The sequence below is a fragment of the Eretmochelys imbricata genome, chromosome 10 (assembly GCF_965152235.1).
Source record: "Eretmochelys imbricata isolate rEreImb1 chromosome 10, rEreImb1.hap1, whole genome shotgun sequence".
Lineage (NCBI taxonomy): Eukaryota > Metazoa > Chordata > Testudines > Cheloniidae > Eretmochelys > Eretmochelys imbricata.
In genome coordinates this window covers 7,106,137-7,230,402 of record NC_135581.1, presented here as the reverse complement: position 1 = coordinate 7,230,402, position 124,266 = coordinate 7,106,137, and the positions used below count along the sequence as shown (strand labels likewise).

Sequence of the window (124,266 nt, the reverse complement as noted above, 5' to 3'; positions counted from 1 at the left end):
ATATACACAGAGAATATGAAACAATACCTCCTCCCACCCCACTGTCCTGCTGGTAATAGCTTATCTAAAGTAATCATCAGGTTAGGCCATTTCCAGCACAAATCCAGGTTTTCTCACCCTTCACCCCCCCACACAAATTCACTCTCCTGCTGGTGATAGCCCATCCAAAGTGACAACTCTTTACACAATGTGCATGATAATCAAGTTAGGCCATTTCCTGCACAAATCCAGGTACACGACATGCTAATTGCCTGTCTGCTCCTGTGTGTGGCCACTAGCTGCAGCCACAAGAGGGCAGTGTGCTCACCACCCCCTGTCCTGTTAGCACTGGTACTCGCCCACCCAGTGAAGGCTAATCGACAAGGGGCAGGGACTTCCTCCACATTCACAGGGCCAGATCGGGATGTGGATGGGTGTTTGGCACTGGCTGCCTGCAGATTTGGAGCCAGCACTGCCGCCGGTCCTGCTGGCTGGGTGGGCTTTGCAGCCAGAATGGCTCAAAGACTTTTTTTTTGTTTTTTTCCAATGAAAGCTCCATGCCAGATGACTTGGTGAATTTCTTGAAGTCCCAGCTCCTGAACTCTGGTGAGTATGAAAGAATGTCAGCTTGCACTGGGGGGAAAAAACCCACAAAGCTTCCAGCCTTCTGGGGGTAGAGACCGCTTGAGAAGGGGACCCCGAAAGACTCAGGCACCAGAAGGCAAAGACAATGACCCCCCAATTATTATTATTTTTTTTAATCTTCTCCTTCTGAAGCCAATCTCATTTGTGGGGCGGGGGCTGGCTAGGGATTTGGAATGCGCAGGGTTGGCGATTCTGTGGGCCGGCAGCAGGGCTCTGAAAGCAGGTTATTACAGCCGTCGGGTGTGAGCAACTGAGTGGGGCTGGGGACTCTTCAGGATGGGGAGGGAAAGGGATTCATAGCAGGGAAGCTGGACCCAAACTGTGCCTTTGTAACATGCTGAAATTTTCCTTCCTGGGATAGTTTCAAAGACCGGGGCGGGGGGATTCTTTTTTTCTCCTTTAAATGGAACAGGTTTTTGGTAACCACCCGGGCCTGATTCCTCCAGTTGCACCCAGGATCCAGCTGGCCTTGTGAGGAGATGTCAGCGTCTGAGGAAGAGGCACAGACATGTTCAACCAGTTGCCCCATAAACCTGTCTGGTGAATCATCCACTTCCGGTGCAATCACCTACGCTCTCGTTCCTATCGGATTATTCTCTTTGTGAACAGCCAGCAGCTCTGCCAGCCTGGTACCCTGATTCATGGCACTTCTCGGCGCAGCCCGGCCTTGGGAATGCAGAGAGGTTTGCACTTAGCACCCAGGGATGGAAACAGGCCGGGCCATGCTCTCTGGTGATCCCTGCAGCCCATTAGCAGGTGGTCCATGCAGATCCCAGGTGGAATTCTGTCTAGTCCTCCTTGGTCAGGAGGAGGGTGAAGCTGGATGGGGGGTGGGGGTAGTCAGGACTCTGGCAAAGATGGCGGCAAAGACTCATTACTATCCCATAGCATTATTAGTTCGATAACGCCACTGCTGTGCATGGGGCTGCACAGCCGGGGACTCAGAAGGGCTTCTGCCCTGAGGTGCTTACAGGTAAATACACTGGGCAGCCCAGCACACAAAGGCCCCATTAGGCGGCAGGGAGGGGAGGGACATACACGACTCAGCATCTTCTGTCTCTGTGTTGGTTGTTTTGCATCTGGCACTTCAGGCTGCAGTCACCTGAGCCATCCTGATCGGTTCCCTTCTTGTGCGTGGTGGTCTGCCCTGGCCCGGTGTGGGAGCAGCAGTCAGGACGAATGGCCTCGGTTCCCAGCAACACAAGCACATGGGCCAGAATTTGTCCCCTGCCAGCACTCTGTGCCCCATGGGGAGACCTTGCCACATGCCCTTCCTGGGGTTTTTTTGGCCAGAGGAAGGCATCTAGTGAGAGCCAGGCCTGCTAAGGAGCCCTGCCAGCAGAGGCTGTCCGTGGGGTATCCTGATACAATGCATCTCCCAGCTAGCCTACACAGGCTCCCGCCCCATCCAGTGCCGTCCACTTTGAGGGCTGTGCTGGCAAGCTGGGTGTTCCCCGGTGGAGGGCAGGTGGCAGCCCCTCTGCCCCTATGCGGACTCTCTTCTCCCTTGTGTGGTGCTTTACCTCTGTGCACCATGGGGCCGTCAGTTTGAGGAACTGGCTGTATCTCAAATCAGAAAAGCGGGTTCCCGGCAGGCTCAGCAGCGTGATTGGCGAGGGTGAGCGAGCGTGTTTCTAGGACTGGGAGCCAGCTCCCGCTATGGGTACCGTCTCTCTCGGGGCAGGGAGGGTCTGCAGAATGTGCTATGGTTTGCAAAGATCAAGCCACGGAGGAGCAGCTTCACCAGGGATCTGCAGCCAGAGGATTCAAATCCCTGACGGAGGCATCTGAAGATGAGACCTTGTTAGGGGAACAAATTGTGCTCAGGGCTGAAGGGACAGGGTGGCAAGAATAAAAAATCTTCCTTTCTCAGCCACAAAGCATTTCATTCTATCATGCCTTCAATTATGGGTGCGATATCGGGAGTTGGGTGGTCATGGTCCTCTTTCAAGCTGTCGAGTGTGACAGCTGCCTTCCAGGCAGGCTCAGTGATGGAACAATTAAATGCCCTTTCATTTAGTGATAGCTGAAACAATGGAAAATCACCGCCCAAGGACTAGACCATGTGGGGCAGTGGCTGGGCCATGTGGTCGAAGGGATTTCCTGGGGGTCTGATGACACATGCAGGGACAGAGGATTGATTGGATTTCAGCTCTGTGCATGTGCATGACTGAATGAAAGTGGGAGAGAGATAGAAGCAGCGCAAATGCCACGGAGGCACACAGAGAAGGCAGCAAGGAAGCCCCATGACAGCCCCATAAGCATTTGTAGCATGACCCTGAGAAAAAGCTTAAAGAAAGAGCTTGTGGGTAGAGTGCTGGCTGGGAAGAGGCTTGCAGCTGTGAGTAAATAATTGCCTCCTGCTCTTTGATTCCCACTGGGTTCAGGGAAACAGGGCTTTATGTACATTCTTTGTAAATTAACAGGGTTGCAGTAGCGAAATACCCGACTCCATAGCTATTCTCTCCTCCGAATGGCAACAACGTGCGAGATCCCGAATTCTGGCTCTCGTAAAAAGGGCTAACACTGGACGTAAGTCCCAGACTGAGATTTGGACACCCAGTTTTGGTTAGTTTGAATGGGAATTGGACAGCCAACTGCCCAAAGAAACTGTGAAAATCTACTCTCAGATCTTTCCTTCAAGCCATCCCTGACCTTCCTGGTATCTGTTTTCTAGCTGGAACGAAACCCAACCCCAAGGTCTGAATAACTGCAGAACTTTGAGGAGGTTGGGATCTGAAGCAAAATCTGAATCCAGATTTTTCAGCTAGCTCCCGTCATCTCTACAATGGAATTAATCAAAACCCTGGAGCCGAACTCCTGGGATGTTTGAATTTGTGGCTGATGTGAATTAGAAGAGTATGGCGAGCTGGCCTCTAGCCAGAGTAGAGTGAGGAGCAATCATGAGGCAATAGACCGTCTTGTCCTTCTGGTCTATGTGCTTGTGATACGTTGTTTCATATCTCCGGCATCCTCATGTGAACAATAATCACTAATTAGGTGGTGAGGTCACGTGGGTAGGGCCCTGAGTTGAGAATCAGGAGAGCTGGATTCTATTCCTGGCCCTGCCACTGGCCTGCTGGATGACGTTGGGTGAATCACTTTGACTCTCTGTGCTTCAGTTCCCCTCCCAACCTTTGTTTGTCTTGTCAATTAGCCTGCAGGCACTTCGGGTTTCTCACTTTGGGGCTGTAAACTTCCCAGCACAGTAGGAGCCTGAGCTGGGTTTGAAGGCTACTGTGATACAAATCATAATCTTTTAAATGACTTTTGGTGGCACCTCCTCCAAGTGAAACTCACGAGAGATCATAAAGAAAGCAAAGATCAATGAGTGTACCAGAGGGGGATGCTCCTACCCACACCCAGCAAATCACCCCCAAACTATGCAGTACAATCCTGCATCCTGCTCTAACACCTCCCCAAACCAGAGTCAGTCATAACCCCATAGCCCTCTGCGGGGGAGCTACAGGTGCTCAGCACCTCTGAATGTTTGGCTGTTGGGGTCTGGCTGTGTTCCCCCAAAACTGAGGGACCTAAAACCACTAGCCACATTGGAAAATGCTGCCTTTATTCTCACCTTACAATTTCCCTTTCTTCCTAGCATTCAGCTGACTCTCTCTTCCTCACCTACTGTGGGCCACAATCATTTCTGGGCTAACTCAAACCACTGCTTTTACCCCAGGGGTGAATGTGACTCACTTATGATCATATTTAGCAGCTATAGGGGAGTTTATGTTTCAAAGTGCTGTGCAGTCATTTGCTAATTAAAGTTAATGATCCACGTTGTGACACTGGCCCTAATGGAACGACCCCAGGGACGGGAATTGGAATTGTGTAGTGCTCCGGATGCCTGAGACAGCTCCACATGCAAATGTTTCTTTTTATCCCTTTCATAAGAAAGGCCCTACTAGGACAGACCAACAATCCATCTAGCCCACTGTCCTGTCTCTGACATAGGCTAGTACCACAGCTTCAGGAGGAGTGTATAAAACAGGGTACTTTGGGGAGATCTACCCTGTCTTCCCCTCCTGGCTTCTGGTAGTCAGACATTTAGGGTCACCCTGAGCATGGGGTTATATCCCTGACCATCTCTTGGCTAATAGCCATTGATGGATCTATCCTCCATGAATTTATCAAGTTCTTTTTTGGAAACCAGTTATACTATTGTTCATCACAACATCCCATAGCAATGAGTTCTGCGGGTTAACTGTGTTTTGTGTGATGAAATACTTCTTCTTGTTTGTAATAAACCTGCTGCCTATTAATGTAACCAGGTGACCCCTGGTTTTTGTAGTGTGGGAAAGGGTAAATAACACCTCTCTGTTCACTTTGTCCATAGCACACATGATTTTAGAGACTGCAATCAGAACCCCCCCCTTATTTCCAGTTCAAAATAACCCAGTTCCCTAAACATGGGGCGCAATCTTGCAAAGTGTTAACACCCCCAGCCCCCACTTTGGCCTGTGAAAGCAGGCAGCATCTTGCAGGACCCATCCAGAAGCCTGCAGTTTGACACATTTAGGGTCTGATCCAAAGGGTCAATGAGTTAGTTTCAAAGGGCTTTGGATCAGGGCTTTATTCCGTGCTTTCCCCCTCAGCTTCCCACACACTTCCTGGAGAAATAGGTCTGTCAAGCTGTGCCAATTTCAGAGAGGTTTGGAACATCAAATCAAAGCAAACCCACACGAGTGAGCTTCCGCATCTCCCTTTACAACAACCAGAGCAAAACCCTGTGCGGCACGAGGCGGGTGTTGTACAAGCTGCCTTGGAATGAACCCGGAACACCGTACCAGGCTCTACCCACACTGTGTCAGCCAGCACTGGTGCAATAGCCCCAAAGGTGCAAGCAACACCACCCACCCGCTTGCTTCAGCGTGCCTTCGGGTGTATGACCTGTACTCTGCGGGCCGGTACAAATAGCACGGCGCTTCTTTGGCTCAGCTCTGCACTGGTTTGCCAGCAGCGGTTTGCCAGCAGCGGTTTGCCAACCCCAAATGGTCAACAATTGTGAGTCAGGCGCACCCAAAATCCTGAGATTGGCTTTGAAGTCATGAGATTATGCAGAAGTACTAGATTTGCTGTTCTTTTTATTTGCCTGCTGCTTTTTGAGCCTGCAGGGTGCCCTGGGGGTCACATTCTGATGCTTTCTCCACAGCCGGGAGGGCGAGAAACTTTCTTTTTCTTTCAGAATGAAGGCTGAAGTCACCACATTTCCACTTGCGTCCAGGAGCTGGGGCTTTAGGGAAGACAATAATTACCACGAGACTCGTGACAAAAGCCTGAGAGTTGGCAGCACGGCTTCTGCAGCATCAGAATGCCCTGCGAGGGGCTTCTTTATCAGCATGTCTCTGATGAAGGCTTCCAGCGTGCATGAGATACTTTAAAAGCTGCCACCATGGCCCCCATTTCTAATCTGGACAGGGAGACGCCTAGAGAGGTTGGGAAAACCCAAAGGTGGTTTCGGAGCACTGTTCATGTGCTTGAAACACAGAAAGAAACTCCAGAAGTCCGGTGCTCTGTGCATTGGTCTGTACGTACGCACCGGAACCCTGTGGCCTTGAGTCAGCAAACACTTGCTTAAGGAGCAGAGGTTTAAGCATGGGCTTAAAATGCTTTGCCGAGCTTGAGCCTTTATGAAGATTAAGCTACAATCCTTCCTTTGCGCTCCCTTCTTCTGCAGCGTTTACAAGCTCAGTCAAAGCCCTGCCACCACCCATGACACAAAACCCACAAACTGCTCCGGGATAGAACCAGTGTTGGCATCTCCTGTGAGACTCAGTATAGCTGGGGTTTTGCTTAAAGCCCCTGTTCCTGGACGTGACTGCACGAGAAGCTCAGGTTTCTAGCCCTCGGGTAAGGTCACCAACAGTCCCTTATTACAAGGCACGCCCCTTATTTTTGCAGCTCTGTACAAGATTGGGAGTTGCAAAAAGCAGCAAGAAATACCCTGCCGAATATAGGCAAGGGCTGCTTAGTATAATAATACTGCTTATGGTGATAACTTAGCCACCGTACGAGTGCAACCCTGGCGTTTCAGAGCATAGACCAGAGGTTCTCAACAGGGGGTGGGGGGGCCGAGAGCAGGTTTCAGGGGGTCCTCCAAAATAAACCAGAAAGCAAGGCCGGCTTTCGACTCACTGGGGTCCAGGGCAGAAAGCCGAAGCCCAAGACCCGCCGTGCGGGGCTGAAGCTGAAGCCCAAGCAACTTAGCTTCGTGGGGCCCCCTGTGGCTGCAAGGCTTGCAACCCCCTAACGCCGGCTCTGGCTTTTAATCTCCTGGGTAGGCAGAAAACCAGGTGTTGGGGCACAGGTGGGCCAGGGAGGTTTTATAGCATGGGGGGGAGAGGGGGCTAAGAAAGAAAAATGTTGAGAAAACCGGGCACAGACTGTCGCAGTCTTCTGCTTAGCATGCTCAGTGTAAGTGACAGAAGAGGGAGCCCTGTGTGCAGGAGCTAGGGAGGGGCTGAGGACAAGAGGCCTGAGCCTGATGGGGTTGGGGGGCTGGAGGGGCTGATGTGTTCAAGGCAAGGCCTGTTTCTGCCACGTGCCAACAGTCCAGCATGTGAGTCGCTACACTGAGCTCAGTGAGATAAGGAAAGCTACATGAGCGGGATTAGGCCAGAGTAAGAGCAGCCCGACTGGGTCAGACCAAAGGTCCATCTAGCCCAGTGTCCTGTCTTCCGACAGTGGCCAGCCAGTGCCAGATGCTTCAGAGGGAAGGACCAGAACTGGGCAAATTATCAAATGATCCATCCCCTGTCACAGTGGGCCAGTCCCAGCTTTTGGCAATCAGAGATTTAGGAGTAATCAGCGCATGGGTCCCTGACCATCTTGGCTAATAGCCACTGATGGACCGATCTTCCATGAACGCATCTAATTCTTTTCTGAACCCAGTTACACTTTTGGCCTTCACAACATCCCCCGGCAACGAGTTCCACAGGTTGACAGTGCGTTGCGGGAAGAAGGGCTTCCTTACGTTTGTTTTAAACCTGCTGCCTATTCATTTCATTGGGAGACCCCTGCTGGTCGTGTTATGTGAAGGGGTAAATACCACTTCCTGGCTCCTTTTCTCCACCCCCGAAGTGCTTTTATTTTCCCCGCACTCTTTGGGCCATCAGAGGTTTAGGAGCAATGAGCGCATGGGTCCCTGAACATCTTGGTCATCAGCGGTAGCTCACAAAAGCTTCTGCTCAAACAAATTGGTTAGTCTCTAAGGTGCCACAAGTCCTCCTTTCCTTTGGGCAGCGTGTGTGTGCGTGGCGGGGATCAGAATCCACCTTCTTTACTGTCCGGCTGCCAAACCTCTTCTCTGGGCACTGGCTAAGACAGGGCTGAGAACTCACTGAGGACTCACAGGGCAGGAGTGCCCAGCCGCCCCCCTCAGGATCGGGCCCCGCCCCGGCTGGGACTCCAAAGACTTGGCAGAGCTGGGGCGCTTGCGGGAGAGAAAACTACATCTCCCAGGCACCCCCGCGCCCCGGCGCATGCTCCCAGCAGAGGCCGGACTTCGCGAGCCGCTGGCCTTCGCCTCTCCCCCATTGTCTGGTTCGCTTCCCCCCGGGGTCGCTGATTGGCTCGGCCGGGCGTCGCTCACCCCCCCCCCCCCGCCTCCTCCCGAACGGCCCCTTCCCCGCAGCCCCGCCGCGTCCAGGCTGCGGGCTGGCGGCGCGGGGCCGGCCGGGTGCATGGGGCAGGCGAGCCCGCTGCCTGGCTGGCGTTGCGGGGAGCCCGGCGGCGAGCGCCCAGCCCGGCACCATGATGAAGTTTCGGTTCCGGAGGCAGGGGCACGACCCCCAGCGGGAGAAGCTCAAGCTGGATCTCTTCGCCTTCAACAAGGTGGGCGGGGGGGCGGCGTGGGGCAGGACCCCCCCCTCCCCACCGCCCAGCCCTTCCTGGGGTGCCCTGAGCCGCCGTGCGGGGCCTCAGCCAGCAGCCCCCGCGCCTCCATCCTCGCCTTGTTGGGGGGCGCTCGGGGTGTGTGTGTGTGTGTGTGGGGGGGGCGCTGAGCCGTGGCTCGGGGGCTGCCGGGGGGTCGGGCTGGCTGGGAGCCCAGCGCATGCCGGGGCCGGGGGCTGCTTGCCCTGCGCTCCCGCGCCCTCTCCCCGGGCTGAGCCGGGCTCCGCTGGGGGGCTGTGTTTGCTCCCCCCCCCCTCGGGGCGTCTGTCATCGCTTCTCTCCCCCTCCCCTTTGCCTGCGGGCCCCGGGGTGGGGGGGCTGGAGTTGGTTGCAAGAGTGTTTTTCTCGCAGCGCTGCGGGGCTGAGCTCGGCTGCTTGAGGCTGGCCCGGGGGCGCAACTTGCCCCCGTTTGCCTGTGTGCACCGTTGAATTTCGGGTGCAGGGCGGTACCGCGTTGGTGACAAAAGCTGAGGCCCCCCCCACACTTGTCCACCTCTTCCGCGGGCCACCCGCGCCCCCCTTGCAGGCGTCAGTCTCTGCATGTGTCCTGCACGCTGGCGCGGAACAATAGGGGGGTGCGGGGCGCCCGAGGCGCGCTCGGCCTCCAGCAGATTTACAGGGCGAGTTTTGCCAGCAAAACAGGCCAGCCTGGGGCGGGGAGGGCTCGGGCTTGGAACAGTTAGTTTTCAGTTACTCCTGCCCTCGGACGTGGTCTGGAAACCGGCTCAGGGGCTTTTTGCAGGGGAGGAGATGGAGCTGAAATGGAAATCAGCCCCTGAATTTCACTCTGGGGCAGAGGCTGCTAAGTGGCAGGGCTTTGGGCGGCGAAGCTCTGTGGCGAGTTCTCATTGCATCTCGGCAAAGGGGGCTTTAAAAATGCCGAATTCCCTCTGAGCTGTGTGCTCGCTTCCCCTTTGAAGGGGGAGAGCTGTGTCCCTTTGATTTATAGCCCGTTTCATCCTGGACTTTTGTCTCTTTATTGTGCAGGCTTAATAAGCCCGCTGGGATCTTTAAATTAACCTGGTAAGTGACCAGGGGGGAGTGATACAGAAGAAGACCAGGGATCCCAGGAGCAGGCGGTGCTCTGTGTACTCTCCCTGAAAATTACTGACATTTTGTTCCTTCCTTTACGGCCAAACAGGACTCCACGGTCCTTGGTCTCCTGGCCACAAACACATTTTATGAGGCAGGCAGAAGCCGCCTCTGTAGAAATGCTGTAAATGTGGCTGAACTTCCGCTTTTGCATCTCTCACTGGGTCGCTTTAGGGGCTCCTCAAGCTCCCCGATCTGGGAAGTGGAGTGTGATCCCTGCCATGGTGCTGCACACACCTGCACTTCCGATCGGCACCGCCGCGGCACAGCTGCGTGTTCTGGGGTTTTTTTAATGGAGATAAATAAAATCTCCCCGCTCGCTTGGGAGTCCATCCCGAACAAGAGCATCAAAGGTTGATGCTTTTTCCGTCCTGTCACTTGCACACTAAAGGAAGGGAGGTCAGTTACACTTTCTCACTTGTTTAGCTTGGAAGCGAACGCGGCATGATCCTGCCGAAGGAGCCCTACTTGCTTTGTGCAAACATCCGTGCTCGTGGCTTGACAGGCTGTGGGATAGTTGAAGGAAGAATAGGAGGACTTGTGGCCCCTTAGAGACTAACACATTTATTTGAGCATAAGCTTTTGTGAGCTACAGCTCACTTCATAGGATGCATTCAGTGGAAAGAAGGAAGAATGCCTGCTGCTAGGCTGCCCTGGAGTTGTAGGTCACACCTGGCAGCTCTGACCCGATGACTTTGCCTGGCCTTCTCTTCCCAGCCTTGCTCTGTTCCCTAGTGCTTGTCTTTCGGTGTCTCGTGGATTGCAGTAATACTGAAGTAGAGAGCGGGCCCCAGTGTGCAATCCCGGCCCCAGAGAGCTTGCAGGGCGAGTGGAAAGGGGAAGCCAGCGGAAAGGGGATGACTTGCCCACTGGCACACAGCAGGTCAGTGGCTGAGTTGGGGAATAGAACCCAGGACCCGAATCCCGGTCTGGAGCTCTGTCCACCTCCCATGGACCTCAGAGCTCTTGCATGTTGTCTGTATATTTCACAGGACTCTCAGTTGCCCCATAATGGAAGTAGATCTGGACCTTAGTGGTGACGATTTTTCCTTGAAAAGCTCATAGTGGGGCTGAAATGGGGATAAAACACCGCTGTCTTGGGGCTCGTCCTGTAGGGTTGTGGGGGTTTTGACCACCTTCTCTTGTGGTGTGTTAATCTGTTCCCAAAGTGAAGCCATAACTTGCCTAATGAAATAGGGGATGTGAGAAAGCAAGCTCTGGGGACCCACAGACCATGAGGCTTGGCTGCCTAAATGGCCAGGCCACCCGCTCTGTGCTTGGTGGTCCCACACTTCCCATGTCAGGCTGTGGGGTTGTACTACTGGCTTAGCACACTAGTGCTCTATGTGAATTTAGGCGGCTTTGGAGAGGTGGCTCAAGAACAGCCATAGGTCTAACTGGAGACCGGGATTCAAAGGGGTGTAGTGATGCAGATGTCTCCCAAACCAGCTAGCTGTGTGTTTTGGGCTTGGGAATGTTACTAGCACTTGAGTCCTGTGGCCAATTTGCTGGCTGTTCCGCTGTTTGCTAAAGCTCCCTCCTTAATATGTGGGTCTCCCCAGTGGGGCTGGGGACAAAGCCCTGAAAGATTCAGGTCTGCCCCCAGAGGAGCAAAATACTGGACGCCCATTGACTTGCCAGTGGGTTTCCACCTGCCTTGAATGAAGGATCTGGAGGGAGTTGCAGTAAACAGCAGCTCAGGAAAGAGGGGAAGCTCCACTCTGCGTGATGCTCTGGAATGTGGGGATGTCTCTAAATGGCCAGGAGCGTGGCCAGCTTGGTTGATCTGGGGAGGGCGTGGCCAGCATGATAACTGGCAGGCGTTCAGCACAGGGAGCGCGAGTATGAAGCTGAGCGTGGTCTGAACTGATAGGGACTCCTCTTGTGGTGCTGCATGCTGACAGCTGTAAGCAGATATTGGTTTTATCCGTTCCTGTTAGTATAGGAAGGCTTAATGGGCTGCTTGCCCGGAGCTAGCTATAGAATTCCAATGCCAGCAGGCGGCTCATGGAGATGGTATAGATTCACATTTCGTAAACAGATGCACAATGGCCATCTCTCGTGCACTGGTTATGCTAGCTCTTGTATTTGCAAGGGATTGGATTAGATCTGCCAGGGTCTCTGCCAGATCACCGTGGTCAGGGATGGAATACTAACCAGTTGCTTTAGACGCTGCACTGTCCATGGTCAGAAATGGGTCAGCCCAGCCTCTCTGTCTCTGCAGACCTGGGGACAGTTCTGGCTGCTGCTGTAAACCAGTCTGGCCTGGATACCTGTCCCCGGCACACAGCGACCTCCCTAAAGGGTAGCTTCTGCTACAGAAGCCAGGAAATGCTGTAGGTCAGGGGCAGAGCTGTGGGTCAAATGCAGGGCAGAGCAGTGCACAAGAAGCCATGTGGCCAGTGCAGTTGGGCTCTTGGTATGCTAACTCCTTCACGTCCAGAGCCTGATCCCGTGGGCTGGGATGGTCTCTCCATCCCCACTGAAGAGCAGGCAAGGGCTCTGTACCTTGCAGGATTGGGATCTGAATTACTCACCCGACGGTCTGTGATGTCCTGAACTTTGACCAGTCCTTGAGGATACAGATGTCTGCATTGCCTGTACATGGAGCCCCATTAGTCCCCTCCCCAAGCAGGTTAAGCTACAAACCCTAGGAGGTCACTTCATGGTTAGGGTTTTGAACTGGATGTCACTGGATTAAGGGCTGCAAAATCCTGGCTGAGAGTTACAACCTCCAGATCTGTCCCTCACTGAGGCTGTCTCCTTCCTGAGGCTCCTTGCAAGTGCTGGGCTTAAAAAGGGAAGAAGGGCTGTCAGCGGTGGCAAGTTTCTCTCGGGGCTGGGCCCAGAGCATTAGAGAGAGAGGCCTGGACTCATCAATGCTTGCAGACATCTGTAAAGGAATCCAGATGGCTCTGAGGCCGAGCTCGGGCACCCATCCTAAACCGCTTGGACAATCAGTGAGTTTATATCATCCCCTCCTACAGCCCTGACATCAGTTTGTGTTTACAGAACCTTTGTATTCATGGTAAGGCTGCAGATGGGAATAATTCCAACTTTGCCCATGGAACAGCTGCACCAGTGCTGACCCCGAAGTGCAGGCAAGGACGTGAACGGGGCTGCGCTGGAAGAGCTACGTGAGGGTTACTCTCACTTGTAATTGAGGCAAATGCCAATTGCTCAGTTGGAGCAAACCCAGGCGCTGTGCTTCGGAGCCGCATTGGTGTTGCTGACCTCGGGTGCCTGGATTAGGATTATTGCTAAATGCAAACTAGGCATGGGCACTCTTGCTCTTCTTGTTCTTCTTGCAGCTTTAAAGGGTTGGAAATAGTCGGGTGAAACTTTTCAGTCAAATAGCTTATTTGCCCCCAAACGCTCCAGGCAACTGAAACTATTTGTGAATTTGAATAGTTTTGGCTGAATTAAAAAAAAGAAAATCACAACAGTTCATTTTGATACTTTGCCAGCCAAACGTTTAACTTTTCACTCTGAAACACTGGTATGTAGAAATGGAAGTAGATTGGTTTAATTTTTTTTAAGGGTAGACGTGGTGGCTTTTTTGGGTCAAACAAAACATTTCGCTCAACCCAAACAATGTTTGGTTTGCTGAAAAATCCAAACGTTCCAGGCTGGGTTTGACCCAAAGGAAAACTTTGTTCGATTCTGCCACCCGACTGAAAAATCAACTTGCTCATGTCTAGTTGGGAGGCCCAATGCGGCTTTCTCTGTGGAAACCGCAGGGCACGGAGACCTTTGTTCCGTTTGAATAAGGGCTACAAAGATACAGTGGTGTAGGTGCGCTGCTGTGAGGATGCTCTAAGCCAGTGGTCCTCAAAGTTTTGTACTGGTGACCCCTTTCACACAGCAAGCCTCTGACTGCAACCCCCCGCCCCCGTATAAATTAAAAACACTTGTTTATATATTTAACACCATTATCAATACTGGAGGCAAAGCGGGGTTTGGGGTGGAGGCTGACTGCTCGCGATCCCGCCATGAAATAACCTCGCGATCCCCTGAGGGGTCCCGACCCCCAGTTTGAGAACCCCTTCTCTAAGCCCACAGGAGAAAGCTCTCCCATCGGCTTAATGCCACCTCTGCAGGAGGCCGAACGCAGCCTGCTCTGCGAAACTACAGGGCAAAGAGACGTTCCTTCACTTTTGAGTAACTTGTCTCTCTCTATCAAGTAAGAGACGAGTACAAATGGATAGTCTGGTTGGGAGCACGTGTGGCTAATAACATGTTATGGCCCCGTCACACGTTGGACGCCAGCCGGCCCTGTCCACGGTGGACAGAATACCACCTAGCTATGACATAACGCTGATCAGTAGATCTCGAGGTGCTTGACGAAGGAAGGTAAGTCTCCTCCCCTTTTCCAGGGGCCTGCCCGCCTTCTGGGATGGCTGGTGGAAGCAGATGGCTAAATATTTCCCAACCCTGGCTGAGGGGGGGCCACTGATGTGGTCCCGTTCCACATGCACGCTGAAGTGCTGACTCAACCCATGCTGTGTACAGACAGCTGTAGCGCGGCTGGCCCTGTGTCGTGTGGCCATTTGCCTCGCCCGTGGTATAGGCAGGCCTCTGTAATCGGTGACACGGGACCTGATCCTGCGGACGATTCTGGTCATAGCGCTTACTGCCTGGCTCGTCTCAGGAGGAGCGTTTGCAGGATTGGGGGTGTGATTTTTACCTTGGTATTCAACCAGAGACGTTCAAGGCTGTTGCAAGCTGCAGGGGTGGGGGAGCATGGTGCCGTTCTTGAGTCCCTGGGCGGTTACTCTGTGCTTGGGCAGTGGTTTTGTCCTGTGCTGGGGAGGCATGACGAGAGCAAGGTTGCTCTGCGGGGCTTGCTGTGGGTGCAGGACTTGTACGTGGCCGGGGTCTCTGTGCTGCAGCAGGAACTTGCTGAGGAGCAGCTCTGAGCTGCGTTCTGATCGCTGAGCGCTTCGGGATCGGATCGTCCACCTGACTTCTATTAAGACGTTCTCTCCCCCCCCCCCCCACCTTCTCAGCTTGCTTGAAATCTGACTTGTATCTGCTGTAACTAGGCCCAGAGCTTGCGTGCCAGATACAGCTCCTGGGGACGTCGTCTGGCGTGGCCGGGAGGGAGGGGATGTGCTGTAATATGGGCTTGGGTCATAGAGAATAGCTCATTAAGCTGTCGCTCCGACGAGGAGTTTGAAAGCTCTCTGTGGATTTAGTGGCAGAAGGAAGATGTTGGGGAGGGGGTGTGTTAATAGTGGAGGCTTGTAGCAGGATTAATTCACTAACCTTTCACCCTGGAGACCTGTCAGTTAACAAGTAAAATGCGCTGCCTCTGAATCTGATCCCTCGAGGTCACCGACTCTCGCGCTCGCTGCATAACTCAGGCAGCCCGTGCACGAGACCGGGCACTGGAGTGGCAGGTACCTCTGACAGCCGTTCCGCTGGCACCCACGGCTCCTTGCTGGCACTCGCATGCACCATGCCTACAGCTCTCCTCTTCCTCTCGCTGTCTCCGAGAAGTGCAGAGTTGTCTGACTGCAGACCTACCCTTCCAATACCAGTTGGGGGGTGGGCCCCTGATCCGTGGGGAGAAGAGCATCTCACGGGCAGTGACAGATCCTGGTTCCAGCTGTAGGACCAGTGATCTTCCCAAAGAAGCTGTGTTTCTGCACGGCCCAGTGGCTCAACTCTTTTAGCCTCGTCAAAACACAAGACCAGCTCAGTCCCCTCGGGGTGCTTGACAGCTCCCGGAAATCTGTAACTCACCAGAGCTTGGGCTCAGTAAAACTAGAGATGCCAACACCTGGGGAGGGAGTTGGTGGCACTGGGTGTCTCAGTGTGTGTGGTATCGGGGGCGGGGGGGGTTGTAGATCCTCTAGCTTGTCATTGATGAGACGGGAGCTCACCTCCCTCCCATCGGACCTATTGATCTGCTTTGGTCCTTCTTGTTGCCCTAGGTCATACTCATGGCCGTGCTCCCACAAAGTCATGAGTGATGTAATCTGACTCCCCAGTGTCGTTCCATCACACCGGGGTGAGGAGCAAGTGACTTGAGCCCTATAGCTATTTTCTGCTATATTTTTGAACCTATATTCCAGATGGCTTAATCAGCAATGGTGCTCCTCTAAAGGAGGGCTGACTATGGGGAACTAGCTCTTTATCCTGTTAAATGGCAACAGAATGAAAAGGGTCGGCATGACTCTGAGGTGGCCGCTCATCCTGGTGCACTCGCTAGTCTAGAGAATGGTGCGTGGGTCATGGAAGAAGGAATGTCTTGAGGATGGAGTGATGGCCACTTGTAAGCAGGTACTTTAAAGGGATCTGTTGTCAGAACTTATTGTCTCTTCCTCTCCGTTCTGGTTCTGAAAAATTGTTAAAAAAACCCATAAGAATGGCCCTACTGGGTCAGAGCAAGGGTCCATCTAGTCCAGTATCCTGTCTTCTGACAGTGACCAATGCCAGGTGCCCCGGGGGAGTGAACAGAACAGGTAGTCATCAAGTGATCCATCCCCTGTCACCCATTCCCAGCTTCTGGCAAACAGAGGCTAGGGACACCATTCCTGCCCATCCTGGCTAATAGCCATTGATGGACTCTCTCCTCCATGATTTTATCTAGTTCTTTTTTGAACCCTATTATGGTCTTGGCCTTCACAACATCCTCTGGTAAGGAGTTCCACAGCTTGACTGTGCATTGTGTGAAGAAATACTTCCTTTTGTTTGTTTTAAACCTGCTGCCTATTAATTTCATTCGGTGACCCCCTAGTTCTTGTGTTATGAGAAGTAGTTACAGTATCTACTTTCTCTACACCAGTCATGATTTTATAGACCTCAATCATATCTCCCCTTAGCTGTCTCTTTTCCAAGGGGAGATATGATTGTTCTGGCCAGTTATGAATTTCTGAAGATCCTCTTTCAAAGTAACCCAGCTCCAAAGCAGCTAGAAATGCAATGCCTCGTTTTCAAGCAGATGGGTAACTCCTGACCAGAAGAATGCACTGCATCTTGTCCAAGTGGGGCCTGGTGATGGCAGCAGCCCTGTGCCAAGACTCTAGTTTGTCAGTTGTTGGCTGTAAAAGCGACCACAAAGAATGGTTCGAGAACAGAACTAGGCAGAGGAACACAAACTGTGGAATGCAACCAGACAAGAGGAAATAGCTCTTTCCCTGAAAGGCTTTGTATGAAACCAGACAAGGGGAATGGGGGAGGCCATGCTAATTACAGGCGTGAGGGCCCCCCTCCTTCGACTCCTGCTGTAATATTTGGAGTAGTTATAATCGGACTCTCCTTGGGTGTCGTGGTGACAAGTACAGTGAGAACTGGATCTGCTTGAGCAGGATGGGCCTGTGAGCTTTGGTAAGCTCTCTCCAGACTTGTCATGGATTGTCCTGGTGCTGCGGTATTCTCCAGATGTGTAAAGTGCTCGAATATTTAGCCCTCCTGATGGTTCTTCCTAAGCTCCCTAGAAAGATGCACAAAGTATTGTACCCTTGGTTCAGTGTTGCGTCCCCTTAGTGGCTCAATGACCAACTAGAGCAGTGTTTCTCAATGACCAGGCTGTGGACCGGCGCTGCTTCCTGAGATCTCCCTGACACCGTTTAGGAAGGCAGCAAACAGGTCCCAGGTATCAAAAAGATTGAGAAAAATGGAACGAGAGGACTGTTTGCAAGCTGGCTGACAGCACAGAAAATCTGACCCGCTGGCCCTCTGACAATGACGAATCCCTGGCCAGATGGGAATGGCCAGCCGGGTGGGGACAATCCCAACTGCGTGCTTGGCCTCGACAAGTTCTTTATTAATTGGAATGTTCATAGTTCCTCCTGGTTGGAGGGCTTCAAAGCACTCTAGCTTCCTCCAGCTGAGGAAACACCATCGCCACTCAGAGGGCCAAACAGGTCCACGCACCCTCCTCAGGTCATGTACAGATCTGTGACAGGGCCAGGAATTTAATGTAGCAGCCCTGTCTCCTGCCTTGATGTCTGAGTTCAGTACCAGATGCAGCTGATGTTCCCTCCCTATCATTATTGTTCCTCTGGCTGGAGGGGGGAATAGCCATCTGAGTGGCTGCCATGAACTCATCTTCCAAACAGGGTGGGCTGGGAATCTGGTGTCTGTAGGAAAATGGGGAAGAGCTAATTAATTAGCTTCTGTAAGGAATTCTGTAGCTGGAAATGAGGCAGCAGACCCCACCCATTGGCTGCTTCCTGAGTTCCTAGTTATCCCAGGACAGTGATCTGAGATTTGAGTAATTAAACCAGGGTGAGACATGCAGATGTCTGTTAAACAGCCGTGCACCTGCCATACCTAGCTCACTTAATTGGTCTGTGGAAACCCATCCAAAAAGAGCACACCCGTGCAAGGGAAGAGCTCGGAGCAGCTGGAGCATGAGATAAAAATAAAGTGTGTTTGCTGCTGATGGCTCGTAATAAACCAAATCTTCAGCTCCCAGTGGGAGGCGGTTTGAGAGGTGGGAGCATTGGATTTTGGGAGCTGGGGGAAACATAAAATGAGAGATGGCTAACATCAATGTGTGTGTGGTAGGGGGCAAGATACTAATCTGCCGCTCGTTGTAGCTCAGAGAAACGTAAGGAAGTACTATATGCATCTGCAGTATGTCCTGCTTTAGGTTGAAAGGGAAAGGTTGTCTCCTGGCCCGGCAGGTTGATTGTCTGGGAATACTCTATGGCAGAGATGGGCAAACTACGGCCAGTGGGCTGGATCCGGCCCTCCAGCTGTTTTAATCTGGCCTTTAAGTTCCTGCTGGGGAGCAGGGTCTGGGGCTGCTCCGCACGGCTTCTGGAAGCAGTGGCATGGCCCCACTCCGGCTCCTACGCGTAGGAGCTACCCCTGCAGGTCCCATTGGCCAGGAGCTGCAGGGGCGGTGCCTGCGGATGGGGCAGTGCACGGAGCCGCCTGGCTACACCTCCGCTTAGGAGCCGGAGAGGGGACGTGCCGCTACTTCTGGGAGCCGCTTGAGGTAAGCGCTGCCTGAAGTCTGCACCCCTGACCCATTCCAGTGCCGCAACCCCCTGCCCCAGCCCTGATTCCCTTCCCACCCTCCAAACCCCTCAATCCCAGCCTGGAGCACCCTCCTGCATCCCAGCCCTACCCCAGAGCCTGCACCCCAACTGGAGTCCTAACTCCCCCTGTTCCCCATGCCCCAGCCCTGAGCCCCCTCCTGCCCTCTGAACCCCTCGATCCCAGCATGGAGCACCCTCCTGCACCCCAAACCCCTCATCCCCATCCCAGAGCCTGCACTCCCAGGTGGAGCCCTCACTCCCCTTGCACCCCAACCCCAATTTTGTGAGCATTCATGGCCAGGCATACAATTTCTATACCCAGATGTGGCCATCAGGCCAAAAAGTTTGCCCACCCCTGCTCTATGGAGTGATGTGTCTTAGGGGCTTATATGATCCCCATTCCCATAATATATGAGCACCTTGCAGTCTTCTGTGCATCTGTCCTTGCACGTAGGGAAATATTAATGACCATTTTATAAGTAAAAAGAAAAGGACTTGTGGCACCTTAGAGACTAACAAATTTATTTGAGCATAAGCTTTGTTTGTTAGTCTCTAAGGTGCCACAAGTCCTCCTTTTCTTTTTGTGGATACAGACTAACACGGCTGCTCCTCTGAAACCTGTTCAGTACTAGTGGAAGTCATTTTATAGGTGGTGCACAGGCTAAGTGACTTGCCCAAGGTTGTACAGGAAGTCTGTAGCAGAGCAAGGAATTGAACCTGGGTCTTCTGGGGCCTAACCACTGTGCGCCATTCCCCTCCAAGGGAGTTGGAGGTGAAGCCTCTGGTTACAGAGGGAACTGCATACCCATTTTATTTCAGTGGTGATACCAAATCCTTTCTGTCCTGTGTGGGCTCAGGGGATCCCATAGCCCTTGATGTAGGAGAATTGTGAATGTTTCCCTTCCATTCACCCCTTGTGACTGTGCCATGTCTTGTTGGGAACAATGAATTATTTCCTTGTGCAAGGGACTTGGGAGAGCTGGGTTGAATTCCTTGCACTCATGCTGACCTATGACCTTGGGCACGTCGCTGTTCCCGACCTAGATGGTGGGTGACGCTTCCCCTGTGAGAAAGGGTGTTGAGGGCTGTAAATGTCACTCGCTACTTATGAGTAGCTCGTTGGTGTCCTACACTGGCTACCTCCAGCCCATGTGTTTGAGCTCCTCTTCTGGCAAAACAGTTGAGTAGTTAAAGCAAAGACTGTCCTGGCTCAGCCACTTACTCGCTTTGAGACCTTTGGCAAGTCACTTAGCCCATCTTTGGTGTATCCTCATTTACAGAATGGAGACCCACATCCCAGAGGGGCTGGGGGCGAACTGATAGCTGCAAAGCACTAGAGACCCTTGGATGGAAGGTGCAGAGGGAGTGTGGTTTGTACAGTGCCCTGGGGCTGAATGGCGGGTCTGCTGGCTCTAGTCTAGCTCCAAGGAGCCTGCATTCCAAACCCTTGCTTCATACTCTGTGACTCCTCTGGCTTGCAGAGGATACAACTCCTGTCCCCTTCTTCCTCCCATGGACTGTGTCTTCAGCGTAGGCCAGCACTAGGGACAGTGGGTGCAGTACTGACTCTGAGCACTAGCAGCAGAAACCATGTTAATAGCCGATGCTGCAGAATCTGTTTTCCTTGGTGTCATCCAAGCAGTCACCAGGCCCTGCCCTACTTAGCTTAAGAAATCTGGGTGGCTTGACAGCAGGGAGCCTAGAGCTGTCTGGCTTGGTGATGACAGGCTAGCTGTACACGTGTCCCACAGGAGGAGTAACATTGGCACCCAAGTCTTTCGAAGCTATCTGATTGCTATCTTTTAGGGTGGGAGAGAGGGCACATGTGTCCTACTCCCTGGATCGCCTTTGCCTGACTGCTGTTCACTGGAACTCTCCACTTGAGAACGTGGCAAACTTTAGCGCTGGCCCCAGCCCTGTTCCCAGGAGAATTTTGGCGATATCACGTCCAGTGCATCCTCAAGAGCAAGGTGACAAGGTATCCCTTTGTCCAGGGTGTGAAGCCCCTGCTGGCATACAGACCCAGTCCCCAAACCTGGCCTTCATCGGGCTAGAGCATTAAGTTGTTCCCATGGCATTTCAGTCTTTCCACTAACCTTGTGTGTGGTGCTGTTTCAGAATATCCTGCACGTAAGGAGATCTGTGGGTCTCTAAATACCAGAATAGGCCCAGCAGCCACTAGCAAATCAGCGGTTTTACGATTCGTTCTTACCATGACGAGATCCCGAGTCTGTTCTGTGTTGCTACTTTGCAGAGTAACCATGTGGGGCTGAGATTTCAGGGAACCTAGTTGCTTGTGCTGCAGCTGGTGTCTGTGCAGTGCATGGTCTTCATAACAAGTGGTGTGTTTAAGATGGGGCGGATCACTGATTTCTCAAGGGTTTTTGCCAAGCCATCCTCTGACAGGTTTCTGGTAAACTTCTCCCACTACCTCTCAAGCTGCCTTGTTATAATCTGATCGTGTATTTAAAAATTTAGTTGTCTTTGGACTGTAAGTTTACCAAAAAAAACGTTTCTGGCCTTTCTTTTGTACAAGAGCATCCTCTAGTCTGGTCCTCATCTAACTCCCCGCTACGTACTGTTGGAGAAAATACTTTTGCTTTAAAAGGGGCACTTGGCTGCTGTGGGTGACAGATGTTCCACGAGGAAGCAGGCGGTTAAGATCTGCTAAGTGGACGCAAGAGTTGAGTCTGTGTGTGGAAGGTGCAGTTGGGAAGATCCTACAGGCCATATGGTGGTGATATGGCTATGTCTACGCTACAAACTATGTCAGCAAAACGTATGTCACTCAGGGGTGTGACTATGCCACCACCCCCGAGCGATGTAAGTTCCACCGACATAAGCGTTCGTGTGCATGGCACCATGTCGGTGGGACAGCGTCTGCCACTTGCGAAGGTGGGTTTTTTATGCCCACAGGAGAGCTCTCTCCCATCGGCATAGAGCGTCTTCACCAGACGCACCGCAGTGGCATAGCTGGCTGCAGTGTCACTGTACGTATAGGCATGGCCTTAGTCCTAGAGACAGTTGCGAAGCACTGGGGAGAGCCTTCTGTGTGAGGTGCCTTGGAAATGCCAAGTATTAAATGCCCCTGCTTGGTGAGATGGGTCCTGCCCGTGAGCATTAGGGAAAGGGGTGCTGGAGGCAGAATGAGCTTCCTTCACTTGGGGTAGGAGGAAGTAACCGGTCTGTATGCTGCGCCTGTAATAGGGTCTCTTGCTGACATCGCTTCCTGGATAACTTGTCCGTTATGAACACTTTTGATGCAAAAACATCCTCTGTTTCTCTGAGTTGGCAGGTGACTGAAGTTCATCCAATAATCTAGATCCAGTTGCTAAGAGGAGTCCTCCCTTTAGCCAGCCCTTATGCTGGGCTGTCCCCTAGCTCTGGTTGCGGGTACCTAGTAGAAGGCCCATATCCCACTGCCCACCTCTGCTTGGCTGCAGGGGACTTCATTCTGTGGGTAAGGATTATATTCCCTGGGTGGTCGCGTTCAGAGCTGCACACAGATTGCCAAGCGGCTGTGAGGGGAAGCGGGGAGTGTTTGCTGAGTGAGATCTAAGATTCATTCTCTTCCTGTACTGTGCTCAGATTGACCCTGACACTTGAGAGATATAGCTGGAATTCGGATGCTTGCATGTTGGTCCTGAAAAAAACAAAAACCCAGTCCTTGGATGGAGCGCTGCTGGGACTGCTCAGGGGAGGTGGGAGGAAGCGGTTGCTCCAGGCGGCTCTTCCAGCCAAGCCTGATTAGTCTTTTCTCTTCTTCCTCCCTTCCACTTCTCCTAAAACCATGGCCTTCCAGGAGGCCGCTGGGGTGGGAGCGACGCGAAGGGAGGCTGCACCTGCACTGTGTGGGCTGCGTTGACTCCTATTAACCTTCCTGAAAGGAAGCTGTGGCCAGCAATAGAAGACTGCCAGCTGTCTAAGGAGTGGTGCTGTCTATCCAGTGCTGGGAATCCCCGCTGCAAAGATCAGGCTGGGGCCGGAGCCGCGGCGAATCCGGCGCTGCCTCCCGGTTACGGCGCATGCAGGCCGTTCAAAAGGCTTCGATGAAGTCAGTGGGACGCACAGTGATTAGCACCCCCCCCTCCCCACCAGGGACGTCCCGGGACTCGGTAGCTGCAAGGAGTCTTGAGCCGTGGCTCTTAAATTTGGCTGCAGGTTACAAGCTGTGGGGAGATTGGACCTACTGTCTCCCTGTCATGGTCCTGCCAGTCCGTGTCTGGGGCAAGGCCTGCTTCCCACGTTCTGGACCCTGTCAAGCCCAGTGGGCCCTGATCCTTGGCTGAGCCCTGTAGGGGTCGTCACAGCACAGGTCCCTCTCTGAGGAGTGGGGAAGGCGACATCTGGCCGTTTTCAGACAATGCCACGGCTCAGGCTTGGCCAAGGGCTCGGAATGTTAGGTGAGGCTGTAGCCCATGTGGCCCTTGCCCAGCCCACCGGGGCAATGGGGCAACAGAACTGCCTGGCGCCGCTGCCATACCCTAGTAAAAAGACTTTCAGGCAGGTGCTCAAGGGGGAGTCGGTCTCCGAGCAGCAAGTGAGCATGAGGCCCTCCCCCTTCTCCCCAGCATTGCAGGGAAGGGTGGCACGTAAATTGCGAGATCCTCGTGGGCCCCGTAAATAGGGATGCCACGGAATGTCTTTTGTGCGCGCGCTGTCCAAGCCCGTGGAGGCAGCTCCGGGCGAAGGCTTTGGGATGGGCCCTGAGCTGCCACCGTCTCCACGGGCTCATAGCGAGTCAGTCTCGCACCGCTGAACTCCGTGGCGTGTGACGCTGTCCCGTTTCTTCGTCTTCCTCCTAGACTGTGGAACATGGGTTCCCCAACCAGCCGAGCTCTCTGGCCTACGACCCCAAGCTGCGAATTATGGCCGTTGGCACCAAATCGGGAGCTGTGAAAATGTATCCTTTCTGGGCCTCTCTCTCGTGGGACTCTCTGGAGAAGGGCAGAAGGTAAGGTCGCCTCCTGCCAGCTGGGGGGCAAACTTGCTGTAGCTCGTGGGCCACCGTCCAGCTACACACGGGCCTGATATGGCTGCTGCACATGGCTCCGGGGTTGTGTTGGTCTCATTCAAACTCTTTGGCTAATTGTGGACGCTGGCTTGGTCTGCTCTGTTCCCCTTGGTAGGTGCTAACTAAGCATTTCATATGGTGTCTCAAAATACCTTGCCGGCCAAGCAGCTGGGACCTGGGGGGCGGTGATCCAGCCTTGGCGCAGATAGAAGCATTCCTTACGGGCTTGGGAAGGTGTTGGGACCATTCTACGCTTGGGCTGTATTTCAGCCCAGCCCACTGCGGTTCCAGGATCAGTATGGCAGCTGATCTCGACACAGTAGCTCATCTGCAGCTTTGAAAACTGGAATCTCTGGCTGAAAGCCTGTTGTGTTGGTTGGGACAGCGTGGTTTCTTGTCCCATGAAATAGCTTCGAGTAGCGTGAGCTTCCCAGCGGATGTCCTGGGGCTCGGCCCCTGGCTGACTGCATTGTCCAGAGGAGAGTGAAAAGTCAGGCTTATGGCACAGAACTTTCAGTTACTTTTCTTGTCTCTGCAAAATCTCGCAGCCATGATTGCAACCAAGCTTAAGGCCTGGATTAACTGCTTTCCTTCTGTGCCCGCCCAGGGCCGAAGGCTGCAGAGCATGTAGCTCTGAAGGACTCTGCATAGCCCTCCTGGAAGCATGGCTAGGCTGTGTCTTGAGCATTGTAACCCACTGCGAATGGGTGTGTTCTTGCTGTACATGTGAGTTTGCTACTACCTGGCTTCTTGTGGGTGTGGGTTGTTTATACATATCTAAAACTTGGAAAACATGTGTGCTGTTCTGTTCCCATCTTTTTTGGCAGGTGAGCGTGGAGGGGATGGGGATGGAGCAGAGTGGCTCGAGGTGGGTGGGAGGACAGCCAGTATCTGGGTAAGGCGTATGTGTGGAGAGGGTGTAGATCTTAACCTACTACCTCTCCAGCTGTCTACATTGGAGGTAGTGGTTGGAGCACAGAACTGGAGCCCGGGACCTCCTAACTCTGACAGATCCCTTCATTCATGGGTCCTCGCTTGTGCCTCTAGTTTCCCCATCTGTTAAACAGGGATGATGGTGTTTACCTCCTTCCCAGGGGTGTTGTTCCATAAGGGTTAGTCACCACACCTTGGGGATGGGAAGTGAAGTCATGGCTGCATGGGCCAAGTTTGAGGTTGGGGTGGGGAAGGCTGCTTGTGCTCCAGAGAGGGTGCGCGGGTGGGAGCGCCCGCCCTCTCCCTGCATGGGTGTTGCTGAAAATAGGTCTTGCCAAGATTCCAGCCTCTGCAATCAGCTGCCTGTGCGGAGCAGTGACTCAGAGTTGATCCTCCGGCTCTCAGCAGGAGCATAGCTTTTTCCTCATCTAGCAGGGCGGGTGATGTTTCCGACTCAGTGCATCGCAACCGGCCCTCTGATAAATAGCCCAGTGGCCGCATATGGGCCTTGGCTTGGCAAAGTGGTTCTAGAAACGAGTTTGTGGGTAGGGGCAGATGTGGAGGCAGTGACCAAAAGGCAGCCTCGCATCTGATACCAGTGAGCCTTGCCTCGCCTCGCCCGAGCTGTGCCATGCTGTCCACTCCTCCTGCTAGGCTAGCGCATCTGCCTACAAATGTGGTGGAAGTGGCTTTCCCACCATGCTGCTACTTTCTGCCTTTAATGGACGGGGTAAAACAGTGTCCCTGTGAGCCAAAGAGGCAGCTTCGCTAAAGCTCTTGGATCTCCTTCAAGCGTGGCAAACCAAACGCCTCTCTGCGGCCCCTCACTTCAAGCACAAGCCTGCTCCATTAGCATGACCTGGTTATAGCTTGTCCTGGGCATCAGGGATCTCTTCATGGAGAGCCAAATCCAGTGCCGAAATGGATCTCTGCAGCAGCTGGGCTGTCTGACTCTGTGTGAGTGTGTGTTGGACGGCCGAGTAGAGGATAAATCCAACTCCTCGTTCCCAAAGGGTGGGGAAGGAAACAGCTGAACTTGCTCAATCTTCAAAAAATACGGAATGTGAGTTATGAAGGGAGTCCTCCTCCGCTCCTAGTAGACATGGTGTCATAGCTCACCATGGAGCGGTGCCCCGGGGAAACTGACATTCCCGGATCCTGCTGGTGGCTTGCAATAGGGAGAGCGTTCATGCTTGTGCTCCTCCTCTGCTGGAGGCTTCCTCGCCGCTTGCCTCCAGCTCTCTTCGCGCTGCCGTGATACCATTCATTTCCTCTTGCCAATGGCAAGTCGGGATTGAGCAGTGATGCAGGCTGGGGAGAAGGAGCAGATGTGTGTGTTTCTTCCTCCTCCTCCTCCTCCTCCAACAAACCTTCAGCCTAGGGGTTTATTTAAGGAACACAAACTGCAGGTTGAGGATGGCAAATTGCAGAGGTGGCTGGGGAGAGCAGGGCTGGTGGACACACACTGGGCCGGCTGGTGGACACACACTGGGCCAGCTGCTGTCTGGGGTGCCAGGTGTTTGGTGTTTAAAGCTCCTTGACTGGTGTTTGCCTTTTTTGTTCTTCCACCTCTGCAAACAATCAGTGAGGAATGTAAGCCTTGAATGGGGACCCTAGCCCGCCAAGTGGGCCTACTAGAAGCTGTAGGGGTCCCTCCCCCCTGATCAAATAGGGCAGAGTTATTAGACAGCAAGATCTGGTGGATAAGGTACTGAACTGGAGCTCTGGGTTCTACATAGATTGGCAGGACTTTGGGGCAGGAACTGTGGGGGTTTTTTTGTTCTGTTTGTACAGGGCCTAGGACAGTGGGGTGCTGACCCATGGCGGTCTCATAAATGCTACACTGATACAAATAATAAATGTGTCCATGCATGGAACGTACGAGTATATGTCCAATTAGGAGCTGGATTTCTCTCTGAAAAAATACATGTACGTCCAGCTTAAACTGCAATCAGTTAAATGCTGAGGCCCGCTCGGGCTCGGACAACACTTCTTAGCAAATAAGCTGTTTTGGTTTGTTTTTTTTCTCCAGTGCAGAGAAAAGACTCCTCTCTAGAGGCAAGACATGGGCCCAAACCCCAGGCTTAGAAATGGGGTGTCTGCATGCGGTCTACCAGCGCATCTCGGCGAGATGCCGCTCTGCGTTTGTTTTTATTACTGTTGTCTGGGAGCCCCAGTAATGGACCAGTATGCCCTGGACAGCAGCCTAGTGACTTGGGCTGGCGTTTTCAGGGAATCAGGACGCAGCCTTATAGGGAACCCTTTGGGAAAGGAGCCTCGGAGCTGGGAAAGGCCAACTGGCTGCCCCTGAATCGAGCGTCTGTCTTGTGCCGTGGTGGGCGGGAGGAGCTGCCCCATTGTATCCAGGGCATCCTTAACCAATCTGCTCCACGTAGCCAAAGGCACTCGGAGGAGAGGGGAGCTGGCAAGTTCTGCGAGGCCTGGCAGAGAGCGTCCTTTGTTGCTAGCTGTGTGGGGAGACTTCAGAGGGCTCGCTGGCTGCAGGCCAGGAATCAATTTGTCCCAGGGGTTTTGAGGCCCTGTTCTCCGGGCTCCGCTCCGCAGGAATGCGAGGGGGCGTTTGTCGGAAATCGGTCGGACGTGCCGGACAGGGCGAGGTGCAGAGCTGGCCCTGTCCTGGCTGTAGAATCTCCTCCCGGCGTCGCTGCTGGTGGCTGTGTCCATGTGGCCGCTCTGCACCGGGTGGGGGGGAGGAAATCGAAGAGCCAGGTGCTGTGTGCGCACCCGGGAGGGGCTCCCTTTATTCAGCGTCCTAGCACAAAGCTGGCATTTTTTTCCATTGTTCACCAGGTCTGAATGCCGGCCCAGCTGCGATGTCACTGGCCACGCAGCCCAGAAGATGGCTCTGTTTGTCCCCGCAGCGGAGAGCTTAGTTGACAGGCACAACAGACTCTGTGTGTGTGTGTGTGTGTGTGTTGGCACCAATCTGCTGCCCTGGCATCTCCCTCCCCCATCCCATGCCCCAGTTGTACAAAACTGACCTAGGAGCACAGATGCTTGTACAGGTAGAGTTTAGCTCTGTAGAAACTCCTCTGGCCTGGCCTGAGTTGTTCCTTACTTGATGGGGGAATAAAACGTTCCCTTCCTCAGGAGTTGTACTTGGGCTGGTCCACGTTAACCATACGTGTACTGGTGGCAGTTGCCCGACTGGCATGCAAATAGCCATCGGGATGGTAGGCGCCTTGGGGCAGGGACCGTCTCTGTTCTGTGCCGTGCACCCCTGTGGGGTGATGCACAGTAACCGTGCCTTTTCCTCTCGCTCCATCCTGGTTATGATAGCAGCGTAGAAGTGCCTCTCTTCACTGCCTGAGGAAAGCCAGCGTTGCCAGGTCATGTAGCCTGTATCTGAAGCTATTGCTTCTGACGGGGCTGGCTAGAGCCGCTTTAGCATCGGCTGGGTGGATTGTACCCAGCAAGGAATAGCCTCAGTTGGGTAAGACTGAACCAGTGGCAGTGGATAACTTAGACAAAGTGAGTGGCTTCCCGTTCCCCTTTCTCCCGATCTCCAAGCCCACTTCTCCACGGGAGCAAGAGCTCGGTCCGGGAGGGTCAGCACCTGCTAGCTCAGAGCCACTGGCGGAAGCAGGATCCTAACTAACAGGCTGCACTGTCTGTTTCCTTCCCTTTTGTTTTAAACCTGCTGCTTATCAATTGAATCGGGACCCTTGCTTCCCGTGTTATGTGAAGGGGAAGATAATGCTTCCCTGTTTGCTTTCTCCACCCCAGTCATGATTTTATAGACCTCTATCTCAGCCCCTTCCCCGCTCCTCCCCACAGTTGTGTCTGTTCCAAGCTGAATGGTCCCAGGCTCTTCAGTCTCTCCTCCTATGGAAGCTGTTCCATCCCCCTGATCGTTTTTGTTGCCCTTCTCTGTACCTTTTCCAGTTGTGAGGGGGCGACCAGGCCTGCCTGCAGTATTCAAAGCATCAGTGTCCCGTGGATTTATACAGTGGCATTTTATGTACTAGTTTGTCTGTCCCTTTCTTAATGGTTCCGAACATCCCGTTCCCTTTTTTGACTGCCGCTGCATACTGAGCAGACGTTTTCAGAGAACTCTCCACCATGACTCAAAGATCTTTCTTGTGTGGTAACAGCTGACTTGGACCCCATCATTTTGTATGTATAGTTTTGGAAAAAAATAATCCCATGTGTATTACTTTGCAATTAGCAACAGTCAATTTCGTCTGCCATTTTGTTGCCCAGTTTTGAGAGAGCCCTTTCGTAACTCCTAGCAGTCAGCTTTGGACTTACAAAATTACTCAAGATAGTTATCATCTGCAAATGTTACCACCTCACTGTCTACGCCTCTTTCCAGATCATTTATGAATTTGTTGACCACCACTGGTCCCAGTTCAGTTCCTTGGGGGATGCAGCTATTTACCTCTCTCCACTGTGAAAACTGACCATTTATTCCAACCCTTTTTTCCTATCTTTTAACCAGTTACTGATCCATAAGGGGGCCTTCACTCATATCCCATGACTGCTTACTTTTTGTTTAAGAGCCTTTGGTGGAGGACCTTGTCAAAGGCTTTCTGAAAGTCCAAGTACATCATATCCACTGGATCACCCTTGTCCACATGTTTGACCCCATCAAAGAATTCTAATAGATTGGTGAGGCATGATTTCCCTTTACAAAAACTCTTGACTCTTGTCCAACAAATTGTGGTTATCTTACGTCTGATAATTCTGTCCTTTATTATAGTTTCAGTCAATTTCTTAGTACCAATAGGTTTACTGGCTTGTAATTGCCTTTTTTTTTTCTTTTCTTAAATCTGCATTACGTTTGCTGTCCTGCAGTTATCTGGTACAGAGGCCGATTTAAGCAATAGGTTACATACCACAGTTCTTCAATTTCATATTTGAGTGCCTTCAGAACTGTCGGGTGAATCCCATCTGGTCCTGGTGACTTGTTGCTGTTTAATTGGCCGATTTGGTTCCAAAACCATCTGTTCCTCCTGGGTCTGCGAAAGCAACGAGCTGCGTATGCTGAAATGCAGGGGCCTGGTTTTCACTTGGACTGGCTCCCTAGGAGACCTGGGTTCCGGATTCCCCTCCTCCCACAGCAACTCCGCTGTAGAAAGCGGCAGCCGCCCCGCCACAGACTCCTCCAAGGGCTTGTTCTACATCAGGGGTTGGCAACCTTCGGCCCGCCAGGGTAATCCGCTGGCGGGCCACAGGACATTTTGTTTACGTTGGACAGTCCGCAGGCGCAGCTCCCAGTGGCCGGGAATGGCGAACTGCGGCCACTGGGAGCTTCGGGGGGCTGTGCCTGCCGACGGTCCAACGTAAACAAAATGTCTCGCGGCCCGCCAGCGGATTACCCTGACGGGCCACGTGCCGAAGGTTGCCAGCCCCTGTTCTACATCTTCCAGCAGGGTTCCAGTGAAGGGTTGGAACTGGGCAAGCTAATTGCATCCCAGTGCTTGTTGGAGAGGCCATAGATTGTCTAGCTCCTTAATTTGCCTGCTGAATAAACTCTGGTGGCTGTTGCATGTGAAAGGAGCAAACTGTAGTTGGGGTGTGCTGCCTCGGCCATGTGACTTTAATTCTCTAGCACACTGACTTTCAGCCTGTGGTCTGTGGATCCCTGGGAGGTCTGCAGACTGCCTAAGGTTTCCAAAGGGGTCCATGCCTCCATTTGAAAATTTTTAGGGGTTCACAAATGAAAAGATTGAAAACCACTGATTTAGCAAAATCTTGTGCAGCTGAAGCCCTGCACGCTGCTGTGAAAATTTACACCTTCGTGGCCAGACAACTTTGCCTCAAAATAGGCTGTGATCTGTAGGATTCTCTGTAGACAAGTTCAGATCAACAGTGTGGGGATATCTACTGACAACAGACAATGGTACAGTATGGCTTCTGTCAGTTACTAAACACACAGTCCTTTCCCTGGATGACTGTTAAGCTCTTTCTGCAGAGAGGGGCAACGAAGTCTCCCTCGGTCGCGGTTGGGGAATGGGTGTCTGGATCAACGCTTCATCGCTGGCATCCAAGGATTGAAGGCACTAGGGCTAAGTGTTCTGCCCAAGGCTGTGCAGCAGTGACTTCAGCACTCGGAGAGAAAGCCCTCTATGGGGGTCCTATGGATGACTCTCCAACCGTACGTGGAGACAGAGATAGGTTAAATCAGCCTCTTCCTATTGGGGCCTGGGCAAGGCTGGTTTCTACCCCCAGTGGCTTGAGGTGTTGTCAGGAGGCTGCTAAATTCCAGTGAATCTGGATATCCATCTGAACCTTGTATAGAGCTGCCGTGGGCAATTAAGGAAGCCTGTCGTTCCAGTGCACAAGGGCATTTCCCTTCTCCAGGGGCGGTTTACAGAGGACGGCTCTCCTTCTGGGACTGCAGTGGTGTAGATAGAGGTTCTGGAGGACTTCTTAGCCTTGTGAAGCCAAGTGAACAATGCAGCTGTGTCCATCGGCACAGGGAGGTTAGACTTCAGTTGCCTCAGTCAGCGGTACCTGTTAGTGACCTGTCCAAGCCTGCTTGTGAGGACAGAAGCAGACCTTTGATGGATGCCCTCATGTCTGGCTGCCTCCTGATCTGTTGACACACCACGGCTGTCCTGTAGCTGAGGGCTAAACCTACGTCAGGTGCTCCAAATGGCTCACTAGCAGTAACTAGTGGAATGGCAAACACTGGCCCTTGTCACAGGTCTGGTGTTAACCCCTCATAACCCTGACTGGTGGGGGAGGGAGGAGGAATGACATCTTTTTTCCCAGCTCTTCTGGGTATCGTATGCCTATTGTACCCTGTTACTGGAGATCACACCTGGGCTTGTCTGGGAAGCTCAGCTCACTGGCTGGCATCTTACTGCTAATTCAGCTTCAGTGGATAAATATTATTGTTGAAAGCAGGTGTCGCTGGCTTGGTCCAGCAAGAATACTTGGCACTTGCTGAATAGTCCTGATCTGAGGTGGTCCCTAGGCATCCTGGTTATCTGTCAGAACCCCCTATATTTGAGTGCAGGTTTTCTCTACGGTAGCATGTAACTTAACTTCTCCGCTGTCCGTGCCAGTGTAGAAAGGGCGCTGGTGGTCGTACCCACTATGGCTCAACTTACCCAGGGTATAGGGAGGCTCGCTCTTGAGCTGCTGCCACTGAAGCTGCCCGAGGAAAAATGAAATGGTGGGTGAATGCAGGGGGGGGGAAGCTAGTGCAAACCCTCGCAGTAAAAAAAAGGGCCGCTCTGGGGGTGTGGTTTCAGCACTTCACACAGCTCTGGAGAATTAGCAGCAGCGTGGCAGGCGGCTCTCACACTGTTTTGAGCTTGTCTTTAAACTCCTACAACTGGCTCCAGGGTTGCTGTGAAATGTAGAACAGTAGCTGCGCAAACCACAGCGTGATGCAAATGAGCACTGCTGTGGGTAATGTTGACCCTGGGGGGAAGGGAGGAGAGCTAATAGCTCACCTCTTCGTGTACACGGATCTGTGGGGCACTTGTGCATGGTGAATTCAAAGGATCTACCCCAGGAATGTTAAAAGCTTTAAATTCCCTGTATTACTGCTTAGCTATAGTACTGAGTGGGTCTTTTTTTAGGCATTGCTGTTGTTAACTCTTCACTCTCCCCCCAGACATTACAGTACTGGCAGGATGCGTGTGTGCCTGCCCTTGACAAAAGAGAATACTGAACACGGAAACTTTCCCCAGACACAATTACCATGAAAAGTGTTTTGTGTTTCTGTATGCCCTGGCCCTGGGCTTTCAGATGAGCCGCTGGAACTGCATATAGCAGTAAAAGTGAAACCGACCCGTCTGTTTTACCTACTTAAGCTGGGTGACGTGCAAAAGTAAATGAGACTCTCAATGTGTTTTGGTTTTAAGGTGTGAAAAGCGTGGTGTGTGTGTGTGTTGTTGTGCGGCAGTAGCCTATGGAAAGCTTTCGTTATGCAACGGTCTTCTCTCTGATGTGCTCGGCCTGGCTTTGGAGGGAGTCCGCAACCCTCCTGCTCCAGCACAATTGTTGCCAGCGTCCATGGTCCGGTGGAATAGAGCTGTGCAGATGGTCAAGTGACAGCTGACTGTTGGCTCACTGCTCTCTAGATGTGTGCAGAAAGAAACTGCAGTCTCCTGTGGAGAAGCTATTATATACCAGATTTGCTCTTAACTGGCCTCGAATAGCTCTTGCTCATTGTAGTCCCCACTCCATTCTCCTGTGTATCTGAGGGACCTTGATTTTGACCAAACTTTACAAAAGAAACCTAAGACTTAAAACGCTGGAACGACGGAGCCAAAGTTCTAAACAAAGCAGGGGATGCGCACGAGAATCTGGAAGCAACATTCAACCAAACTGGGGGAAGTGCAACTAGTAGCCAGCATGGCGGCTGAAAAGCAAAGCAATCCACCTCGTTTATAATGAGAGCATAAGGCAATCTCCCTGATTGTGTCACTTTTAACGAGCGCTTCGCTTGCGCCCCGGCACAAGTATGTATCTCTTGCCATTGGGGTTCCTGGTGTGGTGTTATGCCAGTACGCTCCTGTGGGAAGCCTGCACTGATTCTGTACCAGCTCTGTGGATGGAGGGCACTGCTCGAGGGCACTGCTGAGCGAAATCCTTGTGGCCCTAGTTACTGTCCCTGGCTGCATTGGAAAGTAGGTGCCAAAGGTTCTCTAACGTTCATCCTAGTGGCTGGACAGAATGCTGTCGAGTTCAGACCGCAAATGCTCCTTTAGGTGCTGCTATGGGATTGCTGCCTTTTGAGGATCAAATTACTTCAGGATTTTTATTCCTGTCACATGGCTTCAATTCTGGTCCTGGAACCCTAGCAGCCTTTTCCCTGTAATGTCACCTTCCCAACTAGGGCATTAGTAGTTTCCTGTCTGTGCAGGGAGCTCACCAGTTCCTGCTACAGAAGGCTCTTCGGTGATCCTGAGTGCAGATAGGCTAACTGCCAGCGTGGGACTCATTAAACTCCTCCCATCGGCAACCTCTAATAGCTGTTGTGGCGTCTATAGGACTTCCAGCTGTGGTAGTCTGGAAGCATCCACTCCAAGCATCCCCTTACTGTAAGGCCGCCTTTGTGGAGCGAGCAGTCTCCCTTGAAGAGATCATGTCTCCTGCTAACGTGCAGGGTCTTTATTGGGGGGGAATTTTTTGTAAGCTTCCAACTGAAACGTAGCTTTTGGTTAACGCTGGTGCACTGCTCGCAGCTCCAGCCAAGATTCATGTAGGAGTCAGCAGGATCTTAACGAGCGCATAGGCAGATTTTTATAATGAGGCTTACGATAACGAGTTTGAGCAGAGGGGCAGTCACCTTGCATCTGGTGCTGTCCTGTTAGAGAGACTGAAAGTGAGATGGTGTATATCGAATTAGCACATAACACAAGTACATTGCCTAAGCCTTTATAAATTACTAGCTTTACAGGCTTCTCTCTGTAAAAGATACAGATGATGTCAAATGCATAATACTTAAGCGTTTGACACACTTGCAGTATAGCAAATTCTCCATTCACTGACTCCCTGAGTTTATCACAGCAGAGGATTTCTTGATAAGTGATAAAATGCCAGATAGTAGATTATGCAAACTGTTGGGCATAAAAAAAAAAAAAAAATCCACTGCTTGCATTAGCTTCTCTGTAAATTGTTTTCTGCCAATTGTATTTTCCTGTGTGGTTAGGCATTTGGATGCTGTGAATTGAGCCCCGGAAATGAGGTCAGATAAACAAGTGAGGAAATGCCTTTAGAGAAGGAACACTATCAAACTGCTCAAATAAATTGGTTAGTCTCTAAGGTGCCACAAGTACTCCTGTTCTTTTTGTGAATACAGACTAACATGGCTGCTACTCTGAAACCTGTCAAACTGAGCTAGTCTTTCCTATGCTGCCTTATCTGTTACTAAAGCACCTTTTAAAACGGCACTGAAAGAGATTGACTTAAGCAGAATGTCTTTTGACATCTTGTTTGGCTGGTATACTGACAATAGACTGGTGGGTTTCACTTTCGAGTTTTCTTGCACTCGCTTCGTGCAGTAGTAGGGTGGATGGAGGGGGGAATACTTGTGTCCAGAACTCTCATTGGAATTTAAATAGAAACGGTCCAGGACTTTATTTATTTTGCAGCTCCCTCTGACAAGCCTACACTTGAGCTGCAAAATCCCTAATGAAGCCTGCGTGTTTTGGCTTTTATCTTCGGATTTCTGCACCAGTTGGTTAAAACCTCTCCATACTCCCCATCCTGGAGAGCATGTGCCCGTGTGGCAAATCCAGTTGCCAGGTAGCCTTGCATTTAAAATGTTCCTCCAAGAACAAGACTTTTAAAGCCATGGCAGGTCTGTTGTGAATTTGCCTTGCTCAGACACTGTAAAATGAACAACATAAGCCTTTTCCTAACAGCTTCTTCCCCTAGCTGAGCAACTCCTCAAACACCCTTCTGCTTGGGGCCTCTGGCAACTGCATCCCGTCCAGAAACCCATCCAGCGGGGCTAAGTCTGGCCCTGTGTTGTGGCACCAGTGGGTGACTGCTGGTGATTTATGTAGATGGCATTGCAGGGGTTGCACTAATTTATTGCTGCCTTCCTGATGGAGGGGAGAGACTGAGAGGAGGAAAGAGAAGTTTAATTATGGTGCCTGCTGTTCTTGGAGCCCACAGCCTGGCTTTTCATGGGGCCTGGTCTCTTCCGCGTTGCAGAGATGCTTGCAAAATGCTGCAGAGAGCTGCATCTATTCAGGCTAGTGGCTGGCTGGTTCCCTTTGAGAAGGGCTGTTTCTGTTTAAAACTTTGCAGCCTGCTTTTCAGGTCTGGCTTTTCCACACCTTCCTGACCATAAAGCTTAGTGTGAAGGTGTGGGTTACTTAATATTTCCAAATATTAGAGATGACAATTTCCTAAATTACAATATTGCATCCAACATAGGGAAGTTGTATATTAAACCCTGTCTTGATAGATAAGAGGAACTGATCACGGATCATAGAAGAAAGGGGAAGCTGATAGTAACAAATAGAAATCAGAAGCTAGAAATTGCTTTCCTTATGAATTTTCTACAAAGCGACACGAGAAGAAATCTATGGCCAGCAGAGATAAGGATGGTAAAGAGGAGTTGTTAAAGTATGCTAGCAACAAAAAGAATCCTAACAAAGGTATTGGTCAATTACTAGATGGAAATGGTAGAATCAGCAATAGTGCAGAAAAGGCAGAAGTGTTCAATAAATATTTCTGTTCTGTACTAGGGCGGGGTTGGGGGACAAATGTGGTTGTACCATATAACACTTTCCTTTTGGTGCTGTTAGTACCTCTGGAGGATGTTAAACAGCAGCTACTAAAGTTAGACATATTTAAATCACCAGGTCCAGATACCTTTCATCCAAGAGTTTTAAAAGAACTGGCTGAGGAGCTCATTGGACTGTTAATTTTGGGTTTTGTTTTTAATAAGTTTTTGGAAAACGGGAAGTTCCAGGAGAATGGAAGAAAGATAATTTTGTGCCAATATTTAAAAAGGGTAAACAGGATGATCTGGATAATTCTAGGCTTGGCAGTTTGACATGGATCCTGGGCAAGATAAAGGAGTGGTTGATATGGGTCTCTGATTGGAATTAGTTACCCGCCTTTTATTAATAATGTGGATTGATAGGAAATGGCTCCTGTCAACCAAACTTGTAAAAAAGGAATCACGTTTGGTTGATAAAGGCAATAATGTTGCTGTAATATACTTAGAGTTCTGTAAGGCATTTGACTTGGTATCACATGACATTTTGATTAAAGAATGATATAAAATTAACATGGCACATGTTAAGTGGATTTAAAAACTAGATAACTGGTAGGTGTCAATGTAACTGTAAATGGGGAGTGATCAAGTGGTTGTGTTTCTAGTCGGGTCCTGCAGGCATTGGGGCTTGCTTGGTCCTACTGTGTTTAACACCTTTATCAATGACCTGGAAGAAAACAACATAAAATCATCACTCAAGTTCCCAAATCACCCAAAAATTGGGGGAGTGGTAAACGAAGAGGACAAGAAACTGAAACAGAGCAATCTGGATCGTTTGGTAAGCTGAGTGCAAGCAAATAATATGCATTTTAATATGGCCAAAGTTATACATCAAAGAATGCAGGCCATGCTTACAGGATGGTGGGGGAATCTCTCCTGGGAAGCAGGTTTCAGAGTGGTAGCCGTGTTAATTTGTATCAGCAAAAACAACGAGGAGTCCTTGTGGCACCATAGAGACTAACAAATTTATTTGGGCATAAGCTTTCATGGGCTAGAACCCGCTTCATCAGATGCATGGAGTGAAAAATTCCATGCATCTGATTAAGTGGGTTCTAGCCCATGAAAGCTTCTGCCCAAATAAATTTGTTAGTCTCTAAGGTGTTACAAGGACTCCTCATTGTTTTTTCTGGGAAGCAGTGACTCTGCAAAAGACTTGGGGGTCTTGGTGGATAATCAAATGAACACAGACTCTATGTGACACTGGTGAAAAGGGCTAATGCAATCCTTGGATCCATAAACTGAGGAATTGCGAGTAGGGTAGAACGGTTATTTTATCTCTATTTGGCACGGGTGCGACCACTGTTGGAATACCGTGTCCAGATCTGGTGTCAACAATTAATGAAGGATGTTGATAAATTGGAGAGGGTTCAGAAAAGAGCCATGAAAAATGATGCAAGGACTAGAAAAGCATGCCTTATAGTGACAGACTCAAGGAGCTCAATCTATTTAGTTTAACAAAGAGAAGGTTTAAAGGGTGATTTGATTTGTCTATAAGTATCTACATGGGGAACAAATATTTAATAATGGGCTCTTCCATCTAGCAGAGAAAAGTCTAACCTGCTCCAATAGCTGGAAGTTGAAGCTAGACACGTTCAAACTAGAAAGAAGATGTAAAATTTTAACAGTGAGTAATTCATTCTTCGGAGCAACTCAGCAAGGGTCGTGGTGGATTCTCCATCACTGACCATTTTTAGAATCAAGATAGGATGTCTTTTCTCAGATCTGCTCTAGGAATTATTTTGGGGAAGTTCTGTGGCTTGCGTTATACCGGAGGTGAGCCGAGATGACCATGCTGGTCCTTTCTGGCATTACAATCTGTGAATCTGACGCTACGTGCAACCTCCTGAATTGTACCAAGCTGCTGACCGAGCTCGCAGCTGTTCTAGGAACCTGCCTGTGTTTCCCAGTCTGCCATGTGGGGCACCCACTCATGCATGACTGACTCCTGGGAGTGATGGCTGGTGCGGGTTAGAGCCTGGCTGTCAGGTAGGCATTATACGCTTTGCTTAACTCTGGCTCTTCCAGTGCAAGGTGACCCTGGCCTCCCCCGTGGGCAGAAGGTGTGACTGAGGCAGTGCTGAGATGTTGCTGCATCCCTGCTCCTGACCAGCGTTATGCCCTCTCGGGACCAGCAGCCTGCCAGTCTGACGCGTCTCTGTCAGCGGAGTGGACTCGTTCCAATTCCTGTGCAATGCTGTGGTCCCCCAGCCTGGCTGGAACGAGCGTGGGATCTTGCTACGCCGTTCTGGGTATTTACGGTAACGAAATGGCTGTACCAGTCACTGTTCCCAAAACACACATGCCTACAGCTGTGCTACACGTGCTTCTATTGCGTCACCAGCCAACGCACCTTGTATCAAACTCCCAGGGAGGCAGGAGGTGAAACCTACCAGACTTGCTTGATCTTGCTTGAGAGCAGGACGCTGCGACAAAGGGCCAGGGCGGTGACCCACCCCCCCCAAGAATGGAATGCTTTACCATACTTCGGCTGTACTAGCTTGGCTGTGCACTTTGGGGTTCCCGTCTGGCTCTGGCCGCTTGCCGCTAGAAGCTGGGAGCTTTGCAGAGGTGATCCCAGATGGAGCATATTTATCCCATTGCAAGTCAGCCCAAGCCTGCAGCGCTTGGACTAGCTCCTTGTGCAGGACTCTCCTGTGGGTAGGAGGCAGAGATCCTTGTTGGGGGACCAGGCACTTGCTTAGCGTTCTGGGGTCCCTTGCAGCGCGTACCCAGGGGTGACTGGCTCTCCAGCAGTTCATGAGCGAGAAGAGGGTGGCAGGGAGGAGGAATCTGGGCTCAGCCCACTAATTTACCTGGAGCACTTTGCCTTGCAGCAGGCTTAAGCATCCAGCCAGGGAACTTCCTGACTCCAGGCGTCTGTATTCCATCCACGACAGCTGCTTGGATGAGTCGGAAGGGCTTGGTGTGACAGGTTAAGGGAATTGGGAAGTGCTTGAGCTCTGGGCCACTAAACATTTACTGGCCCAACCCTCTTTCAAAAATCAAAGCTGCTCCTCCTTGCTCTCTGGCTGCTAATCAGCTTTGAAACCCATGCACAAAACTGCATTGAGTGGGGGAATCTGAATGCCCCCCTTTTCCTCTATTCCAGGTCTTGGGACTACTTTCCTTCCCCTCACCCTTCAGTGAAGCAGTGGGAGTTGCAGGGCTGTTTCCTCTCACTGAGTGGTTAATTACTAGGTATAGGCAGCTTATTGAAAACCAGTCACCCTGGCTTTCCAGCTGCGGCCAGGCTCATTAAAGCCGCTGTCGTCTTCGGCATGGGGAGGTGGGGTTACTACAGCAAAGGGGCCAGCCCCTGCCCTCGCCCTTGTGTGTGTCTGCACTACGGCATTGCAGCCACCTAGCTAGTGCACAGTAGCCATGCTGCTGTTGCAGTTGTAGTGTAGACGTGGCTGGAGTCTCTTGATCCTCGGGACTCGACAGGTTGCTATCACAGTGACCCGGGGTTCTGCCTACAAGAACCTAACCAGTGCATACTGCTCAGCCAAGGGCATGCGTTCCTGCCATTCTGTAGTGTCTGTTTTTGAGCCTTGTGGGGATCCCGCCTCTCTCCGCAGGAAGCACTTCGGAGGTGCTAAAACCTGAGCTCAGCAGTCTCCAGCCTGCCACGGGAGGGGTGGGGTGGGAATAGGCAGCTGAATTAACACTAAATAGTAGGTGAATCCAGTCTCTTCTCTCCTCTGTCCCGCCCCGTCGATTAAACCTTCAAGTCACGGGCAGCGTATCGAAATCCCGAGGCTTAGGGAGAAGGTCTCTAGGAACACTCCTGACAGCAGCTGATTCCACAGGGTCCACCTGCGATGGTGAAAGAAGCCCTTGCTGAGAGCTTCATGCATGGGAAGGCTATCCTGTGCAATCACGGAGAAGGGAAAGGAGTCACTAACCTTCCTCTGATTGACCCTAGGCTGTGATGACGCTTCCAGGCCTCTGGGAACTCCCCAGGCCAGCTGAAAAGGTGCCCCGATGCGCTGTTGGACGTCTCTCTTGCCCCACCGCCTTAGAGTCTTGCTAGCCTCTAAGCTCGGTGATTGGATGCAGGAAACCAAATTCCGAGGGTCAAGCACTCCGTAACTCTGACAGGTTTGTCAGTATTTTCTTTGCAGAACCAGTTGGCCTTGGGCACGGGAGGAGTGGAGGATGCACTTACAGTGAGAGGCTGGGGCTGCTTTGCTTGCAAAGTAAAACAAGGCTGATCAAAACTGAGCTAAAAGAGGGGGCGAGTTGGGGCGGTGGGGGAGGCGGCTGCTTTCGGGACCCATTAGTGATTGTACCTCTGTTAGGCCAGTTGTTAGCCATGTGGGACACTGAGATGTGGCCCCTTTCCCCCCTCTAACTTGAAATAATTCACCTCCTGCAGCAGCATCTAAGGTAGTGGCATACTCTTCGGCATCTTGATTCCAGCTCCCACTGTCCTCTCTCCAAAGTCGCTGCGTTGAGCATAGGACCCTCGTGCACCCATCTCGGGGCACCGCTGATAACTGCCCCATCCATGCAAGCCGGGTCTCCATGCAGCGTTGTAGACCATTAGGGGCATATGAAGCAGCCTGTACCTCACTGCAGCCACCTCAGCCCTGGGCAGCAGAGATGGTCTGAACTCCTGGGGTTGCACGGCAGGGCATTCTCAGATGAGGGACCGCTCCCATCAGAGCCAGAGCCCGAATTCAACTGTCCTTGAGATGCACCGCTGAAGCCTCAGTGACCTCATTGGGTGGGGTACGGTGCTGAGCTGTCCAGTGCTCCTGGCTATAGCCATAGTGCTGAGCCTGGCTCTGTGCGGCCCCTGTCTGGGATAGCCATCTTTAGAGTTGCTCTGAAAGGAAGAGCTAGAGGGAATTGCTTAAGGCAATGAGATTTCCCTCCTCCCATCTGCTCCTCACTGTCTGAGCAGTGTCTGACACTTGTTGGCAAAAGCAGCTTCCTTCCCTTGCGTGGGAGCTAGGAGCCCAGGGCTGCTGGAGATGGACTAGTGTAGAACTGGCCAGAAGCAGCCGCTTGTCATTGGAAATGGTCAGTAGAGAGACCTAGTGAATTTGTCCTGGGGATCTGTCCCAGGTCAGTGACAGCCTCCTCTCTAGTGCACTGAATCAAGTCTTCATTCCTCTTGTTTACAAAGGGGCATCTGATTCCAAGCAGAACTGATCAGCTGGGCCCCTGTTGCTGTCAGAAGAGCTGATGGCTTTGTGTGACGTGTGGAACACAAGGCGCTGTGTGGGGCTGGTGGCTGTGGGGGAAGGGGATGCGTTGTGGGCCTGCTGCATGCTGACCGTCAACGAGCACATCTTCCCCATGATGGGTGCCAGGCTGCCCATGCCTTGCAGCAGTGCCAGTGGGCGGAGTGTCTGTGTCCCCAGGGTGACAAGATGCTTCTCTGCCAGAGGCAGCATGTCGGCCCCAGTTTAGAACGAAGGAGGAGCTTAGAACGAAGCTCCTCGCCCCCCTGGGAGCTTGCTAGGCGAAGCCGGTTCTCTGCTGAAGGCAAAGTGCAGCTTCCCTAAAGCAGGACAAACTCTGCAGCATTGACCTTGACTTTGGCCCCTGCTTTCAAGTCCCATCCGCAGGGCCCCGGCCCTGCCCCTGGCCGGGAATGACCCCTGTTCAGTGATACACGGGAGTTTCTCTAACTCTGCACGGGCCAGTCTCTTAATTTCCACTGACTCTCCCAGCCATCTGAGCCTTCAGCCTCGAGTCCCTTTTGCCAGCCCACGGTTGTGCTGCTGGTTTGCGCCATCCTCCATTCTGCCCACTGGCAGATGGAGTGCCCGGCGGGTGGGGTGTGTTCCTGGAAATAGTCCAGTGTCAGGGAATGGGAATCCAGTGCTGATTAGAGGTGCAGAACTGGGAGGGCTGGAGATGGCATGTGCCAGGGAGGCAGCCAAGCTCTTGTCTTCCTGGGAGCTGGGGGAGTCGCGTTGGCAAGTTTGGTGGGAATCTCTCACTTTCCCTCTGCTTCCATGCCCAGTCTGTGCCATGGGGGGTCCGTGACTCAGTCAGGCTAAGTGTACAGTGGCTCATTGGCTGTCCCAGTGCAGGACAGGCTTCCCCTTCCTCACACGTAGCTTCAACATGTCCCAGCTCTGACCTGAAGGACCTGCCTGTAGGGTGAAGGATGGTGTTCTTGTCAATGTTGACCTTCACCCTCTCCAGGTTTGTGAAGGTACCAGCACTTGGTCACTGAGAAATGGAGTGATGCATGCTCGCTCTCATCCTTCCTATCGGGCTGATGTCGGGAGGGGCCGGTGGGTTTCCTGTTCAGTCTTGTAGCAGTCTTGAACGCTTGCAGCAGTCCTGGCGGCTCTGAGAAGCAATCTCCGTTACTAGGCCTGCATGAGCTGGCAGGCTTGGCCTCTAGGCTGCCCCAGCAATCTGCCTGGAGCCGTCTAGGGCTTCATAACCAACACAAACCCGAGTTCAGTCAATTTAGGGAGTCCCTTGTCCCCAAACATTCTGGCTGGCAGGGTAGAGCCCAGACTTCAAGGCTAATAAGCCTAGCAGCACCACAAGCTCGGAGCGTGGTACAATGGGCTTTTCAGCTGAGCTCGGCCCTGAGTGGCCGTGATCAGGAACGGAGCAAAACCTAAACTGTTTGTCAGATTCCTGAGCAGGGCGCTGGCGTCTCTGGTTGGCTAAACTCGTGTGTGGAACTGGCTGGGACCATAGTGTGTGGCTGTGACCTGGGAAGTAATCTGTTCTGCACTGGGGCTCGGAGCCTCTGCTGGCGGTGACTGGTCCAGGGTTAGTGCTGTGTTGCTCCCATCTACCCAAGGAGGGATGTGAATTCAGTGCACATGAGAATAAGGATCTAAGGCAGGGCTGGGCAAACTTTTTGGCGTGAAGGCCACATCTGTGTATGGAAATTGTATGGCGGGCCATGAATGCTCATGAAGTTGGGGTGCGGCAGGGGGGTGACCGGCTGGGGATGCAGGCTCTGGGGTGGGGCCAGAAATGAGTTCAGGGTGCAGGAGGGGGCTCTGGGCTGGGGCAGAAGGTGGGGGTGGGGATGAGGGCTCCGGTTGGGGGTGAGGGCCCTGGGGTTTGGCTAGGGATGAGGGGCTTGGGTTGTAGGAGGGTGCTCTGGGCTGGGATCGAGGGCTTCAGAGGGCAGGAGGGGGATCAGGACAGAGGGTTGGGGCCTGGGAGGAGGTCAGGGGTGCAGGCTCTGGGTGGTGCTTACCTCCAGCAGCTCCTGGAAGCAGCGGTATGTCCCCACTCCGGCTTCTATGTGGAGGTGCGGCCAGGCGACTCTGTGCGTGGCGCTGATCCCGTAGCTCCCATTGGCCGTGGTTCCCGGCCAATGGGAGCTGCAGGGACAGCACTTAGGGCAGGGGCAGCGTGCGGACCCCCTGGCTGCTCCTACGCGTAGGAGCCGGAGCGGGAACATACTGCCGCTTCCGGGAGCCAGGCAAGCCCCAGACTCCACTCCCCAACAGGAGCTTGAGGGACGGATTAAAATGTCTGATGGGCCGGATGCGGCCCGGGGCTGTAGTTTGCCCACCCCTGATCTCAGGTGTCTTGCTGTAGCCTGGCCTTGTAGGAGGCAGGGCTGTGTCAGTGTATTTCAGCCCTGTCCTGCAATGGGCTGAGGTAGCACTGATGGGGCTGAGTTGTGGGGTCCTGCTATCACGTGGGCTAATGTCTCCCAGGACCATAGCTGATCCTATCACCCTAGTGGTAGGATTTGAACCCAGACCTGCCAGCCCAGGCTGGTCCTGTGCCACTAATCCCTCTTAATCTGCCTTCCTGCGACTGCAGTAGCATGGCTCCGGCAGCTGACTGCGCAGGTAGACTGCAGCTTGGCCTCTGCAGCAGGAGAGCTGGAAGAATGAACCCATGGGAAAGTTCAGGGTCCTAGAGAGCATGAGCGCTAATGCCATTATCTGTGCCCAAAGGAGCAAAGCTAATTGCAGACATACCCAGCCTATCGGATTGCCCATCTCGGGAGCGCCAGCGGTTTGGGATTTTAATTGGGCAATGAAACGAGTTTATGAAAGTGAGTTAAATTCATCATGTCACCCTCTTTCCTCCCCATGCTCCTGCTGCATTGCGGACACGGCAGCTGCTGCTTTACAGAATCAGGACTATCGCATGACAGTGCAGATGGTCCGAGGAACGAATCCAAACACGGCCTGTAACTCCAGCCTGTCCCTTCCCTTTGGTCAACTTCAAAGGGGGAGGCTCAAGTCCCCTCCATCCCTGTATAAACCCACATCAGACTCACTGAGTCGACCTAGTTCAAATCTTGTCTGGGGAAAGTGTCTCTGGTGAAGATCTGTCCGAATCTTCCTCCAAGCACTGGGGATACTTACACTTGAAATTCTGTGTTGTACTAAGCCTCTGCAATACCATGATCCTCTTCAAGGGGTGTGGCTTTCCCATATCAGCTGTACCCCAGGTTCTATGGCCCTGAGTTGATCTGTACCCACGCCCAAACTTCTAGAGGGGGACCCTCATAGCAAAGAAGGCACTCCTGGCCCTTGAGCGAGGAAGGAGCCCAGATCCTCCAGCTGCTGCATCCCCATCTCGGATGCGCTGGTTTTTTCTGCTCACGTTCCCTTTCCTTGTGTTTTCAGAAGTTCTTTTTGTTTTTCTGGGACAGGAAACGAGCGCTGGAGAGTTGCTGAATAAGCATAGCGTGGAGTCTGGAGTTAGAAGAGGTGGTTGCTCTGAGCAACGGGCAAGCAGGCAGTTGGTTGCTTGGTGACCCTCTAGTGAGGGATTCCAGAGAATACAGCTCTGGGAGGCCACGGTAAACCAAAAAGAAAAGAAGGGAGGCATCAGGAGAAGTAGGGGACTCCTTACAGGGTGCTTTGCTCCTACGGAGAGAGGAGAATTGCAAGGGAGAGACATTGAAGCTGCTCTCCGCTAAAGCCTGCAAGAAATGTCCCTGGAAACAAGTGACAGACCGTCATGGGATCTCTTAATTCAGATTGGAAGGGCAGCAAATTTTCTGGGATTAAACTTTAAGCCTCTGCTGGCAACAGAAGGCAGTTTGGTTACTCAATAGTTCTCTCCCAGGACAGAGCGATTGCTTATGTCTTGGTGATCCTCTGGGAGCCATGTGGGCTACTGTTCCCCTTAGCCCTTTAGAGAGACTGCAACGTTTGATGATAATCCTGGAGTGTCCCTGCTGCAAACTGTAGGTTCGCTCTGTTAGCACAGCACCCCTTATAATGGCTTCTGTAGGTACTGGTCTGTTTGTATCTCTGGCCCAACTGAAAATGGGACCTCATTGTGCTGGGCACTGCACATACATAGTGAGTGCCTGTCCCAAAGAGCTCGCAGTCTAAATACCCAAAACAGACTTCTATAGGCTCATTGCAGTGAATGGAATAGCAGTCTGTCTTCTGGCTACTTAGTCAACAGCTTCCTTAATCTCACAATTGAGGAAGAAGGCTGTACCGGTTTAAAAAAACGACACCACCACCTGACCTGGTTTAAAGGGAAAGAAAGGGAAAGTTGATAGAAATGAATATAAATCGGAAGCAGGGAATTGTAGAAAATTGATAAGGGAGGCAAAAGGACACGAGTAGAACTCTATGGCCAGCAGCGATAAGGACAATAAGGAGGAGTTTTTAAAATATATTGGGAACAAAAAAGAATCCTAACCATTGTCAATTGTTAGATGAAAATGGTAGAATTGGCAATTATATAGAAAACGCAGATGTTTAATATTTCTGTTCTGTTTTTCCCCAAATACAGATGATGTAGTCATATCATATAACTCTTTCCTTTCCACTAGATCTCTTGAGGATGTTAAACAGTAACTATGAAAATTAGACATTTTTAAATCACCAGGTCCAGATAACTTGCATCCATGAGTTTTAAAAGAGCTGGCTGAGGAGCTTGCAGGACCATTAATGATGAGTTTCAGTAAGTGCTGGAACACGGGTAAGACTGAAAGAAAGCTAAAGTTGTGTCACTATTTAAAAAGGGTAAATGGTATGATCCAGCTAATTATGGTGTCAGTCTGACATCAAACCTGGGCAAGATAATGGAGTGGCTGATATGGAATTTAATAAATAATTTAAAGGAGGATAATATAACTAATTCCAATTAACTTGAGTTTATGGAAAATAAATTGTTACATTAGCTTGATAAATAGATATATATCTTTTTTAGATTACAAGTTTGGTTGATAAAGGTTGATAAAGGTAATGATTTAATCCACTTCTGTAAGGCATTTGACTTGGTACTGCATGACCTTTTGATTAAAAACTAAAATGATGTAAAATTAACGTGGCACATTTTAAATGGGTTAAAAGCTGGCTGATAAGTCTCAAAAATCTAACTCTAAATGGGGAATCAGCATTGAGAGGTTGTGTTTCTAGTGGGGTCCCGCGGGCATTGGTGCTTGACCCCCTGCTATTTAACATTTATCTGTGATCTGGAAGAAGACATAAAATCATCACTGATAAAGTTTGTAGATGACCCCAGAATTGGTGGAATGGTAAATAAGGAAGAGTACAGATGACTGATACAGAGTCCTCTGGATTGCTTGTTAAGATGGGCACAAACAATGTGGCTGAATGTGTACATCTAGGAACAAAGAATGTAGGTCGTGCTTACAGAATGGGGAGGCGGGCTCTGTTCCCGGAAGCGGAGACTGAAAGATTTGGGGGTTGTGATGGATAATGAGCTGAACATGAGCTCCCAGTGCGACGCTGTGGCAAAAAGGGGCTAATGCAATCCTTGGATGTGTAAACGGGAATCTTGAGGAGGAGAAGGTTATTTTACCTCTGTATTTGGCACTGGCTCGACTGCGGCTGGAATCTTATGTCCAGTTCTGGTGACTGCAATTCAAGAATGATGTTGATAAATTGTTCAGAGATGAGTTGTGGGCATAATGAAGGGGTTAGAAAGCATGTCTTACAGTGTGACATAAGGAGTTCAATCTGGTTAGCTTAACAAAGAGAAGGTTAAGGGGTGACTTGATGGGGGAAATACTTGACGGTGGGCTTCTCAGTCTATCAGAGAAAGGTATAACATGCTCCAGTGGCTGGAAGTTGAAGCTAGACAAATTCAGCTTGGAAATAAGATGTAAATTTTTAACTACGGGTAATTAACCATTAGAATGAATTTGCCAGCAGTCAGGATGGATTCTCCATCAGAGGCCACTTTTAAACCAAGAGAGGATATCTTTCTGGGATCTAGGAATTATTTACTTTAAAAACAGCGGCTCAGTGCGACATCTACCCGCTAGGAAGAGCAGCAGTAATGGGGGGAGCAGGGTTTATAAGTCAGGCATCTCAGTCACATGGATCTCCAGGCTTGCTTGTCTGTACTGTCCACCCACCATGCTGGCTCATCTGTGCTGCCCTCACGCTGCTATTTCCTCCTGCCAATCCCTGATGGCCCAGGAGAGGACTAAGTGGAAGGTGCGCCCTGGCAAAGCAGTCTCCCCGAAGGACTGACTGGACCGCCCGGGAGGTGCTTTTACATGAACTATCCGTCCAGGAAAACAGCCTGGAGGCCACTGCCTCCTGCAGCGGTTCAACAGGGCCCCAGCTTAACTATGAAATAACCCTGCCAGTAGCCCCCAGGTGATGAGGCTGAAAGCCGATTTTTTGCAGACGAGGAGGAAGGTTTGGCTGTGTGGGGCTGGGCCTTCCGTCCTGCCCCAGGCTGCAGTGCAGAATTTTTGCTAACCTCTACGCTCCACCCTGCCTGCCAGGAGGGTGGACGTTTGTCCCTGCAGCCTGGAATCTCGTCATGAATACAAAGGCCGGCGATGGCTCCCAGTCCCGCTTCTTGCTGCGTAGCGAGGGGGCAGCCTGTTCCTTTCCAGGAGCTGAGGTACTATGGGATTGTGGCACATGGCCAGCTGTGACCGGGGGCTCCAGAAGAATGTGATGAAGACCAGTAGAACCCAGGTGTCCTGGGGCTCTCTCAGTGCACTGAGCCTTCATTAGAAGTGGGGGGAGGGAGGGGGCAGAACAGTCTCAATGCAACTTTCTCTATACCTAAGCCACCTGCAGTGCTCCCGGGAGATCCATTGTGAGCAATGGGACAGCCTCCCTGAGAGGCTCAGTCTTAGCCGACCTGAGGCAGGGGTCGACTTATCCAAACTCACCGCAGAGCATGGGCAGGTCTGTGACGGTCTGGCAGCTGACACTTCCTTGGCAGCGCAGGTAAGGACTGAATGGGTCTAAAGGCTGAAATACTCACTCGTCCAGAGAGCTGGCCTCGCTAGAGGCATACCAGGGCAGCATGGCCTATCTGGCATTGCTTCCAGGTCCTGGCACCTGCTCTAGGGCTAGCCGACTCTGGTCTCCCGAGTTGCCAGCTGGGTGGATTTTACTAGCAAGTTGGATGCTGCGAGGATGGAGAATGCAGCGCTGTGGGCCCATGAGCTGATCTCCTCCACCCTATTAACCTCTTGCAAGGTGCAGAAACCGAGCTGGGCAGGGCTTTCTAGGCAGACTGATGACAAACCTGGGTCTGCAGAGGCAGCTGCCCCAGCCCCTCCCCACCTGGATAGGTACAGTTCCCCAGCACGCTGGCTTTTGAGCTAGTGAGCCCCCTAAGAAGTGCTCGTTGGGTTCCAGCTGCCTGTCGTCCCCAAGGATGTTAAAAGGAGCTTCCTCCCCTTGGCTGCAGTGAGACAAATTGAGCTACCGTTCTAGCAGATGCAAATCCCGGAGGAGAAAGGTAGAGTGCTTACACTGGCTGCTGTGAAGCAGTGGGGCTGAGGGTGAAGGATGCAAACAGTCATGCACCTTTACAGTCAGACTCATGTGTGAACTCCAACCTCTGCAGATGGCTGTCCATGGAAGGCTGAGCTCTCCAGTGCAGACCCTGGAGGTCCCCCCGCTATGGAGGGGGGATCCTGGGAAGGCTGCAGGCCTTGACATGAGCAGCCTCTCTAAAGATCAGGACTGTGGAAACCGGCTCTGCCTTATGGAAATGAAGAACAGCCCTGGGATACCTGGCAAGCTGCCAGAACAGCTGCTGGCTGTGCCAGAGTGTGGGGTGTCTGGGCTATGACAGTGCTGTCTAGACTCACCCTGCCCAGACCAGCGCGGAGCATGAACCCTGTCCTTGGGCAGCCCTATTCTGCCTGTCTGCAATAGGTAAACATGCTGCCTAATGGGGTGGGGGTGGGCAGCCCCTGCCCCGCCTAGCCACGACCAGGACAGTGGGGTGGAACTGCCACCTTGCTGGACTGCATCGGCTGTTGTCTGCGGACCTTGATCTGTGGTTGCCCCAAGAACCCCTCCTGCCAGCCTGACTCCTTGCAGAAGACTGGGCCTGCTGTGTGCCCACAGAGCCAATATGGACGCCACAGGCTGTCAGCTGCAGTGTGGGACTTTGTTTGAGCCGGTCTTACCAGGGGGCTTTGTGTGAGGGGATCAGGAATTCCTGCACTCTAATCCTGCTGACAGAATTAGTACCTTTTTGGCTTCATTGGTGCGGGGGGCTTCACATCCCACCTACATGCTCTAACTGCAGCCACTCTGTGGCCCTCCACCCCCAGATATGTAGTTAGACACCTGCAGCTGACCCATGCCAGCCAAATCGGGCGGAGGGGCTGTTTAACAGCTGTGTAGATGTTTGGGCTTCGGCTGCAGTCTGAGCTCTGGGACCCTCCCATCTTGTGGGCGTCCCAGAGCCTGGGCTCCAGCCTGACCCCAAACGTCACACCACAGTTAAACAGCCCCTGAGCCCTGCGAGCCTGAGTCAGCCGGCATGGGCCAGCTGTGGGTGTCTAACTGCAGTGTAGACAGACCCTAAAGTTCTTTCTGAGCATCCTGGACGGAGGTGCTGGAGTGGAGCAGCTGTGGGAGCTGATGTGTTGCTTTCACAAGTCTAACCCTGTTCTGTATTGCCCTACCCAACCCAGGCGTGGAAAGCGCAGTTAGTTCCTAGCCTCCCCTCCCAGTACATCCACTACTGGGTATAACCAGTCCCTCTCCTGTTGCCCATTGAGCTCCCCAAAAAGGGTTGCTGGGACCCATCTTCTGGTGGGCACCACCCCTTGTGTGTGTCGTGCAGTCCAGCTGCACTGGGCTGGGGCAGGAGTAGGTGTGCCTAGACCGGGCAGGCAGACGATGGTGTGAAACTCTCTGGAGGTGTCTGAGGACCTCGTAAACCTTGATGCCTCATTCAAGTGCTTTGGGGGAGGTTGACCAATCCGGCGGAATGCCTACCCACAGAATGGCAGTGCCAGGCTTTTAAAATCTCCTGGCCAGCTACCAGCGTAGGTGCATGGATACCTGGGTGGCAAGCAAGATGCCACCAAAATGGACATAGCTGGGTCTTAAGTGTTTAGTCCCCAGTTTTTAACCTTGGTCTTACTTGCTGGTGCGCTAAAAGGCAGAGTTACCCGGGTGCTGGCAGAGTCAGTTTTGGGGTGGAGGGCAGGGGGGTCAGTACAGGGTTGTCTCTGTCCCCTCGTTGCCTCCTTGACTCTCAGCCCGTGCCAGATATGGCGCTCCAGGAGTGGAGTTCACTGGCTTGCACAAGGAGACTGCTGCCGTCACGCAGATACACTTTTTGCCTGGACAGGTACGTTGCTGCTTTTGGTTCTCGTCACCTCGCGTCTCCCTTCAGTCAGGTGCAGTTGCCTCTGGAGGAGAGTAACCCATGTCCTGCTGTCACCAGGGTGCAGCAGCCCATCCTCTGAACTAGCCAGACTCCTGGTCATTCTCTGGCAAGGAAGGCGGCAGGCCAACGTCTCTAACTCCCAAGGACTCCTCCTGACCCGCTGATCCCCCTATTGAGACCTCCTGCCCCTTTCCAATAGCTCTGCTGGGCAGGGCCTTGGAAGACTTTTTAGCAACTGCTTTGGGGTGGGTGGGTCTGGCCAACGAGCCAGTAAGTGGATGCAAGGCTGTGTCATTGGGATGGTTATAAAGGTACCTGCACCCCAATGTCCTAGTCCAGATGCATGGGCTGGTGTGGCCAAGTCCAGCGTGCTCGCTGCCGGAGCAGGGGCCTTGCTGTGGGGGTGGGGGGAAGGCTTAACTCGTAATCCCGTGACATCCTTTGTTTCCTTGTGTGTTGGTGTCTCTCCCAGGGTCGGCTGCTGTCCTTGCTGGATGACAACACCCTGCACCTGTGGGAGATTGACCAGAAGGATGGCTATTCGCACTTGGAGGAGACCCGCAGCTTCATCCTCCCGGGCCGACCAGGGTTCGACAGCACTAAGTACTCACTGCCTCTTTCACGCTGATCTGGGGAGTTGGGGCTTCACTGTAGCAGGGGCTGGTCCTGGGCTCTGCTGGGTACTGAGTGCTCCTAGGTTTGAATTGTGCATTCCCCTGATTCGCTGACCCGGCAATCCATCTGGGCCCTGCCATGGCTCAGGTAGTGCCGGTCCGTAGGTGGGGCCCGCGCTGCTTTGTGCAGCTTCTCCCCCAGCATTGCCAGTGTCCTGTTGGCTCCATGACCATGACCGCCCCTTGCTGCTGGCAGTGCTGCGGTCGGCTCAGTTCTGAGGGAGCTGGGTTCTGTTCTGCTTTGTACATCATCCAACCCCCCCCCCCCCCCCCGCGAAAAAAAAAAACAAAAAAACCCACCAAAAAACAAAACCCTCCGAGGAAGTTCCGGCACCAGTTTGAAGCTCGCATGCACTGGGGAAACCACGGGCCGGATTTGACCTGCCAGAGTCTTGCTGGTGGTGATGGGCGAACAAGACAGAGCTCGGCATGGGCCTCTCAGATCCCAGGTTGCGTTTGCAGCGCCAGTAACTCGCCAGCTGCAGTGCAAACGGAGCCACCTTACCCAGGAGTAGCTTGAGGCAGAAACCACTGACTGTGTGCCTTGCTCCTTTTGGGACAGGTGGGAGAGCCGCGGAGCGCTGCTTTAAAGCACTCCTTACGGGCTTGGAACGCCAGCTGTGAAATCTTTAATCGCTCTGCCTTGTGAGGCTGTCCAGACAGCCCGGATTTCAGCGTAAAAAGTCTTGGGCTATTTGAACTGAATCGAAATTCCAGTCCGTGCCCTGTTCGTGCCACTCGGTGGAAACAGCCAAAGGGTATTGAAAAGGCTGCACCCCCCCCACCCCAGTTTAATTTTATCCATCTGGTTCAATCACTTTGCCCAAGATGCAGTTTCATTCCTTCTCCCCTCTGGGAATCTCTATCCTGGCTCTGTGGCTTGCAAAGCTTTCCCTTTTGTACACAGCGGTATAGTTTGACTATCAATCGGTTGCCATGGGAATGGTTGCAATGGTGGAGAAAATAGACAGAGCCTGTTAGCTGAGATTAGGGTTGGCTCTGCAGACACTGCTGCTTATAAATGGGGAAAGGAAGTATGGATGAGTAACTGACAGGGCAATGCATTGATGTCTGAGTTCAGCTCTTGCTGGACTCTGCAAGTTCTTGTCTTTAAATTTAAACAAAAACCCTCCCGAGCAAGCAGCCAGGATAGCAGTGCAGCTCTCGCGAAAGGTCTGCCAGAGTTTATTCTCAAATCTCTGTGCTGGGGTGAAATTTGGCTCCAGCGTTGCCAGATGCAAAAGTTTATTCTTTATAAAAATCATTTAAATCTGCTTGGCCCCTTTTTACTTACAAGGGTGGGGAATGACCAAACAAGCCTAATTCTCATGGGATGGGATGGATCTTTTTGGCCAATCATCAGTATAAACCAAACATGGTTTGAGTTCATTTTAAGGACTCTTCCAACTGCAGATCTTGCTCTTCAGTTCTGAATGTAGCCCAAATAAACTCTGCTAAAGTTGATAATAACTCTTCTAGGTAGGTTTCAGAGTAGCAGCCGTGTTAGTCTGTATTCGCAAAAAGAAAAGGAGGGCTTGTGGCACATTAGAGACTAACCAATTTATTTGAGCATAAGCTTTCGTGAGCTACAGCTCACTTCATCGGATGCATTCAGTGATTCAGATGCATCCAATGTTCAAATAAATTTGTTAGCCTCTAAAGGTGTCACAAGTCCTCCTTTTCTTTCTTCTAGGTAGGTAGCACTCGTTCCTTTTTTTAAATGGACGCTGTCGGGAGTTAAATTTTGCAGTGCCTGCTGTTGGTGGATATGCTTCTGCAATCTTTTGGAAAGATAATGGAAGACATTTTCCCAAACTTCAGCAAGCCTCAAACTGCTGCACAGCCTGCGATAACCAGAGCAGAATTCATTAGATCCTTTGTTTCTGGGCACTAAATGAAGAAGAGCAAAAATTGAAGGGTAAAATTTTCAAAAAAGTTGATTTTTTTTTTTTTTTTGAATTCTAAAATTAAATGCCAGCAAGGAAGGGTGTTTTCTTAAAAACACCTGGTGCCAGGTCTCCCGACGCCCTTCTGTCCAATTTTCAGAATTGGTGGATGCTCAGCATCTCTGAAAGTAATCCCTTTGTGTGGAACTTGTGCAGATGCTCAGGGCAAAGAGTTACTCATTCGAGCATTCGGTTTCAACAATTGCATGCTCAAATGATGCATTTTGCACCTACAGCTACTCATCTGAGAGGATCACAGTATTAAAAGTCAAGGGGTAAATTTTGTGTCCCTTTAATGCTGGCTAGCTCTGGAAGATGCAAGATCCTGTTCCTGTGTAACTGTCTCCTTAAATGAAGGCTTTGTTCTTGTGCCGGTTTGCACCATGGAGTGCAGGCCGTGGCATTATTCATTATCTGGGTGGAAAGCCCAGTGAAGAGGGGTGTGGAAACTTGCAGCACACAAAAAGCATGGGAGAGTCGCTTTACAATTGTGGTTCTTCCAGGATTCTAGTGTAGGTACAAATACCTGCTTGTTCCTATTTACCTCTCAGTACTGTAATTCCATAACCTGCCAGTGCAGCATCTGGGTTTACAGAGACTGCCTGGATCATTGCCTGGGGCCAGCTTTATTTAGATCTCAGATTTTCAAGAACAATACAAACTAGGAGCAAAGGTTAACTGATCACTTACCTGGACAAGGAGATCTCCTAAGGAGAGCGGTACAAGTGACCCCACGTACTTAGAAGCAGGGTATAGAAACTGGCCCAGCTATTGATAATGCTTATATAATGGGCAACTTGGAATGACTGATCTTGGCAGTAGGCCTGTCTCATTCCGGTTTCCAGTGAGCTGAGCAGGCTCCATGGAGACAGCTTAATTCCTGGTTCCAAATCCCATGAGGAAAGGCTGTTTGGGGGTGAGGTGGGGGTGAAGCGTTGCAGTCAGAGAACCAGCTGCTGCAGCAGTGCCCGGTTGAAGAGGACTAATGAGGTGGGATGTGTAGGGTTACAAATTCCAGGTCAGAGATGCTGCTCGCCCGCTATGGAAGATGACTGTAAAAGGCAACGTCTGAGACTGAACGGCCTGGAAAGGTTAAGGAAGTCTCTTGAGCTCTAGGCCATGCGTAGGGTACATCCCTGAGTGCCATTTGCTGCTGTGGAGGCTCACTCCCTGAGCTGGTGCCTCCGAGGGAGGCGGGGACTCCACGCCCCGTGGCATGCCAAATCTCCAATAAACACTGTGTCAGCCCAGATACTGATGGGGCTTGGCTAGAATGGCCTATTGGCTTCCTTCCATGCTAGCCAATGCTGCCCCCTGCTGCCCCTGCGTTGGCACTGCATCCAGCAGCCCTCGTTCCCGAGGTCCCAGCGCGATCCTGCTGATGGCAGAGGAGGGGTCTTCAGGACTAATTGACATGCAGATCCACACCCTCCGTTGGAGCGTGTCATTTTATTGCTGGAGTCTCTCTCTGCATGCCACTGCTGCAGCTGCTGTACACTGAATTCCCCTCTTAAAATCAGGCCCAGTGCTAGAAGCCGAAGACCAGCGCCCCTTTTAAAATACCCTCATGCCCATGCAGGATTTGTGTTAATAGAGAGCAAGAGGCTGCTTGGCTAGATAGGCTCAGCTTCTGTGATGGAGGGTGGGCTGGGGAGAACCGCACCAGCTAACTTACTCCAGAGGCTGCTGGGGGCCGGGCACAGCAGGCACCCGGCGAGAATTGCCCCAATGCTGAGATTCTGTTAGACCCTCAAATGGCTACTTCTACTGGGTTCCATGACTCCTTCCTCGCCTCGTTGCCTCTGCTGGCTTGACGGCCAGGCGGTCCCCAGCCTGGCACAGCAGGGAGCTTTGTCTGATTCTCCTTTCATAATGCGCGGGAGCTTAAAGAGCACACAAGCTAGAATCTAAGTGACCAGGCGATTGCTGTCCAGGGCTGTAGCGATCCTCTCCCAGGTGTCTGCGGTGACTTACCTGTCCTAAACCGCTTATTAATCGGGTATAGACAGAACTGCTTGCTTCTCTTTGGCCTACAATAGCCCACGTTGGGTCGAAAACCAGTTATAAACCCCCAGGTATGAGGTCTCCCTGGCTTCGTTTCCCCAGACTCCCGAGCGCCACGGTCCATCTCCACTGCGGTAGAATGTCTGTGCACAGTCTAGGGTCTGTTACCTTCTTGCTGGGCCCCAGTAGCTGGGGCAGGGCTGGGTCATCGGAGGATGTGCTGATGGCAGGAGCTGAAGCCAAAGTCACAGGCATTGAGGGAGCTCTGCATCTCTCAGCTTGGGTCCAAACGGAGTGGCTCTGCTTGTGGCCAAGCTTCTCCTCCGAACGAGTCTGCTCCTCATTCGGGACCCTCTGGCATCTCGTGCCCTGGGGGGTCCATAAAAGGGAGTGACGTAAGCCCACGCAATATTGGCTGTAGGAAAACAACCCACGCTCCTCTTTGACCCATGGTGCAGCCCGTGCGTCTCCGGGAGGGAATGGGAAGTCCTCTCAAAATGAGCCATTGCAACTTTGCATGTAAATGTCTAGCCTGTAAACCGGCGCAGCTCTCATTGTCTGAATCTTGTCTTCCTGGTAGCTCTCCTCCCAGCATTACCCGGGTGACGGTGATCCTGCTGAAATCTGCCTGTGATGTGGCCTGCCTGGGCACGGAAGGGGGTGGCGTGTACTTCCTGGAGCTCTCTGGCTTAACGCTGCTGGAGGATAAAACCCTGTATCAAGAGGAGATCATGCAGAGGTGAGCTGGCCTGGAGAACTGGTGCCAGTGGAGATCAGCTCATGGCTGTGGGCACCAAGAGACACGGCAGATGGGGCGGGTTGCTGGCTGGGGGCAGTGGAAAGAGGCATCCAACCCAGGGTTGCATTGGCTGCGGTTGTACCTGTTAAATGTTAACTGTAAAGCTGGGACGTTGCCTGGCAAGTGTAGAGAGTCTGAAGCTCTTCAGAGGGCTGTGCCGAGCAGCTTCTTAAGGTGGATCTGAGATGCCTGGAGGCTGCTCCCTCGGAGATGTTTCTGGAGATGCCGCAGCCCCATGACCGATGGGTAGCAGCTATGTAGGTCACTGCCCATAGCGGTGATCTAGTACCTCTCCACCTTTACAATACCCTATCCTCTCCCAGATTCCCGAGCAGGACTTGCGAAAGACCAACGCGGAGAATCCATCCCAGGTCTTACATGGAGCCTAGTGTCCCCTGGGGCAGGACTCTGGGGACTGGCTGTGCTAGGTGTATCCTTGTGCAGCACAGATGATCAGTGAAGTTCAAGTTCAGTTTCAAGCCTGTCCCTTGATTTAAGGGGCTCCCTAACATGCTTTTCTCTGCTTGCATTCCTCCTGGCCCATTGGAGGGATGAGCTACTGATTCTGTGCCCTGTGTTAAGAGGCTGGTCGGTCTCTGTCCCCACTGGCTGTCAGAGATGTTAATATCCTGATCCAGGGCTGAGAGAGGACCATCTTCTTCCTCCCCATTACAGAACAGCTGAACTGCACGGTCTCTCCCGCATCGCTGGGGAGGGATTAGAGAGGAGAAAACAAGGTACTTGGCTGCATGGCTGTTAACCAGCCTGGTGTTCCCCCACCCCTTTGCTTCCATGCTAGCGTGCCAGACGACTACCGCTGCGGGAAGGCTCTTGGCCCAGTGGAGTCTCTGCAGGAACACCCTCAAGACTCCTCCAAGATCCTGATTGGCTATAGCAGGGGGCTGATGATCATTTGGGACCAGAGCACCAGAAATGTCCACCACCTCTTCCTGGGCAATCAGGTACCTTGAATGGGGTTTCATGGAGAGCCGAGAACACCGTGTGCTGTCCCGTGAGCGTCCCGCTTATGCACGAACACGGGAGCTTTGGCCAAGCCATCTGCGCTTGATGAGTTTCTGTGGCTTCCCTCTAAGCCATCTTCCCGCGCTCTGCCATACCTGGTGACTCACCTGCTGGAAGCTGGTGGCCCGGAGTTGGAAGAAGGCTGCTGGCCTCTTCAATGAGGCTACGCTTGCAGAGTCCATCACACTTGCAACCAGGCTCCCTCCTCAGGGAGACAGGAGGACTCGCAGGCATCAACCTGTGGCCAAACTGAACTCAATGCGTTTGACTTAACTCTTCTAACTTACAGCTGGAATATTGCAGTGGTCCCCAAACCTCCATTACTGACCTGATCTTCCATCTCCGTTCTGAAGTGTTGTGCCTTGCTCCCCATGTCCCTTTGGCAAAACCAGATTCTGCCCAGGCTGCGTATGCATAGAGGGGATGAGATGGCACAGCTGCCTCCTGTAGCCCCGTGTCTCTCTCCACCTTGGGTTTATTGGCCACATCTGTTCCTTGCAGCAGCTGGAGAGCCTTGGCTGGGAGCGGGGCGGCAGGACGGTGGTGAGTTCGCACAGTGATGGAGGCTACATGGTGTGGTCCATCAACAGTAGTTGCCATAAGACTCTGCAGCCACTCATGTCAACTATCCCCTACGGTGAGTTTGCTTTGCCTCGGGACCCACCCGCCTTGTTCCTTTGCCTTCTTGCAGTGGGCCCAAGGGCAGTTTTACCTTCTAATAGAGTTTGTCATTTCACCACTTCTGACTTCACGCTTGCTCCTGATACCTTGTTGGAGGGGAGGTAGATATGGTGCCACAAGGAGCCTCTTGACTGAGCTGTTAACTCACGTGGTCAGTCGTGCTGTTCTCGACAGGATGCTCTGTGAAACTGACCACTGATGGCCTAGGGCTTGGGAGAGGGTTACTGCAAGTGTCGTACAACTGCCTGCAGACCTGGCTTGCCAGCAAATGTCTGAGTTGCTAGGGCTCCCTGCTTTAACTTGGGCTCTGACGTGTCCGTGGATCTTATAGCTACATCTTGAGGATCCCAGCAGCGTTGAGTTCCCCAAAACAGCCCCCCTACAGAGGGCAATGGAGGCTCCCCTCTGGGCCCTTGGAGATGGGAACATGAAGCAGTAGGTTTAGCCTCCTACGTGGTGCGAGATGGAGTCGCATACTGTGGCCGGATAGTGATCCCTCTAACTTAGGATGACTTGGCTCTCCAGCTTCCTTCGGGAGGTGGCCACTGTCCTGTTACCTGGATGGATGGAGCAAGCCTGCATCACCAACCCCGGGGCGTTTCCCCAGAAGCTCCTTCTGTGGGCAGAACCCTACCCCATCTGCGTGGCATGCAGGTGGGGAGGGAGGCCTGAGTTTGTATCCCCTGCGGACTCTAGCAGGCTAGGGAAGGGTTACGTAGAGGCTGCTGAAAGTGCTGCTCAGTAATCTCTGGTAACTTTCGATTGAAAGCTACGTTAAAGACGAGCCCAGAGCGGCTCATGACGGTTGTGTCCTTTGCCCAAGTCGGGCTGTGAAGGCTGCTCTAATGGAGGGGAAACCAGATGCTGTGTATGTCAGCACAGAGTGCTGCGCTGAGCATCTATCCTGATACTGAAAGGAATATCTGGGAGCTTCAACCAGGCTCCAGCTGAGGTGGACAGGAGAGAAAATGTACTCAAGCCTGCTGGGGGAGCTGCTGGGATATAAATGGGAGTGGGTTGATTTACAGGGGCTAAGACAGCGACCCCTCCTAGGAGCTGGTGTTGAGCAGGGAGGATGGCTTTAATGTGGTGACTCCTCCTTCATTCCAGGTCCGTTTCCCTGTAAAGCCATCAACAAAATCCTGTGGAGGACCTGTGAATCTGGGTATGTCCCCTGCCGGCGCCGGCGAATGTTTGCCACCTCCCCAGAGGTCTGACCTTGGTTCTGAGCTGGGTGCTTATCTCTGCCACAGCCCCTGTGGCAAAGGGCTGTGTCCGCGGGGGACTGTCCCACCAGGCTGCGGTGGAGTGCTCGAATTAATGAGGGGTATGGGGGGCGGACTAACTAGAGGGCCCCTTAATAGAAGCCGGAGACTTTATTTTCAGGACAGGCACCCAAGTTCCTGTTTTAAACATTCTTAAATACAACTGACACTACCTGGCAAATCACATTTTCAGTGCTGACAAGTAAACTTGTGGACTAGCTAAACGGTAGCCCCCGGTGCCCTTGAATAAGACAGAAGTGGGGTAGCCCCTAAAAGTAGGAAGGGGGGCTCGGTCCACCTACTTGCTGCTCAGGAGCTGAAGTTAGTGGCCAGTTTGTAGAGCACATGGCCCTGGGGAAGCTACTGGAGTCGTTCACCTGCAGTCAGGTGATATGCTGGGCAGGGGACATGCTGCTTGGCTGTGATGAGAGTTAGGACCCAAGTAGGGGGAAGGTTGGAAAGGTGGAGCTAGGGGGGCCCTAAACCAAAGCCCGGATCCAAGCAAGCTGGAGCTCCGGGATCCAAATCTGGGTCTGAAGTTTTGTAGAGGGGTTGAATCGAAAACCCTGGACTCCAACGCAGGGAAGTCTGGCTCCTGACCTGTCTTGACCCCAAATCCATGTAAGCCGTACATCCAGCCCAAGGAGCCATGGCATGTACAATGCCAGCGTCTCAGCCTTCTGAGTCGGCGGGGGAGGGCCTGCAGACCCAGAGTGAGCGTCGTTGCTCCGTTCGTCACGTCTCCGTTAATCCAGGCGTTCCCTTGCTCTGGAGAAACGTCCATTCGACCAGCCTTGCTGTGATCTGCTTCTTCCTCGGGGCAGGCTGGGCTCCACTGGGCAGCACTGCCCGTGTCCTGCATCTGCTGTGTTCATCTAGCTCCCCCCCAGCCTGTGTGGGGTGGTGGGGGGCATGTAGGACATCTCAGCAGAACTGGCCAAGCTGCTCTGCAGAGCGGGGACGGGGGAATAGCATGAATGGTCCCTTCCCCGGCAGGAAGCTCGTGTGAGGAATGGCTCTGGGCTCGGGGTAACTGGCTTCATTCTTGGGGCGTGGGGGCATGTTAGCTTTATGCAACCACTCTGCTCGTGGCCGCATTGCTATAATGTCTGAGGGCCTCACGCTCTTTTTCATGTGGGCTCCTCCTCGCTCCTGGGAGGTAGGGCTGATGTCCCCATTCTACAGCTAGGCAACCGAGTCCCAGAGACCAAGTGACTTGCCCAAGATGACACAGGAAGCCTGGGGTAGAGCAGGGGTCAAACCCGGCTCTCCCCGTGCCTAGGTTAGTGCCCCAACCTGGCGTGCTCTCCTTCCTCTGAATGGAACAGAGCGTGCCTGACCCAGGCCCTCCCGGGCGCAGCTCCGCATTCAAAATGCCATCCACAAGCACCTTCGAGCAGAACTCTCCCTGGAGGTGACGCCCTTTGCACCGTGCAGGCAGCTAATGTTCGGGCATCACACGCCCCGTCGGGAGAACGGAGTGTGTTGGTGTCCTGGGGCTGGCCAAAGTGCCCTGCTACCTGGTGTCCTACCAGGCCCATAGAGCCTTGGCTTATTGCCCTCAGAGGTGGGTCTGGCTGGGGATTTCCTGAAGGGATTGGGCACCCCACTCCCATTGCGTTTCTGTGGGGCACCGAATTCCCGTAGGGGCCGGTGAGGTCTCCAGCCCCAGCCCGTGGGGTGGGGTGGGGGGAAATCCTAGCAGCAAACATGCCAATAGCCAGCTACTTCTCCCCTGCCTGCAGAAATCACTTCACCATCTTCAGCGGAGGCATGCCCCGGGCCAGCTACGGGGACCGGCACTGCGTCAGCATCCTGCAGGGCCAGAGCCTGGTCACCCTGGACTTCACTTCGCGCGTGATCGACTTCTTCACCGTGCACCACACGGAGCCAGAGGAGGGTAGGCGGCCCGCTCTTCGGAACCGAGCGCGTCTCGGTCTCCTTCCCCAGCCTGATATCTCGCTGCTCTGCCTTCTAGAGTTCGATAACCCGAGTGCCCTGGTGGTCCTGGTGGAGGAGGAGCTGGTGGTCCTCGACCTGCAGACGCCCGGCTGGCCTACGGTTCCTGCCCCCTACCTGGCGCCCCTCCATTCCTCCGCCATCACCTGTGCCTATCACATCTCCAACGTCCCCCTGAAGCTGTGGGAGCGAATCATCGGCGCTGGAGAGCAGCAGGGCCCCCGGCATTCTTCTGGGGTAGGGGAACGCCCCCTGCTGGAGAAAAGCCACTGAGCTGTAACTGGGTCTTGCCAGAAGGTGGGTGGGGTCCTTACAGCGACTGGCGCAATGAGCCTGACTTGGCTGAGGACACTGGGAGCCTCTGTGGGGAGCTGTCACGCGGATCTCCTGGCTCCTCGAGCAGCGTCCCGTTGGGCTGTGCAAACCCACCTCGATTTGGCTTGGATGCCAGCAGCAGGGCGGGAGGGGTGCGCGTGGGTGAGAGCCCCAGTGGGCCTGTGGAACGGGCTGTTGCTTAACGTCCCCCGCCCTGCGTGGGTGGGATCTGTCTTCTAGAACTGGCCGATCAGCGGAGGGAAAAATTTAGCCCAAGAACCCACTCAGAGGGGCCTTCTTCTCACGGGGTAAGTACCGCTCGGCCACCAGCCGTTTGAATGGCTAATCTTTCCCAGAGAGCTGGCCAGTGCTGGGGTTTTCACTGGGTCTTGGTCCCTGGCAGGTGTCCCAGGGAGCAGCGTGTGGGGGTATCGAAGGGTACGTCTCCACTGGGATTAAAAACCCATGGCTGGCCCATGCCACCTGGTTCGGGCCAAGGGGCAGTTTAACAACACCCGCCCCCCCCCCCCCACCCAGCAGGGTCCTAAAGCCTGGGCTCCAGCCCTAGCCCGAACGTCTACATGGCAATGAAACCGCCCCTTAGCCCAAGTCAGCTGGCACGGGCCAGCGGGGGAGTTTTAATTGCAGTGTGGATGTTCGTGAAGACGGGCGTGAGGTATAAATACACTGGCACAAAGCAGGGAAACCCAGAACTACCCAACCTGAATCCAGCTGTCTGGCAGGTGCTGGCCCCATGGCTGTCTAGCAGCCACCCCTCCCACAGACTGCCCAGTAGGGGCAGCAAAGGGACTGGGGCAGGGCCTTCAAATGGCTGGGGCTTGCGTTGTGCCCTAGAGGCAGCCAGCGAGGGATTCTGCCAGCCCTCCTCCAGCGTAGAGAGCCACATCTCAGGGGTGGTGGGTTGGGCCTCTTCCGGGCTCAGGTCTGGCTGAACAGAGACCCCAAGAGCAGACCTCTCCCTGGCTGACTGAAAGTCATGGCCAAAGTCGGTCCTGAAGGACGTTCTCTGCCGCTGCAGAAGGGTAGCACTGTGTAGTGGCTAGAGCAGGGGGCTGGGAGACCTAGGTTCGATGCTGCTGAATTGCAGAGTGGGGTATGTAAGCCAGGAGGCCGGGCGAGAGGTGTGAGTGTGGACGGATGCCAGGGGAGAGGTGGGGGAAACCCCTCCTCAGTTGTTGGGTGGCCTAGCTAACAGTCCTCCCTGTTGAGCCTGGCAAGGATGCGTCACTCTGTTTATTTTTCCTTCTCCTCACTCTTGGTGTTGGTTTTATCCTGGCTCCAAGTTGGCGACGTGTTGCCAAATGCATCGTTGGCTGAGCGCTGCACCGGCTCCTCCGAACATGCAGCCAGGGCTTGTTAGCGGCTGCAGATGTTGAGGCTGGAGCAGGGGAGGTGGGGGCGAAGGAAAATTTGAGACTAACGTGGTCATCCTGGGCATGGAGCCTGCTGTCCCTCTGAGACGCACGCCCACCTCGGGACTCCTGGGTGGCTCGCTGGCCTGCTGACCGGGAGCCCGGCCTGGAGCGGAGTTGGCAAGGGCAGATTTGGCCGTATCTGCTCTTGCCCTCTCAGCTCCGCCCGCTGCTAGATGGGGCAGGCTGGGGATGGGGCGTCGGAGGGGCTGATACGTTACAGATGAGCCACGTCTGGGTAGTGGTGGCTGATGTGCTCCCGGCCTGCCTCGGGAGCTGGCTCCCATCGCTGTGCTGGGCCGTTGCACAGAACGCCTGGACGGGGAGCCGGAAGCAGCCGGAAGCTGTGCTCTGGACAGCCGACCGCAGAACACCCCTTGCTGTTCCGAGGGCTTAGCGGCCTGTGGTTATGGCTTGTCAGTTGCCCACCTCGAGCCGCCGCGAAGCCACGGAGTGATTGTTGGGTGGCTTCTAGCCCTGACGTCGGCAGGGAAATGTCAGCTTGGCTAGTTGTTGCTGAGGAACTGCTTCCCTTAACAATCGTGGGAAGGTCTAGCGCTACTGAGGTGCGGCTGGCTTAAGCCAAGCTGAGTGTGGGGCCGGCTGTGCAGCCACGTCCCTCCCTCCTGACCCCGGCCTGCCGGAGCCATCCAGCTCTGCGACGGCTCCGTCCTGAGGGCATTGCCGCAGTGGCAGATCGCCTGGTCTGTGGCCCAAGGACCGAGTCCAGAATCCAGATGTGCTGTGGACCAAGGAGATCTTTGCCTCACTTCGCCACCCTCCTGAGCCAGCTGGGCGTGAATGCTGGTCTCCTGAGCTCGTTCCCGCCTGCTCCCTAAGCTTCTGGGCTGGGGTAGGGAGGAGGGACTGAAATCGGAGCAGGCGGAGATCAGCCCTGATGCCTGTGGGGAGCAGGAGAGCCACTGGGCGGGAGTCAAAACTAGTTCCGTGCTAACAGATGCGATGGAGAGTCTGTTCCTCTCTTACACCTCTCCCTTGCAGAAGTGGGCAGGCCAGGGCATTGTGGCAGCCTGTAAGGCTAGGGGCTGGCCTGGATGGAGCAGCTTAGCTGGTCGTATGTGGGGAGTCAGGACCCCGGGCAAGGGACAGACAGCTCTCCCAGCTTCTCTGCACTGAGCGGCACGTCTCCCCCTCCCCCCTCCCCAGGCACGAGGACGGCACGGTCCGCTTCTGGGACGCCTCGGGAGTGTCCCTCCGGCCGCTGTACAAACTGGGCACGGCCAACATCTTCCAGACCGACTGTGAGCACAACGACAGCCTCAACCAGGCCAGCGAGGAGGAGTGGCCTCCCTTCCGCAAGGTACCACCCTTGGTCCCTGCCCATCCCCGGGGCAGTCCTGGCAACTCCGTGTGGGGCCCCTTCACAGGAGCCATTGGGCCTCTCCAGGAGTGTCCCTGTTCTGCCATGTCACAGCCCGGGCCCAGCTGGCTGAGGATTCCCGGGAGGGAGGCCCGTGGATTGGAGAATCTCCCCCATGCCAGGGTGGCTCGATGCAGCCCAGGGCCATAGTGGGTGACAAGATGCTGCCATCTGATGGGGAGCCCAGAGAGCCAGACTCGCTCTGCACATCTGCCATCGCAGACCACCTCCCACCCCAGGGGACCCTTCTGCTGCCTCTGGAGAGAGGCCAGGCCATGGGCCATAAACTGCTCTCGCCTTCTGAGCAGGGCGGAACAGGCTGTGTGGGGAGCATGCCCTGCTGCTGTCCGGGCGGGACCTGCTCTGTGCCTTCAATTGCCAGGGCTCCTCTTGCCAGCTGTGGAAATGCCACGAGTGTGGGCAGGGTCAGGCTGGCTCAGACGGACTCTCCCCACGTGGGCCAGGCCAGTGCTGCTGCCAAGTGCCGCCTCCTACTTCCAGCCCCGTGGGCACAGGCAGGAATGAGGATGCCTCTGGGATTTGGGGCAGATGCTCTTCTGCAAACCCCTTTGGTCCCAGAGGTACGAATGGCAGCCCAGAGTCTGCATGGCAAGAGCCCCTGGCCTTGAAAATTTCCTGGGGAGGACCAGGGAAGCAGCTGAGGATGGCGTTGATTGGCCAACTCGGTGCCCCACGGTTGGCCGACTCAGTGCCCCACGGTTGGCCAGCTGGGCTCTAAAGGGGCACTCTCCGTCATAACCATTCCCCTGCTCAAAGGCAGGTGCATGCCCTGGTATAAGGCCCAGTCTCCTCGTGCCCCGGCCCCTGAGCCCAGCCATGCTGCCCGCTGTGCTTTTACACTGGTGTAAATCTGGAGTGACGCTGATTCACGGGAGTCCCTCTGCAGTTCAGTGAGTGCAGCCTGGCCCCCTGATCCCCGAAGGAATGAGATTCGAGCCCTGTCCCTGCAGGAGATCTGTGCTGGTCATGCTCCAAGCCCCGTGGGAATGGGTGGCTGTGAGCTCCTCCCAGCCGTTTGTCGAGTGACGGTCCTGCGGATGTCCAGGGAAGGTTAAGTTCTCTAGACCTACAGCAGTGGCAGCGTTGTCCTGTTGCTTGATCATCGCCAGGTGTTTATGGGCATTAGACAAACAGGATGTATCTTTGCTGCTGGCTAGAAACCCTGGCATCCAAGGATCTCCTCCGCCTGGTGATCCCTATTCTATGTTCCTTCCCTGCTCCTCTGCTGGGAGCCCTTGCTGGGGTAGAGACCGTTCTGGCTGGAGCTGCACTTGGCCGCATTGGTACCAGGCTCGCTCTCTGGGTACGAGGGACCAGAATAGAGAGATGTTTCCAAGGGGAATTCCCGGGGGAATCTCCAACCACTGCAGCTCTGCTGTCTGCATCTGACTCAGCATCTGTGCGCTACGGCAGGACCGCACCGCCTGGGGTCCCCTCAATACCCCTGTGTGTGTGCTGATTCTGGGGGAGGGGGCCAGAGTAGTCTGAGGGCAGCCCCTGCTGTCAGCATCCTGGAGAAGAGCACGCACAAGTCACATAGGCATGGATCCCCCAGGCCCCGTAGGCAGGGCTGGAAAGGGGTCATCTGGTACCAGCTAGTAACGAACCTCCCATTGTCCCGTAATGCAGTTGCAGCATGGCCTGACACTGGCCATGTCTCCAGTGTGGTCAGGAGGCAAGGCTGATGGTGAAAGCTGGGCTTGCCTGCTCCCCACACCCCCTCACCCCAGCGTGAAGGTGCTTATGATAAAGGTGTGAAGGAATCAGTCTTTCCCATCCCACCTCTGATATGGTGCACGCAGCTTCTTGCCTGTGTCTGGGGCAGCGCTGGGCATCTCACTAGTTCTTGGGCACCCTTGGCTGGGTTGCTGGGGCAGGGCTCTCATGCGAGTGCGGTGGGTTTAAGTTTAGTTGCTGGAGGAACCCTGCTGGCTCTTGGCCATCTCGTGAAGGACTAGAATCGCTGGCCTGTCAGCCGTGTCTGTATCAGATCTGCTCCTGTCGACGAGAGCATCAGTCCTGGGGTGTCTGTCCAGGCCCGTCTCTAATGCAAATAGAAGGGAGCTGTCTAATAATCCAGCCCAGTGTCACAGATCGGGGCCCCTGGTGAGGGCCGGTCCTGGCAGGGGGTTAAGATAGGATCTGAGACCATTGAAGGGAGGGGGTTGAGGGGGGGTGCCTGCACTGGGAGGAGTCGGTGTGTGCAATGGCTTGCCGGAGCCCTGGATGAAAGCGGTGTCCTGCCCTCTCGCGCCCCTGACCCCCTCTTCCCATCGTCCAGGTTGGCTGCTTTGATCCGTACAGCGACGACCCGCGGCTGGGCATCCAGAAGATTGCACTGTGTAAATACACGGCCCGGATGGTGGTGGCTGGGACTGCGGGGCAGGTAGGGCGGCTGTGCGGGGCGACGCTCTGGGGGAACAGCCAGTCAGCCCTGTACTGTTGCTGGGCTTTGCTTAGGGGCAAAGTTTGGGGAGGGGGAAGGGAGTGCGGGGGCCAGGGGCAGAGCCCAAGTATTTGGTGGGGAGGGTGGGATTCTCAGGCCATGCTCTTGCTTGGCTGTAGGTGCTCTGCCTCTTAAAAGCGGTTCTCCCAGGACTAGAGAGCCGATGCCAGGGCATGTGTCTCAGCTGTCCCAGTGACCTGGCCTGTAGGGTGAAGGGCAGCACCCCCTGGCTGGTGGCATCTCCCCAGGGCTTGGCAGACTTGCTGGGGGTGGGTTTGACTTGGCAGGGGAAGCTTCGTACGTTTCCTATCAGCTGTGGAGTGTCTGCTCTGTCTCCTGCTTCTGGGGAGCCATCCAGCTGCAGGGGTCCATCTGAGCAGGGATAAACTCCTTTGTTAGGGACCAGCTGTCGTGCTGTGCCCCACTGGCCAGCCAGCCCCGCTGGCAGGAATGTACCAGTCGCTTCCTAGAGGAGAGGTTTCCCTGGCCTAGCTGCCACTTAAGACTCCATTGCTTGATCCTCTACCCCTAGCTCGCTTTGGCAGGACGGGGTAGGGAGGGCAGGGGCACTGAGCATTGGCGCCGGGGCGGGCGTTGGCTTTGGGATAAGGGCGGGTGCTGCAGTTGAGGGGTGCTTCGGAAGAGCCTCGGGCCTGCCCTTGTCTACCAGACCCGGGGCTGCTGGTGCCTTGCTGTCACGGGCACCAGGCTCCCAGCTGGAGGCCAGGAGCTCTCCCCTGAGAGAGAGATGCCGGTAGCGGGGAGATGCCTTGGTGGAACTGGCCCTCAGTGCCACGTCTGCCTCTTGCCAGGTGCTCGTCATGGAGCTGAGCGACGAGAAGTCGAATCACATGATCAACGTGGCCACGGTGGACCTGCTGCAGGACCGGGAGGGCTTCACCTGGAAGGGGCATGACCGACTCACCCCCAAGAACGGCTCCCTGACCTTCAGCCCAGGCTTCCAGCCCAGCATGCTGGTGCAGTGCATGCCGCCGGCTGCCGTCACCGCCGTGACCCTGCATGCCGAGTGGAACCTGGTGGCCTTTGGCACCAGCCACGGCTTCGGGCTCTTCGACTATTACCGACGCAACCCGGTGCTGGCCAGGTAGGGGGACCCTCCCCGGGGGACCCTCCCCAGGGGACGGGCTCCAGCCATGGAGCACGTCACGTCCAGCTCGGTCCTGGCACTGGGATACCGAGCTGCGTGGCGAACAAACACGACAAACCCTGTTGCTCCTTCCCATGGCAGACGGGCAGGGCCGGGCTCGAGGGAGATTCGGCTCCTTTCTCCCCTGTGCTCAGGGAGGGGCACCGTCCTGTCCTACAGCAGCCCTCTACTCCCCGCTGCAAGGAACAGGGCCAAGGATTCTCCCTGGGAACCTTTTAGCCTTTGACTGGGGGTAGTGGCCACAGCCCGTTGCTGTACTGGGAGAAGCTGAGATACGAGCTGGCGGGGGGCATGTTGACCCGTGAGTGGGGCGGAGGGAGGTTTAAACCTTGTGAGGCTGGTCCCTTTCCCATGCACATCTAAGTCCTAGGGGACTCGGCTCAGCGAAGCGGGTGCTGCAGCTTGCCAGCGGACGGTCCCGTGCAATGCTGCAGCCTCCGGCTGGCTTGTCCACGTGCCGCCGGTGGTCCCCAGCAGTCGTCCAGTGCTCAGCTCGTACTGATCTCCTGCCGTCGGAGCTATTCTGGGCTCCTTACCGCTGCAGTGGAACGAAGGGGGGTTGGGTAGGCCAGCAGTGTCCCTGCTTGCCAGTGGGGGAGCCCAGGTATCCTGACTCTAGGCCGAGCAGAGGCTGTGGCTGAGGGATCTCCCGACCCCGTTACTGTGCTGACCAGGCTTGGAACAGACCAGCAGGTGCCCTGGGGGTTTCACCCCCCTCTGCTGCCGCTCTCCTGCCTCCCGCAGAGCGGGTGTGGCTGTCTGGGCTTGCTTGGGGGGGAGGGGTGACTCTGCGGCAGGGCCCACGCCCCCCGTTGTCACTCCCCAGGGCAGAGCTGTCCATCTCCCCCCCGCCCGGCGGCCTCTGCTCCGTCCTTGTGTCGGGAACCTCTCCAGATGGCACTGGGAGGGCTGTTCCTTCTCCTGCTGCAGCCGGGGGGCAGTGCCCCGTTGTGGGAGCGTGGCCAGGAAGAGGGTCCCTCGATGGAGCAGTTCCTTGACAGGGGGGCAGGAGGTGCTGACCAGGGAGCGCCTGGGGGTCCTGACTGGCTCGAACGCTTGTGGAGCGTGTTCTAGACACGGGGTCCCAGCCGGACCCAGGGTGCATCCGCTTGCCAGGCTGCTCGGGGCTGAGCCCCCTACAGCCACGTCACTGAGTGCTCTGGGATGAAAGGGGCTAGCCTGGGGACGCCCGATCCTACTGTTGTGGGGTGGCTGAGAGGTGCCCTCGGGTGGGCACAGCCCACAGAGGGGCCTTACTGAGGAGGCCTCGGAGAAGCTGAGGCGGGAGGGTTCTAGTCCCAGTTCCCCATGTTTGTGGGTTACCTGATAACTGCCCGTTCCAAGTGACATTCGCGGGGGGTCTACATGGCAGGCCCTGCCGAGCCGCCAGGGCAGAGCTAGGCATTGGCACGGTTGGGGAGAAGGCCGGGAACAAGTCTCCCCTCTGTGAACATGGCCAGTCCTCGGGGCTCCCCACTCCTGCACCCCAGACCGCGGCGAGGCCCTGGCTGGCGCTGAGCAGCTGTCGGTGCCCCCGCAGGTGCACGCTCCACCCCAACGACTCCCTGGCCATGGAGGGGCCCCTCTCCCGAGTGAAGTCTCTGAAGAAGTCCCTGCGCCAGTCCTTCCGCAGGATCCGCAAAAGCAGAGTCTCCGGCAAGAAGAGAGTCGTTGCCAACAGCTCCTCCAGCAAGGTAACCGCAGGGCGGGGCACGGTGGGGGACTGTCCCATCCTGCGCCTGCCCCCTGGGGTGGGGGCGTCCCCGGGAAGGGGGCGGTGACCTCTCGTACCTGAACTGCCGGGGCGGCGGGTTGGCTCTTTGACACAGACGTCCTTTGCCCCGAGTGCATTCGAAGAAGCACTGGGGTGAGATGTGAACGGAGCAGGGTGTTCGTCAGACCGTTTAAAAATAAAACTGCCCCTTCCCTGTCCCTGGCAGCTGCTTCCTTGCCGCCTCCACTCAGTAGCGTCCCCCAGGGCTGGTGGGGCCTGAGTTTCTAATGTATAAACCAAGCAGAGTCCCTGCTCATGCTTTTCTTTGACGCACGTCTTCTGGGCAAAGGGAAACTGAGACCCGGAGCGGCTAAGTGACCTGCCCGAGTTTCCACAGGAAGTCTGTGGCAGAGGAGAGAATTGAACCTTCCACGTCTCTGACTAGTGCCCTGACTATCCTGCCCTGCCTCATAGCTTAGCACTAATTCCCAGAACCCGGAGGGTCCCCTGCTCTCCCTCAGGGACCCCAGGAGGGGCTGTCCTGCGGGGCTGCTCCCTAGCTGACGGAGGGAGGAAGTTGACTTCTGGAATCCAGGCTGTTCACAGAACTGGTGTCTCCTCCCCCAGGTGCAGGAAGCCAATGCCCAGCTGGCCGAGCAGGCCGGCCCCACCGACGTGGAGATGACCCCCGTGCAGAGGCGGATCGAGCCCCGGTCGGCCGACGACTCGCTCTCGGGGGTGGTACGCTGCTTGTACTTCGCTGATACCTTCCTCCGAGACGGTAAGGCCTGGCCGCAGCTCTGAGTGGGAATACAACCGGGCAGCCAGGAAGGGAGTCCTGTGAGGCCTGTTGGCACAAGCCCTGCCATGCTGAGCTAGACCTACAGCTCCTCTGGCTGGACCCCCCTGTCTCCACCAGCCCTGAATACAAGATGCCCAAGAAGCAGGCGTTCAACACCCCTGATCCCCAGCTGGTGCAGCACTGTACTGAGAAGCAGGGGTAGTTTCTTCCTAACCTTGTCTGGTTCTCACCTTACACCCTGAGACATGAGGATTAATATCGTTTCTAGCTATGCTGTCTAGTAGCATTGCAGAGAGAGAGTTCCTACTCCATAGAAAGGTCTAATCTTTAAACCCTGCTTACTTCAGTAAAACCATGTGGCAGAGAGTTCCCCAGGTAGCACTGCCTTGTGCAGTTCTTCCTTTGGTTGGTAGACTGGCCAGGGCTAAAGACCCTGAGCTCAGAAAGCACGGCTTGATCCGGGTTGCTTCTGGGGCTCTGGTGTGGGTTGATGATGTGCTAATACTCAGGGCTGCCTGGGGGGAGGCAGTTTGCTCCGGAGTCCCCCATTTGCGAGGGCCCCCAAACAGAACGGCCCGGTACAAAGCTGAGTGGCACTGTGGCCCCGTGTGCCCGGTTGCAATGTCCGGAATGGGGAGCCAGGCCCAGCCTCGTGGGATAGAAAACACTGCTGTGGGGTGAGGTGTCTCCAATACTTCCTTGCCCTGGGGCCACCCCTCAGTGGTCTGGCTTTTGGGGGGGCCCAGGCCCCCCAGCACCTCTGCGCAGCCCTGCTAATGCTGCTGCTTTCCCCCTGCTCCTCAGCCGCACACCACGGGCCCACCATGTGGGCTGGGACCAACTCTGGCTCCGTGTTCGCTTACGCCCTGGAGGTCCCGTCCCAGGAGAAGTTCTCGGAGCGCTCGGTGGAAGCGGTGCTGGGCAAGGAGATCCAGCTGATGCACAGGGCGCCAGTGGTGTCGATCGCAGTCCTGGACGGGCGGGGGAACCCTCTCCCGGAGCCCTACGAGGTGTCCCGGGACCTGGCCAAAGCCCCTGACATGCAGGGCAGCCATTCTGTGCTCATCGCCTCGGAGGAGCAGTTCAAGGTAAGAGAGGGGAGGGGCTGAGGGCTGCGTCCCGCGCTGTCTGCCGTGGGAACCCTGCCGAGCTGCGGCCTTTTGCCGCCGTTACTCTGACCCGGGTGGCGTCGGTAGCGGGAGACGCTGCCTCCTGCTGGCTTCTTCCGCGGGGACATTCCCATTCCCGAGGGAAAGGGGTGTCTGGCAGGGGGGAGGGCGGACATTGCAAACCCTGGCTTGGGTGGAACCACGTTGTGGCAGGAGCCAAGGGCTCAGCTGTGACTTTTTCAGAAATGAAATGCCCTGGCTTTGGTGCAGGGCATTTCAGCTCTAAAAGAAGTGGGTGTCCAGGGCCCGGGCCTTTCCACAGACCACACCTCCCTTGGAGCTGGGCCTGGCTCTCGGGAACACACTTCCTAACCCAGCAGGGCAGCGGCCTCCCCCTTGGGAGAATGATCCCTTTAAGCCAGCCATGGGCTCTCTAGGCTTCTAGGCTGGTGGCTGTGGGCTAGTGAAGGGCGTGGACATGGCATACTCACACAGCCATTGCCGCTGCTGATGGCTAGCGCCCTGGTCCACCTGACCGGCCTTGATCCTTGCCGGTAAGACTCAGCCGGCCTGTGGTTAGGGCCCCTATGAAGCTTGTGGCCACACACAACATGGGTCCCTTGCCCCGTAGCAGTGGGGTGGGGAGGCAGGACCGGGTCTCCGCTCTCGAGCCGGCTTGCTCTCCGCCTTGACCCAGGTGTTCACGCTGCCAAAAGTCAGCGCCAAGACCAAGTTCAAGCTGACGGCCCACGAGGGCTGCCGGGTGCGGAAGGTGGCGCTGGTGAGCTTCACCAGCCTGGCGTGCGAGGACTACACGGAGAACGGCTTGGCGTGCCTCACCAACCTGGGGGACATCCACATCTTCACGGTGCCCGGCCTGCGGCCGCAGGTCCACTACGACTGCATCCGCAAGGAGGACATCAGCGGCATCGCCTCCTGTGTCTTCACCAAGCACGGGCAAGGTGAGCGCGCCGCGCTGGTGGGACTGGCGGTGGCCGGGACATGGATTCCTGGCTTGGGCTCCTTCGGCTCCATTCGCTTGGCTCCAGGCTACCCTGGTGTGGGAGACGGTGCTGCGCAGTGGGTAGAGCGCTGGGCTGGGACCTGGGAGCTGCCCTCTCATCTCTTGGCTGGCAGGGACTCTCCGTCTGTGCAGTGGGGCCCTGATCTCCTCCCTGCTGAGCCGGGGCAGCTTTGGGGAGCAGTTCTTGGGGGAGCTGGTGCACTGAGATCCTGCTGGTACATCGAGACGCCAGGAGAGCGTAAGCCGCCCTGGTTAATCTGTCCCAGTGGGCAGTGGACCCGCTGTTGAGTCTCTCTGGGCTCCCTCTCCCCAGGCTTCTACCTGATCTCGCCTTCCGAGTTTGAGCGATTCTCCCTGAGCGCCCGGAACATCACAGAGCCGCTCTGCTCGCTGGAGCTCGTCCGGCGCCACGGCACCACCTGTCTCAGGTAGGCCAGCCGGCCGCCCGGGCTGCAGGAACTGCAAGCTGCTGCTGCCTTAAGCAGGGTGTCGCTGGTGGGGAATGCTGGGCGTGAGCAGGCTCCCAGCACCGCTGATCCGAAGCAAACTGGCTGCTGCCGGTGTCATGGCCCCTCTGAGTCTCTGAGCAGCTGGCCGGTCTGGCTAACTGCCCCTAGATCCCAAAGGCCCTGCCCTCTGTCGAGCTGGGGTTGACTGTGGGCCCGTCTGCAGTTCGGTCCCCTGCAGCAAAGTGCCCCCTCTCCCCGCTTCGCTGCCCTCCCCCCAGCAGGCTGGGAACTGGCGGTGACAGAAATAACGCTCTCTTCTTGCTCGTCAGCCCCAGTTTCACCGGGACACCGAAACTGACGCAGGCCAACGGGACTCCCGTGCTGCAGGGCTCTGAGGCGAACGGCTCCCCCGGCGACGGCACCCGTAAGGAAACGGCTCTGACTCTCTGAACCGCTCTGGCCTTCCGCCGAGGGGCTTGGTGTACTGCTGGCGGAGCTGGCCTTCCCAGCCGGCCAGGCCTCTGCTGCCCGGTGATACAGATGGGGAAACCGAGGCATGGGGGGGTTGGGACTCGGCTAAGATCTGTGGGGATCATGGCAGAGGAGGGTCCTTGTGCTTTTTGCTGCAAGGCTGCTCTTCTCCTTCCTAAAGCCCCTGGGAAGACAGTGGACTCTAGCTGCCTAAGGGGACGGGGTCTCTCCCTGGCCTGTGGTGGGATGAAGTGTTGCTGGGTGGTGGATATCTTCCCCTCTCCAGTGCATGCAGCATCTCCAGCCCAAAGACCCTCTGCCAAAGTGGACCCCTCCTACAGGCTGGCAACTGGGTGCCCTGCTGATAGCCAGGAGGCCGGAGTGCAGCCTGGCAGAGTGAGCCGTCCCACTTGGCCCAAAGCACACCCCGTCTTGTGGACCGGGGACCTCCCTGCCCCGGGTCTGAACAGCTGCTGGGACAGTTTGGGTCCCGCAGGAAGGCTCGTCCCATGGGTGCTGGCAGTCGGGACGCTCCTGGCAAAGGAAGAGGCACGGGCATCATTGGCACGGCTCCAGATGTGCTGTCTCTGAGGGCAGGGGGTGTTGTCCAGGGGAGCCGTCAGCTCCTTGCTCTGCTGGCCTGGGGTGCAGATGCCCGGCCTGCCCTCTAGCTGGGCTGGCACCATGAGGTGTGTCCTGGAACCAACCCCAGTGCTGCGTGTGTTCTCCTCCAGGGACGCCTGAGGAACCCCAGGCTGCCTTCTCCCTGGCGCCCACCGACTCGCCAAACAGCCCAGAGAGCCCCCTGGACACCACCGGGGACATCACTGTGGAGGAAGTGAAAGATTTCCTGGCGTAAGTTTGGGCTCTGGGAAGTCACTGGTGCCACGAGCCTGAGTGTTCTCGGCTGGAGGGCTCCGCTCTGGGGCCTGGCAGCATCAGCTGTGCCGTTGTTGCTCCTTGGGCATAGTCACCATCTAGGCTGGGGGATGTTTACGAGATAGAGGAGTTCCCCGTCTGCCAGGCTCCAGTGGCTTTGTTCACCTTCCCCGCACGCAGCCCCGCCCGGCCGTGCCGAGGGATCGAAGCGCGCACTTGATTATCGCAAGCTGCTTGACTGGAATCCGGTGAGATGACGCCTGCGCTCCTCCGGGGGGCGCTGTGCATGCACAGAGCTGCCCACCCTGAGGCCAGAGCTCTCTGCAGTGTTGGATGGGAGAGGTGGTGAAACCACTAGCCATGCTGCGCCTTGAGGGTGGCAGAGGTTTTTCACCCTGGTCTCTTCCCCAGGGCCCACCTCCCCGGTCCCTAGCTATAAGGGTCCTGCACCCTGGTCAAACCCGGGCTGTACGGACAATGCAGCCTCTCTGCTGGGAGCCCCTTGGCCAGGCGCATGGAGAGCCTGTGAGATAAGGCCGGTCGAGGGGGTCCCAGCGCACGTGTGCACATCTCCCTCCCTCTCCCCATGGGGCTGGGCTTGTGCAATGCTGGACGGCCTCCTGCCCCAGCCAGGGTCGCTCTGTGCGTACCACAGCCTGGAATCAGCCCTGGCCAACAACACGGCTGGCCTTGGACCTGCTCGTGAGCTAGTTCGCTGTCTGCACGCAGTGCTGCGGGAGCCTCGCTCCTTAAGATGAGAGGCTTCAGTGCGCAGCCAGGACCCGGAGAGCTCATCTCTGCGGGCAGCTCAGCGATCCTGCCCAGTCGGCCTCTCCAGCGGGCGTCCACGGGAGCGACTGGGGGCGGGGACCTTCCCAAGCAGCTGGACTCCGTCCCCAGACCCAGCTGTCTCCGTTCGCGGGGAAGCCGCTTGGTGCGTCCCACGTTTGGCCTCGGATGCGGGCCTGCGTTGTCCTACTCTGGTGGGGCACATGCAGATGGGTGATTCGACCAGCATCCCCTGCCAAGCGGGAGCAATGGATCGTCTTGGCTTGCCCTTAACGTCCGGGAGGCTGGGGGGTGTCCGGAGCCCAGGAGCTCTTCGCTCGGCCATGCTGGCCCAGCGGCTGGGGGGCATCTCTGGGCCAGCTCCTGACCGTGCTTGGGACCGGAACGGTCTGTGTCAGCGAGTCTGTCTTCCAGCTCCTCGGAGGAAGCGGAGAGGAACCTGAGGAACGTGAGTGAGGAGGAGGCCCACTCTCCGGGGATCCTGATTAAATGAGGTGTGCGGGGAGGCAGGGGGTTCTTGCTCTGCGAGCGTGGCAGGGCTTGGTGCAGTGGAACCTGGTGCCGCGCTCTCCCGCGCCCTGAATCCCTAGGCCCTGGTGAGAGCTCGCTCAGGGAGCCTCTGCTGGTGGTGCCTGTTCCATCGGGCCGCTGGAGCCCCGCGCCTGGCTTGTTCTGCTCGCTGTGGAGCCTGGCTGTCTGTCCCCCTCCAGCACCCGTGGCCGGGGAACCTGGGCCGGGCTCTGCTGGGCTTCGGGTGAGGCTGTGCGGTTGCCCCTGGGAGGCAGCTATACTGGATCTCCTTGGGGTGCGGGCCCGGTTAGCTGGGCACATGGCGCTGCCCAGCGCTGGAACCCCCTGTAGGAAGCAGGGCCCCAGCGTCTGCATTCAGCTAGGGAGGCTCCTACCCAGACGATGGACATGGGAGCGGAGTCGGTGTCCCCAGCCTGGTGCCCCCGTGAGCGTGGTGAATGGCTCCATTGTGTGCCCGGCCTGGCCTGCCCTGCCGGGCAACTGCCTGCCAACCTGCGCCAGGCGCTGGCAGCTGGGAGACTCCTCCCCCGCCCCCATGCAGAGCGAGGCTGCGCCAGACCCCAGTGGCTGACCAGCAGAGCCGGGCTGTGCTGGGCTCTGGATGGGCTGGGGGCTGCCCTTAAAACCCCCAGGCCCCAAACTGCTTGAGGGAGCAGCAAGGCAGTGGCAAGGCTAGAACTTTGAGGCTCCAGCCACCTCTTCTAAGGGAGAATCTGTCAGTATAGGGACTATGACCATGAGTTGAGCGCTCCTGATTCCATCCAGCAGAGGGCCTCATGCACACCGCAATACTTAGAGGTGTGGCCTGAGCACAGGGCTGGGCTGCAACTCCTGCTTCCCAGTCCATGCTCAGATTCCTTCTGTATCCTGGAGCCAGTTGTTAAACTGCCCTGCCTCAGTTTCCCCCCTCTAAAATGGGGGTCATGCTTACTGCCCTCAGTGTGGTAGAGGTGAGGGGTCGGCTAATGTCCGTGTAAAGGCCATGGATTTGTTCCCCCCCACAATTGTTAGCCGGGTAAGGGGTGACTTCTGGTGCAGCCTGTGGGAAGCGATAGCCTCCCCTACTCTACTGAGGGTTGGGGGCAGGTTACCCCTCGTCTGCCTGATGCTGTCAGACAGGGCGCTGGGCCAGATGGCCGGCGGCTCTGCTCCAGTCTGGGGAGGCCTGTGCTCCAGATCACCCAGTCGCCCCTCCAAGCTGAAATCCTGCTCTGTTCCCATGCGCTGATGCAGGGGTGCTTGCCATGAGGCAGGGGCCCCCCAGCCTTCCCCAACCCCCTACCACGTATCCGGGCTGCAGCATGGGATCTGTAGGGTCCCAGGTCAGCAGGACTGGCCTGGATAAATGACTGCAGTGACAGAGTGGGTCGAGAGGCAGAATTCCCGTCCCTTGGGGATCGCTGGCGTTCAGCGTTTCCGTTAGGAAACGCCTGATCTGCTCTGTGCACCCGTGAGTCAACCCCTCCCCCCATACTTGCTCACTGGCCCCCTCGGGGCTGCTGCAGGCTAGTGGATTGAGCATGGGGCTTGGAATCAGGATTCCTGGGTCCTGTTCCTGGCCAGACTTCGGTCCCGTTTCCCCAGCTGTGAAATGGGAGCAATGCAGGTCCCCAAGTGTGCTGAGATGTTGCACCCAGTTCCAGGTATCCCTACTCCCAAGGGGCCTCTGCTGCCCCCATGGGGCAGTTTGCAGTGCTCCATTTAGGGCCTTAATGTAGTTTAGGGAGCTGCTGCAATTGTGTCTTGCATCATTTCCTCGTTTAATAAAGGCAGCTGGGCAGTGCGTTGTTAAAGGCAGTGTGTTAATTTAATGGCTGGCCCCCAGGGGATCTTCTAGGTTTAATAACGGGCAGCACGTGCTCCTGCAGGGAGGGGGATGGTGCGCTCTGGGGCAGCCTCCGGCCTGGTTCTGTGGAGCCCTGCAAGGCAGGGCTCAGCTGGAGAGCCTTGTACTGCACTCGTGCAGGCCTGGGGACAGCACGGTCCTTTGTTCTGTTCCTGGGAGAACTTTAAAGCTATGCCCATGGGTGGGTCGTCGGCAGTGGGGATTGAACCTTGAATCTTAAAGCTGGAGTTTAAAAACAACCCAGCTCCGTCAGCCATTCCTGGAGGAGGCTCCTCGCCTCCATGGCCCAGCCACTACTAGAGGGGGGCAAAGTGCTAGGCTGGGTGGGTTACTCAACACTCTGCTGCTTGCTACCTAACCGAACCGAGAGCAGAGATGCTGCCATGGGGCGAAAGAATCTCCATTAGCGACCAGCAGTAAAGGGCTTATGACCCAGTTCTGATTGGATCCAGCAGAGGGCAGCGTCCTGCCTTAGCCACTTCATGAGTTAAGCTGGTGAAACTTTTTGGTTTGGTGTTTTTTTTGTTTGTTTGGTTTTTTTTAGCCACCTTTCCCTTCTCAAGGTTCGAAGTGGCCCTCTTTTGAGAACTTCCCCTACTTTTTGCCAGTTAAAAAAACCCAACAAAAACCCTTTTCCCCCCTTCCCCTTCTCAAGGAAGAACAAAGACCAAGAGCTGGCAGACCACAGCTAACCAAAAACCCTTGAGGGGAGACTGAGTTTCATGCAATTGTTTCGCTGTTTGAAAAGCCTCTTGATGCTGCCCGATTTTAAACTTGGCTCGAGACTAGGTGGTCCAGCGGTGCTCTACCTTTCCATGCCGCCACCCCATAGTACAGCAAACTCTCAGACCCCCCCGCCCCCAATCCTAAACGGAGGGTGGGTGAGACTGCTTGAAAGCTGCCTAAACCCGGGGGAGGGGGCGGGGGGCATCTCCTGTCGCCTGCTCACTCCCCCCCCCCCACACACACAACTGCACCCGGGCTAGTAGTGTAATGGACAGGAGTGCCCTGGAGTATCACGCCTGGGGTGCTGTACTGATTTGCACGTGCTCTCTGCAGGGACCGTGCCGGCTCGTCTCCCGCGCCTGGATTCCACGGACACAAGACTTGACTGAGCCAAGCTGTCGGCTCCACTTCTCCCCAGAGACCCTCCGCGTAACTTAGACTCGCCTCCTCTCTAACATCCGGCCGGGAAGCTGGAGCCCGACGCCACCCCCCACCGCTCCGCCCCGCTTCGAAGGTTCTCTCTCCGCCGAGCCGAGCCGCCTTCCGCCAGCGGGCCCAGCGCACTGCAACACTACAGCTCTTGCCCCCCACCCCCCCAAAGCAAAAACCGGACCTGGGGCTGCGGGGTGAGATCACTGCTTCCGCCTGGCCTAGACCAGGAGGGAATGCATCCATCTCCAGGGACCCCATTGCTGGAGCGCGGCCTCACACCGACGCCTGGGGGGAGAGTTGGACACGGTCTGGGTTGGGGTTGTTTTTTCCCCTTCTCCTCTGCTGAGCTCCCAGAAGGACTCTGGTCTGGGGTGGGGGGCGGGGGGATAGGGACACTGCTTGGCCTGGGGGAGCAGCTTTTTCAATACTTCGACTTTCCTCGGAACCGGCTGGCCTGCCGCAGGCGGTAAGTCTGTGAGCGCTGGCTGGACTCGCCTTAACACCCGTCTGCCACTAGGGGGCCCTCTTGCTCAATACCGGATTGATATCGATTCCTCAGTGGTGTTGACGGCATTTCTCCCCCCGCCCCCCCCCAAATAAACTCCAGAGCGTCTCACTGGCACTGGAGGTGAATCAGCCATGCTAGGGTCCAGCTCCCTTCCTAGCACCTTTCCCTCCTCCTGGGGGGCAGGAGAGCCAAGTTCCTGCTCTGGGTTAGCAGCCTTTATTTTAGGGGCCTGGTTGCCTCTAGGGGCCTTCATCTTCCATCTTCACAGCTGGCTCCAGCTGGGTTCCCCGTCCCCCCCCCTCGTCCCCCTTGGAACACCTTTAAATGAAGGAGACCGGGGCAGTGTCAGTCAGCACCAGGCACGGCTCGCCCAAGATGGAACCCTGCCATGCTGATCCAGGTGTGGGTGACCCAAGGCCAGTGCCTTCAAGCAGGCGTGCCTAAGGGGCAGATGCCAAAACAAGGGGCTGTAGACTCTTCCCACCCCTTCATTGCGGTGCTGAGCAGCTGTCTCTTGAGCTCACCGGTGGCTGCAAGTGCCCGGCACCTCTGGAAACCGGTCCCAGCGATTACGCACTTTGGTTTCCGACGCCTCTGGATGAAAACGGCCTGAGACGTTTGCCGGCCTGCGCTAAGGCCATTTCCGTGCAGTTGTGAATTTACGGGCTGCTCACCGCCTCAGCCCGGTGTGAGACGGGGCCTGAGTTCTGCTGGAAGAGGGGTGCCTTCCTCTGGTTTCAACCAGGCTTTGCAATAAGGCAGGGGTCCAGCCAACTCCTGCCGCTTCGGGGCAAAGCCTCCTCTGAAGTGGCTTCCCACGCAGCCTGCTTTTAACAGGGGCCACCCGACAGCCCCTGGCCCAAGTTACGCTTTTAACCCCATGTGGCGTTTGAAACTTCCCTGTCCACTGGGCTGAAAGGTGGCTGCCGGTCAGGGACGTTCATTCCCAGGCAGCGGAAGTACAGGTGCCTGTCGATCAAAAGGCTTGTTCCTGGCAGACCGGCCCGTTTCAGCGGGGCTATTTTAATCCATTTCCTTAGGATCCTGTTTTCCCTTCAGCGCCGCTGCACGGGTGGGACGAGGCTTTTGGATGGGGCGGGGGGCGGCTCGGTGAATGTTGAAGATGGTTTGTTTTGACTTGGTCAAACCTAAAATTGAGGGACGGGGGGAGGCCCAGAGACAGCTCTGAAGAGCTCACCCTGAGCAGCTGTTGAGGGGTCGGTCTCGTTTCCAGTAGTATTAGTTTCCTTAGTTGCTCTGAGCAGGGGTGTAGAGCAAAGCACGGTGGCCGCTGGGGATTCCTGTCTCTAAACTGGATTGGAAGGTGACTTCTGGCTCCGAAGGGGCCAGCTGGCTTGGGCTCTCCTGGGCCTGAACGCTCCAGCCTTCGGAGCGTTATGGCAAAGCCTCTCCCCGCGGGGCTGGGAAGGAGGAAGCGGAACTGAACAAGCCAGGCCCAGGGCTAAAATCTGGGTTGGCTGCCATCTCTCTGCTTTGAGCTCTCCATTCGTGGCTAGGGAATATCCCCTGCTGTGCTCTGTTCCTCCCACTGGGAGGGGGGAATCTCGCAGCCAGGTCAGCTGTTGGTGGAACCAAGCTTTAGCCGCCGAGCTCTCTCTTGTGTCTAGGGTGCGCGCTTGTTCCACCCCCCCCCTTGCAAGGGCTGGAGGCCTGGAGCTGGAGACCAAGGCAGGCCCGGGATAGAGCAAATGCCGTACCCCGTCAGTGCCTGATCCAGGTTGCTTGCCAAAGTGCCAAAGGGCCTGTTGGGCCCTGACTCCCGGAGGCCTGAAAGCCCTGGTACCTGAGCTGTTGTAGGAGTTACAAGGGCTGGGATGGGGACATCCCCCTGCAGCCCCCTCACCATGCCTTTATGGGTCATCAGCCCCACCTCTTACCAGTGCGAGCAAATGCCCATCTCCCCTCGGCCGGCCTGGGAATGGCACCTGGCTGCCTTGTCACATGGCCCCTGGTGCCAAACCAGCTCTGGGCCTACCCCGGTTCTCTCTGCGGCTCTTTGGGAGGTGCATGTCCCTGAATCTGAGCCTGGTACCAAGAGAGCGAACACTGTTACTCGGCAGCGTGTCGGGGGTGGGATGGGGGCTCGGTTGGCCAGCGGCTGATACTTTGAGTCTTTGAAGGAACTGGCTGGGCTGGGGGCAGAGGAAGAATCTGAACGGCACAAACTCTCTGGACCCCACCCGGCTCTGTGTGCGAATAGTATTTTTCTACACTCGACCTTTGCTGCTGGAACTGATACTTTGTACAGCTGTTTTGGTACTAGATCTGGGGAGGGGGTTGGGGGCAGGAGGGGGGGAGAAATGTAGTCGCCATGTGCCATGGGGTCCCCTGCAGTCTCACCCAGCCCTGTGGGGTTCTAGTGGCCCCAGTAGAACGCCCCCCCCTGTGTCTTTTTGGTAAGATGAATTTAGCATTGTCTAGTTACGAAATACTGGTTTTTAATATTGAAAATAAAGCATTTAATATCTCTTAGCTTTGGCTGTGCCTGTCCCTTTTCCCGCCCTCTACAAGCGGGATCTGGGGGTGGGGGTGGGGTGGGGGGGGGCGGGCGGCAGAAGCCCTGTGCTCCAGGGTCGCTGCACTCCAGCCAGGAGGCTGGGATCTGCCCAGGGAGCAGCCGAGCCTGGGCCGGAGCCTGGCAGCACAAGGTACCTGGTGCTAGGAGAGGAGAAGGTTAAACTTTGCCTGTTCTCCAGGCAAAATTCACTCCCGGAGGAGGCAGCTGGCCCCCCTCCCCCCAGAGCACAGCCCGGGACATGCAGTGCCTCCTACTGGGGCAGGAAGCTGCCTCCTCCCCTTCCCCTCTGTACCTACAAGCCCTAGGACCTGGGTGTTGGTCCCTGCCCCCACCAGGCTGGTCCTGGCTGTTCACCACCTGGCTCCTCTTTCCCTTGTGCTTCATCTTCCTGCTCTGAACAGATGGTCCATCGCTAACCTGGGCGCCAAAGGCCGGGTGTTGGGATGGCCATTGGGGCAGCCCTGGGGTGAGGTTAACGCACAGCCCCTTCTATGCTGGGCGGGGTGGGGGCGAGTAGGGAAACCAACTGCTTTCAAAGGGGAGTGGGGAGGGGTTTGTCTGGCTTGGCTAAAGCCATAGCAGCTGGGGAGATGCAGGGCATAGGGCTAGGGTGGCTCCCAGCCAGAGCCTGCATGCATGGTCCTTTCCACTGCCCAGCGTGGGGCTGAGCATGTGCCCTGCACACACGAGGCTGCTGTTTGCACTCAGAGGAAGAAGAGGCAGGGCCCTGTGCAGCCCCCAATGCTGCACACCCCCCAGGTTAAAACGGAAAACCACATGCCCAGGTAAGCAGCAGCCTTGGATTGTGGCCAAACCTTCTAGTAGCCCTGTGCCGTGGAGAAAGGGAAGCGGTCGAAAGGCAAGCCATCCCCACCCCCTGTTCAGCTCCTCGCTGGTTAGGAAGCCCAGCTGGGCATGGCTAAAGCCAGCCTTCACCAACTCACAGCAGCTGAGGTCAGAAGGGACCATCTAGTACAGGGGTGGGCAAACTTTTTGGCCTGAGGGCCCCATCTGGTTATAGAAATTGTACAGTGGGCCATGACTGCTCATGAAGTTGGGGTTGGGGTGCGGGCTCTGGCTGGGGGTGCAGGAGGTGCTCTGGGCTGGGACCAAGTGGTGCAGAGGACAATCACAGCTGCAGGTGCTGCTTATGCCAAGTGGCTCCCAGAAGCAGCAGCATGTTCCCCCCTCCGACTCCTTTGTGGAGGCGCAGTCAGGCGCCTCTGTGTGCTGTCCTGTCCGCAGGCATCACCCCTGCAGCTCCCATTGGTTCTTGGCCCGTGGAGGTGGTGCTTGGGGTGGGGGCAATGTGCAGAGCGGAGCCCTCTGGCTGCCCCTGTGCATAGGAGATGGAGGTGGGACATGCCACTGCTTCTAGGAGCCACACAGAGTGGCTCACCGGCTGGAGCGGGGCAAGCCGCAGCCCCTACTCCCCACCCTTGATCTGGTGTAACCTGTTGCACCGTGCAGGCCCCAGAGCCCTGATCCCACTCCTGTAACAGTCCCCTGACCTCTGGCTGAGTTACTGACGGCCTCAGCACATGGTGGATTCTCTGTAACTTGAAGTCTTTAAACCATTTCCACAAGTTAAACTGGAGTGCGTGGCCAGGCTTGGTGAAGTGCAATCTTTATTGATATGATACAGAACGCAGCATCCTGGCACAGAGCCGGCGCTTACAGTCACTGTGAGGGGGGGGCTTTGAGTGCAAAATGTGCTTCTCGACCTTGAGTGCAAAGAGGTGGTGGTGGGGGGGGGGGATGGCATTTAAACCCTCTCCTACGGCTCTGCAAGTGCCACTGTCCTAGCGCAGGGGATCCAGCCAGCTGGTTCCAGCAGCTGCAGCAGGTAGGGACTGCTGGGAAAGGTCTGTGCTAAAACCCAGGTGTCCTCAGTAGTATGACAGTGCCCCCTAGTGGCCTGCACTGGCCACCCCAAGAGCAGGCTTCAAGGCTCAGCACGGGGCAGGAGACAGGTGGTGGGAAGCTGCACTGCTGACTAGGCCAGCAGGTGCTGGGGACACTCATGGGTGCCAGCTGGTGCTTGCCTGGATGGATCCTGTTTGCACATCCCTGCTAGAGCCACTGCCAAGTCTGGCTGCCTGACTCCAGGCTCCATGACAGCAGCAAAGCCCCCGCCTGCCTCTTTGCGGCCCTCAGAGCCCCAGGCTGGCTCCTGCTCTCAGGAAGAATGAGCAGTAGCAGCCAGCACTGGGGTTCTTTAAGGCTTGGGCTGGGGGGGGCTGCAACACTCCTCTCCCCCCTCAGCAATCTCAGCGGCCAGGCTCAGCGGCATGGCCATGGGCACGTAGGCCCTAGAGCACAACCGGTGAGTGAAGGGAGGTGAACGGCACCTCCTGCCCACTGAAAATCAATAGGCAGTTGGTACCAAACTATGGTTTGTGCCTTTGGCAGGCTGAGCACACAGCCTTGGTTGCATGAAGGTAAAGAGCCAGGCTGCTGCAGGCAGCATACGCCAGGCAGGGGACTTACAAAGTGTGAAGTACAGGCTAGCCCCAGGCCACTGCTCTCCTAGGGGCCAGCTAGGGGCTGGGATTTTAAACACAGCTGCAGCCTCCCGTTGGAGAGCTAGGGCTTTCCTGATGCTTGTGTACCCTTGGGGATGATAAACTTTGCACCCACTGCTCCCGCTGCCTGGGTCAGGGTTCCCCTCCATGCTCTCTGAGCTGGCTCTAGGCCCCAGGTTGACCTGCATTCCCTCCGCAGGAAGGTCCAGCCACTTCTCCAGAGCCCCTGGGTCAGCTAAGAGCACCCAGCCTCTGCTGCATCAAGCTGAGTTCCCCCCTTGGCCCCGGCTTGGCTCCTTTCCCTGGAGGCACTGTGCCCCAAATTCTGCCCCTGCCTTCTGGCCGAAAGCACCCAAAGCCCCTCACGCATTGGCAGGGGAAGAAATAACCTTATCAGCCCCCTACAGCTGTAGCGCCTGGTCTGTTACACCGTGCGACAGGCTGATCCTGCCCTGAGCCCCTCTTCGGCCCCAGAAGCTGGTACCAGAGCAGAGTGGGGCTGGGCCTTGCCTCTTCAGGGGCAGGTGAGGTGCAAAGTTTGCAGCCCTCTCCAGCCGCACAGGCCAGGCAGCTTTAGTCATGGAGCTTCAGCAACGCGGGGCGTCTCTCCGGGAGACGGGCAGCTCCAGGACGGGCTGGGGCCGACCCCACGGCTAGGAACCAGCCCCAGAGCGAGAGGCAGCAGCAAAGCAGCGGGGAGGAGGGGTGGGGCAGACCGCCATCGAGGGCAGAGGCAGTTTCTGTTCCTCCCCTGGGGGAGCCAGTGCTCTCCATGGCCCGGTGGCCCTCGCAGGGCAGGTGCTCCCCCGCGGCTCCTTAGGCGGGCGGCTTGCGGAAGACGCCCCAGGCGTGGAAGCAGCGGGTGAAGGGATGGGGCTCGTTGCCTTTCCGCACCAGGCGCAGCTTCCGGGGGTGCTCGGCTGCCTTCGAGCGCATGTGCTGGATGTACACCTGAAAGGGGGGGGAGGGTGGCCTCAGGCACTGGCCCCCCAAGGCCAGCCCCTGCTCCGTTCCTATTGCAGGAACTGGGAGGAGGCCCCGGGGAGCTAGGGCTGCTGGGTTCGCAGCCGGGGACTTCAGCCTCTCAACCACCAAGCCTTCCGCTGCGCCAGCAGGGGCCAAACTCCATCCCCAGGGGCGGATGGGGGCACAGCCCCGTGCCCCAACGGGGGTCAGGGCAAGGGGCAGATGCTGCAGCATTTCAAGGGGAAGGGGCCAAGCTGCTGGAGCCACCCCCCAGGAACCATGTGCAGGACAGTAGAATCCCCCAACCCATTAGGGGGCTCTCAGAGCCTGTCTCCCCTCACCCCTCCTTGCACCGCGGCTTTCATTCAGAGCCAGGGAAGCTCTCAGAGACGCTCCGGGGCAATCCCCGGCCCTGGGCCCGGCCCTTACCTGGCAAGCTTTCAAGCTCAGCTTGATTTCCACCTGGCTCGTCTGGGTTCCCACCCACATGTAAACCTGCAGGGAACAGCAGAGACAGCAGGGTTAGGGCTGCACTGGTCAGAGAACGGGACGGGACGAGCAGATACGCTGCAGAACACCCAGGCCTGGCTCATTCCCCGCAGCACATGGGCAGGGCCTCACGCGGCATCTAACACCTCCTGGAAGTGGGAGGATCTGGGCCAGGGAGCCCAGCTGGAAGGGTCTGGGGGAGAGACCGGATTCTCCGGGGTTCCAGCGAGAGGTTCCCTACCAGGGAGCCTCGGCCCAGCTGCCGGATGCAGAAGAGTTACAGAGGACGATCACGTGACTACAGCCCCCTCCCCACTCCGCACCGGGGGGGGCGCCAGGCCCCGGAAACTCACCTCCCGGCCGTTGTCCAGCAGCATGATGTCGTCATCCGCCAGGTCATCCTGGCAGAAATCGGAGCACTTCTCCGACACGGCGAAATAGCCCTTCTCGTTGGAGCACCTGCAGTGGAGAGCCAAGCCGCTGTTAGCGAGGGGGCGTGCCCTGCCCCGGGCCGGCCTGGCTGTCCAAGGCAAATCCTGGGCGCCAGACTGCGGACAGGCCCCCAGTGGCCATGAGTTTGTCAGGTCTCAGCCAAGCCCTGGGGAACGTTTTCCCAAGCTCTACCGGTCCAGTGGGCAGCATGTCACAGTGCCTAGGGTTTCCTCCCCACTTGGCCAGCCCAAATTGGTAAGACACAACCCTGGTGGCTTAAGGAGCAGGCTGAGCAGGAGACGTGCGAGCCCGAGTTTGGAACAGGCACCAGCGAACATATGCCAGCCGGGGACCTGTCTAGCCAATGGAGGCTCTGCCCGTGGTGACAGCTCCCTCCCTGCAGGGCCCCGGGGACAGCAGCTGCCGGCACGCACCTGAACAGCCGTGAGTACTTCATGTAGTCGGCATCTTCGTCGTAGGCCTTCTGGCCCCCGATGCCAACCCAGAAGAAGTTCTCCGGCTCCTCCCCTTCATTTATCACCTGGCACACAGAGCGGAGGGGTCAGGGTGCACTCGCGCGGGGGCTGGAGGGTTTCAGTCGGATCCCGAGTCGTCTCCTCCCCTTGGGCTCTGGGATCAGAGGCAGGGAGAGGACCGAGCTCTCCCTGGCTGCACCCCAGGGCAGGGGCTGGCTGGCGCTGGCTAGACCAGCCTTGCCCATCTGGCATGGAGCGCCACTGAGAACTGGCCACGCTCACAGGGGCTCCGCCCTGCCTCACCTGCTTGCTGTACGAGTCGTCAAACATGTGATTCATGATGTCCTCGGCCAGCTTGGCCTCCTCAGGGTCGGCGGCCCGGCCCACCCAGGTATAGACGATGCCTTGGTTGTCGGTGCTCTCGAACGGCACCTAGGGGAGGGGAGCGTGGGTCAGGGTGGCAGAAGCAGAGTCCTGGGGCTGGGTGGGAAGCCCGGGCATAAGGAGAGGAGACGTGGGAGCAGATGGAGTCTGCTTTGGCTTAAACCAGGCGTTTAGAGCAGCTTGATGCTCCCAAGGTCACCCCCAATGTGGCTTCATGCATCCGGACCAGGTTCTTCTGCCAGCCAGTCTATGCAGGGTCCTGATCCTGCCCCACTCCCTCCGCCCCCAAGCTCTAGGCTTCCATTCCTCTTCCCCCTTAGATGCTCCTTGCCCATGATCTGTGGGGAGGACATGTCAGGCAACCAGCACCTTCAAGGGCAGCCATGGATGCATGGCACCTCCTCGGACCAGCCACGAGAAGGATGCCCATGAGCGGCATGTGCTGGAGCAAGGTCAAGACAAGAGAGGTGGCAGCAGGGAGCTTCCAAGGACTCCACCTCGTCAGCCTTGCTCACGGGTGCCGGAACTGGGGGGGGTGGGGGCATGCCCCCCCTTTTAAAACAAAAAAAACTCACAATTCATGTCCCCCGCAGAACAATCCACTCTGCTGGGGAGGCGCTGCAATTACACCTTTTGCCCACTAGGGGCTGCTGTGGTGCCAGAAGAGAGGGCAGCGGGCTCCCCACCGGTGCAGCCAGCTGCAGAGAGGGGGTGTGGGGTACTTTTGGCCTTAGCCACCCCACTTCTTGGCGCCTTGTCCTCGCTCAGTGTGGACCCTGGGCTGTGGCATGAGCCGCCGCTGCAGCGGGCCCAGCTGGAGACTGTGCTAGCCCTGGGAGCCCACAGCGGAGCACTGGGGGTCAGCACACTAGCCCCAGGGATGCTCACCTTCAGGATGAAGCAGAACTCGGAGTTCAGCAGGCAGGAGTCGGTGTTGATCTGGATGCACCTGCGAGGGACGAGAGGAGGAGGAGTTCTCACCCCAGCCTGGATCCCCCCCGAACCCCAGCACGGCCGGCCCATTCCACCCCTCCGAGGGTGCGGCTCTGCTTAGCAGAGCAGCTCCTCCGGCTCTCACCGGGTGCAGAGGGCACTCCCGTTGGTGCGGACGTGGTACAGGCTGGGCTGCAGGTTGTTGTCCTTGGACTTCCTCTTGCCCTTGTGGATGATGAACTTCCTCTTGAAGTGAGACAGGAACTTGGGATTCTCCTGCTGCTGGGTCATGCGCACGACCTGGGTGCAAGGGGATGGCGTTAGAGGCGGCCAGGGAGTTTGCTCATGCTCGGCAGAGGGGACCCCGGGACATGTGCAGACCCATCGGCTAGCAAAGCATCCTGGGTACCTATGGGCAAAGGGGACCCTGCCTTCAGGCTGCCCCCTGCAGGTGAGTGCAGGAGCACACCTGACCCCATGAAGGCTCAGCTGTATGCTCCAGCCACTTGCCTGGACCCCCAGCTGGACGGGGCTGGGCCTGCGTCACCCTCACGGGCTCCTGCAGGAGCCAGGCTGGATCCTCCGCTGTTAGCCAGGGCAGGTCGGCATCGCCTGCCCCAGCCAACGGGAGCACCTGCTGGCACCAAGGCTGAGCCCAGCAGCTGGGAGAAGGGCGAGTAATGTCCTGTCCCCACTCGCCCACCGTAGGGTGCCCCACGCAGCAGAGAGACTAGATGGCCTTGGGGAATGGGATTTCACCTGCTACAGCCCAGCTCGTGGCATGGCCCATGGGGCTGTATGGAAGGGGGACTCCTAGTCCGTGGGAGGGCATATATAGGGCAGCGGCCTTGGGGCTCCTAGTCTGGGTCCTGAGAGCGGAGGGGTGCTCAGGCTTCCAGCTCATGGTGCGGCCCTTGGGGACAGAGGAAATCAGGCTCCCAGCTCACCTCCAGCTTGCCAGGGAAGAGGCTCTCGAACTTCTTCTGCAGGCTGAAGGTGAAGGTGAGCCAGCCCATGTTGGAGGCCTCACGCCCCTGCCAGAAGTACACGATGCACTGGAAATCTTCCTCTGGCTGCTTCTCCTCCTCCTCATCTTCCTCCTCCTCCCCTCCCTCTCCGTCCCCTTTGCCGCCACTCTTCTTCTTCTTCTTCTCCTCTGCCTCGTCCTCGTACTCCACCGGCACCCAGTACCTGCCGGCATGGGGGGGGGGGGGGAAATCCCGGTGATGTGGGGGGGGAGGGCAGCCCCAGTCCCACCATAGCCCAGAGCTCTCCCAGCCCCAGCAGCCCCATGTCACACCTGCTCAGGAGCTTAGGGGGCCGATGGTAGAGGATCAGCCCAGAGGGACGGGGGCTCTTACAGCTGAGAAAGGAGGTGGCGGGGGGCACAAGAGCTGCCCGGAGAAGGCAGGGGAGGGTGTTACCTGCACAGGAAGACGTAGCAATCCTGCGTGTGGAAGTGTCCGAACTCCTCTTCGGGCAGGCGAGCAAACTTCTTGCCCTCCAGGACAAAGCCCTCCATGCCGTCCAGGTCCTCGTTCCACTCCTCCATCAGCTGTTCCGCCTGCACCCCACGCCAAGAGATGCGCACACTGAGGAGGACGTTGCAACGGGTGGCAAGCTGGCGAGGCAGTTAGCGCTCTGCAGGGCAGCCTAGGGGACCCTGGGGCCAGTCCTGGTCCTGAGAATTGTGTGTGTGTGGGGGGGGGGGGTTGCAATGTCCTTTTCCCCACACCCTCTCCCAAATAAGGGGAGATCCAGGGCCCCAGAGGCTGGGGCCAATGCTTCCACCGGTCAACTGAGCTCCACTGAGCTCGGGCTGCAGGTCCCGCTGACCGCCGGGGCTCGGGCTGCCAGCCCCAACTGCCTGGCCCCGCTCTCCCTGGGGCTTGGGCTGTCTGCCCTGCAACCGGGTCCCACCTGCTGCCTTCAATGCCCAGGGTCCTCTGGCCGCCCTTAGTGAAATTTTTCTGGCAAACCCCCTGTAACGTTCTGCGAACCCCAGTTTGGGAACCACTGACTTAGCAAGATGCAGTGGGACCAGCCCACACCCTCTCTCTCTCCCACCCCAGCCTTGGCTGCCCCATGGCCAGTTGGAGGGGGCACAATGCTGGTGCCCAAGGACTCAGGAGGGGAAGCCTAGGGCAGCTGCATTGGCAGAGAAGGTCCCAGCCCATCCCTACCCAGACAGGAGGAAGGGCAGGCCCAGATGACTCCCCTGAGGGTCTTTCATTTACCCCTCCACCCCCGCGTCATACCTCCGTCAGCGCCATGGGGGGCTGGCGGGGCAGGAACAGCGCCGTCAGGTCAGCCTTCATCTGATCCTTCTTCTCGGTGTCTTTCTTCACCTTGCCGGCCAGCCCCTTGGCCTGCAGCACGCTCTCCGCATTGCGGGTGTAGTCCACCTTCAGCACGTCGTCCCAGTTCTTGAACTTGGACTTGAACACCTGCGGGGGGCGGGAGGAGAGAGACGCCGGCACGGGGCGCTTCAGCCTCTCCCGGGGGGCGCGGCCCCCCTGCCTCCCCGCAGGGCAGCTCCCAGCACGGCTAGAAGGGAAGCGAGACAGATTCTCCCACCCCACAGCCCGGTCGGGCCACTCCAGGGCGGCAGCTGGCCAGACCCGAATTCCCCAGCCAGTCCCAGCGCAGCTCCGCTGGCCACCCCCGTGGGGCAAGGCGAGCCCGGGCCCCAGCAGCCCCCGTACCTGGCACTCGGTGCCCTCCAGGTTGCGGATGACCATGGCATGCTTGGGCCGGTGCAGCATGCTGCACAATTCCTGCCCCAGCTTGAGGGCCGCCGCCCGCACCAGGCGCGGGGACTTCCTGCCCACCCAGATGAAGACGTCGGACCAGCAGTCGAGGATGTACACGGCCTTGGTGTCCAGCAGGCTCTGCAGCTGGAGGGCAAGCGGGAGAGGAGGGATTGAGTGGGCGGGGGGAGGGGGGACTGCCCCCTATTGTGATCTCCCCCACCACACCCAAAGCAGGACCTGCGGGGGGCTAAGCAGGCTGCCAGCCCAGCACCTTCAGATAACTCTCCCTCACAGAGAGGGCTGCCCGGCCCCTCGCCCTTCCTCGGGGCCAGGCCCTGGCAGCATCCTCCAGCTGGGAGTAGGGCCCGAGCTCAGATTCCCACCCTGATTCCCCGCATCCCGCCCCAAAACGGAGGGGGTTTCCTGACAGGCCCCACCTCCCACTGGGCTGGAGATGGAGAACGGGGCCGCGCCCCGGGGAACAGCTCTCCCGCTTGGGTGGGGGCCGCCCGGGCCCTTGCCCCAGGGAACAGCTCTCCTGCTCGGGGGCTCCGACCACTGCTGAAGCAAGAGGGAGAAGTTTTTCGAGCAGGGCCCAAACTCCCAACCATTTCCCACTCCAGAGCCTGGCGAGAACAGGGGCGGGGGAGGAGGCGGTTGAGGGCCGGCAAATCTCAGATCCTCCATCCACGTACCCAGCCCCTGTGGCCTTAGCGGGCACAGCCCCTCCCCAGCCGGGTGCGGCCTATGGCACACAGCCTGGTGGAACAGACCCCTCCGCCTCTGGCCCGCCTCACCCCGCCCCACCATACCAGTCGCATCTCCGGTAGCAGGTCCACCTTGGGCCGCTTCTGGTGCTCCACCGAGAGCTTGTAGTTGATCTGGGGCAGCTCCAGGTAGCCCAGCCCCAGGCCGACCTGAGCCGAGGAGAGAGGAGAGGGATGAGAGGGGGTGGGCAGAGACAAGTCACAGGGCACGAGCACCCCTCTGCCACAGAGAGACTCCCCTGGGGGCACGCGGAGCGGGAAGGGATCTCTACCTTATAGAGCTTGGGCTTGGCTGGCTGGAAGTCGTCAGGGACGTTGGCCTTGATCTCCTCGGGCTGCCCCCCCAGCACCTCCCAGAACTCGGGCGGCTCCTGGCTCTGGCTCAGGAGCGTGATCTCCGCCTTCCCTTTCCGCTCGTTCTTGTTGATCTTCTCAGCGAAGAGCCTGGGCGGGACGATTCGGGGGAGAGGAGCAGGCCAGAGAGACTCCAGTTAGATTCCAGGCCAGCCGCGCTCCTGGGGCCAGGCGGGGCTCACAGAGCAGCAGGGGGCACCAGGCCTGGCCTGCGACAGCAGGCGAGTGTGGGGGAAGGCCACCCGGCCCACGATGGCAGGGGGAAGGGAAGGTGGTGGGAGGTCACGTGCCCCGTGATGGCAGGTGGGAGGCCAGAGGGATGCCATGCCCTGCGACTGCCCATGATGGCAAAAGGGAGGGCAGGTGGCAGCCATGTCCTGTGATGCCAGAGCGGCAGCGGGTGCCTTTCACACATCCCCTCGGCTCTGGAGCAGGCTTTGCCCCGTCCGGCCAGGCGAGCTGCCAGCTGGCACGTGTGGCAATCACCCTGCTCCCCGACGGGTGCTGCTGGAGCGGGAGCAGCGGCTGCGAGCTGTGGAAGGGGGCAGAGCGCACTCGGCACCCCCCAGTGTCAGCGTCCGCTGGCTCCATCCCTGCCTTGCCCCCCCAGCTGCCCCTCTGCGGACGGTACCTGGCTTTGGTGGTGCTGCTCAGCGTGGCCTGGCTCCCCCTCCACACGGAGATCTCAAGGCCGTTGTCCAGGAGGAAGACGAACCTGGGTGGGGGAAAAGAGGGGTCAGTGTGGTGCACCGCGGACCCCAAGCAGGGCTGAATCCAAGAGCTGAGAGGGGGGCTCAGTGGCAGAGACACCCCCGCCCCCAAGTTGGTAGCTGCTCGGGGCAGCAGGGACAGGAGAGAGCGACTGGGCCAGTGGCCTCCGACAAGCACAGCAATGGCTTGGCTTGCCGGCAGGGGCGGGCAATTCGAGCTCTGGAGGGGTCTGCATCGTCACCGCAGCACCCGAGCCCCTCCCAGCAACGAAGGTGTTTACCCCCGAGCCTGCGGGAGGCAGGGCAGAGCTCGCAGCCCCACTGCCCAGACGGGACAGGCCGAGAGAGGCCCTCGCCCATGGTCACCCAGGGAGCCTGTGCAGAGGAGGGAATGGAGCCGAATATCCCCAACCCAGGGCGGTGACGGGAGCCTCTGCTGACACGCACGGGGCCCGACGTGGCATTCCCGCCCGCCGCCCTGGTGTTAACACTGCAGGCTCCGGTCCCGGCAAGCGAAATCACTACGATCCCTGCAGCTTCTGCTCCTGGACAGGGGTCTGTAGGTCCCCTCACCTATCCTGGCAGGCCAGTCCCCGCGCCCCACAGGCACGGACTTGGGTGCCGTGTGTCTGCAGAGCGTCCCAATCCCCCTCCGCACTCACCGGGGGTCCAGCGAAGCAGCCTTAAGCGTCACGGGCTCCAGCTTAATATTCTTCTTCCCGTAGACGCGATACAGCCTGCAAGGACACACGGCACGCAAGGGGGGGGGTCACGAGAGAGCCCACTGCCTGAGGAGAACCTGCCCCCACAGGGGCACCAGGGTGACAGCGCGCCCCACAGGACTGGGCAGCAAAGCGCTCAGAATGGATCAAGGGGTGGCTTGGCCTCTGGAACTCACTGCCACAGGATAATAGAACACCTCAAGCGCTCTGTCGGATTCCAGATGGGCTTAGACCTTTCCGTGGCACCCATGGTGACAGCCGCTTTATTCATGAGGCCTCCTGCTCGAGGGGAGCAGAGAGGGCCTGGAGAAGCTCATCCTCTGGGCATGTGTCCAGGACTGGCGTGCCCGAGCTAGGCAGCTTCTCTGTGTCTGCACGCCACGTAATCGTGGCGCCGCAGAGGGTGGCTGTGGCCGGTAGCACCCCCAACCCGCGGCCCCCCTACCTGGTGATGTACTGTGCATCCTCGACGGTGTAGAAGCCGCTGGCCGAGCCCCCCTCAATGTAGGAGATCTCATGGTCGAACACCTAGGGGTGGGGAGAAGGGGTCAGCTGGGAGCCGGCCAGCCCGCAACAAAAGGGCGAGGGCTGGCTGCAGGGGGCTGCGCCCTGTCGCAGGGAACCTGGAACTGCCAAGTTCTCCAGCCTTGGGACAGCTGGAGAAGGAAGGGGGGGGTCTGTACAGGGGTGGATTGTCTGTATGGGGTTGTGCGGAGGAGCTGGTAGCTGCAGAGATGGGGGTGGGAGGAGGAAGGCAGGGAGGGAGGGTCATCAGGTCGGTCGAGGGGGGAGGCACCTGGCTGAATTCCTCGCTCTCATCCCCCATCTCCTCCCGGACGGTGCGGCACTCAGCCCCCAGGTAGTTGCGCAGGTTGACGGCGTGAATGGCCGCACTGGCCTTCTTGTCCAGCGTGGCCTCCTGCCCGATCCAGTAGTAGATCTCCCAGGTCAAGGAGCCGCTGTCATCCAGGAACGTCTGCGGGGAAACGCCAACAGGCAGAGCCGTCGGTGGGGCTGGAGGAAGCCAAGTGGGTCACTCGGGGGGTGGGGGGGGCCTTTCCCTGCTCTCTGGGCCACCCACAGGAGCCCCACCTACCCACATGACCCTGGGAGGCTCCCTGCAGCCTGGCACAGCATGGGGCCCCCAGCATGGGAGGAAGCTGGAGCCCACATAGGGGTGACTGGGATAAGGGAACCATTCCCGGTATCAAGCGGAGTGCCCCAAGGGTCGGTCCTTGGGCTGGTTTTCTTCAATATCTTCATAAATGATCTGGAGGATGGTGTGGATTGCACCCTCAGCAAGTTTGCAGATAACACTAAACTGGGAGGAGAGGTAGGTACGCTGGAGGGTAGGGATAGGATACAGAGGGACCTAGACAAATTAGAGGATTGGGCCAAAAGAAATCTGATGAGGTTCAACAAGGACAAGTGCAGAGTCCTGCACTTCGGACGGAAGAATCCCATGCACCGCTACAGACTAGGGACCAAATGGCTCAGCAGCAGTTCTGCAGAAAAGGACCTAGGGGTTACCGTGGACGAGAAGCTGGATATGAGTCAGCAGTGTGCCCTTGTTGCCAAGAAGGCCAATGGCATTTTGGGATGTATAAGTAGGGGCATTGCCAGCAGATCGAGGGACGTGATCGTTCCCCTCTATTCAACATTGGTGAGGCCTCATCTGGAGTACTGTGTCCAGTTTTGGGCCCCACACTACAAGAAGGATGTGGAAAAATTGGAAAACATCCACCGGAGGGCAACAAAAATGATTAGGGGGCTGGAACACATGACTTATGAGGAGAGGCTGAGGGAACTGGGATTGTTTAGTCTGCGGAAGAGAAGAATGAGGGGGGATTTGATAGCTGCTTTCAACTACCTGAGAGGTGGTTCCAAAGAGGATGGATCTAGACTATTCTCAGTGGTAGCGGATGACAGGACAAGGAGTAATGGTCTCAAGTTGCAGTGGGGGAGGTTTAGGTTTTTCACTAAGAGGGTGGTGAAACACTGGAATGGGTTACCTAGGGAGGTGGTGGAATCTCCTTCCTTAGATATTTTTAAGGTCAGGCTTGACAAAGCCCTGGCTGGGATGATTTAGTTGGGGATTGGTCCTGCTTTGAGCAGGGGGTTGGACTAGATGACCTCCTGAGGTCCCTTCCAACCCTGATATTCTATGATTCCCTTCAGACTGTCACTCGCCCCGAGAGGCTGGGACCTCGGATTTTGTCTGGTCTTATCTTCCGCCCACAGTATTAAACCTCTTGACAGGAAACCCTTTGAACCTAGGGAGGGAGCGTGGCTAGAGCAGGAGATCAGGACCCCCTTCAGACCAGTGTACTATCTGCACCTGGGAGGGAGCGTGGCCTAGTGGTTGGGGGGGGAGGGGGGGTTGTGAGCCAGGACTCCTGGGCCCTATTCCCAATTCAGTCCTGCCTGACCTCAGGCGAGTCACCGCGCTGCTCCATGCTCACTTTCCCCAGGGGATTGGGGGCTCAAGGCCCTGGGTCACGCTCCAGGCACCCGGCAGGAAGGCATGGGGGCAGGGCAGGGCAGCGCCGGTACCTTCAGCACAATGTAGCAGTCAGCTTCGTAGAACTTCCCGTTGAAGGCCTCGTCCACCAGGGTGGGCACGAAGTTCTCGATCTGCCAGACGGAGACACCGGGGATCTGCCCCACATCCTCTGTGAAGAACTCCGAGTAGTTGAGCTGGGGCTTCTCCAGGCTCTGGTCCCAGCGGCGTGTCTTCGGGTCCGTGTATTTCATGTCCCCGTTCTCCTGTCGGGTGCGGGGGACGAGAGGGCAGTGAGGAGCGGCCTGGCTTCTCTCCACTCACAGCCCTAGGCCTAAACCTTGGGCCACGTTCGACCCCACACAGTGTCCCTAGACGCTGAGAATCTTCCCAGGAGCAAACGGGGGCTGGGACCCGACATTCACGCCAGGCCTCCGGCGCCGTCCCCAGCAATCGAGGCTCCTGCCCGGAGCTTGGCCGGCCACGCGCAAGGCAGAAGCGGGATCCAGCCCGCTGCGTCGGTTCCACCAGGGCTCACGGGAGTGACGCCAGCAGCTTTGACTCAGTCACCCAGGGAGCGGCTGGGTCGGGACAGTCCCGAGCCCAGCTGCCCAGGAAGGCCTGGTCAGTCCTTACGCCCGGCAGGCAGAGTGCCTTCTGCAGACGGACGCCCTTGTTCTGAACCCCACGTTCAGACCATACACGAGGCTGCGAGTTCTGATCCTGGCTATGACGTGGACTCTCCCCCGTGGCCGGGGGCAAGGCAGCGAGGCCTGCGTTCTCAGGAGCGGCCTCTACCGGCGGGTGCCCCCATTTCTGGGTGCTCATCGGGAGGGAGCTAGGGCCGGACGAGCAGAGGCACTGAGCGCCGGCTCTGGCCTCGGGAAGGGGGTGGACGCACGTGGGCTGCGGGAGGGAGGGAGCCGAGGTGGAGAAAGGGGTGTGTGTACTAGACAGACAGACGGCACCCACCTCCCCACCCCACCCCTTCCTACCTCCAGTTTCTTGTTCTTCTCTTCAGCCACATCCGACATCCCCTTCAGCACCTGCTTGGCCTGATCGTCCTGCGCGGCCGAGTCCTTGCACCTGCGAAGCCGCGTCTTGCGGGCCGCGGGGTCCTTTGTGCCGCTGCCTGGGAACACGGGCAACGTGCGTGATCGCAGCCCAGAAATCACCCACACCTACTCTAGGCAACGGGCTGGATGGGAGACCCTCCCCCGCGGGGCGCTCTCAGCCCAAGGCGGGAATCGCCTGGCAGTGCCGGCCCCGCGGCAGCAGAGACATGCCACCGCATGGCCAGGAGCCCTCGGGTTCTGGGACTCGGCTGCCAGCGTCTGGGATTCCCAGTCCTCCCAGCTCCCCGGGAGCCAGGCTTCAGCTGGATGGACATTGCCACACCCCCGCCCCCCATTGCCCCTTGGTTCACCTGCTGCAGCTGCGGCCACGGTGGCGGGCGAGGCGCCAGCCAGGCGCAGCTGGTTCTGCAGGGAGAAGTCGATGTTGTACCACTCAGAGGTTTTGTCCACCGGCTTGGGGGGCATCACCAGGTTGGGGTTCTCCCGGACGTCCAGGATCTGCAGGGGCATGGGAAAGAGAGGTCATCCAACACCAGCCACATGAGTGATCTGGGCACCAGCTGGTTCTCGCTTCGCCCTGGAGAGCTCAGGGGGCATTGGTGGGGGGCGGGGATCCTCCCGTGCCCCATCAGGGTTTAGGGTCAGTGTCTGATGGTGCAAGGCTACAGTTCAGCAGGGCGAACGTGACTTGTTTCCCAGGTGCTGGGGGTTGGGATGCCACGCCCTCCCCTGCCAACACGAAAATCACGTCCAGGGGCCCAGGCTTAATCCAGCCAGGAGAGCCCATGGACAGCCAAGCACCATTCAGAACAGATCAGACGACCCCGGAAACGGACCCTCGCCGAACGCACCGGTCGTCGGCGGGGGGCTTCTCCACCACTCCCAGTGCAGCCCCGGCGGGCAGGGATTCTGCGCCAGGCAGGGGTGATCCAGGATCTCCCCACTCACTCGTGCTGCACGGCATAACCCCCTTCAGCATGGCACCAGCTCGCTAGGCCTGGCTGGGCGCCCCAGACCGAACCGCCGGGAGGCAGAGGGAGCAAAGGGCTCTCAGCTGGCTCCATAGGAGCAGCTCCTGCCAGGGATGTGCTGAGCCAGGGCGAGGGGCAGCACGATCAGTAGGACTGGGCATGGAGCTCGAGCCCCACAGTGCCTTAGTTTAGTCCCACTGCCTTGCTGCATGGCTTGAGGTCTTACCCCTTAGAGCCTCCGGCCCACGTCCTCAATGGGTTTAGGCTCCCAGTTTCCTACCTTTGTGCAGTGGGATTATCCCGACCCAGTACATTAACTCAGGTCACCACATGGCTGGCCAGGGGCGTAGAGAGCCTCCCCGCTGCCCTGTGTCAGACCCAGCCCATCCGGGGTGGGGAGCACAGGCTGGCACTGCTGGTGGGGTGAGCCTCCGCAGAGGGGTCCAGAGCGGAGCCTTGCCCTCCGCTCGCACACCAGCCCACACTGCCCTGGGATGCATGGATCCCCCCAGGGACCGGCTCCCACGGAAGGACGGGGCCTGGGACATCTGCCCAGAGGGCGCCGGCAAAGCACAGAGGCCCGTCCCTCCACGGTCTCACCTCGACGTCTGTCAGGAAATGAATAGTCTCTGGCAGGGTGACCAGGCGATTCTTGTTGAGCACCAGCTTCTTCAGCTTCGTGCACCTGGAGGGGCAGACAAGACGCTAGGAGAGGCCTGGCCCCCGCCCCCGAGACACGCTGCGCTGATGAGCTGCAGGGCAGGGGGGACCAGGAGATCAACTACAGCCAGAAAGTCCAGAGCCCAGAAGGGGAGGAAGGAGGGACGCAGGACGTGGAGGGGACGCCGGCTCAGCCCGAGCCGAGTTCTTCGATTTTCCCTGCTCCGCGTGTCGTCCATCTGTCCCGTCCCACCCGGACGCTGCTCTACGCTCAGGCCCAGCTTGGACCGCAAGAAATGCGGAACCCTTCCTTCCCCTCTGCAGAACGCACCCACCAGCCTCTCCCTCCCCTCCACCCCAGACATGCCAGGGAAGGGGGCGGCAGCTCAGAGATCTGCACCGAGCGGGACTGCCCTGGAGAAGCCAGACTGAGTCACGAGCGCTCAGCGCAAGGGATCCACCCCGGCCGGGCTTCGGAGGGGGCTGTGAGCTCGCAGGGGGTGGGGCGGCGTCTTTCGCAGCCAGGCTGCGGACGCTGTTAGCAGCAGGCGAGCTCTGCACATAGCAGGGCTGATGTCGGAGGTCCTGAGTCCCCACCAAGGTCAGCGATGGCTGCGGGTATCAACCTCTTGGGCAGACCAGCCCTTTGCAGGCGTTTGGGGCGGGTGGGTAACCGGCAGCCAGAAGGCGCACAGGGATGGAGAGGACCAGCCGGCCTTGCCGCTCGGATCCAAAGCGAGCAAACGGCTTCCTTCCCTATCCCCACACAGCAGCCACCCGGGGGAGACTCTGCCCCAGGCTGCGTGGCGTGGGGATCCCGCTTCTGTCTCCCCAGGCCAGGGCGGCAGGCGGGTCGCTCACCTGCACAGGCTCTCGGGGATCAGCTCCAGGTTGTTGTTGGCTGCCATGAACTCCTCCAGGCTGGTCAGTTTGCCAATGCCAGAGGGAATGCCGTCAAAGTCCAGCTTGTTGGAGTTCAGGTAAAGCTTCTTCAGCTTGGTCAGCTTGCAGATGGCAGACTGGGGACGGAGAGACACACGCGCCACAGATCAGGGGGAGGCTGTAGCCTGGGCCCCTGGGCTCTGCAGGGGCTACTGTCCAGGGCATCCCGCCAGCTGCTTGGACAAGTCACTTAGCCGCTCCATGCCTCAGTTTCCCCAACTGTACCATGGGGATAACACCATCATCTTCCTGCCAGGGGTTCTGTGAGGATAAACCCATTACAGACCACAAGGGGCGCTGAAGCTATGGGAAGGGGGCCCTAGGAGCTCTTAGCTTGGCCTGAACCAGCAAGGAAAGCACTGGCCTGTTGAGTCAGAGGATGGGGAGCCAGCGGGATGCTGGGACCAGCCCCTTGGGTCTGTGATGCCGCTGTGGCATTCACAGCTTCACAAGCCAAGGACCAAGGTCCAGAGAAAGCCACCAGGCCCGTCCCACGGAGACTGTGCCCTGAGCTTGGCCGTGGGAAGCCAGGCAGCTCCCTGCTGTCGTCTCGGGGGAGATCGCTACGTACGGGCAGCGAGGTGAGCTGGTTCCGCGACAGGTTGAGGGTCTCCAGCTGGGTCCACTGGTCGATGCAGAGGGAGAGCTCGGAGATCTGGTTGCTGCTCAGATTGAGACGGCGCAGGCTGGAGAGGGTGTAGAGGCACTCAGGGACCCGGCTCAGCTCGTTGCACGCCAGGTCCACGTCTGGGGAAGAAGAGCAGAAGGGAAGGGCAGCCACCCACCGGACTGGGCCCAAGTCAGCTGACGGGCACGGACAACCCAGGGCTCTGGCTGGGTTACACAGTAATTGCGAGTGCATGGACATGATGCCAGGATAATATAGCAGATCCCGGCCTAAATGCATCCACTTTCACAGGGACGGGGCAGGCAGCCCATCTAACAGCTGCCCTGTTCCCGGGGTCAAAGCCTGGACCATCTCCACCAATAGGAGCCTGGCCAGTGGGGTCAGGACCATTTTGGGGGCCAACAGCCACACAAGGCGATTGCCTCCATCATCCTTGCAACGGCTTGCCCCACCCAGCCATGTGGCTCGTGCTCACAAGAGGAACCTTAACTAGGTGGCTGTCCCAGGGCGCTCTGGGACTGCAGGAGAATCTATGCCATGGGCTGCCCACGCTGGGACTGGGAACAGGGGCTTCTGGGTAATTTCCCCAGACACAAGGCACTGCATTGTGGGATGGAGGGAGGAGGAGCAGCTGGACCAGGGACGATGCAACAGTTGTGGGTTGCCATCAGGGAAGATGCCGCTGTGGGTGACGGATTCAGCCAGGCCTGGTCCTGGGAGATGCACCCGGCTGGCTCACACAATGCTGGGGACAGCCACCGTGTGCGGACACAAGCCGCCATGCGGGTGGCGTGAGCTCAGCCAAAGGCTTGCTGGGAGTGGGACACCTTTCTCCGAATGCAGGGCCTCCCGGGCTGCACTCGTCGCTGGACTGGCCCTGTTGCACGGCAGTAGTGGGAAGGAGGCCCGGAGAGGTGCTGTTTCCCCATGCCCACCTTGTCCCCACACGTGCCCCCTCAGCCCCGGACTCTGGGGCGAAACTCCACGGGCAGCTCACCTGCGAGGTTGGTCAGGCCTTCCAGGCTGGTGGGCAGATTGCTCTGTGTGCGCTGAGTGTTCCTCAGGTGCAGGGTCTGCAGAGCCGTCATTGCAGGGAGCTGCCTTTACATGGAAAGAGAGAGAGAGAAGCAGTGAGGGGAGATCCACTGCTGGGTTGAGCCAGGGACTGGAGGGGAGATCCCGGACGGGAGGAGACCAGGACCCCAAGCTCTGGTTCAAGAGGAGGCAAGATGCAGCACGTCCACACCAGGACTAGTTTAAACCTGGTCTCAGCTTCGCTGGGTTTCAGCCCAGCTCCCCAGGGACATGAGCCCATTCCACAAGAGCCATCCCTGCACCCGGCTGGAGGCCAAGGGGGGACTGGGCCGTGGGAGCCGGATCAGCCCTTCCTTCCTAGAGGCCGAGCTGCTCGTTCACGGCAGGCGGGGGACAGGACCTGTGCCTGCCAGAGCCATGCAGAGAGAGATGACCCGTCTTTAGGGCTGTGGCTGGCACCATGAGGTCCAAGAAACTGGTCTTATTTAAAGACTTAAAGGCCGGATCCAAAGCTTCGGAAGGGCTGTGGGTGGGGTTTCCATTGATGTCCTGGGGGGCTCTGGATCAGGCCCCAAAAGGCTGACCGTGTCCCTTCTAAAAGGGCTCGCTGGAGAAGGAGCAAAGGGGCCCCCCAGGCTGGGTTCTCAGGCGTTTATTGGGGAGAAGGCCTTTCTGGTTGTCTTTTGGTGGCTACTTTACCTCTCCAGGCCGATGCAACCAGAAACCAGGCAAGAAACTGGACCCACGGCTGGACAAGGCTCTTCCCAGCCAGGCCCAGGAGAGCAGCTAGAAGAGCGTCCAGCCAAAGGGGACCTCTCCTGAGTGCGACCCGCCCCCAACAGCGCCGGCAGCCTGCACCCCCGCCCGGCGGCGCAGCGGGACACCCCCCTACCTGAGCTGGGCGTGCAGCAGCGGGTTGTTGTTCAGGATCAGGGTCTGCAGGTGCACCAGCCGTCTCATCTGTGGGGGCAGGCTCTCCAGCGTGTTCTCGCTCAGGTCCAGGTACAGCAGGTCCGTCAGGTTGATGAACAGCTGGTTGGGGATGTTATCGATGCTGGAGAAGAAAGATGAGCCGCGCTCGGTTTACCAGCCAGGAGAGGGGGAGGAAGAGCTGCACCACCCCATGCTGGGACGGGTACGGAGAGATTGCCGTGTCGACACACCCTATCAGACGTGTCCGCAGCACGTGGAGATGTCCCCAGGCTGGCTTTGAGCTTCGGCCAGGGAAGCAGCACGGGCCAGCTGCTCGAGAACATAGCCAGGGTCCTGGGCTGGGTCGTGCAGCCTCACTGCTGTGGTTATCGGTGCTCACTCAGGTCTCCACCTGCAGCAGTCACCCCCCCGCCCTCCCGCCAACTGGGTGCAGACACACGCCCAGGTGCTCAGATCCCCACTCAGAGACAACAGAGCTCTCAGCTCCCTCCCCGGCACAACAGGGAACGGTGAGGTGACCCAGCCTAGTTACCCAACACAGCCGGGGGCACGATCCTGGCGGCGACGCACAGAACGGGGATCTCCCGGGTTCCGACAGGGACACCAAGGATTTCCCTGGCCCGGGGCGGGAAGGCGTTTACGTGGAGGAGCCGAGCAGCATGGGACAAGCGCACAGTGATCTTTACCAGCTGCTCCAAGCGCCCCTCGCGTCAGTTCCGCCTCCCTTCTCTCACACGTCCCCAGCCCCCAGAGGCGCAGGCCTCCCCTAGATCCGGAGGGGGGGGTTTGTTTGACAGGGAAATCCGTGCCTGGTGAGCCAGGGGTCCCTGCCTGCGTGCCCCGCTGGTGCAGCCGGCCCAGGAAACCCCTGCACGCAGCCTTGGCTGGAACCCCGGAGCAGCCAGACCCACCTGTTGTGGCCGAGATTGAGCACCAGCATGTTCTTGGCATTCTCCAGCTCCCGGGGACACTCTGTGAGCTGGTTGTAGCTCAGGTCCTGGGGGCAGGGAAGCAAGAGAGCTGTCAGGAGAACCCCTCCATCCCAGCTGGCACGGAGCGGCCCACCCAGCAACAGCCCCATCCCCCCCAGCCAAAATCAGCCCCCTCCCACCGCTGCAAGGATCTCCAGGGCCACACTGCTGAAATATCTGTGTGTACATCCAAAGCCAGGACGCGGCCTCCAGTCTTTTTAACCTAGCCGCGGTTTGTGCGACCTGCCCAGCGGGCCACAGGGACACCCCTTACTGTGCCATTTCCAACACAGCGGCAGCCAGAGGCAGCTGTCCTTCGTCGGTTCCCTTCAGAGGGGCATCAGTGCCGCTAATTGAGTCGGCAGCTGCCAACTACCTGGGGGAGCTCATGTGCATTGGGGTCTCACACCAAAACGATGGCTGCTTATCTGACGTTTACTTATTTCTCAGCTAGAGCATAGTGTTTACTAAAGAAGGATTAGGAATCCCCAAGGATATTCCTGAGCAGACTAGATCAGCTTTAAAATGGAGATGAATTTAGAGGTCAAGCAGGTTATGATGTGTGTTATGGTAAAGTGCATTACAGTAATGCCCTAAGGTCCTGATCAGAGGTCAAACTGGGCATTACCATAATACACACACTGATAACCTAAGGTCCCAATCAGGATCTGGGCTACATCGTGTTAGGTCTTGTACAGACCGATAGGAAGAGCCTTGCCCCGAAGTTAACAGCCTGTCCCTTTAAAAAGAAGATCCAAGAACAAAGCCATTATAGTATACGTAGCTGGGTTCCTTGGGGAGAATGTGGCCTATCGACAACAGCCAGGTTTTATTAATAAGGGCCAGGATCGTGAAACCTGCCAAAGAAAGTTACACTCCCAATTCCCATGGAGAGTCAATGGGAGTTAGGCACTTTTTTTACAGGCTCACCCTCGGTAAACAGGACGGTGCCTTTACATCCAGGAATCTCAAACAGTCACACTTTGCGGCACGGGTACATTTGTAAAGGGTTAATCAAGGATTAATAGATGTTAGAAGCATGTTGCAAACGATCAGGTAGAACGTGGTATTAGGTAGGCGTGGAAGGATTAGATAGTACTGAAAAGTATCGGTAAACGTCGATTTCACCGCACGCACACACCAACGACCGGGAAAATATTTCCAACAGTCAAAATGTACGGACAGGCAAAGTCAGAAAAGTGTTGCTCGAGAACCTGGAGTTTGATTGAAGGAAATTTACTTATATTATATATATTGACCTGGGACGTTAACAATTTGTGTTTTCATGGTTCTAAGGCTTTAGCTTTTTGAATCTCAACATCTACGGTCATTGGCTAATCTCTGTCCGACACCCCCCCCCATAATTTCACACAATTGAGATCATTTAAATTGATAATCTAAAAAATGCTTAAAAACAAACATTGATTATTCTTCATTGAAACTGTAAAATAAATTAAAAATCAAACGCTGCTTCGCCCCGCTATAGGTGGGGAGAAGCACATAAGTACGTGGGGTTAGAGATAGTTCTAAGCCATCGTTTATAAGTGACCTTTGCTGCTATTGGACTTTAACAACCGAGGAGCCATTTGTTAAAACACCGATTTATTGAGCCTGTATAGCGTTAAGCCATTCATGAATGTGCCCTTAAAACAAAGCGTGACTCAAAGCCATTCAGAAAGATGGGTACAATCCCCATTTTAAAAAGTGGCGCAGACAGGCAAAGAGACTTGGCAGAGGTCACACAGCACGTCAGTGGCAGAGGCAGGAATTTAACCCTGCAGTCCGGGCTCTCACCCTTTGCTCTAATCACTAGACAATGCTACCTCTCTTTTGGGTTGATTGAGCATGCTGGTTTAGGATTTCCTTCCCCTCCCCACTGATGCTGTTGGAATCTCTCTGCTTCTTTAGTTGCACTGCACTGATTGGGTTAGGAGAGCAAGGAGGGAACCGGAGCGAACAGGGAGCACATACCAGCACCGAGAGGTCATCGAGCTGGAAAATGTCATCAGGAACTCCTGAATTCTTCAGGCTGTTCGCTCGAGCCACAATTGCCTTAAAAGGGGAAGAGAGATTTATTGTCAAGGCTCTGGATCCAGGCATGGCCCGGGCCCTCCCAAGCCCCTGACTCAGCACCCGCGTCGGAACGGGGGCAAAGACCGACCAGACGTGAGCAGGTCCCACTGGGCTGAAAGGAGGAGGATTAGCAGAGGGAGGCAGCATGTGGAAGGGAGGGCTAACGGGGACAGAAGAGAAGCTGGGTGGGATCAGAGGAGAGAACAGAAAAGCTCCTGCCATATGGAAGGGAAGCCGTGGGTTGGGGGAGGGGGGTGGATAGCAGCACATTCAGCCTCTCAGCCACAGCGCTACATCCAGGGATCTCCTCCGACCCACCACCAAACAAAACTTTGACCAGACCAAGGGCCCAATCCTGTCAGCTCCCAGCAGTGCCAATGAGTGTTAAGGGTGTCCAGCCTCCCCCACCCCCCAGAGAAGGGCACCGGCACCCGCCCCCCAGGGAAGAGCCCCAGGCTGCATCTCCACGGGTGCCCCATGCTGGGCCACATAAGATTGGGGTCAGACCAAAGGGTCAGACCAAAGGTCGGTCTAGCCCAGTGTCCTGTCTTCCGACAGTGGCTAGTGCCAGATGCCCCAGAGGCAATGAACAGAACAGGGGAATCAAGTGATCCATCCCGTCACCACTAGCTAACAGGGGTTTCCAAGTGTAATGTGACACCCCCATCTGGAGGTTAAAGCCTTACATATGCTGACAGTATCGACATGGGCACCGAAACGGACCTCCGCAGGCGGGGAGCCCCAGAAGGCAGAGCCCCTCTCCCCTGGTAGCTGGGGGGGGGGGGGTAACCATTTAGCCCCAGCATCGCTCTGCTGACCCCGGCAACAAGACGCTTTAAAAGGCATGCAGCCCCGGCAGCCAGGCGCTCTGCCCGAGAGCGGCCCAGGGTGCCAGCCCCTTGATGGAGCCGCAGCCAGGAAGCCGGCCGGGTTACAGAACAGCAAGTGGTTCAGGAAGTTACCAAAGCATTTGGGGGGTGTGTGTGTGTGTGTCTTTGTGGACTAAGCTCTCCTTCAGGGTTTGCAGCAGATCCAAAACATTCGCCAACCAGAGGGTGGGGAGAATCCGGCTACGGAGCAGCCAATCCCTCCTCCCCTGCGCGAGGCGGACCGGCTACAGCGGCCACTCACAGACCCCGGGGAGGCATCGGCGCTCGCTCTTGGAACTGCGAAAGGAGATGCAGCGCAGGACGCCTGCATGCAGGACAAGCCAGTAACTGCAGACAAGACCAGCCCCCCTGCTGAGGCAGCCCTGGAGCATTTCCATGCAGCTAGAGGATTCAGCCTCTAGAGCGGGGCAAGTTTCTAAGGTCACATTGAAGAGCTCGCTGGCCCTGTTTGGACGGGTGCCACTTGAAGCCCTGGGGAGCTCTCCAAGCTCTTCCATCGGCCCAGCTGGGCTTCCAGTCTGGGATCTGTCCAATAGACACGTCCGGGGCGGGTTCATGTTGATCAGTGGGAGAGGAGATGCCAGCAGCTAGGGGCTGGCTGCCGGGCATCTGCAGAGAAGCGCTCTCCCCTGGGGCAGCAGGGTGCTGGGCGACAGAGGGACGCGGCACGGGTTACTCACCCGGAGGCATGGCAGGCCGGAGAGCTCTCCGTGGAGCGTGGTGAGGTTGTTGTGACTCACAGACAGGTGCTCCTGTTTGGAAAGCAAAGAACAAACGCCTGGTTACAAACACAATGAAAAGAAACCGTGGAACTGCCATGCCGTTTGCTGCCGTTCACTGTGCTTGAGCCTTCTGCCCCTTACCCTGTCTTGGGGGGCCCCTTGTCTCTTTAGACTGTCCAGCTCTTTGGGGCAGGGACTGTCTACTACTGACATGCTCCGAACACAGGCAGGCTCCTTCATTCAAGTCCCAAACAGTCTGGCTTATTTTGAAAAACATTGTTTTTAAAGGCACTAGACACCACTAGGCAGGTTGATGCTAGAGAAGAGTTCCCAACATTTGCTTTTATCATTCCAGTGGAAACTGGGATTTATTTATTTTTTAAATATTCGCCCTGCTGCATCCTGAACATTGCAGCAGTTTGCTGAGCAGCAGGGTGGCCTCAACAGGACTCAGAAGATCCAGGTTCTTTCAATTCCCTGCTATTCCACAGACTTCCTGAGCAGTCTTGGGCACATCACAGTCTCTGTGCCTCAGTTTACCAGATTCCCTACCACCAGCGGTGTTAATATAAATCATAGAATATCAGAGTTGGAAGGGACCTCAAGAGGTCATCTAGTCCGACCCCCTGCTCAAAGCAGGACCAATCCCCAATTTTTGCCCGAGATCCCTAAATCCCTCAAGGATTGAACTCACAACCCTGGGTTTAGCAGACCAATGCTCAAACCACTAAGCTATGTGAGGATAAATACATTAAAAGACTGTGGGGGGGTGGCGGCTAAGATAAATGCCTTGGATAGAGAAGCACCTCCTCTGTAAAGCTCTTTGAGCTCTATGGACGAAAAGCACTATTTAAAAACTAGGTATAAAGATACCGTAGGGGAACCTCTAAGTGAAGCTGACTACAAACTGAATAGGCAAAGAACAAAAGTGAAATTGACTGAACTATTTTTAGTTTGGTTACAAACAGAAATCAAAGGACTGGTGAATTTGGTTTAAAGACATTCACTCCACTTTAATCAGCAAAAGCTTCCCTCTTGCAAACACTGATGAGCAAGTTTAACTTGACCCCTGCGTGTCATCGCATCGACATCCCTAAGACTAGTCACGTGAGTGAGGTCAAGCACGCATGCAGCCGCTAGACTAACATCTAGGACAGCATCAGTCACACAGGTCATGGGAGTTATTGGGGGCGTGGTTAGAAGTGAGAGTTTTAACCTGACGGGATTCCATTAAAGGTGATTTGAAAAAAAGAAAAAAAGAATTGGGATTTGAGTCCATTTTTGCTTCTTTATAATGTAGGAAGCAGGCTGGAAAGGAGCTGCCTTTGCCCACACCACTAGATATTCAGATCTTGTCTACTAAAGAAGGCTCTGTGGAGAACTAGTGAAGTTATGACACAGATTCCAAGGCCTTGGAATTATCTAGTTAGAACACAGGCTACACAATACCACAGAGCAGTTCCCGCATCAAGCCCACCTCTTGTAGCTCAGTCAGAAGTTATCTTTTAGAAAGACGCGCGGTCTGGACTTAAAAGACTTCAAGGGATGGTGAATCCACCACATTCCTTTTATCACAAGATAGTGAAAGCCCACCAGCAGAGCGAGAGAAGGACCGTGCAGCGCCTCGCACGGGGGACTCCTCTCTTGGTTTCATTCCAACATCCAATGAGCACTTTGGCTAAAGAAAAGACGCAAGCCCAGGTTTTGAAGATCCTTTGTGGGTCACCCTTAAAGTGTGTGTGTGCGCACGCCTGGGCACCAGACCAAGCCGCACGGGTTTTATTCCTGGCTTGGCCACTGGCCTGTTGGGTGAGCTTGGACAAGTCACAGCACCTCCCCGTGCCTCGGTTTCCCCAGCTGTAAAATGGGGATAATCACACTGACCTCCTTTGCAAAGCTCTTTGAGACGGTATGAATGAAAAGCACGAGTTAAAAACTACGTATTATGATGGGGATGATTGTAGGGGAAGCTTTTGGGTGGGTCTGCCTGCCCATGGCACTTTCCGTTTGAAGCCTGCCAGCTCCGTTTACTGGTGCTCAACGGTTCCATGCGATCACCTGCATTACAACTCACACCCCCACCCCAAAGCCCAGCTTCCCAAGAGGAGCGTCTGTGCAGCAGAGAGGGCTGGCGGGTTTCTGCACAGCTCTTACCAGTTTCTGGAGGGAAGAGAGCTCCTCCGGCAGGTAGCACAGGCCCGTCCTGTTCAGCTTCAGCCATCGCAAGCTGGTCATGGCCTTCACGTGGTCAGGAAAATAGCCACCCTGAGAGGAGAGGGGGAGAGAAAGTCATGTTGCGGTGTCCGATCTACAGAGAAATGGGCATTGCCAGGTTTCTCATCCACCTGAGATGAAACAGACCCTGTGCTCTTAACACCCTCCACCACACCCCAGGTGTGAAACCAACCCAGGCCTCTTTGCCAAGATCCCTGTCAAACATACCAAGGCGACAGGCCGTTCTGACAGCGTATGCCTTATTGTAACAAACCCCCAATGAAATGCACTCGGACATCGCAGTTACCATGAGGCTGACACATCGGATCATCACAGGGACAGCTGGACAGGACTCCGAGCCGCACCCCGCTGTCCGCACCTCAAGGGCTCTCAGCCCCTGCTCCCCCCTCCCCCAAACATCCTGCAGCCCCCTCATGGGATTCTTACCCTGGGACCTGCACCCTCAACAGCCCCCTGCTGTCCCTCCTGTGCGGCTCTCGACCCCTCCCCTCCACCACCCTGCTTATGATTTATTTCCCTGCTTATGCAGCCGAGGATCACGGTTGCCCTCTTAGCTTAGAGCACTGGTGGCTACAGGTACCTGGTCTACAGGTTTTTAGAGAAACTACCCCAGTGCACACTTGCCCAGCTAGGATCTGCCCTGGGAATTGACACAGAGGAGGGGAACATCTCCATGGCAGAGTGTGAATGGAGAAATGGTCAGGCAGGTTACGCAAGATGACAGGGCTTGGAGGCAGCATAAATCCCATGAATGGACACCAGCTGACCCTGATTCTGCAGCGGCCCAAGCATACGGGTAACTTCATTCACAAGAGCCTGCTCACTGGCTTCGAGGGAGCTGCTCCCATGAGTGACACGTCATGCATGAGTTTCGGTCCCTGAAGCATCATGGCCTTAGCAGGCATGTTGCCACCTCTGTCAGGAAGAGGATTTGCTTTCTAAAGAACAACCCAGCCTCCAGAGCCCCATCCTGGGAGGGGAGGGGCAGAGGCTCGTACCTGCAACAAAAGGCCTCTCTAATGTGCAAACTGCTTAACCCAGATTGTGCAACTGCATTTTACAGGCTGGTTTAGCAGTTGGTTTCCAGCAACAGGCGGAGGCCTCAACCCTGCCAGCCACCTCACAGGACAGACCCCTGCGCCCGTCCCCAGTCATACCAACGGGAACCTGCATGGAACCAACGGGAACCTGCATGGAACCACTACAGGGCCTAAGTGGCTATTATTTTGCTTAACTACCTTCCAGGTCAGGTATGCCAACACTGGAATGGGAGGGCTCAGTTGTTGTGTGTGTGGGGGGGAGCTAATCGCAAAGGAAGCACCTGAATTTTAACCTCAGAGGAGGTAAAGTCTCTGTGGGCCCCATCAAGGGCCAGCAGAGCAGCAATCCCGCTCCTCAGATGCGGCGACTGGCATGGGCCAGCGTGAGCTCATTATCTGCCCGGCCTGGTTACAGTTTCACGCAGGGTAGGAATCAGTATAAATGTAGCACATTGGTTCATCCCAGGGGTCAAGCTCCTTAGTAGCACAGTCAAATTATGCATGCACCAAATATAAGTCATGTCACACCACTGGGGCAAAGCTGGGGGGAGTCATTTATGTCTCGCGTACGCAAGCAAAATCACCCGTGGCCAAGGGCAAGTAACGGGCCCAGGGAAACAGGGTTGACTTGCGAGCAAAGCCAAAGGACTAGCAGCACCCAGCAGCATCTTAACCCCTGGTCGGAGAAATATAACTCAGAAGAGCAGCATTACCAAGGAGGAAACACGATTGGGGGATTAGAGCAGGACACTGGGAACAACAGTGCCTGGGTTCCATTCCCAATTCTGCCAGCGTGGCCGTGAGCAAGTCACTTCATCTCTCTGGGATGCATCAGAGGTTCTCACCCTTCTTCTTTCTGCGCCCCAGAACCCCCCGGACATGCTATAAAAACTCCACAGCCCATCTGTGTCGCAACAACTGGTTTTCTGCGTATAAAAGCCAGGGCCAGCGTTAGGGGGTAGCAAGCCAGGCAATTGCTCCGGGCCCCACCCACGCCACAAGGAGCCCCATGAAGCTAAGTTGCTCAGGCTTCAGCTGCAGCCCCGGGGGGGCAGGGCTCAAGGACCCGGGCTTCAGCTCCATATGATGGGGCTTTGGCTTGGGCCACAGCAAGTCTAACGCTGGCCCTGCTTGGCAAACCCCCTGGAACCTGCTCGCGGCCCCCAGTTGAGAACCGGTTTTACAAACTTGCCCCCTTTACAGGGATCATGAGGAGACTTAATTCGTTTCAGTGCATGGAGCCCTGGTTTAAAAACGCCAAGTCTCATCAATGCAGCCATTAATAACAGCATAGAGCAGAACCAACATGACAGTACATCGTGCTTTTCAGCCTGCCATGGGATCCATTCACATCTCCCCCCCCCGGGCCCCAGAAAGGGGCTCTGAAATTACCAGGCATCTCTAACAACTAAACACAGCCTCTCCTCCTCTCAAAAATCAGCTCAACAGAGGCACGCACAGCTCCAATCCCTGGGGGAGGTCTCTGGAGGATAAAAACCCACCGCAGTAGCTCAAAGCATGATCTCAGGCCCCACGGTGCAGCCACAGGGGTGAGCAACTGTCTAAAATTAGCCATGCAGGAAGCAGGCAGGGCCTAGACTCTGGGAGCTGCCCAGCCACCTCCCTGTCTGTCTCCCAGCCCTAGGCTTTGCCCACAGCCCAGCCCCAGAATTAAACTCCCCTCCCCCCACCCAGCCCAGTTCAAGGGGGGCCCTGATTTACCTTGAAGTCATTCCCACTCAGATCCACCCCCCTGATAAAGGGGAGCACTCCAGTGGCAGCCATTATTCCTCTCAGCTGCAGCCAGTGGGGCTGGCTGATCCTCCTGGCAGGGTGTGTTACATTGACACAGCCCTAAAGGAAGCAGGGGCTGGCCCTTCGCACACTACAGCCAAACCTGATGGAGGCCGGGCTCTCCCTCTTTTAACCCCTTCATTGACGAGGGCGCTACCAAATTTCCTAGACTTAGAGAAGCCTGCTTTTAAACACACACCCCAGGGGGAGAAGTGATTGCAGCTGCCTGTCTTGTGCAGACACACAATTTGGTGCAAAGCCCCCTTTGTTTGGTCCCTGTGGGGAAATCTGTCCCCATTCTCCTTTGCGGTTCATTCTCACCTACTGCTGAGAACTCTCCTAGCTGTGCTCCTCCAAGCACGATTTTTAGATCATTTTTCATACTCTCACATATCCCGGCCTAGCCCCCTGTACAAGTGATGGTGAGAAGAGGATGCTTGTGAGGCAACCTGACTGTTAGTGTTTTCATGTGTGATGTGGAATATTTTAAAGACACGTTATTAGCATTACAACCTTATTGAGCACACATGTTGTTTGCAGTCATTAGATGTGCTTTGTTCATTTTTATTATAGCTCCTGTCCTCGTGAAAGATCCAAAACGCTCCCCAAACTCCTGAAACGCCGCCATTTCCGGGGTGAAGGGCTGCAATCGGTGAAGGAGAGGGGGGTGTATTTGTGAAGGATGCTGGGACAAACATCGACTGCTAGGAAAATAATATCGAGCAGATCTCAAAGTGCTTTACAAACAAGGGCAGCATCATTATCCCCATTTCACAAAAGGGGGAACTGAGCCAAGGTGCTTTCCAAAAGTTACCCAGCTAGGACTAGAACCTAGGTCTGCAGAGTCCCAGTCCAGTCCAGTCTAGTCCTCTCTTCAACATCAACATGGAGCAGGTAGGGCCTCAGCCCTTATGGTCTTACTTCAGCTCTGCTCACGTAGCTGTGCAGTGCCCGGAAGTGGGGGGGGTTTACCCACAAAAGCTTATGCCCAAATAAATCTGTTCATCTTTAAGGTACCACCGGACCCCTCGTTGTTTTCACTGATTTCGGTGTATTTAATTGTCTGCACGACATGCGGGCTGTCTTTGTGGGCAAAAGGAGACAGGCTATTAATAATAACTAACAAATATTAATAATAAAACAATGCTAATGGCCTCATTGTGCTCCCCCCATCCCTTTTGTCTGTAGCCACTTGCTGTCTCTTGCCTCAGATCCTGTGGGGCAGGGACCTCTTTTGGTTGTTTGTACCACAACCCAGCACAGTGGGCTCCTTTTGGTCCACGACTGGGGCAAGCCACGGTTGCCACCTCTGAGCTCCCCAAAAGCCAGGACACCCGGGAGGATCCTGAGCCCATGAAGGTCGACAGGTGGCAGCGTGGGCTGAACACCCTTACAGATCTCCCGATCCCGGGACAGCGACCTCAAAAAAGGGACGATCCTGGGAACACCTGCAGAGGTGGCAACCCTAATTTAGGAGTGAGGGATGCTAGTGCGAGGCGGCGGGGTGGGGGGTGTCTCCCGGGGCGGGTTTTCAGCGCTTCCCCCCAGAGTCTCGGTCAGCTCGGTATGTAGGACCATGTGCTTGTGCTAGAGCTGAGCACGGCCCCCCGCCCAGCCCCATGTCCCCAACCCCTGCGCCCGCTGGAAGGCTCTTCCTGGCCCCGCTGTGCCTTTAAGGCGAAGAGCTGCCGGGATCCGCCCACGTGTGACGAGCCCGGAGCAGGGGGCGAGGGGCGGGGTTCGATTGGCAACAACCCACCCGGTCGTTCCGTTTCGGAACGCTGAGACAACGGGCGGGCGCTCCCATTGGTCCGCCTCGACCCGACCGAATCTCGCTGTCGCCAACGTTCGCGGCGGGGCGGCCGCAGAAGAAGCGGCCGCTGCCCTAACCGTGGGGCCGGCCGAGGTGTGTTCCAGCCCCCGGGGCCCGGGCCCTGCCGGGATCCGCCTCGACATGCCCTGACCTAGCGGGGCTCGCTGCGCAAGGTGAGCGCGGTCGCGCCTTGCCCGGGGGCAGGGCTCAAGGAGACGTGTGGGGTGTGTGGATCTAGAGCGGGGCCCCGTGATCTAGACCCGGGGAGGAGAAAGGGGCGGGGGAGATCTAGACCGCTGTGTGAGCGCTACCCGTTGGTTTACACAGCAAGGGCACGTGGGGCGGGAGCAGAGTCCCTGCTCCGCAGCTGCGTAGGTCGGGCCGATGTAGGGGACAGGGTGCGTCCGCGTACCGCAGGGGAAAGCGGGGCGCTTCCCTGCTTCCCGCCCGCCTGGGCTGGGTGTTTCTGGCCGCCTGCGTCCGATCCCGCCTGGGACCGGCCTTGATCCCCGTCGGCTCCCAGGCCGGGCCGATCCCCCTGGGCGAGCGCCTCCAGCCTGGCTTGGCCGCTGCGCCAGCGCTCGCGGCCTGGGGCAGCTTTGGCCTCTTGCTCGCCTTGGGCCCGCTCTCCCCCACCCTGCGGGGACAGGAGCCCACAGCTGAGGGGCCAAACCGAATCGGGCCCTACGGGGTGGGTGTTGTGGGGGGTGACTCTCCTCCAGCTGCGTAGTGGGGCTGGGGAATGCGGTGTGACCCTTTCACCCCTCCCCTGTGTAGTTCTCTGCACCCCAGGCTGTGAATGGGGCGCTGCTCTGGCTGGAGGGGGTGGCTGAAAATGGCCGCCCAGCCGAGTGACAGCAGCGAGGCTAAATCATAGAATCATAGAATATCAGGGTTGGAAGGGACCTCAGAAGGTCATCTAGTCCAAAGCAGGACCAATCCCCAGTTTCTGCCCCAGGTCCCTATATGGCCCCCTCAAGGATTGAACTCACAACCCTGGGTTTAGCAGGCCAATGCTCAAACCACTGAGCTATCCCTCCCCCCAGGTGGTGTGGGGCTGCGAGCTAACAGAGGTGGCATGTCGTCCCCCCCAGCCCTGGAGACTCCTGCTCTGGTGTCTTAAACCGTCTGCACTTGTCAGTCCTGCTGTGGGCAGCCACCCACCAGGGTTGGGTTGTGCTGTTCCCAGCGGAAGTGCAGTCTAGTGGCTGGAGCAGGAAGGGTGGCTTGTGTAGCTAGCTCTGCATCTTCCGTGGTTGTGTGCATTTGAGCCACTAGGCTTGCTGTGCCTGTTTTATCTGCAGGCAGGCAGATTGGGGGAGTGGGGGGTACTTGCCTGCTGGAGCGATGCTGGGGCTTAATATTAACTTTGTTTTGCATGGGGAGTGCTAGTTAATTGCAGGTTAATGCTTCAGGGCAGCCACCTGTAGCTTGTGACAGATCATCTCCAGACAGAGAGGGGGACATTCTGTGCCAAACGCAGGGGGCCGCAATCTTGTTTCTTCTCTGTAGAAAACAAGCTCCGTCCAGCGTATTCAGGGACATGCTGCCTGCTCCCATAAACACCGTATATTTGAGGGACTAATAGACTCGTTTCTGCTCTTTAAGCCGGTTACCTCGGTGAGCCTGCTACATGTTCACAGCCTTGTTGATTCCTTGATCTAGCCCCGCTTGGCATTCGGTGCCCGCCTGCTGGTGAGGGCGGTGCATGCTGATATGAGGGGCTTGGCACCGGGGCGCCCGCTTTGCCAGTAGGCGCGCTGCCCTGTGGTGCGTGTGTTCTGAAGCAGGAACTGCGGCGGGGAACTAGATTTTGAGCCCTTAATAGCCTGAGATCTTAGCCACCCATAAACTGTTGATTTGCATCTCTCCTGTTCCCATAGTGACACAGTGAAACTGAGCCGTTGTGGGATCATTACTCATGAGCTGTGCCTGCCCTGTGAGCAATGGACACAGACGCTGTGTGGGCTTCAAACTACAGGGGAGGGGAGGTCTACGCTGTGGAGTTCACCGGCAGAATTGTACGCTCCCAGTGTTGCAGGATCTAATAATTTGGTTGCGGCGAAGCAGCAGTAGGAAAGGAGTAGGGCTCGGCCTGTGAAGGGATGTGCGCAGTGGTCTCCAGTGCTGGCTGTGGGGTGAAAATAATGCCCGTGTGGCCCTGCAGCTTGGAAAGGGGAGGATTGCAACGTTAAACTAAGAGGATGGACATAAGGCATGGTGGAAATAGGACAAGGCAGCTGCTTGATTGCCAATGCTGCTGGAGGAGCTTCAGGCTTGTTTTGTTCACTGGCTGAAGGAAGCAGAATCTCCACATGAAGGGCAGTGCGAGGTGCCTTTATCTTGAATGGACTTTAAGCTGCTTGAGCAATCTTAGACAATCCCCTGCACTGTATCTTTAAGGGAATCCTGTCGGGGCTTCAGCCAATGCTTTATAATGATACTCTGTAATGCCTGCTTCCTTACATCTGTAGCTCGAAAAGCACTTTACAACATACCTCTGGGTAAACAGAGTCACAGGGGGTCCGGGACTTGATCGTGGTACTGCAGTGAGTCACTAGTGCTCTGGACTCCTGTCCCAGCCCCCTGCTCTAACTACCGTCCTAGAGCAAAGATGTTGTCTAGAAACTGAATGTGAGTCTCAGTTAAGTTTCCATTACAAGAGTCTGAAAATCCTGTTGCACCAAATATCTCCCTTTCTCAGTGTAAGAGAAACAGGGGAGGACATCCGTTAACATCCATCTTTGTTTAATTATCTCTCCTCCCGTCCCTGTCACGTTTTCAGGGCTGGGCTCAGTAACCTGTAGAGGAAGGACTCAATGTTCTCACTGTAGCAGATACATGTTAAATGGAGGACTTCTCCTCTGATCACCAAGTGCTGGTTATTGGGGCTGTTATAGCAACTTGGGGGCAATTCCAGGTTTGGCAGGGGGAGGGCATGGAGCTGAGAGTGGTAAGAAGGTGTTGATAAGGCCAAGGGGCAAGAGGAACTAAGAGGGGAGATGGAGGTGCGATTATGTAGACCCAGGAAGGTGAGTATGAAGAAGCTATCAAAGACTAAAGAGATCTACTGTGTCTGTTCCCTCCTTTCTCTAGTCTCGATTTGGCTGCACTGGGGATTACAGTGGACAAGAAGCTGCGTTGCAGTCAGCAGTGTGCCCTCGTTGCCAAGAAGGCAAACGGCATATTGGGCTGAATTAGTAGGAGCATTGCCAGCAGATCGAGGGACATGATTATTCCCTTCTATTTGGCACTGGTGAGGCCACATCTGGAGTATTGCATCCAGGTTTTGGCCCCGCACTACAGAAAGGATGTGGACAAATTGGAGAGAGTCCAGCGGAGGGCAGCGAAAATGATCAGGGGGCTGGGGCACACAACTTACAAGGAGAGGCTGAGGGAACTAGGCTTATTTAGTCTGTACAAGAGAAGAGTGAGGGGGGGATTTGATAGCAGCCTTCAACCACCTGAAGGGGGGTTCCAAAGAGGATGGAGCTCAGCTGGTCTCAGTGGTGGCAGATGACAGAACAAAGAGCAATGGTCTCAAGTTGCACTGGGGTAGGTCTAGGTTGGATATTAGGAAAAACTGTTTCACTAGGAGAGTGGTGAAGCACTGGAATGGGTTACCTAGAGAGGTGGTGGAATCTCCACCCTTGGAGGTTTTTAAGGCCTGGCTTGACAAAGCCCTGGCTGGGATGATTTAGATGGGGATTGGTCCTGCTTTGAGCAGAGGGTTGGACTAGATGACCTCCCGAGGTCTCTTCCAACCCTAATCTTCTATGATTCTATGAAATGTCCCAGCTAATGACCATCCGTCCCTTCCCTGGGGAGGCTGTTCCACAAACTAGTAGATACTCTTGTGTGAAAAATTTCCCTGATTTTCAGTACCCTCAAATGGTTCCACAAAGCCACCTTGGACCCCGGCCTGGGCTCCTCACCTTGCATATTTCTTTCTCCTCTGCAGGTTGAACATGGCTGAGCTGGTTCATAAAAGGGGGAAGAGGCGGGACGACAACGGGCTGGGTGGTGCTGTTGACTTCCTGTTGGCCAACGCCAGGCTGGTGCTTGGGGTGGGGGGTGCTGCTGTGCTGGCCATCGCAACTCTGGTGGTGAAACGGGTAAGCCTGGGTTCCCTCTGCAACATGACTAGTGACTAATGTCCTGTTCACGCTTGTCGAGCTGTGACTTCTGCATTGGAACTTCAGGAACTTAAGTAGCTGTCCCTTCTTAACAAAAGAGAGACACTCCCAGATTGCAAGGGATTAAGACCTTGCAATGCATCCTTCCCAAAACCACCCTATCCACATCAATGCAGCAGACCTTCTGTACGTGTCTCTCTTTCCAAACAGTCTTTGGCCTCCTCTAAGTAGAGTCTGTGATCTGGGTCAGTAGAAGCTCTGCATGTGATATCCATGTCATCAAAGATCACAGAGCCTGTTATGTGTATTTTTTGAGGGAGGAGCATTACTACAAGGGGCAAGGGAGAGAAAGCGAGTTGTCTCCATCATTCTTCCCAGCCTGGGATGCTGAAATATCCCTGAACTCTGCCTATGAAGGCGATTTGGCTTTCTGTTAAAAGGAAGAAAACCGTTTCGTTTCCTCAACAAACAAAAAAACAGGACTGCAAGATTTTTCTCATTTAGAACAGGGTGAATTGTTTTCAATCAAAGAGATTTAAATGACTGATTTTAATGATGGTTTGCATTTGTACTGTCTAGTTATTTCCCTAAAGAAAAGTTGATTCTCATTGGCTGGTAACTGTGTGTTTTTACGTTGATTTGCAACTAAATATAGCAGATACAGTTTAGGTATATTTAGTGGGTTTTTTTTTTGCTAACCAGGAGGATACATTGTATCTATACACATTTATTTGAGCCAGGGGTCCCCAACGTGGTGCCCGCGGGTGCCATGGCGCCCTCCGGGGCATTTTTGTGCGCCCACAGGACACCCCGCCGCCGAGAAGCGTTGCCGTTTCTTGGCAACAGCAATTCGGCAGCGGGGTGTCCAGCACCCACCACGGTCTTGTGGGAATAGCAATATGCTATTCCCACAAGAAAGGTTGGGGACCACTGATTTAAGCAATTCTATAGCATAACTTAGATTTTGTATGTTAGAAAGTGGTGAATGATGCATTCCATCTTTAGTAAATTAATCTTTTACTTGTTGTTTGGGTCAAATTCCAATCCCATTTGGATTGACATACAAATTCAGTTAAAATGCACAAAACCAGCATTTAAATTTTTTATGAATTAAAACTACCGTAAATGTGCTGGATACATATTTTGCATTTAAAATTAAGTGATGTATTAAACAAAAGAAGTATTAACTGTAGTTAGTGACTTGAACTGATTATTTCTGGCCACTGCATCCTTCAAGATTTTAGGTCCTCACACCTAGTTTTCATCCATAGATTGAAGCTCTCCTGGTTTTTCAGCTCCAATTGGTGTCTCATCTTTGAATGAACTAATCATTGAACTGAACTAATTGAATAAACTGAAATAAAGAAAATATTTTTTCTGAGTCTGTAGAAGAGGCTACTGCTGTCAAAAGTGGTTTAGCACTTCATCAAACTCTGGCTCTAGGCCAGAGACTTCCATCAGTGCAGTGAACTGACTTTTTTTAAAACTTGGCAGCAAATATGTACTGCTTAATATTATTTATGGTGTTTAATTTAAATGATCATAAGAAGTTTAGGCCTTAACATAGGTTGCCAATTTCAAATTTAGTTTTAAATCGATTTATTTTAAAAAAAATCATCCTTGTTTTCATTTAAACTAAGGAAAATCTGATTTTTTTTAATCCATTTTTTTTAATCCACTCTGAGAATAAGGAGCAAGGATTCAAAGGGAGAGGAAAGACTGTGCTGTATCTACATGTTCACCCCCGACAGAAGCGCGCTCTGATTTGTCTAGCGTCTCTGTTCGTCTGGTGTGGAAATTCTAATGTCTTATAGTTAGACTAAGACACAGCAAATCCCCTGTAACATTCACAAGGGGGAAGAACAGCGGAGCTCTGAAACAAGCCCATCAGTCTGCACAACCAGTTAATCTATGGTACATGTCCTCATGTTACCCTCTGCATGTCTAGACATGCTCCCTCTGCATCCGGTGTGGGGCAGTGTACGGGGGGACTGCATTGCTGCTTGCCGTCCATACTCTTTGTTCTGTAGTGCTGGCAGCTGAGCGTAGTTCATGGGCAGTAAAAACTTGCATGAAAACTAAATAAAACTGTTCTAGAGCAATCCACTTCTGGACGGATGGATGCTTTGGCAGCAGAGCTGGGGTGAGTCCGTTGGAGATGACCACTGGTAAGAGCAGTGACGCAGCTGTGGACCTTCATTCTTGCATTTGCTCCCACAGCTGATAGACCGAGCCACCAGCTCACCCGACGAGGACGATGCTAAGGCAGAGCAGAAGTCCATCGAGGAGAGCTGGCAAGATCTGAGCTTGATTAAGGCGGTGCCAAAGCCTCCAAAGAAGCAAAGCCGGGCAGATCTTAGCAAGTCCCTGCTGTCCCCATCTGCGACCCTTCCTGCCCAAGGTCAGGATCAATGCTGCGTCTCCTTACTCCTAGTGTCCAAGTTCTAGACAGGGTTAAAACACCTGTCCTAGGTGTTCACTGCCTGTTGTTGCCATTAGGCAACCTCTTGTTTTCGTACTGATTGTTGTTCCCTAAATCACACTACACGACCATATGAGAATGCCTCCATCCTCTGGCTCCTGGGGAACTCATCCTGTCTCCTGTCATGGACCAGTCCTTGCCTACCCTTTTTGGCTAGCCACGCTGACTCGTCTCCATGGGCTTCTTGTTTGGCATCGGCGTGTTACACCAGTGATTAATTTGGCCCAGTGTGTTCCACACAGCTGGCTGGCTAGTGGGTGGCGGATGGCACAGTTCACAGTTGGTTCCACATCACTTTAGCAGGGGAGAGATGGTTACATTCACTCCTGAGTCTCCTTGCCATCTAGACCAGATGGGGCGTATTTTAATCCAGAAATGAGAAAGCTGTCCGGATTGTGGGAGGCTGGTCTAGACTGCGTGGAGCATCAGCCAGGTAGTCAGAGTAGATACTAAGATACTCTGAGGCATCAAGCGGATGGTGGTCATGGAATGTGGAGCTCTTCTCATCTAGGTGCCTGTTCAAAGCCAGCCCATCTGGCAGTGATTGCAAGTCACTGCTTCTGTGTTGTCATTGGCTTCCATAAATTACTTATTCATAGAATATCAGGGTTGGAAGGGACTTCAGGAGGTCATCTAGTCCAACCCCCTGCTTAAAGCAGGGGCAGTCCCCAATTTTTGCCCTAGATGGCTCCTTCAAGGATTGAACTCACAACCCTGGGTTTAGCAGGCCAATGCTCAAACCACTGAGCTATCCCTCACTCGCTTGTAGTATTGTAGCCTGGAGAAGCCCAGTCACAGACCGGGTCCCCATTGTACTGGGTGCTGTACGAACACAGAACTGACAGTGACTGCCCCCAAGAGCTTTTGTGGTGGTTTTATCCAGTTTGTAATGGGGTGTGCCTGAATCAAAGCCACCAGGGTAGAGAGCCCCCATTGTGGAACTTGAGGGGACATCTGTGCTGTGATAAAAGACCCATGGGCCAACTGACCCAGGCTCCTGAGACTATAAAATTGCAGGGTAGAGGTTCGGGCTCAGAGACCGTCCTCCCTCTGGGGGTCCCAGAGCCCAGGCTCCAGGCTGAGCCCAAGTGTCTACACTGCAATTCTGTAGCCCCGTAGCGTGAGCCTGAGTCAGCCTGGCCCGAGTCAGCCTGGCCCAAGCCAGCTGCATGTCTCTTATGGCAGGCAGACGTACCCTGAGTCTCTAAAGGAACAGATTGAGTCAGGAGACCTGGGTCTCATTTCCAGCTTTGGCACTGAATCGATGACCCAGGGCAAGTCACGAAGTCTTTCCTACTGTGGCTTTTCAGTCTGACATATGAGGGTAATCCCTGTCCCACCATGGTCGTAGGGCTTAGTTGTGATCTTTGAGTGAAAGGTGCTGTGTAACTGCAGAGCATTCACTGGTACTTTGCTGGCAGTCTCAGCTGAGAGGCCAAGGATTGGATGACCCTGGATATCAAGCTAAAGCCTTGATGATCCTTCCAGGTCAGGAGTGAGATGTGTCGGATGCAGCTGGCATGGGGGAAGCTGGCACTGCCCTTGCTCATGCTGTTGCTGTTCTGAGTAACAGCTTGGTCTCCAGCTCCGATGATGGTGATAATTATTTTTTGTACTTTATTTTTTGTGCCCCCTCTGGAAGCATTGACTCTAATACATCTCTTTATTCCCTTCCCAGCCGCTGAGCCTCATGGCCATCCCACCTCCCCGGAGACTCCCCAAGAAGAATCCAGGACTCTGCTTTGTCTCACGTTCCAGGAGAAACTCCTCTCTTACTACAGAAACCATGTCACCATCCCAGAGACGGACGTGGCCCTGGGTAAGCAGCTGGCAAAGGACATCTGCATTGAACTGCAGAGCTTCCTGCAAAACAAGTGCCCAGAACTGCCCTTCGGCAGCATGTTCCTCAGTGGTTCCCTCTGCGACGACCTGCAGGTTGTTGCTGCTGACCATGTCTGCTTCATGCTGCCCTTGGTATTTGAAACCACGCTCTGGAGCCTCATCCCAGGCGAGGACACCATTGTACAAGACCCCCAGTTCTGGATGATCAGGCGGACTGACCTGGAGTACTTCCCTCGTGGGAGCAGCCCTTGGGACAGATTCATAGTAGGCGGGTACCTCTCCTCCAACGTGCTCAATGAGGTGCTTCATAAAATGCTGGTGGCCTCCGTCAACTGGCCTGCCATAGGCAGCATGTTGGAGTGCCTCATCAGACCCGTGGTGGCTTCTGAGGAGCTGAAGTTGGAGGTTATGCATTACGAGACCCAGCTGAACATAACCCTCTGCCCAGTGACAGAAGCTGGGGATAAGGTTCTTCTTGCCATGCCTCCAAAAGGACTTGTGGGAAACCTCTGGCGACAAAGCTTTTATAGGTCTGAGGTCTCCAAGCTTAAAGATCTGGATGCTGCAGACTCTGGAGCCAGGCGGTGCTGCCTCAAAATCCTAAAAGGCGTCTGTAAAAACCATCCCTTCTTGAGCAAACTGACTGGCAGCCACCTGACTCATGTCCTTCTCCACCTGAGTGAAGCTGAATCAGACTGGGCAGAGGAAGCCCTGGCTGTGAGGTTCCATCACGTGCTCGAATCGTTGGTTGGCTACCTGGAGACAGGCTTCCTCCCCTGCTATTTCAACGGTCAGATTAACTTGTTCTGCGAGCTGCTGGAAGAGGAGATAGATGAGATGGGGTATGCACTCTACAGTGCTGTATCTCAGCCAGACCTCTTGTTGCAGGAATGTGTCGATAAATGAATTGTGAGCCTGGGAGATCCTGATTGTAGGTTTTTTGTGCTTCTCTGCATCCACTTCTCCAAGATGAGTGGATTGCAAAGCTTCTCACTTCCTAGTCGCTACCAGGTGAAATCCTTGCACTTAGTGAACGAAGTATTCACTTTTTCGACACAAGGTGCCTGAGTAAAGGGATGGGAAATGGGATCTGGAGCCTATCACCACCAGGTCTCGCCACTTCCAATCCAGCCCATGGCTGTAGTCTCAAGAAGTCAGGTACCATCTATTGAGTGGTGAGGCCTGGGTGAAGTGAGTTTGGTCTCCCTCCAGTTCCTAGTGAACTAGTGTCCCTACCAAACTGCCATCACAGTTGGCACGATGAGGCCCAGGACTGAATGGGCCTGGAAACTGAACTGAATTACCCCTTGTTCCTGGAGATAGGCCCTGCAGTCCAAGGCGAACCTTACACTGCCACTGCTTGTCCTGTACCTTGGCTGTGTATAAACTGGACTTGTCTTCAGGGCTCTCAGTCCAGCCCCTTTCACGAGCACAAGATTCACTCTTAAAGAGCCAGGCTCTCAACTTCTTGGGGGGCAGTGTTGGAACCTGGTATGTATTTGCAAACCCAGAATGTTGGCAGCATGAAGGGACAGGCCTGAGGAGAGAATCAGTATCAACTGATCATGCACCACAGGATATTGCCATAGCCAGTCAGCTCCCATCTGCTTTTTCCTGACGCACTTTCAGTGTTACGAGTGCAGCTGCCCCACAGGACAAGCTAAATCTAACCGGTGTTGCTCATTCCGTTAACGTGAGCTCCAATAATAGGGGTTCAGGATGCGATTGTGAGTCTCTTTTTTTTTTTTATGTTTTCACTCTCCCTCCTTATGCACTTTTTGCTACAAACTTCAGCGGGAGCTCCACAGCGGGATTAAGGGTGGTGATGATTGAGGGAGAGAGATGGGTCCTACAGGGTTGTTTCCACAAAGCCTTTCGGTATAGATGGAACTAAGTGATCCTGAATCTTGCTACAACTGGACACACACAGGATGGTAGCCTGGCTGCAAGTTAGGACAATGCTGTAGCTACTGCTGTCGTCTCCAAGTTCCCCTCTGCTTTAAAAATGAATCGTGTTGACAGTCCCCACTCCAGCTTTTCAGATTCAACTGTTTTTATGCATATGTTGCTGCTATCTAGCGATCCTGCCCCTTCTAGGTCACCAGTAAGACTCCGCTTACCCCCAGAAAGGGGCAGGATGGGGACGATGCTTTAAGCAGAAGGCTTCCTGTTAGCAAGAGCTGAAGTGGTTTTATGTTTGTCTTCCTGTTAAGAAGGAGTTGGTTTTGTAGTGCTGCTCAGAGATTTACTTTGGTACCAGCTCTATTTCAAATACTAGAAATACATTTTCTGACTGTTCTCGTGAATTAAGAACCATGCCTGTTTTGCACACTATGGGTAGAAAATAAACCTGCAGCCTTTTAATGTGAGTATCTACTGGTGTTTAGTTTTCTCTGCAGAGATGGTGTTTTGTGTTTTGTGGGGGGGGAGAATAATCTATTTCTCAATGCACTGTGATTTCCTCTAATCTGAAGACTACTTGATCTGTAGGCACTAAACCATGTTAGTGACGAGAATAAAACCTCACTGCGGAATGGGTGTCTTGTGTTGGATAACAGCATTGGCTCTGCCTATCCGGGTACTTATGGCCCTCGCTACCAGAGGATGACTCCCTGCTGCTTTAAAGATAGTACAACTCTATCACTCTCCTCCAGCCCCTTCACAGATTTCACTCAGGAAACGGCAGTTCGAGTTGAGGGACTCAGGCCTTTAATTCTACTTCACGATGAGCTGTAGC

General features: G+C 55.6%; 3 protein-coding genes across 3 annotated transcripts; 2 read left to right on the top strand and 1 right to left on the bottom strand.

Moving 5' to 3' along the window:
• The first annotated feature begins 8,242 nt into the window (after positions 1-8,242).
• Positions 8,243-81,229, top strand: LLGL1 (LLGL scribble cell polarity complex component 1). Its single transcript, XM_077827687.1, has 23 exons — positions 8,243-8,460; positions 23,417-23,514; positions 50,221-50,302; positions 50,814-50,944; positions 55,546-55,704; positions 56,564-56,726; positions 57,289-57,424; positions 58,579-58,633; positions 60,479-60,633; positions 60,712-60,929; positions 61,248-61,315; positions 63,608-63,761; positions 66,124-66,228; positions 67,101-67,393; positions 68,997-69,150; positions 69,798-69,951; positions 70,777-71,060; positions 71,779-72,043; positions 72,419-72,533; positions 72,884-72,978; positions 73,760-73,880; positions 75,108-75,187; positions 78,130-81,229. Exons 1-22 carry the CDS (start codon positions 8,380-8,382, stop codon positions 75,184-75,186), a joined length of 3,165 nt encoding a protein of 1,054 aa, XP_077683813.1. The 5' UTR covers positions 8,243-8,379; the 3' UTR covers position 75,187; positions 78,130-81,229.
• Positions 81,230-82,886: 1,657 nt separating this feature from the next.
• Positions 82,887-111,304, bottom strand: FLII (FLII actin remodeling protein). Its single transcript, XM_077828383.1, has 30 exons — positions 111,185-111,304; positions 108,342-108,452; positions 106,146-106,217; positions 104,474-104,554; positions 102,443-102,528; positions 101,491-101,652; positions 100,561-100,664; positions 99,507-99,682; positions 98,855-99,012; positions 97,934-98,018; positions 96,713-96,860; positions 96,282-96,418; positions 95,340-95,552; positions 93,583-93,762; positions 93,232-93,314; positions 92,727-92,801; positions 91,986-92,069; positions 91,273-91,444; positions 91,046-91,150; positions 90,186-90,377; positions 89,739-89,927; positions 88,905-89,044; positions 88,428-88,671; positions 87,626-87,780; positions 87,436-87,496; positions 86,467-86,595; positions 86,122-86,228; positions 85,609-85,714; positions 85,196-85,261; positions 82,887-84,751 (listed from the first exon to the last, which is right to left on the bottom strand). Exons 1-30 carry the CDS (start codon positions 111,245-111,247, stop codon positions 84,617-84,619), a joined length of 3,819 nt encoding a protein of 1,272 aa, XP_077684509.1. The 5' UTR covers positions 111,248-111,304; the 3' UTR covers positions 82,887-84,616.
• Positions 111,305-113,074: 1,770 nt separating this feature from the next.
• On the top strand, positions 113,075-124,063 carry MIEF2 (mitochondrial elongation factor 2). The gene is made up of 4 exons (XM_077828581.1): positions 113,075-113,242; positions 117,031-117,184; positions 119,426-119,606; positions 121,366-124,063. Exons 2-4 carry the CDS (start codon positions 117,038-117,040, stop codon positions 122,433-122,435), a joined length of 1,398 nt encoding a protein of 465 aa, XP_077684707.1. The 5' UTR covers positions 113,075-113,242; positions 117,031-117,037; the 3' UTR covers positions 122,436-124,063.
• Positions 124,064-124,266: the final 203 nt, after the last annotated feature.

What these genes read in the sequence shown, in the direction of transcription:
- FLII (XM_077828383.1), bottom strand. Translation starts at nt 111,247, where the DNA reads ATGGCTGCCACTGGAGTGCTCCCCTTTATCAGGGGGGTGGATCTGAGT. An exon ending in TCTCTTCCCTCCAGAAACTG is followed by an intron (nt 106,218 to 108,341) that starts GTAAGAGCTGTG and finishes CTTTCCAAACAG; the next exon opens with GAGCACCTGTCTGTGAGTCA. An exon ending in CCAAGCCCAAGCTCTATAAG is followed by an intron (nt 91,151 to 91,272) that starts GTAGAGATCCCT and finishes TCCTCGGCTCAG; the next exon opens with GTCGGCCTGGGGCTGGGCTA.
- LLGL1 (XM_077827687.1), top strand. Translation starts at nt 8,380, where the DNA reads ATGATGAAGTTTCGGTTCCGGAGGCAGGGGCACGACCCCCAGCGGGAG. An exon ending in CCTCGGAGGAGCAGTTCAAG is followed by an intron (nt 71,061 to 71,778) that starts GTAAGAGAGGGG and finishes GCCTTGACCCAG; the next exon opens with GTGTTCACGCTGCCAAAAGT. An exon ending in CTTCACCAAGCACGGGCAAG is followed by an intron (nt 72,044 to 72,418) that starts GTGAGCGCGCCG and finishes CCCTCTCCCCAG; the next exon opens with GCTTCTACCTGATCTCGCCT.
- MIEF2 (XM_077828581.1), top strand. Translation starts at nt 117,038, where the DNA reads ATGGCTGAGCTGGTTCATAAAAGGGGGAAGAGGCGGGACGACAACGGG. An exon ending in CAACTCTGGTGGTGAAACGG is followed by an intron (nt 117,185 to 119,425) that starts GTAAGCCTGGGT and finishes TTGCTCCCACAG; the next exon opens with CTGATAGACCGAGCCACCAG. An exon ending in TGCGACCCTTCCTGCCCAAG is followed by an intron (nt 119,607 to 121,365) that starts GTCAGGATCAAT and finishes TTCCCTTCCCAG; the next exon opens with CCGCTGAGCCTCATGGCCAT.